This window comes from Cupressus sempervirens, chromosome 1 (assembly GCF_028749045.1).
Source record: "Cupressus sempervirens isolate cs-2001-9-10 chromosome 1, ASM2874904v1, whole genome shotgun sequence".
NCBI lineage: Eukaryota > Viridiplantae > Streptophyta > Pinopsida > Cupressales > Cupressaceae > Cupressus > Cupressus sempervirens.
In genome coordinates, this window is record NC_143118.1 from 512902676 (window position 1) to 513046854 (window position 144179).

The 144179-nt window shown below is 35.0% G+C and overlaps 3 protein-coding genes across 4 annotated transcripts; 1 reads left to right on the plus strand and 2 right to left on the minus strand.

The window, feature by feature from the left end:
* The first annotated feature begins 12805 nt into the window (after positions 1–12805).
* Positions 12806–75709, plus strand: MNS3 (alpha-mannosidase 3). Of its 2 annotated transcripts, none has more exons than XM_089829384.1 (6): positions 12806–12922; positions 13880–14868; positions 72604–72871; positions 73170–73367; positions 73489–73637; positions 75003–75709. In XM_089829384.1, exons 1-6 carry the CDS (start codon positions 12842–12844, stop codon positions 75286–75288), a joined length of 1971 nt encoding a protein of 656 aa, XP_089685510.1. In that variant the 5' UTR covers positions 12806–12841; the 3' UTR covers positions 75289–75709. The 2 variants fall into 2 exon arrangements, with proteins under 2 accessions (XP_089685510.1, XP_089685517.1); XM_089829391.1 differs by lacking the exon at positions 12806–12922 and adding an exon at positions 13549–13684.
* LOC149578483 (uncharacterized) lies at positions 52571–60035 on the minus strand. Its single transcript, XM_089815402.1, has 4 exons — positions 59942–60035; positions 59062–59121; positions 53137–53289; positions 52571–53051 (listed from the first exon to the last, which is right to left on the minus strand). Exons 1-4 carry the CDS (start codon positions 60033–60035, stop codon positions 52624–52626), a joined length of 735 nt encoding a protein of 244 aa, XP_089671528.1. The 3' UTR covers positions 52571–52623.
* Positions 64835–67382, minus strand: LOC149578484 (uncharacterized). The gene is made up of 2 exons (XM_089801432.1): positions 66608–67382; positions 64835–66372 (listed from the first exon to the last, which is right to left on the minus strand). Exon 2 carries the CDS (start codon positions 65774–65776, stop codon positions 65318–65320), a length of 459 nt encoding a protein of 152 aa, XP_089657558.1. The 5' UTR covers positions 65777–66372; positions 66608–67382; the 3' UTR covers positions 64835–65317.
* Positions 75710–144179: the final 68470 nt, after the last annotated feature.

Here is a 144179-nt window from a genome sequence, read left to right on the forward strand (position 1 = left end):
TTTGATGTCAAATCGTGTAAGCTAATCTCCCAGATGGTCACCACCCCCTCTCTAGCTGTCTTAGTGAATGGATCCCCCTCTGATTTCTTCAAACCTACTAGAGGCCTATGTCAGGGGGATCCTCTATCACCTATACTCTTTATTGTCCTAGTAGAATGCATTGGCAGACTCATGGAGAAGAAAAAGAAAGAAGGGAGGATCAAAGGTTTTAAACCTTCTTCCAAATGCACCCCCTTTACGCATTAGCAATTTGTTGATGACACTATTATGGATGGAGAGGCCTCGTCCAAGGAGGCAAAGGCTATGAAAGACACTTTGGACACCTATTCTAGAGGGTCGGGGTAGCTCATCAATTGGGACAAAAGCTCTATTTTCTTTATCAACACTCCAGAGGAAAGACAGAAGAGAATCTCTAGAATCTTGGGATGTCAGGTGGGGAAGCTTCCTTCTACCTACCTTGGTATCCCCTTGGGAACAACCCCATCTGACTCCTTCTGGAATGGCATCATGGAAAGGTTCAGTAAGAAGTTGGTTGGCTGGAAAGGAGCCATTCTTAGCCAAGTTGAAAAATGTCAACTAGTTAAATCCATCCTCCAAAACTTGCCAATATATGCTCTGAGCCTTTTTACCATACCGGTGAAATATGCCGAGAGGATGAAGAAAATCCAAAGGGATTTTTTATGGATGGGAACTTAAAAGAATAAAAGGTATCCCCTTGTTGCATGGGACAAAGTTTGCCTCCCTAAGAAGAAAGGAGGTCTGGGAATCATGAAGCTCACTCACCTCAATAAGGCCCTCCTGGCAAAGCAAATTTGGTGCATCTTTAGTAGCACGGGGGAACGGAGAGACACTATGGTAAATAAGTATATAAAAAGGCCCTCTATTCAGTTCACCCTATTTAGTGAGGACATCCCAAGAGGCTCTGTTGTTTGGAATGGGTTCTTAAAAGCCAGGGACTTGGCTAACTCTAAAGTCTCCTGAAAGTTGGGTAATGGGGAGAACATTCTATTCTGGTATGATTGTTGGCTTTCATAGGGCCCTCTTATGAACAACCCTAGCTATGGATTATGGGCTAATGATTGCATCAACCTTTATGGGCACAAAGTCAGCAATTGTAGGACCGAACAAGGGTGGAGAGACCTTTCCGTTATCTCAGAGGACCTCAAACCAATCATGATCATGCTTAATTCCTTATCCCTTAGCAATAATAAGGATGAACTAGTTTCAAGGGATAATGCCAATGGGCTCTATTCGATTGCCTCGGGGTACTCTGCTTTATGGAGCTTAAAAGAGTCTCCCCTTGGTTGAGGGCTTGGTTCCCTGGCCTCACGCCAAAAGTCAACATGTTTTTTTGGTTGGCTCTTCAGGACAAAACTCTCACCCAGGAAAATATCATCAAAAGAGGTCACATCATGCCCAGCAAATGTGTTTTGTGTAAAGATGAGTCGTTGACAGGTAACCATATGTTCATTCACTGTTCTTACTCCAAGATAGTTTGGGGCTTCTTCACCCAGGACTTAGGCCACAGCTGGTGCTTTCCTTCTAACCTTCTAGACTTTTTCTGTCAATGGCATGGCATGTTCAATGGGTCTGCCTTGCAAGAAATTAACTCCTGGATCCTGCCCCATTTTTGTTGGAGCATATGGAAGGAGAGAAACAATCAGATTTTCAGAGATAGGGAGGAGCCGACTTTAGTTATTGGGAGGAAGATTTTCAGTAACATAAAGGAAAACTTCTATGTGAGGAAGGGGGGAGATTTTGAGATAGGAGGCAGGAAAAAGGAGAAGGTAAAAGACAGAGCGAGGAAAAGGCAGGAAGCCAAGTGGCTCCTCCCTCTTGAAGGTTGGCACAAAGCCAACTTCGACGGAGCCTCCAAAGGCAACCCTGGATCCTCGGGTAGTGGAGGTGTGATAAGGAATGAAAATGGAGATAGTATTGCGACTTTTTCTCTCCCGCTAGGATTCCAAACAAATCATTTTGTGGAAGCCAACGCCGCATGCAATGTAGTAAATCTGGCTTTTGAAATTGGGGTTACCAATTTATGGCTCGAAGGGGACTCAAATAACATTATAAAGTGCATTAATGGCAACTCACATCCATCATGGACGATCACAAATCTTATTGATGAGACTCGAGTGACCCTCGTCAAATTTAATAGAATCCATGTCACTCATATTTTCTAGGAAGCAACCCCGGTTGCCGATAGGTTTGCAAATATAGGGGTTGACACAGACCAAAAAATGACTTGGCTTCCCGAAACTTGTTTGCCAACAGACATTAAAAGTCTGATCGACTTGGATAAAATCTAAGGAAGTATGGAGAAAATCAAGCTTTAATTATGAATATGAAGGTTTTAAGAAATAAGGGTACTTTTCATAATAGAAGCATGGGAAATCATAAATGCAATAATCCATTATTGATTAATCAACACGCTTTGTGGGTTGTTTTTCACAATCGCTTCTGGGGCAATAGCAGGGTTATTTTTCTCTATTCATTGCTAACTCTTGGAGGTCCATTTTAGTCACAGAGTGAAGAGCACATGAGTAAAGTGGGTGTGTAGTGTGCAGAAATGGTAGGCAAGAGATGTAGAAAGGAGCCGATGGGAGATTTTGAGAAATGGAGTAGGCCGAAAGTGTGGGAAAAGCTTGAAGAGGGTGGGATTACCAATTATATCACGAAGCTGTATGGATTCGATTAGGAGGTGACCAAAAGTATGGTGGGGTCCTGGAAGGATGGCAGGGTGAAGGTGAATGGTATCTACTTTCAGATAACAGAGGAGGTGATAGCGACTATTACCAAAATCCCTATCGAGGGTTTTAAATTCTTCAGGGATAAGAAGCTCTCAGCCAATGCAGTTAGGGGCTTTGTGGAGAGTGAGAAGGAATTGAAGGCGCTGAAAAAAGATTGACACCTACTATGTCCCCGATTCCATGAAGAAGCGGTGGAGGTATGTTCTGAAAGATGTTATCGAGTACATTACTTTGGACCCTAGGTTTGATAGAGCTTGTAACCACCACTTTGTTATTTTGAATCATTTTTGGCATAATGCCAAAATTTCATTTCCATATTATCTGTTAACCTCAATGAGCAAGGCGGTGGATAGCTTCAAAAAGAAGCCCATCGCAAACTTGGCTTTGCACGAGGGGCTACTGTTGCTTATCCATGAGCACTTCAAGGCTCAAAGTATAAGCATCGCACCCCCTCAAGCAGAGAATGTGGAGTCTGGTAGTTCTAGTTACTCCTCTGGCTCAGATGAAATATAGAGCCTCAGCTCTAAGAAAGGAGGGATCTCTTCTTCAGGGAAAGCAGTGACTTACCAAGCTAAAAAATTGCCCTCCCCCATAACCCCTAGCAGAAAAAGCCCTAGGGATCTTGGGCAGAAGCCTCCTAAGAAGGCTGAGGAGGGAGACAATGATGATGAGGAGGAGTCGAAGTTTGAGGAGGTGGTTAAGGAGACGCAGGAGGAAATTAAGGAGGAAAGTGAAAGGGAGAAATGCAAGAGGGAGAGTTTGGAGGAAGTGCGCTCTCAATTTGAGAAGGCGTCTATGCTGCCCCTTTCTCCTGTCCATCTCCAACCTGAGGAGCAGAAAGAGGAGAAAGTTGGGTATGTGAAAGGGGAAGTGCAGACCAATGATAGGAGGAAAGCGTGGATAAACTTCAATGTCAAGATTTTGAAGATGGGTATCTTCAAGGAGGCCATGAATCCCCAAATCCTCATGGAAAATCAAGAAGAACACTGGCTGGAAGAACTCATTGACCCAACGATTGTGGCTATTTTGGACAGAGCCAGGGAGACAGGGAGACAGGGATGAACCTCTTGAATAATGCTTGTAATAGTATGATTGACAATTTTAGATCAATTAAATGGCTTTTCCACGAGATGGAGGAGGTCAAAGATCAAGTGAAACATTTTGAGGCAACAAGGAAAGGGATGGATGCTAACAGGAGGACGGATTCAGCTGACAGGCTCAGTCTGGCAGAAAAAAGGATACATAACCTGGAGAACTAAAATCACAACCTTGTGAATCAGATGTTCTCTTTGTTAAGCTCCATTAACAACAACACCATCTCTTTTATGGGCTGGATCAAAGACAGAGAAATGCAGGATGATGAGCAAGGTAAAGACAGGGATGAAGCCAGAACAGAGGATGACTCTGCAAAGGACAACTCCATTCCTGATCAGGACCAGGGGAACCAAAGAGTGCAACAGCTGGAAGTGGAGGAGAATCAACTGGCCTTCAAGGTTGCTCAGGTTATGCAAGAGCTAGAGCGAAAGAACGAGGAATAACTCTCGCTTGTTCTTTTGTTTCTCGTTGTCTTTTGTCTTTTTGTTCTGGCTTTAGGCCATGGCTTTGCTTGTCTTTTTTCCTGGTCTTTTCTCAGAACTCTACTTTTTGGCTGGGCTTTATGCTTATTATTAGCCTATGAACCTAAACTTTTTTGGCTGGGCTTTCACGCTTATTATCAGCCTTTTATGTATTAACTATTGGGTTTCAGGTTCCTTGTAAAACCTGTTTATCTAATCAAAAATATTAACTAATATAATATTCATTATACTTCATAATACCAAACTTGCCTAACATAATATCTATTAATTGAAATATAATATGGATAGTTGTAGGATCCTTCCTTTTTCTACTTAACTTCTTGATATAGAGTTCCTTGATAGTTTTATTATAAATGGGGACATCCTTTATAGCTTGGAATAAGGGATTTCAAATACCAATGTTTTTCAATTATTCCAAAAAATAAAAGTTAGGTAGAATGTCAATATTTTTCTCAAAAAACCTAATAGGGAATTAAGGAACTTGTTTTTTAATAGGAAAGGGTTCATATTGTCTCATCTATCTTGTAGACCCTATTTACAATATAGAGGTTGTATTGTTGTTTAAAACACCCCCTCTTAAATATTTGCAATAAGAGGAGATGTTGGGGAAATCAATGTCATTCTTGACTGTCAATGCACATTATTAACATAAAGAACATAAACAATAAACTATTATATTTCCTAGAAATAAGCATATTGAGCAGGTCAATAATTGAGGTTGGGTAGAGGTTGAGAAATAACTTCAATAGGATTTACAGTTGAAAGGCAATGATTAATTGGATTTGGAATAATATTGTGTTGAACTTGGGGTCCTTGCAGTTGTGTTTGTCATTGGTATCCTTGGTTTTAATGTCCTTAATGTTGATTACTTAGCCATTTCAAGGTTATTTCTAATTCTCAAATGGTTGTTGTCAATTAGTTTGTGGCAGTTCTAATTTAGGTGGTTAATCTAGTAATGGGGGTCACACCCTTGTTGGGTGTTCGATGGTGCATTACCATAGTTCATTAATTCTTTAGATGATTGATTCTTTCGCAAAGGATAATTTTCATAAGTCAAAGGTTCTCAAGGCATACTTTATAATTGCTTCCATGGTTTCCCAATCCTTATTCTTGTAGTGGAAAGTGAGGTAGTATGCTATTATAGAATCTTTTTCTTGTTATTTTCTTCTTGCTTGCAGAGTATCTAGTTGAGTAGACATATAATTGACAATATATTTTGCTTCTTGTTCTCTTCTTGTTTGCAGAGTATCTAGTTAGCCATATGAATGATTATATATTTATTCATATCAATAAGAAGACTACTTATATTCACTTTAGAAACACCAATGGTAGCTTTAGAAGGAATATGTCATAGGCTTTGAGTTTTCTTCATGGTTTCCCTTGAATAGTTCAATGAAAGAGTACAAGTATCATCCCAAGAAGCTTGAAGCTTGTGAAATGTCTCCTTTTCCCACAAATTCCAATTCATCCATGGAGTCCTCATGAATCCCTTAGAGAAAACTAAGTTTAATAGACTCCTCCCCCAATTTATTGTGTATGTGTTGAGGTTGAACAAGAATCACTCAAATTAATATTCTAACGGTTCATGCTCTTTTTTATTCATTATGGAGATATTATTCTTAAGGAATTTCTCCTTCGTGGAAACCCATGTTGTAATTGTATTTCTCCCTAGTGTCATGAACCATCTAGAATGAGATGCCTTAACAATTATAGGGGACAACTTTAGTTGATGTGCATTTGTAGTATAGTCATAACTTCAACACAAAATATCAAATTCAAAGAGAATGACTAAACCATGTATTCTTCATGGTTATTCCCTTTTCTGATGGACTATAGGAAAGTGAAGGATTAGTGTGGAACCATCATTATTTTGGCCCTTACCACCTTATGTACCAATTCTTGAGTAATTATAATTGGTGGAAGAGTATGGAGAATGTGGAGGTGAAGCCATGCACATTTCAAATATTATACCCTTTGATATTGATTTTTCAAGGACTACTTTGGGTACTATTGCTTCACATATTTCTTCTTTAGGCATTGATTTTCAATGTGAGAAAATGAATCTTCTACAAGAAACCCTCATTCAATGCATACAAGGAGAAATTTATAATTCCCTCTTTCCTCCATAGTGTTAGTAGAATGGGCACTCTAGAATTTTATTCTAATTATAACATATTGAGAAACAATAACTACTCCTAACAAAAGCTTAAAAAAACTAATTTATGATTCAACACCATCCCCAACAACAACACCAAAAATGTCAAGATCCTTTATCCAATTATGATTGGATAGTTAGTTAGCATGTTATCTCTAAGTAAATTTATACTTGGGAAACCTCTCATTAAGTGGATTACATGTAACTTTGAAATTTAAGGTAAAAAAACATGAAATGGGCTAGCATAATCTATGCATCATTAACATTGATTAGATTGTTATTAAGATATTAAATGAACACTGTGATAAATAATCTACTTACTACTCTTCAAAGTTGTAATGAGCTTGTTTAATGAATTCTAATTCTATGCCATGAAATAACATCTTCTACATTCTCTTAAAGATGAATACGATTGTAAATGTATATAATGCATCGACTAAGAATTAATGAAACACTTATAATAATCAATGCGCTAATATTGTCCAAATCTATAGGAACATAGTCAATAGATTCAAGCACATATATAGTAGATTAACCTTTCCTTAAAAACATAAAATAAATATGGAAGAGACGTGTACCTCAAGTGACCCCTCTCAAGTATACTTTGGTTGAACTTAATAAAATATTGACTAACACTTAGTTCATCCATGAAATCACAACAAAAAAATATTGTATGCTAAAATGTTGACACACTTCTATGAATCAATATATCCAAGATTTCTCAAGAATGAGATCTCAAATGGTGACTTATAGCTCTCTATTCATGGAGTGCAAGGGTTTGTAATGGAGGCCTTTAGTTTGACCTAGTTTGTGCCCATACAAGTACATCATAAAACAAGATATTCAAAGAGGAAAATTAAGAATGCTAGTCTCCATGATCATCAAATATGCATGCAAATGAAGATGCAAGCTAATCTAAATGAGAACAATGCAAAGCAATACAAGAAAGGAAATCTAATGTATGAAAGGAAATAACAATGCAAGATTAATCTATGAAAACAAATATGTCTCTAAGCTAATATGAAAATGCAAGGATGAAACATGATGATGGAAGCCATGGATACATGAGAGAAGAAGACAAGAAGAGAGAAGTTTCAATGAAGCTCCAATGTTGAAACCCTAAGGCTCAAACCCTAATTCTCAAACTCCTTCTCCAAAATCGCTCTCAAACTTGCAACATAACAATACTATATCCACTAACCTTATTCTTCTTCTTATGAAATGAGAAGGGGAGGGCTCCTTATACAGTCAAGTGTGGAGGTGGGAGGATTCTCACAACCAATATGCGATAATAGGGTTTGATCCATGTGCGACAAAATTCCACCAATGAGAAAAGAGGAGTATTTGACAAGAAAGTGGAAAGAGGAAAAAAAAATCCCACTTAGAAATATGTGCATTTAACTGTAGAGAAAAAGATTTTTATTTATTTTTATTTGTTTTATTTCCTTTCTTCATCACAAACAGATATTTAAGTGAGGATTCTATTTATTTAATTAAAAAAGGGATTTTCTATAATTAAAAGTGGATTTATTTAATTTAATTAAAAGAGAAGTTTTCTTTTAATTAAATAAGACTCGGGATCAAATGATTAAACCTAAGGAAATATTTAAATAATTAAATTGATTATGATTTGATCAAGAAAATGCTTTGATAAAATAGTGCAAGGCATTTATTCAGGCAATTGATAAATTGATAAATGGGGGCCCATAGTCTAGGAGACCATTTTAGGGTGCATACATTTTCCCCTCTTTGACTAATGTGTGGTCAATTTGGGAACACATGTAGTCAAAGAATGTCGTTGAAGTGTGAGGTCGACATGGGATCACAAAACAATCCAGATGTGTGGTTGATTTGGGAACACATCAGGACAAAGAATACAATTTTGATTTGAAAAAGACAAGGTCAACACCTTTGTAAATAGGTAATTGACATGCCCAAGATAAGAATCTCAAGCGAGGTTTCCCTGAGCGAAGAAAAGATTGATAAAGTTGAATCAAGGATTGAAGTTTGATAGGTACTGCCCCCTTGTGATTGAAATCGAAATGAGATAGAGGAGAAACAACAAATTGAACTAAAGATAAGATTCTTGATGTAAGATGAAAGATATAAGGATCACAAAACCAAGGTAGATCATGAAGCATGAAAGATTATGCCCCAAAGTTGAAGAAAATAAGTTGGGTGAAAGTGAATGGAAGATAAAAGTTTGGAAGAGGTGGAAATAAGTGGAGAGAAGAAATAGAATTTGCCTTAAGAAAGAGAATGCCTTGAAATCAATCAACTATTTAAGATATAAAATTTCGATTGAGATCACGAAAGAAGATAAGGAAATGAAGTTCAAACATGACCACAGTTGATTAAAAGTCCACAAGAAAGATGAAGGAAAACCCTCTCAAACTCATAATGCAACCTAAAAATGCAAATTAACATTAAGTCTAACAATGCAAGCTACATGAAAATGCAAAGGTGTACTTGCAATAGAGCAACTATAACATATAATTTTTTGTTCATCATTCATTAGAGAATGTTAAGTAACTTATTTTCATCATTAGGCCATTATTAACGGACATAGAAAAATCACACAATCATCACTAGTCATAAGTGCAACTATGAAGATATGAATGTGATTTATAGCGGATTGGAATGTGGAAAGATTCTAACATAAGCATCAAGGACATAAAGGTCAAGATGAATTCGATGTTATCTTACCCAATTTAATGTAGCAAAACTATGCTTGCATCAAGGCATAGATGTCGAGATGACCATAAGAATGGCTATGCAAAAATAGTCAAGGATGATGCCTCAAATCTCCTAAGTGTTTCAAGGGGACAACAACAGACACTCTAGAGTTTCAAGACCACACCCACAAGTAGAAAGAAAATAAAAACATGCCCCAGGCCCCAAGTCCTCTAGCTATGCATACTAGAGAGACTTGTTAGACAAGGACACTCAACAAAAATCAATAAGAGTCAACACACGATGAAAAGATCATGACATAACTCAAGCATTAAGTTTTGTGTTTAAATATTTAAGTGTGTTAACTAATATTGAGTCCTGAGAATAAGGACCGAATCCTTGCAAGTAGGTAAGATCACATGACAAAACTAGGTAAGGCCAAACCAATAAGTGTTGAAAAACACTCGATGTCAAGAGTTGTATTGAAAAATCCAATTGGGGTGGTGTTGAAAAAAACATCGTTCGTAAGGTGTCTTGAAGATTAGCACATCCAAGAGACCAAAGCTAACATAGTTATGTCCCCTAGACAAAAACAAAGACCAATTCCAAACCAAGGCGCCAAGGACAAGACATGATGGAGAAAGGATAAGTGTCTAGGACACACTCTAAGTAATAGGGGTGCAAAGGCCTTAGGTAGCACCTGTTTCCAGGCTTTCACCACTTGGATTTTATTACAATTTTTTTTTTTTGTTTTATTTCCTAGGCACCAAAAATGTGTGCTAAAATGTTGACACACTTCTATGAATCATTATATCGAAGATTTCTTGAGAATGAGATCTCAAATGGTGACTCATAGCTCTCTATTCATGCAGTGTAAGAGTTTGTAATGGGGGCCCTCAGTTTGACCTAGTTTGTGCCCATGCAAGTACACCATAAAATGAGAGATTCAAAGAGGAAAAGAAAGAGTGCTAGTCTAAATGATCATCAAATATGCATGCAAATGAAGATCCAAGCTAATCTAGATGATACCAATGCAAGAAAAGAAATCTAATTTATGAAAGGAAATAACAATACAAGATTAATCTATGAAAACAAATATGTCTCTAAGCTAATATGAAAATGCAAGGATGAAAGATGATGATAGAAGCCATGGATGCATGAGAGAAGAAGATAATAAGAGAGAAGTTGCAATGAAGCTCCAATGTCCAAACCCTAATGCTCAAACTCCTCCTCCAAAATCGCTCTCCAACCTGCAACATAACAACACTATATCCACTAACCTTATTATTCTTCTTATGAAATGAGAAGGAGAGGGCTCCTTATATAGTCAAGTGTGGAGGTGGGAGGCTTCTCACAACCAATATGGGATAATAGGGTTTGATCATTGTGAGACAAAATTCCACCAATGTGAAAAGATGAGTGTTTGATGAGAAAGTGGAAAGAGGGAAAAAATAACCCCACTTAGAAATATGTGCATTTAAGTGTAGAGAAAAATGATTTTTATTTATTTTATTTCTTTTTTTTCATCACAAAGAGATATTTAAGTGAGGATTTTATTTATTTAATTAAAAGATGGATTTTCTTTTAATTAAAAGGGGATTTATTTAATTCAATTAGAAGAGAAGTTTTCTTTTAATTAAATAAGACTCAAGATAAAATGATCAAACCTTAAAAAATATTGAAATAATTCAATTTGATCAAGAAAATGATTTGAATTGATTTGATAAAATATTGAAAGGCATTGATTCAGGCAATTGATAAATTGATAAATGGGGGCCCATAGTCTAGGTGACCATTTTAGGGTGCATACAAATATAGTTTCTTAGATTTGACTAGAATGACAACATATTTAAATTCATGCATAGTTGTCATATATAAAACTTGCAAAAGTCAAAACATTCAACCACACATGTGTGAACTACTCATGAATCTAGGAAAGAGCTTTACAATTCATAAAGACAACATTCTTGTGAGAAATAATCCTATTAGGATTACAAGTCTTGAACAATTAAAAACATATTAACTAACTTCTTGTCATCAAATGTAATGAGTTTGAACTTTGTTATCTTCCAACAACCAAAACTAGAATAAGTGTTCTAGGCTTTCACATATTGACAAATCATCTAAGATGTTCAAGATCAAAAGACTGGTTTAATGTTGATTAGTCAATGGTTGCAAAAAGTTTCATGGCCCAAGGTTAAAGGAATCGTGACAATCCATTTTGACTAAGTGTTGTGAAAACTACTAAGTAGTCAAGCAACCATATATGTATATGCGTATGTATCTATGTATGTGTGTGTATATATTGCATCCAATCTCGTTTCTATTACATTCTGCTCCATATGTTGCCATACAACCATATTTCAAACTTAATATATAAGTATGATAATGTAGCATGAAAGTCTTCCAAAACATTTCAAGGTCTTTGGTATGAAGGACAAAGCTAAGATAACTAGAAGTCTAAAAAAAAACCACATTCATCTTTGGTATGAAGGATATAACTAAAATAAACCAAAAAATCCACTCATTAACTGCTATATCTTCTTCCTCCTTTTTGGTGGTGGCTTTGTCTTCTTCTAACTTGAATGAGATGATTTCATGTCTATGTATGTGAGTGAAATGTATTATCTGTTGGCATGACTTCTTTAATATCTATACTCTTTTGAAATTTGAAATTTGAATGCCCATTAGATTTGTAGAGTCAAATTGGTTTTACCATTTATTTATGATATTATTTCCTTTCAATGAAAAATGACAACCTTACATGTTTTTTGTAGTGTATGTAAGTGGGTATAGTGGTGATATGACTAGTAGGTGCATGATGAAACAACTACATGTGTACATGAGATGGAAAGATGGGACAAAGGGTGCAATAACATGTTAACATGGTCACATGTTAGTAGGCACACATAGCCTTAGAAGTTGTATTACATTACCTTTTATATTCTTGTTTTGAGTCTATGGGTTTCATGGTAGTAAACTCTTATTATGGTGGTTTATTAGTAGGGTGACAAACTTCATATGACTCTCTATGTTTTGGTTGATTTTGGTATATCTATGTAGATTTGCATATTTTGAACATATGACCTAGAAATGGACATGATTCCGACGAGTGCCTATTAATTTAGGTCTATTTGACTGCTAGAATTTATACCCAATGTTTTATATTAATATATTATATTTAATTTTTAATTGTTAATTGAACTTAAAATGTTTGACTTTTCAAAAGAAACAAAGAGTATATCCTTCATACATAGAGAAACTACAAAGTGTACAAATTTTCTCATAACACCCCAACTTAGTATTAGTTGTTGAATTTAAAATGTTTCTTTTCAAAACAAAGAAGGGTACTCTTCTCTAATACAAAGTATGGAAATTTTCTCCTAGCACCCCAACTTCCCTTAAATATAGTTTTTTTTAACACTATTGAAATCTGTTAAAATGAAGTGAGCACTAACAATCAACCTCTTTGGCGTGTTGTTTGACTTGGCTTCTGCCAAATGAGTCGTGGGTAATTGAGTGGGAAACCGTGTCTTTACCACTTGATTGACGCAGAGTCACAGAAAAATGTTTCCACTCCATTGACGGAGATTCACAGAAAAATGTGGCTTGTGGAGGGATAAAGAGAGAGAGTACATGTTGGTAACGTTGGAGGGAGGGAAGGGAAGGAGATACCGAGGAGAGTGATGGCGGTGCTGCCCATAACAAGCCATGATTTACAGAGTGATTACGATAATGCTAAATTTCGCCGCCGATCGTTGTTCAAGGTTTTTGCTTTCTGTTTCTTTCTTTTGCATCTCAAAAATCATCACTTTTTAGTGGTCCGATCCATTGGACTGCCTTTCACACATGTATTGCGCCACCGCAAACTTTTCTAGGGTCTCAGGATTTTAGAATAACAAAATTGAGTCAGGGTTCTAAAATTCTTATCTTAATTTCGACTTCTGGACAATTTGTTTTTATTGGAGAAATTTCCCAGAACGATGATGTTAGATCTGCAGATTTAAGACCAAGCACACGCCAGTGGAATTTAGTTAGAAAGCAAGGAAATATAAGGAGATATGGTATTGCCGTTTGCAAAAGCTTCTTTAAATTTGAAAATTTGACGTCAGATTTGGAACAAGTAAAGGAGGATTCCGCGTTAAGCTAAAAAATGAATGAAACAGAAATGTGATCTGAGAGTTCGAAATGCCTTTCAATTCAGTGTGTGAAAGCTGTCTCAGCCACGTCCAGCTGAGCTCCGGGATATTAGTGGGAGTACACATAAATGTCTGTCCCCCTTTTTGGAAGTAGATAACCACACTTCGAAATGGAAAGGAGCCAGGAAACATAAAGGGTCTTTTTCTCAGTAATAGACCACCCAACTTGTACAGGGGAAGTCCTAGGTTGGACTGTTAGATGGTCGACACACTCGCGAAATTGATATGTCTTCTAGTCACTTATAAAAGAAATTTAAAACCACATGCCGGGTGCCTAAAAATTGCGGTTCAAAGTAAAAGTCTGGAATTTATAGAATTGTTGAAACGAAGGTCTGGAGAACATGACTATACGTCCAAATTTAGTTGCTGTTTATGTTTTTGGCCGGTTTTTCATCCGATATTCAAATTTGATTATAAAATGTGTACTTAGTGGACGCTGCGATGTAAATTGATATGTAGAGTTAGATTTTACTGGTGTTTGTTCAGACATTGATTATATGTTTGTGAATCTGTATATGAATGCAGGTGATCACCCAAGCAGTACTCACGAGTAATGTAAGGCGAAATTGTGGATCCTGCGGCGTTGGAAAATTGTTAGCTCTATTAATGATTGCTGGTCTTGCGTTCTTGACAGTAGCTCACACCAATTCTGGTATTTCAGCCGCCAGTGAGATTGTGCAACACATCAATGTGAGGGGCGAAGAAAAGGTGATCACAGAGGGTCATGGAAATGCGGAATTGTTGAAAAGATTCTGGAGAAAGCCTCCCAGGCTTCCACCAAGGTTGCCTCCTCGTGGAAAGGCAGGGAATAACAGTTTGGCTGCGGAAGCTCACAATCAACAACATATTTTAGGGTCGGCCGTGAGACAGAACAAGGTAGCTGAAGCATTCCGTCATGCTTGGACTGGTTACAAAAACTATGCCATGGGTTCTGACGAGTTGATGCCATTGAGTAAGAGAGGAGTTGATGGATTAGGGGGTCTTGGTGCTACTATTGTAGATTCCTTAGATACAGCCATGATCATGGGCCTCAATGATATTGTTCAAGAGGCAGGCTATTGGATAGAGAAAAAACTCCCTGAAAGACTGAATGAAAAAGGTCAGGTAAATCTGTTTGAAACTACAATACGAGTCCTAGGTGGTCTTCTTAGTGCCTATTGTCTCAGTGGTGGAGAAAATGAAACAACTGGAGACTGGGGTTCCAGAACTAAGCTTGATGGACCCAATCCTGCAATTTACTTGGAAAGAGCTCAGGATCTTGCAGATCGCTTAATGGTTGCTTTTACATCTAGTCCAACACCAATTCCATACTCAGATGTTATTCTTCGGGAGCGATCTGCACATCCAGCACCAGATGGGCTAAGCAGCACCTCAGAAGTCAGTTCTCTACAACTTGAGTTTTGGTACCTTAGTAAACTTTCTGGCAATCCAAAATATGGTGATGCAGCGATGCATGTACTTGAGCACCTTAAGACTCTTCCTAAGTTTGAAGGATTAGTTCCCATTTATATCAGGTAAGGATTTTTATAATCTCTTAACGTTTTTCCATTGCTCCACCAAGAAATTTCAGATATCTCTTTGTCATATATTAATTCAGATTTGGCATGCTTTTTATGAGATTACCATTTCTGGTCGTTTATTTGAGGTTCTTAAGTTAATGTTTCTGCATCTATATTAAATAGAAGTATTGCAATGCTTTACTAAGAATTAGTAAACTTTTAAGTGGTGAGGCCTTCCATTGGTTAAGTTGCTCAAGCAATTATCTGTGCTTTCAATCTAAAAATGATCTCTTATATGCCACCATTATGGTGCCTTTCTTTCGTATGAAATTGTTTATGACAAAATCATTTTTTCCCTAAACCGTGTCTACTCTCTTAACATACAATACAAAGTACTGTTGCAACTAGCTTGACTATTTATTGATGTCTATTCTCAACTATTAGAAATACTTATTAGATAAGGTCACCATAGATGGGAAACATGGTAGTCGAGCTGATTCACGGTGCAAAGTCAAGCTGATTCAAATAACCAACAAATGGGGAATTGGATAAATATGATAGAGTATAAATAAGATGTTGGCTTTCTGAGAAAGATGTTTAGGTCAACGAATAAATAATAGTTCGCGAAAATTGTGGGCTTTGTTTTGACAATAATAAAAGTTAAAACCTTTGTTACATGGAGAATAGCCTGTCTTCTAATGATTTGGTTGTCTTCTGTACTTTGTAGGTGAATAATTATGTTGTAGACCTTGGGAGTGATCTTCTTTTAGATTTAGCGTTAGCATATGAGTTCATGTTCTTCCATTCTATTTCATATTCAGAGGCAGTATTTTAGTCCGATATTTTTTGTCTTTTCCCATGAGAGATTTTGCACTATATTTTATGTTTTGTTTATGCATGTAGTACAAACCTATTCTTTTTATTTCATTTTTTAAAGTATGGTGATATGGTTTGCCCTTGAAACAAATGCTTGAAAGAAGAAGGGAATTTAATTCAAAATACTTGTCCAATAGATTTTAATTTGGTTCTATTTCTGGAGATAATTATATATTGAATATTCAAGGCCTGTAAAACTTTCAACTTCAAACGCTTTATATTACCCACTTCCTTGTTAATATATTTCTGTTCTGACCTAATCTTTTTGTTAACCTCCTTGCAAATGTATTGAATTTATTGAATTAGTTTAGAGCTAAATAACTGTAGCTAAAACACAGTAACTCTAGTTGATGCCCTCCCCATTTCCTCTTTGCCAAGAGAATTGTCCTCCACTTTATAATATATCAGGGAGTTTCTCTTTAGAAGGGGATTTGGCTGCCACCAACAGAGTGCCTTCATAGTCAACAAGGCATTTAGTGGTTTGCATCTGCCAATTGGTCTAGTTTAAAGTTTTAATTATCTAGCAAACTGTTCCCAATCAATAATTAATGATGGTATGGAACAATAGCCTCAGGATGAGTGATAAATAACTCTTCCTCATAGAGTGATGGCTGATGCAAAGTAAAATTGATCACAGTAACAATTTTTAGAAGCCAACTGAGTTGAACTGTTGTAAGCTATCAGCAAAGGGCAATTGACCTAACTGTGAGGATGATACTATATTATAGAATTCAGCTTGTGCTGTTGCACATGGATCATCCGCTTATACATGTTAGTCCAAACACAGCTAACAATTTGAAAAGAATAAAGCAATGCATGCTGATTATTCTTTCAATCTAAAAACAAGGTCTTTCATGCCACTACTATGATGTCTTTTACAGGTTATAAGTTATTGTACAACGAGATGATTCTTTTCCCTAAACTGTGTTTACTCTCAACTTATGACAGAACATAAGAAAATTAAATTAAAGCCCTGTCATAACTAGCTTGATTATATATCAGTGTCAATTTTCAACTATTTAAAATGCTTATTACATATATTCAAATACACCATATATGGAAAACATTCTAGTCAAGTTAATCCCTGTGAAATAAATTATTAAAACTACTGAGAGTACAAACAAGGAATTGGATAAATAAGCTAGGCTCTAGAGTATCAATAAGAGTGTTCACATCCCAACAAAGATTGATTAATTTCAACTAAAAATGGATGATTTTTGAAATTCTTGAGCTTCACAGCCTTTGTCACGTGGAGAATAGCTTGTGATGTGATGAGCTGATTGTCATTTGTACCTTTTAGGTGAATATATAATGTTCTTGACCTTGACAGCCACCTTTTCTTTTAGATATACAGTGCATGAAATGATGTTCTTTCTGTTTTATTTCATATTCAGAGTCAACATTTTAATTTGATTTCTTTTGCCTTTTCCAATAAGAGATTGTGCTATTGTATTTTGTGTTATTTTATGCATGTACCACAAACATGTCCTTTGTATTTTCATTCTTAACTATGGTCATATGGTTTTCCCTTGAAACAGATACTAGAAACGAAAATAATTCAAATTCAAATTAATTGTTTAATAGAGTTTAGTTTGATTGTATCTGTGAATATAATTATGTGTTCAATTCCTATGTATCTACAGGTTAAAAGACTACAAGAAAGCACCTTTTAATTTTTAACTTTCAACTACCAGCACTTTCTATTTTCCACTTCCTTGTTAATTCATTTCTGTTTTGACTTAATATATTTGCCAATCCACTTGCAAATGGATTGAGCACCAAACATGCTAATGATGCTCTTTTTATTCCCACATGCTAAGAAAAAAAGTTGTCCACTATAATATATCTGTGAAGTTCCCTGTAAAAGCAGATTTAAAGAATTGCCTGACCACCACCAACAGAGTGCCCTCTTAGTCAACATGGTATTTGTAACGCCCCGCCAAGGGATCCAAAAGAATTAATCTAAAGTTTTACTAAGTTTGCCAAACAATTATTTTTTTTTTTTAAAAACAAGAAAGATAATCATACACATCAAACACATAGTAGCGAAAGTAATAACTATTACAATAATAGATAAGACGTCTATTATTAGTTAATGGTTATCTTGTAAATATCTTTAGCTTTAGTTTGCTTTCGTTTTTTGCTTTCTCTGGAATAGAATGTTTCTATTCTTTACGATCGTTTCCTAAGGAAACATTGTCTCATTCTTTTGTATAAATTGACCTTTCGGTCTCTGTTATTAACAAGCAAGTATTTACCAATTACCTCGTAATATGGTATCAGAGCTATTACTTAAATTTTTTCGGAAAAATTTATAATTTCTTCGTGAAATTATTTGTTTAAATTTTTTCAAAATTATTTTTGTTGAATTTCTCTAAAACCCGCACACGGTTTTCGGCCTAGAGAAATTCCCAAACTCGGGTCTGCAACTCGTGTGGGTTTGGTGTCCATTTTTTTCAGAGTTTGGCGTCCAGTCTGCTCGGTTCAAGAAGACTGAACGATTTTTTCTGCAAATCACGATTTTGGCCGCCAGATTTGTGACTGGTCTTGGCAAGCGTTTTTAACCCACGTTTTTGGCGCTGATTGAAGCTTGACCAGAGTTCGATTTATCATACCTCCTCATTCTCTCCATTGTCAAAGCCCTAACGCCTGAATCCTGATCAAAATCGGCCATTTTTTGCCCTGCAAAACACCATTTTTGCTGTTTTTGACCTTTTTGGCCGCCGACTGCTATTTTGCTCGAAACCCTAATTTTTGGGGTCGAAAAAATATTTTGTTTGCAGATTCTTGGTGGGTTTTTCGAGAGCTCAACTGGGTTGTCTGTTTTTTCTAGGTGCCTCGATTTTTGTGCCTCAATTTTCGAGCCAGCAGATTCCTTCTGGGTTTTTTGAGCTCTCTTCTAGGTCATTCTCTGATTCTTTTGGGACTTTCGTATTTTGCCTCAAAGAACGTGCCTTCATAGATTTTCACAGTTTTTCATTGGAAAACGTGCCATGGAATCTCTGACAAATATTCTGCTCGAACATAATTCCAAATTCAATGGTCGCAATTATGGAACCTGGAAGTAGCGCATCATCGCAATCTTCGAATATCGAAACACCGATCAACTTGTTCTGGGTGTTAAGCAGCGTGCGACTTCTCCAGGTCCTGATCAAGATACATGGGATCTGAACAATCGAGAGGTAGTAATGCTTCTCAAACTATCCGTAGCTGATGACCAGCTTTCTCAGATTCCATCCGGCAAGACAGCGGCTGAAATCTGGACACATCTAAAAGGTCTTCATGAGACTTCCGACAAGAGCAGAGCCTTCTTTCTGAAAAACACTCTGTTTTCTATTGTCATGGATGAGCGCACCTCGCCCCAGGCACACCTGAATCGGATTCAGGAAATCCGTGATCAGTTACTTGCCATCAGTCGCAAGATGGAGGAAGAGGATATTGTGGTAATCACTCTTCGGAGTTTACCAAAATCCTATGAGCATTTTATCGAGACTCTCAACATCACATCTACTGGTGTTGATCTAAAGTTCACTGATCTCTGCACCCTGCTGCTTCAACAAGATTGGTGGAAACAACAGTTTGGTAGCAGCTCCAGTTCCACCTCCACTGAGCAAGCCTTTGCTGCGAAATCCTTTCAGAAGGATAAGGGCAAATTTCAGCAACCATCTCAGCAGAAGTCTTCTGCTCCAGCATCCGATGGTACTAGAAAGAAGAACATTCAATGCAACTACTGCCACAAGTATGGTCACATGAAGGTTGAATGTCGGAAACGCTTAGCTTCCCAGTCTAAGCAATCAGGTTCGCAACCCAAAGCGAACAGTGCAGAGCACACTGAGCAGGCGAAATCTGCCATTTACGCCTTCATGGCTAAAAGACCTGCAGATCATGTGCAGTCATCTGCCTGGTACATTGATTCAGGTGCCTCTCGACATTTCACTCACTGCAGAGACTGGTTTACTGACTACCAGCCTTATTCAGATTCTGTTATCTTTGGTGGTGGAGAAGAGTACACGGTTGTTGGTAAAGGCAACATTCAAATTCAGTCTGTTGGGAGGAAGCTCATATTCCTTGATGTGTACTATGTTCCAGGGATGGAACTAAATCTACTCTCGGTCAGTTAGTTGCTGCGACATTCTCCACACTTGGCAGTCACCTTCAGTTCACATCAGTGCACCATCACTGATTGGGCGACTAAGTCTACTGTTGCAGTTGGTCTTGAGGATCATGGTCTTTTTAGACTTACTGATTCTGGTGATTCTCAGGACTTAGCTATGGCTGCTCGGTGATCTTCCATCATCACACTTTGGCATCAGCGATATGGGCACTTAAATGTGCATTATCTCTCACAACTTGCTCGGGATGAGCTTGTTCTTGGTTTGCCAGAGATTCAAACCCAACACCTTGGAGTTTGTGACGCATGTCAGGCTGGGAAGCAACATCGCACACCGTTCCCCAGTGGCGATTCTTGGCGAGCTTCTCAAGTACTTCAGCTTGTTCATGCTGATATCTGCGGCCCTATGGCCACTCCTTCTGTTCTTGGGTACAGGTATTTTCTGTTGTTTGTAGATGATTTCAGTAGAAAAATGTGGGTGTATTTCCTTAAAAAGAAATCCGATGCATTTACTATATTTCAGAAGTTTAAACCCTTAGTTGAAAAAGAGTCTGAAAAATCTATTATTACTCTTAGATCAGACAATGGGGGGGAATTTTGTTCTAATGTTTTCTCCAGCTTCTTGGATACACATGGCATCCAACGCCAGTTCACCACACCCCACACGCCACAACAGAACAGTGTAGTTGAACGTCGGAACAGGACAATCACCGAGATGACTCGTTCCATGCTCGAACACAGACATGTTCCGAAGCGTTTTTGGGCACAAGCAGTTAACACTGCAGTTTATCTGTTGAACCGGTCACCCACAGTGGCGGTCAAAGGTAAAACTCCGAAAGAGGCCTGGTCAGGTCGCAAGCCCAAAATCAGTCACCTGAAGGTTTTTGGCTCTCTTGCTTTTGTTCGGATCCCTGATGCTTCACGCACCAAGTTGGATGCCAAGAGTGAGAAACTGATGCTTGTTGGATATAGCAGTCTTCACAAAGCCTATCGCCTTATTGATGTTGAGACATCTCGTCTCATATACAGCCACGATGTAGTCTTTGATGAGCAGTGAGGATCATTCATGCTTGTTTCTCCTGTTCCTGATCCATCAGACTAGCCTATGCAGGTTGATGATTTGGAAGTTCGGCTTCCATTAGGTCCACCTGATGGGAGGGCTCCAGTAGCTCCTACAGCTCCAGTCCTACCAGTGATACCTGTACAGACACCTCCGGCTTCTCCTGCAGGATCACCTCGTTTTGAAGATGCTTCACCTGAGTTTGATCCAGATTCCTCTGATGAGGATCCTGCTGATCAAGTATCTCCTAGTACTACTGTTGGTCATTCTCCTCTCCGGCCTAAGTGGTGGGCTAAGACACTTGCTGATCTTCATGATGATGAGCTCATTGATGGGAGAACTGCTCGGAAAAAGAGAAAAACTACAGATTCTGTTAACTTTGCTCTTATGGCCAACATTCACAGTGTGTTTGAACCTCAAACATATTCCGAGGCTAAAGGAATTCCAGAGTGGGAACAGGCCTTGCAATCTGAACACCAGAGCCTGTTGAAGAACAACACTTGGGTCCTTTCTGATCTTCTCCCAGGGAAGAAACCCATTAGTTGCAAATGGGTCTACAAAATCAAATACAAATCAGATGGTACTTTGGATAAGTACAAAGCTCGTTTAGTGGCAAAGGGCTTTTCTCAGCGTCAGGGCATTGATTATGAGGAGACCTTTGCTCCTACTGCAAAGATGAGCACCATCAGATTAGTCCTAGCCATGGCAGCATAGTTTGGCTGGAAGGTCCATCAGATGGACGTAAAGAGTGCTTTCCTGAATGGTGATCTCTATGAAGAGGTCTACATGACGCAGCCTCCTGGTAAAGACCATCAGGTTCTCAGATTGGTAAAAGCTCTCTATGGTTTGAAGCAGGCCCCTCGGGCATGGTACATCAAGATTGATACGTACCTCAGTAATCAAGGCTTCAAGAGGAGTTCTTCAGACTCAAATCTGTACATCAAGACTACTGACAGTGACATCATCCTTCTGGTTATCTATGTGGATGATCTGATCATCACTGGCAGTTCGGCATCTTTGATTCAGGGAATCAAACAACACTTATGCCAGTCTTTTGATATGACTGACCTTGGGCTCATGCATTATTGCTTAGGTGTTGAAGTTTGGCAACAGTCTTCTGGCTTCAAGAGGAGTTCTTCAGACTCTCTATGTGGATGATTTGATCATCACTGGCAGTTCAGCATCTTTGATTCAGGGAATCAAACAACACTTATGCCAGTCTTTTGATATGACTGACCTTGGGCTCATGCATTATTGCTTAGGTGTTGAAGTTTGGCAACAGTCTTCTGGTATATTCATCTCTCAGTCCAAATATGCCAGGGCCTTGTTAGACAAATTCCGAATGCAGGATTGCAAACCTGCATCTACACCTATGGAGAAAGGTCTCAAGTTATCAGCCAAGTCCGATTCTCCTTCCGTTGATGATACTACGTATAGGCAACTAGTAGGCAGCCTCATCTACCTATCTGCTACTAGGCCTGATATTAGCTTCGCAGTCAACTATATTTCACGCTTTATGAAAGCTCCTAAGGCTGATCATTGGATGGCAGCAAAGCGTGTGCTTCGTTATGTGAAGGGCACTTCTGATTATGGACTTCTGTATTCTCGGAGTTCTAATCCTAAACTCAGTGGGTTCACAGATTCAGATTGGGCAGGCTCTGTTGATGATAAAAAGTCAACATCTGGATATGTGTTTAGTTTGAGATCCGGTGCAGTCACATGGACCAGCAAGAAGCAGCAGGCAGTTTCTCTCTCTTCTACAGAGGCTGAATACAGAGGGACTGTTAAGGCAGGATGTGAAGTTGTCTGGCTTCGTCGGATGCTTGGGGATATGCAGATGTCACCAGCAGGACTGACTACTCTGTTTGTTGATAACGAAGGCGTTATCAAGTTAGCACAGAATCCAATCTTCCATGAACGAACCAAGCATGTGGATGTTCATTGTCATTACATACGACAGCTAGTTGAAGACGGGACTATAGATCTGCAGTATGTTCCTACCACAGATCAGACTGCAGACATTCTCACTAAGCCTCTTGGTCCTGATAAGTTTGTCAAATTCAGAGGACAGCTTGGTGTGTTAGATAGATTAACCATTAAGGGAGGGTATTACAATAATAGATAAGACGTCTATTATTAGTTAATGGTTATCTTGTAAATATCTTTAGCTTTAGTTTGCTTTCGTTTTTTGCTTTCTCTGGAATAGAATGTTTCTATTCTTTACGATCGTTTCCTAAGGAAACATCGTCTCATTCTTTTGTATAAATTGACCTTTCGGTCTCTGTTATTAACAAGCAAGTATTTACCAATTACCTCGTAATAATAACATACAATGATCTGTAAGCATACATAATAGGTTACATTCCTTAAGGATCCCATGACATTGTGTCACATTTAATCTAATTAATACTAAGTCTAACAACTACCACATCCACATGAAAGAATAATTAAAAAGTCCAATGTCCATAATATACATTTGTTCCAAATGTCTCTTGGCAATTAAATTCAGAATGCTCAATCATCCACTATACATGTCACAGAGTATGAAAAGCTTAAAAGATTAAACATATGTAAAAATAAAGATACATCATCCACATCAAATCCATGATACTAGTGCAATAAAGTAAACGAAACCAATAACATACATGATACATCCATCCATCAATAAAGATATAACAACCATCGTAAAAGATAACCATCCATCATAAAATACAACTAACTAAGTGTGCAGTTCCTCCCAACCGTCAATAGCATCATTAGACCATCGTGGGCCCTAGCCATCCCTCTGCGCGTAACATCCCAAGTCATCGAAGAGATCATCGGCATTATCATAGCAGGGATGTCACTCCTAGAACATACTACAACATATGCAGAAGGAAATCTAACATGCTACAACATATACATAAGAAATCTAGTCATGCAAAATAAAGCATAAGATGATTCTCTAAGTAAATAACATCATTTATCACATAATAATCATCAATATAGAGAAACGTAACAGTAAATAACATCCATCATAAGATCCAAGAACAGAATGAAGATAAATGCCAACAAAGAATGCTTCAGCCACGGTGTCTACGGACGAATCTCAAATGGTAAGAGTAAAAAAAGCACTACCACCCGACTGCGTGGAACCTAAATGGCCCACTCCCACCGTGCTGAGGAGATAGTCTCAAGTCTCAAACAGGGTAACAAATCACATAACACATATACTCTCTAAGTCCAGGAAATCCTAAAAGTATACTAACTCAAAGGTTCCAACACACAAATCGACATCTAGACCCAGAGGCACACAAAGACACGTAGGAAACCTACTATGTAAGCAGGAAAGTGTCATCGCACGAATCACGCTAGAGTTACCCTGGTAGTCTCTCAATAGACCCCGGCCCCCTAGTGATCCCTATGCGGCCACTAGTATCCTCTCGTACTGACGAGGCATACTACGGAATGCACAGTTGCAACCAAGCGTTCTCTCTACTCCCATCCTAGTCTATACTAGCACTCGAGGCATGGGTGAGAACATACAATTATCTTATTAGGTTTATTTTAATCCCCATTTAGTGTAAATGTTTTCACTTATTAAATAACTTACAATGAGTTACCCTGGCAACCACTTAGGGCCCCAGCCCCCATTGCAAGCCACTTCCTGACACTACAAGTAGATAACCTACCCTAGGCTCATGAAAACACAAATCACAAAATCATAGTAAAATCACCTCAGTCCTATACAAGCGACTGAAAAACATCAAATAATAACCACATCAGTTCTCCACGAGCAACTGAAAAGCATCCAATGATAATCATAATAATCACAACAGTTCTCTATATGCAACTGAAGGCATCAATGATAAATCACAAATATCCATTGGTTCTTGACGAGCAACCGGAAAGTATCTCAAAGTAATACTGATCGAAGACTTCAAAATGGTCAAGTCAAAACATGTCACAACATGACATCATCAAGATCAGATAAACACTTCAGTCCCATCAAGGCGACTGGAAAGTAATCAAATTATAACTAATCGATGACTCAAAAATGGTTAAGTCAAGTATCTCATACACATACACCTCAGCTTCACATAAGAAGACTGAAAAGAATCAACGAACAGTAAATACAAACATCTCATAGAGCATACCATCACATTACCATGGTTGAGTTTTAAAAAGATCGAGATCAAATAACATCAAAATGCCATCACATCTCATAACCCTTGAGCCTCTGGTAGGCGTCCTATGACTGGTCAACAATCTAGTCAACCCCAAAACCCCAGAACACAAACACACACACATGTAGTATGGGGTAAGTATCCATAAGTAAACACATATGATATTAAACCATCGAACTAATCATCATCAATAACTGAAATCACTGAATAATCATCATGCATACATGAAATATAGAGTACCACATGATCTCATCATATAATAAACTGAAATTTGAAACAATCCTATCAATTTAAACTCCATTGCATAACTTAATGATCAATTAAATTTAATTAATTCTCTAATTAATTAACATAACTATATTAATAACTCAATGATTATCAGATTCACTAAAGTTCTTGTTTTCAACAGAGACCAGCATGTGTCTATATTGAGTATAATGATTATTAGGGTTCGTTACCAAGTGTGAAAACTCTCTTTAACCCTATAGATATCCTGTACATATAACTTCATAAACTAAGGTTCAACCCCCGAAATATTTGAAGTCCACCTTCCTAAAATCAACTAAGGTTATATGTTGAGTAACTTAAATCATTAAGACTAATAATCTCTCAATGATTTAATTCCAATTTTATTACAAATCATCATCATCACGATAAATTGAATTAACTTCCATTAAATACTACTCTGATTTTATTATAGTTATTACCATCATTTTTAAGGTAAATCCAAATTCCACTAAATATACTCGTACATTAACAAATCTTAATTAAGCTTTTCTAGAGGTTTGTAATTCTAACTAGGAAATAAATTTTCTAGTTACCTATTAATCATTTATAACTCCCATTTCCAATTTAAAGTGTATTTCAGGCAAATGAATACTTGATTCACCCTTCAAGTAAATCCTATTCTTATTTTAAACGGTTGGTACAATTACCCATAATTGATTTGAATAGAAATCAAAGGTAATTGCTTATTCAAATTAATAGAGTAATACCTTTCAATAAATAATTTACAATTTCATTCAAATTAAACCCCATTCATATATTCGGATAAAACGTACAATTACCCTACTTTTGATTTTAAGTCAATTAATCAATATAACTTAAATGGTAATTATTGATTATTAAAAATAATACCTAATAATTCTCAAATAAGATAATTTGAAGTCTAATTAAAATTGGTATTATCAATAATTTAATAAATTAAATCCCCACCGAATAACTCAATTATCAATTAAAATTAATTAATTCCATATTAATTTCTCAGGAATTATCATTCATCATAATTAATAAAATTTACAATAATTTTATTAATTAAAAATTAACTATTAAATATTTATATACAATAACATCGCTAACTTTTTCACTTACAATATTAATTTAAAAACTCATTAAATACTAATATCACTAATATCATTTTATACTAAAATTTATTAACAAAATTATTAATAAAACATTATTTATAAACTCATTAATAAGTTTTTCTATTAAATAACAATAAAATCAGTACTAATAAAAAATATTACAAACTAAAAAAAAAACACCTTGCGCTCATAAATATAAAGCCGCGCATATATATGAATAAGGCCGTGCCCATTCAATCATATTTTCCGCCAAATGAGGGAGAAGATTCCTCCTTGCCCACGCACTTTAACTACTATTAGGAAAGCAAGCAGAAGGCTGCAATTACAGAGACCATTCGAGTCTTATGTGTTTCTTACCAATTGATAGTGGATATTTATATCTGGAGATTTAAGCTTAACGGTTTAAGTATTGAATAATCGTGCATAAAACTCCCGCAAATACAGTATCTTACAGCCCACATCCTATCAATCTAGCTGCATTGTTTTGATTCAAGCCAGAGCAAACGCGGCAAAGAGGAAGAAATTCCAACTGTAGATCAAACGTTTTCTCGCGCTCATCTAGCCATTGAAGGCTGCTAAAGATAAGAGGAATGTTCAATTGAGCTACTGGAAGGAGCATTTCATAGTGTTCAATGTGGAAGCAATGATGCTCGACAGCTAGGCTTCCAAGCTAGACGATTGTCGTGAGAGAGCGGCAGCTTTAATAACAGGCTGCCCACCCCAAATTGGGCCATATCACCTTGGCTTTAAGATAGTCGTGGGCCATATCTCCTTGCCCAATATGACTTTTAATAACTTATAAATGTGAACTGATACCGGCCGAAACAAGTCTCAATCAGTGCCTGAAAAGCTCAAGGAGCGTTTTATCACATTATTAGTCACTGTTGTTTGTGGGTGTGGGTAAGAAATTAATTAGATGCTAGTCATGTGCATTACCACCGTAATAATCGCATTGTAATAATGTGCATACTACTATATTTTCAACAGGTAGAATCAAAATAAAGAAAGGTAAATGGGTTAAATGACATGCGATTGATGGCTTCTTGAATTCAGCGTGTAGTTTTCAGAGAGTGAATTTTTTGCCGGTTGTTGTGTTGAGAAGAAAACAAATTCAGGTGCTCTAACTGCGCTGCTTAATACAAGATTTGAAGTCTCAATGCCACGAGATCTTTCAATAATGGTTCCTACGCAAGATATCACCAAGGGCAGGAGAACTCCAAGTAGAGACAGGGGTAGTAATAAGGTTTTGGGGAACATAAAGCAATTTCTCCCCTGCATGAAGTCCCACCTTCATTTCTTACAAATGCACACAATTTTCCGGCTACACATCCAACTACAGTATGCCTTGATTGCAGGGCAAACGCTGCCGGTATGGAAACCTCTAACATGTTACTGTTAACATCCATCCATATCAAACTCTTATAGTTACCAAGCTCCGGAGGAATAGTACCAGAAAGAGAGTTGTTGCCTAACTAAAGTATTGCCGGCTTATCCAATTGCCCTAGTGAAGATGGTATGGAACCATTCAATCTGTTGCTTGAGAGGGAAGTCCGTACGAGATTGGAACAATTTGCAAGGCCGTGGGGAATTTTTCCCATGATGGAGTTGTGATTAAGGATTAGAGTCTCTAAGCTTCTGTTGTTACATATTTTCTCGGGGATTTCTCCGGTAAGCTGATTGAACCAAATGATCAGGTCTTGCAAATATGGAAGCAAACCCAATAGGGCAGGAATCGATCCATTCAAGTTATTGAAACTGAAATCTATGGACCTTAGATTACGATAGTTGGCGAGCTCTGGAGGCAGCTGACCCGTCAGGAGGTTGTTAGGAAGATAGAGCTTTTGGAGCGATGAGGAAGGGGTACAATTACCCAGTGGTATGGGGAACACGCAATAGTCTCCAATTATTATATTCCAGGAGAAAACGTCTCGTTCACTCAATTGATCAAACAATTGCCGAGCATCAACTAAATATACATATATATATTCTCATTATTCAGATTTACAAGTTCCATTGATGGACACTCCTATTTCATGATTTCAATCAATACATTTTCCTTCCTAGGAGATTTTTTTTCCCATTATACTCAAATACTACCCCGATAATTCCCTTTAAAACCACTGAAGAGAGTGATGTGCATAATACGGTATTCTCTATACAAAATTTAAACATCCACAATGGAATTGCATATAATTGACACATTCACCGCATGAAATCCTCAAAAGACATTTAGAAGACATGAAGAAGACAGGAAGATAGAGAGTGAAATAGAATATGTGAAATAAACTCGAGAGCCTACCTAGCCTCTGATGCTAATTTACTTCGCCTCAAGAATTCGTAGACAACCCTTCCTTCCCAGTAGTCGCCATTCCTCGTGCTTGTAGAAGCATATGAGGATGTCCATACACACTACAAGAGCCTCTATATAAAGGCCTCTAAGATGTATCTAGAATGTGTCTAGAAGGAACTAGGAGATAAGCATGACAACTAAGCACATAACTTCCACGATAAGAAGATAAACATGATGAGGTGTCTAGAATGTTGTAGACACCATGTGCTCAAATAATATGCTAACTTCTAAGTGTAGACAACACGTGCATAATTAGAGTGCAAACTCCTGTGTTGTCAACATGACAACTTACAAGAGTTCGCATACTCCTCTGTGAATAAATATTAAAATAATGCACATTAATTTATTCAATATTCACTTTACTCATTTCAATTTAATTTATTAATTTTAAATCTCATGCACTTATGATGAAATTATTAATAAATTAATTTCTTTTCCATTCTAAATTTATTTTCAAAACTTAATTGATAAAATATATAATAATATTATTTCGTATTTACTTAAAAATGAACTCTAAATATATTATTATTAAATTAAATAAATATTGTCACATTCCAAATTTAAACTTATAACTTTTATCTTCAAATTTAATTCTTTTATTTAATTAATTTCCCAATTAATTAAATAAAATAAATATTAAAATATCATATTAATTTTCCATTAAATTAAACCATTAATTAAATCTTTTAATTAGGCTTAATTAATAGAAAATTCACCGAGAAAGAGTTCAACAACAATAGCAAAATGCAAACTAGGGCAGGCACTACATATTTAGTGGGTTTGCCTCTTGCAATTGGTTCTAGTTTTAACATTAAGAAAACTATTTTCTGTCAATGGTTATTGTAGTATGGAATCTTAGCCTCAGGATGAGTAATAGAAAGCTCTTCCTCATAGAGTGATGGCTGATGCAAAGTGAAATGGATGTTAACCACATTATAGATGACAAGGTGAGTTGGAAGCTATTAGCAAATTGTATTGATCCAACTGTGTTGATAATAGTAAATTATGGGATTCAGCTTGTGATGTTGCTTGTCATGGAGCATCTGCTTATCCATTAAATCTGAACACAGTTACCAATGTAATGTCTCCAAATTGTAAGTATCCAAATTTTGCCCTGAACCACACTTTTTGTCAAACAGTTAGGCTTTAAGAGATACCGTTCAGTTCAATTGAAATCCTGCAACACAATTAGGGTTTATTATATATAATCATATTCTTATCCAAACTTCTTCAACAACAAATATGATTTTGCTAAAAGTAAAATTAAGGTGGCCCAACTGTAAGGATTGAGGAACACTAAGGGGGCAGGGGGTAAATTAATGTTCAAATTTTTCAAACTCATTAAATTGATTACATAATCATGAAAAAATAGTAATAAGAAATAAATTGCCAAACCACAAAGTAAAACTCCACAAACTCATGACACCATGATTTTGTGTGGAAATATGATTAAGGGAAAAACCACAGCAGGGATGGAACTTGGTATACCCTACCAAAATCTTTGCTCGAAAACAATGATCTTGATACATTTTTGCCATTTTGGAGAAAGAAAATAAAGGAACCTGCAAAATAGCGAAATTCGGGACTTCAGAGAAAACAAAATTTAGGGCCAGTGAAATAGTGATGACTTCGCTATTACAGATGGTAACTTTTCAGAGTACCACGAGATAGCGATTTATCGCTATTTCGTTAACAACTAGAAAGGTGAGCTCCGAAATCACGATTTTGGAAGACTTTTTAAAGAAGCCTTGTGAGATCTTGAAAAATCTTAACTTCGGAGATGATTGCAAGCCGGATGTGCGAAAAGGCAAAAGGATTTCATGGAGTTTTAAAAAGGAACAAATCATTAATTTAATAACTTAATGTACAAGTCGAGTACTCAGAAGATGTGACAAATTAGACAATTTGTTAGTTGGATATATGTGCGAAAAGTTATAAATCATAAGTGAGGAATAAAATTGATTAATTGCTTTGGCAAAAACAAGTATTTTCATATTAAGCATTCAAGTGGAGCTGAGATAGAAGCTGGCGTAGAAAGTTTGAAGGAGTTCTCAGTGAATTGCAAAAATTAGTAAGTTCAAGCTTCTCTTACCCTGATTATAGTTTACAAAACAAAATGCCTGTAAAAAAGGACACTGGTGCTAAAGAATTAAAGGAAGAACACACTGAGAAATCAATTCAGAAGATGTTTTTATAAATAATTTCCCGGTTCCTCTTTTGGTGGTCAAATGGTTATTTTTTCGAGATGAATTTAAGGACTGTAGAGATGCTAATCTTCCATTGCATGGTGGGTCTTTGTTTTGGTATTTATGCAAACAAAGATAGAAAAGAACCTAGGAACAACTCATGGAGACTAAACCTAGGTAAAATTGTGGTCCCAAATGTATTTGTAGATGCAGAGCTTATAGACATTGTAGCCAATCATTATGAACCAGCCGCCAAGATTGTGAGGAAAATGGATGGTATGCCGCTACTAGTCCTCACAAAGTCTTGTATAAAAGAGTGTTTTGTACTAAGCACCCAAACTCTTACAAACATCGATAGGGAACATTTGAAGAATGAATATCAGAAAACAATGAAGTTCGACAAACACAAGGAAACTGCACATTTTATGTATAGGAGCCATAATAACAAAATGATGTATGTTGATCATATGGGTCCTCATTCTGTTGAATCTTTTATGGATTTTTTCAAGTACACTTTATATGCTTGGTTACAACTGTTTAGAGAAGATGAGAAACAAAAAATTCCACTTGATTACATGTACATGTGTATGAAGATTCAAAATCCTCATACCTATTTAGAGTTTGACTTTGCTAGTGAGATTGAGAAAACCCTTCACAATCAATTGGTCAGATTGAAGACTACCAAGTCTTTCAAGAATTATTCTCTGCTCTGCTATTTAACTCTCCATCAGAACATCAATCAGTTTAGGAATTCTATGAAGTTGGCTACAATTGATGAGGAAGGTAACCAACAACCCATCCAGCTCTGGTGTCCACTTTGGCATACACATGCAAGGGATGGTGATTTCATAGTATTCAGGGATGCATTTGTATAATGGATAGTAAGGATGCTTGGGGAACTTTCACAAGACTACTACAGTCAATCAAGGATATACTGAGACCCAAAGAGCATTTAGCTGATACAGGTTATGAGTTTAACCTGGGTGATTGGATTTTCAAACCAAAGTACTTGTTGATAAGGTTGTATGGGTGCAGGTAGCTGCCTCATAGGCTCCCATTACTTGTCCTTCACAGATTAGGTTTCTTGGAGTTAATATCGCAGTTACTGTGGGTTGAGAAAGAAATTGCTCAGCCAAGAAGAAAAGGCAATATGATGCATCATTTTATAAAATTTGATGGATATATAGCTGGGTATAATATGATTTAGGAGGTTTAGGACCACATCATGAATAGGCTTTGGCTGGTTAGTGATAAGGGTAGAGATTATAATCCAGAGGGGCACATCAAGACCATAAAGGCCAGGTATGTACATCAGCTGAACATTGAAGATGACATTATTAGAAACTTTGATGATTTTCAAGAGGCATACCGGAGGTGAAAAAAGTGGAATGTCCTAACCAGAATAGAGGGTCAGAGATCAAGTAAGGGTTTGCCTCGTATTCATTATGAAGAAGACATTGAAACTCTTAGGATTGAAAAATGTATCAAAGATTTTGAAAACTTGTATCAAGAAGATGTTAAGCAAGAAAAGGGCAAGGAGGTTGAACTGACACCTCCTCAAGCCAAAAAGAGAGAGTTAAACTTAGCAGGCTCAAGCTCTTGCCCCTGTGATCCCATAGTCAGTAGGAAGAAGAGACTAGTAACCCATTAGTGTCTTATGAAGTCTCAAATGATGAAGGGTCAACAGAGATTGTTCGCATTCTCAAAAGCATGAAGGAAAATAAGAATGCTGAAACATTAGAGCCACCCCTCAGCTTTTCTAAAGAAAAGCATGGCTACTATGCTCAGACTATGGTGAATGATGACCCAGTTGATACTGAGGATGAGAGGGAGGCCATTTCTCTTAGGTTCATTGAACAAGAGAATTTTATTCAAATGTAAGAGTTCAAGGACTTTTGGATAAAATATAAGATGAGGGACTTTGAGGAGAGGAAAAGCAAAATAGTTGAAGGTGTTGATGAGTCTCAACATGCCTCAATTGTTCATCAAATGATGGATGAATTGCATTTGGATGATATTTCAGGTGCTGAGGAAGAGGCAAGGGAAATGGTAAAAAAGTGTGACATCTTAATACTTCTTAATTTAACATTGAAAGAAATATTTTTATTAGATCAAGATGACTCAACCTTTGTGGCAGAGTTTGAATCACTTGACAAAGTTGAAGGGATAGGGTATGATCCCAAGATAGAAACCCTTGCTACCTTAGTTACATTCAAAGGAAATAAGCCTAGGATGATTAATATTTCTAAGGGAGAAGAGGGGATGGCCCTAGTGCAAACTGTAGATAACACAAACCCTATGCTGGTTGCAACACGGTTAACCTGTGAATCCATGTTTAATCAAGCACAGATTAAGCATATGCAGGCACTGATTAGAGAATTGTAATGAAGAGAAATTGAAATGAATTCAATAATAAATTAAATGCATGTAAAAACCAGAAGATTGGAGGAGTTTAATGAGTTAAAACTTGCCGAAAATGTTCAAGCCATTTTGGTTCATAAAACTGTAGTTGTTGATAGTAAAGATAGCCAAAACAAAGAGATGACCCCAGATTTTGAGCATAAAGGCTGTGTTTTTAAGACATTGGAGGAGATTCTTATCTACAAGGTAGATCTTATTTTTGGCCAAATGTGATGAGGTGTTTGAGGGGTTTAATAATATCTGCAATATGTTAGATTTCTTTGCTAAAGGGAAAGACATACTTTTCGAGATAGAGAGGAAATGGGCCCCTCTAGGTATGAATTGAACAGACTCTTTGAAGTTACAAAAAGGGATCTTGATGCTCCTGCACAGATAAAGGCCACCATTGACTTCATTGATACTGTTACAAGGAATCTAAATTATATAAATCAAGAGCATCAAAAATTGGAAGAAAAATTGAAAGTGATTGCTTCTGCTGATCATCCATGTTTTCCTGCCATTAGAAATGAATAGGGTAACCCGGTAAAGTCAAACAATTGGAGGGCTGGAGACATGAATTTGTAGTATTACCCCAGGCCTTGATAACCAAGTTGAAGGAGGAACATAATTTCCAGATTGATTTATTCCACTGGTTATTAAACAAAATGATTACTATGGAAGCAAAACTTACAAAGCTTATAACAGATGTTAAGGTTGCTCGAGGGAAGAAGTGGGTTGATTTGCAAGCCTTTGCTCTAACAATTTCAAAGTTTGTATGGCCTACACATGCTCAAATTGCCAAGTAGATCAAGGTCTATTTGAAGGTCCTTGAGGATGCTCCTGAAGAGGCCATGGCCGTTGAAGAAGTTGAAGAAATCTGAAATAACTTTTATGTTTTTAACATAGTTACACTAGCCTGGGGGATGGGGGAACAAAGGGGCCTCAATTTGGGGATGGCGGGGGACGACAATGGGGGACAGAGTTTATATTGTATATACTATACATATGATACTTAAAATTCTAATTGTGGAAAGATGTGTAACAATTTAAGACATAAATATGATGTATAAGTTCATCATGACCGCTATTTCTAGTTTAGTTTTACATTGCATTGAACATTGAACATTGAACAATGAACAATGAAAGAGATCTAAGTTCTAAGTTCCAAGTTCTATCAAATAACTTAAATTGAAATAATCAAAGATTGAAGATTCAAATGGCATCAAAGTATGAGTATCATTATCTCATCAATCATTCAGTGGCATCATAAACTTAATTACATCAAATAGCAACAACCATGATATGATCACAATGTTCAATGTTCAATGTTTCAAACTTCAAATGACAAATATGATAATATCCAAGTCGTAAGTACAAACTATGGAATCAAAAGACAAAATGTCAAGTACTAAAGGCCCAAGGGCCGCCAAAATGCAGTAGAGGCTGCCTAGAGGCCTCTAATCAGCCATGTCAACTTGAGGCTGAGGCTCAACAAACTCATCCTCCGAACTCTTGGCCTCTTCAAGGGGAAGAGCTGCGAGAGGAATACCAGCCAACCCTGCATCAGAAGTATATGCATCCTCATCAACCTATGAGGGCTTCTCTGGCTCTACATCCCATTGTGTTGCAGGGCTTTTCTTGTATACATGTGTCTTGTGATCTTTGATACACAACAATGTACAACCACTAGATTCTCTGCTTTCTTAGAGGTAAGTCTGTTCCTTTTAAGAGAGTGGATGAAGCTATAAGTAGACCAATTCCTCTTAGAAGCTAAAGAATTAGATACTAGAATGAGAATTAGAAAATTGAAATTGAAATTCATGACTAAAAGACTAAAGTAAAAGTGAAATTGAAATTTGAAAGTGAAAAGTAAAGTTTCTAAAGTTGGAGAACATGAAACCTGAGATAAGAGATAGATGGCTAGTGTGGTAGTTGTTGATTTGGGTCCATGACAATTCCACCACAAAATAGGATCCTCTTGTGCCATTGTTTTTATGTTAGCCTTTGCTCTAGCTGGATAACCCTAAGAGTAGCAAATTTGGTCCACTTAGTGCGAACCTTCTTTGCTGTCTCAATGTCATACATCCTATTAATGCACTTGAATAATCCTTCCTTCACCTAAAATTCAAATTTTAAAATCAGTAAATTAACAATTAAATATTCGTAAGTGCAAGTGTACTAACTTCTAACTTTCAAGTGCAAGTGTACTAAATTTGAAGTTGATAATAGATTACCTCATCATCATTCACTGGTGTAACTCTCCCAGGCCTAAGCATGTACTACTTCGGATTCAATGCATAAACAACCATATGTAAGGGAGTGTTGAGGCTTATTTGGCCAAGCATAACATCAATGCACTTGTACACCTCTCCAAGAGTAGCTGCATCGACATCCCCATATTTGATGACCTGGAAAACTCGAGTGATGAAAGAGACAATGCATTTTGCATCACTGCAAAATACATCACTTTTCACTATCTCCTTTACCCTCAACCCCTGCTCTGTCCTGGATCTATCCCCATTCCCCTCATTCATCATGACCATGAGTTGCAATGGCTCCTGCAACTCAATCATTCTTTCCAAAAGAATGAAGTATCAAGTCTCAACTAGTTTTAGGAATTCCTTCCTTGTGAAGCTCCTAAAAGGGGCATGTGATGTGTGGTGATTGCAGATAAACGTTTGCACATCTCTAGCATTGCTCACTACTTCCTTAATCTGGGGAATCTTCCCCATGTCCTTTAGTGCATTATTCATGGCATGCACACAACATTGAGTCCACCAAATATGTCTATAAGCTGTCTCAACAAGTCTCCCTGCAACTCTACACACAGGTGCTAAATCTGTCACTACTTGGACCACATTTTGTGGTCCAACCTCCTCAATAGCATCCTGAAGTATATGAAACTGAAAATCAGCATCCTTTCGATACCTTGAACAGTCAATAGTCTTGAGAAAAAATGGCCCCTCTATGCATATAATGATGATATTGATGAGTGGATGATTCCTAATGTCCGTCCACCCATCCATGATGATGCTGCAACCATACTCCCAAACAGACCTTAAGTTTTCCTTCTTTAAAGCAATCTTGGCATACTCTTTATCCAAGATTGTAATCCGCAATTTGTGCTCACCTGGTGGCACAAATGATGATCCTCCTCCCCTTGCCACCAATTGTATCATCTCCTTATAATAAGGAACCATGTCACATGAAGAGGTATGCCATTGGAAAAAAAGAAATCTACCAATGCCCTCCTCTATCTCATCTCGTAGGTGGGCATTGAATAAATTAGTAATGGGGTTACTTTCAGATGACACCTTTCTTTTCCCCTTGCTGGACTATCCTTCAGGCATAGCACTACATGTAGAAGGACCAGAGGCTGCCTTTGTGAATGATGTAGCTGTAGGTCTTTGCTATGGTCTACCCCTAGGACTAGGAGTAGAATAACATGGCTGCGCTTGCTCATAAGCTTGCTGAAGACTCTGAACCTATTGCCTACCAGTCTTGTAGGTACCTCAATGCCCAAGTCTTCTAGAACACCCCAAAGATTGGTGAACTCAATTCTGTATTGCAAATTTTTCGATTTCGTCAAAAACTTGCATGCACCCACACCTTTTCCTGTCCAAAAGAGGAAATGTGCATTCACTCTAGTGATGCTCCCAAACCATTCTATCTTACGAATGTTACATTTCCACTTCTTTGTACCATCACCTGTAGCTGTCTGTGCAGTTATCCTTATTGCAAATTGTCTGAGAGGAGATTTAGAGTCTTAACTACCCCTAGCCCACTTTGTCAAAAGAATGGAGGGATAATCTATAGTTGGTGGACCGGATGGCCAATTATCTGTTTCTTCATTCTCTTCATCATTTTCGTTATTCTCTTCATCATATTCAGCCTCAGGGTTATAATCTTCTTGGCTGCTATCACTATGAGAATGCGCCTCTAAATCCATCTCATCATCATTGTGATTTGATCCACTTGAGCCATGACCTTGGGAGCTCATTTTTACACTGCATTTCACAAAATGAAAAAAATAAAAAATAAATACATGCTTTCAGCCAATGCCCTTCTTCAAAATCACAATTTTTAAAAGTAAAATTCAATCAACAAAAAATCGGAAATGAAACAAGAAACATCTAGTAAAATCTAGAAATGAAATTCAATTAAGCACTAAAAGCTACAAACTAGAAACAAAAAACAATGATCTTGACTTGAAAAATTAGAAAATAAAATTAAAAAACCATGAAAAACCCTACCATTTGCTTCACAAATCTCTTAAACAAGCCGAAAAATTTTGCTTCTCCTCTTCTTCTTGCTCCTCACTCCTCTTTGCCTTCCACACGCTCTCTTCACTCAAATAAGCAACCTTCTATAAGCTCTTATTAAAAAACAATTTACCAAAACCTTTGATTTAATTTAATTTTTTTTTTGTTGCACTTTTTCATGGGGGACAGCCGACCATCCCCTGCTGGGTCGAGGGACTTGTTCCCATCCCCCCTTCCCCAATGGGGACGCGAAGATGTCTCCCAATCGACGACGTTTGGGTAGCACCACTGGGGACGTAGGAACATCGTTCCCCCCGACTTGGGTGTGTCCCCGTCTTGGGTGCAGCCCCATAAAACAGTGGGGTGTTACTATGGCTTTTAATTTTTGTTTGGTTATGCATTTAGTTATTAGTTAATTATATTTATGAAAGGGTCTGAAGCTATGTTGCACCTTTTCATTTTTATGAGAAAAGGTACCCAAGACCCCTATTTAAGGAACAAAAGGTTCAAGACATAAGTAGGACGATAGATATTTTTTCTGAATACGATACAAGATATTGCCTTATAGAGAAGACATTATGAAGTAGTTTCCATGTTTGTGCAATTACTTGTTTGGATATGCAACTAACTACTCTGCTGTATTTCCTTATAAATGAAGTTAATACAATGATGTTTTCTTTACATCTATTAAGGCATATGGTTTTCTAATTACTCATTTTCTTTATTGCCCCTTTGGATTATGCTATTTTTTTGATGGATTAGAGTAATGCATGGACCTGATTATCAGATATTGTCATACTAAGTTATGGTATCTGTTTAATTGGTCTCCTTTGATTGGGGTTAAATGCATTTAGACTAGGGATTGCATTTAATTCTTGTCTGTCCAATGGTTGATGGGGTGCACACTATCTCTTGGGGTTTAATGATAAGATTATGTGGGGGTTGACTGTATATTGCCCAATTGGATTAAGGACTGATCTTTGCATACTCCTTGTAAGTTGATATAGACAGTTGTAGATCGGTGAAGTTCTATCCACAAGTATTGTATAAGTTCATTTTCAATATTTCATTTACATTCAAAGCATTCATACATTTGATTTCTCCTTGAAAAGATAATTGCCAACTCAAGAGTATCAATTACAAAGTCTGCATTATTAATCATTAAGCTTGCCTTAAGAAATATGGATATAGGTACCGTACAACCACCTAGGTTTTGCAGGGCCTAAAGTGTGGAGATTGAACAGTTGTGATTCAGTCTTCTTCGTTGGCCAAGATTGTGTTGAGATTCCTAGCATGGAGCAGGCAAGGCTTGTAGGAATTCAACCAACAATTTTGAGAGCCAATAGAACCCACAAATATTACTCAGCAGAAGTTATTAACTCTGTTAAAGGTTCAAGTCAAGTACACAAGGGGTGAAGGCATATGCATCCAAGCATACAGCCTAGAGAACACTGCTCAAAAAAAAATTAGTGAGCTACAACCTAACTGATTACAAAAATAGGGTAACAACCCTGGATGGACAACAATCCCAAAACTGAACTGGATAATAGCATCACCTCATGCTTGAACAGCTGCCTGTTAGTGCAATCTGATTAACCCGACCATAGAAATCCGACTTTTCAGACATTCAGCATGTCAACAACATATCATTAAGTTCACATGCTTCTCATTGCTCGCCAACTAACTCGAAAACTCGATCTTATATACTTGATCATAAGCCCAAACTATTACCTTAGTCAGCTCCAACAGGCAGCAAGGTGTGGATCACATAATGGTTAATTCTTCATGCACTACCTATCGTGTACTGTTGGCACTACCAAATATGTCCATCAAACTGATCATATCGTCAATCTGATAGGATTGTTGATCGACCCAATACTCCTTTATCTCTGGATAAGATAGTTCTCTGTCTGGCTGATACACAATATCAAAACTCCATCATACTGCATCACAAAAACCTGCAATTATCGGGTACTGATCTCCATACCATGTAGAATCATATCTTAACTGCGCAATACATAACTCTTAAGCATCTGCTTATATCAATCCAAAGTATCTGCATGTAAACTCCCCGTTCATCCATACTTAAATATTTGAAGTATACAATTGTTAAAATCTTGTTAGGTAACCAAGAGAATAACATGTAGTTGCCATCAATGACAACATAAAAGTGTCTCAACAGTGTCTCTTGCTAACAATCGCTCCCTTTGCCATTGATGACAATAATAAGTAAAAAATGACCAAGTGTTAAACAAAATACCAAACTCCAAATACTATATCAAAAAGATAACTCCCCTTGAGTTCAGTAACTCATATTTCACCAAAAAGTCTCCCCCCTTTGACATTGATGGCAAAGGTAGGGATCACATCCAACATTTGTCCACTGAAATCCTATAACTCTGCATATATATGACATTTTATTCTTACAAAATTTGAGAACATCTGAAAAGTTATTCCTCAAACTTGCCTATTCAACATCCAAAGTCTTCCTCAGACTTTCAGTGATCTAAATATGACAACAAATATCATATGCTGATTTCTCAGCCTCCATTAGGTTCGGTGGATTCAGAATATCATATGCTTTTGTCCTCTTCTAATCCTCTTTGCAATTATCTGTCTTAGGTACAATCAGGTTCCTCAAGTCACTAAACCTCCCTTCCATTCTTGTCTTCTCTGCTCCAAGGATTCTGATTTTACCATTTAGCTTCACAACTTCAGCTTCATGACTAGAAGCAAGCATCTTCAAAGAATCAAACTGCTTTGCAGTAACAGACAAATGGTTCTCTCTTTACTTTATGATCTTGTCAATGTCTGCCACATGAATAGAGTAGTCCATGCATGATATGTAGACTTTTCTGCCCAAAGCAATAGCTTCTCTCAACTGATTTACTGCAACATCCAAAGGCATATCATCTTTCTCAATTAAAGAACATAACTGATTGAAACAGTTAGTAACAAATACATTTTGCAAATTTGTCATGGCTTCTCCAAAGTGTCAAAGTGATTACCAAAAACATTCAAAGTTCTTCAAGTTGACTTGATATGTAGGTTATGGTTTATGTACTGCTACAATCTTACTAAGTACACTTGTAGCTCTAGTCAAAAGTCTGATGCCCTTCTCATTTGACCTCATCAAATGTTCTTTAGCCTTTGCATAAGCCATAGTAGATAGTTTCATCAATTGATATTCGTCAAGCATATCTAGGTCAATCGGACCTAAAACCTTCATCTCAGTGATCTCCTCAATATCAAGATTTGCAGTGTTTCTTGTTGCATCAATAGTGGCATCTATCACTGACGCATCAAATTGCATGTGTGCTTGTTCTTCCTTGGCTCTAATCTCTGTAACTTCCAGTTCAACATCAGGTACATCAACTTCTGCATCTTTTGCAGCATCAACCTCGATCGGTTTATCATCTATGTTTCTTTTCTCATTCAAAACATTTAAACCTCTTTCTCTGTTATAGAAAATTTGTATTTTTGTACACCAGGGATAACTCCCATCATCTTCTCTAGTACTCAATGTAATAGGAACTCCTGATACAAAGAAATCAAGTCCACTCACTGTTGAATGAAATTCTATATCAATTTCCTCAGTGGTAGCCTTCTTGGTGGTGGTGGTTTTCCACACCAATTCTCTAGTAAGATTTCACTAATTGCTCCTTCGGTTTCCTCAATTACTTCATTATTTTCACCACTTATAAGCATATTAATTTTTTTCTTCATCTATAACTCCTTGGCTTACTCAAGAACTAGCTTCAGCTCCTCATTGGATATAATTGTGCACATTATTTAGTAGACCCTCTCTTATCTTCCTATCCTCCTCTAATGCAATCATTCTTCTTTCTTCAATCTTAGAAAATAAATCGTCATGAATTTCACCTTCAATCTCAACCAATGCTCTATTATACTTGTTCAAGTGTTATAATATTTCTTTAATGGACTTAATATACCATACTTAATCAGTTTATGCAAAATACCGTCAGCCGGTGACTGTAACTTACCAGTTGTATCTTCTCCTTTTCTTTTCACAACCTTTGCTTGCTTGCTCCTTCTGTTGTGAGCGTCATCTTGGAATCATCTGACTGCATGGACTCATCATCTTTAACATCATGACTCTCTTCTGTGGCCTCTACTTTTCTCTTGACTCTCCTCTTCTGAGGCTCTGGTATGACTTTTGGTTTAACTGATTTAGGTTTAGTGACCTTTGGTGAAGGTGTCTTTGCCTCTGTTTTTACTGCCCTCTTTTTCTCATATTGCTCAGTTGTAGATTTTACAGAACTTCTAGTTGTCCATTGACTCAGCACTGCGTATACTGGTGGCGAGTCATCATCTTCAATAGAAATTGGTTTCTCTCCGTCAATCTAACTCTGTATCTTATCTGCCTTCTTATTTCTTGCCTTCACAATTTGTTCTTTGATACTGCTAATTTTCTCACTAATAACTTGCACAACATTCTTTGGCTTCCTCCTCACACTAGGTCAACTCAAGATTAAAGTTTTGACTCTTTTCATGAAATATGCCAAACCTTTCTTTGTTAGGGTCAATAGGTTATATCAATTATATACCTTTCAAGTAGATCTACCTCTACCTCATATCCCATAGGCATTATCCAAGATGTTCTTGGATTGACTGCTTTTACACAACATGCATTTATCTCTACCATAAAGAAAACAAAATCTGCATATTTCTCTACAAGATCTTTAGGTATCCTCTACCTGCTTTGCATTTGTCTCTGCAATACCTTAAATAATCCCCATAATTCCTTTGATACATCCTCTTTTTCTGCATCCTGTAATATTGACTTATTTGAAGTGCAACGAGTACATTCTTATCTCATTTGAAATTTCCCTTACCTAGAAAGAAACTCAGATAATTGAAGAATATATAGATTATCAGTGATCCATATTTGAAGATTTGCTATTTCTTCTTCTTAATCTTCTTCAAATTTTCCTTCAAATGCACTCTCAATATTTCACAAGCTTCTATTTGTGCATTTTCCTTCAATATCCTATAGGCATTGCAGATAATGGTAGCAGAAGTAGAGTTTATCCTGCTGCTGTTGTAAACTTTGTAACGAGGGACATAGATGCAAATTTTACATCTTGCTGCTTAATATCCTCTACTGTCATAGCTCTCCGATTCCATTTTGATTTTGTTAACTATATAATCAAATCTTGCTTAGTAGTTCTTAGAGTAGGTACATCACCTATTGCTTTGAATCTTGTAGCTTCCAAAATCACCTCAATAATCTTGCATGGTTTATCTCTAAGCCAGAAAAATTGATCGTGAATTCTGCTTAGTACAGTATGTATCCATTCTGGCTCATTGAAAATGTGAAATCAATATACTGTGCCACTTTTATTCCTCCAACCTTATTGTACTCTTCTTTCAAGGTTCATTCCACACTCAGTGATTCATATTGCCTCTATATATCCACATCTCTTAATTCCGCCAATTTAGAGTGAATAGATGCTCTAATATCTTGAACATGTAAATTTCCGTGCATAATATGTGAAAATGCTCTATTAGGATCATTTTCAGTGGATTTATGTGGATGTTTCTTAAATTCATAGTGATTCCTTCCTTAATATCAAATTACAATTAGTGTAGCCATCTCTACCGATTATTTCATGCAAATATGAAGTGATAAATACCTTTTCGACAATAATTAGGGTTTGCCAGAAAATCTCCTTTTCACTCTTTGATCTCTGCTCAAATCTTTCTCACAAAGTTTGCAAATTCAGTCTCCAGATAACAAGGTGCCAAATGATAGCCAAATTCGCCCTTTCATCCTTCCCAAGGTTGAAAAACTTGGACTCCACAAAATCTCAACCGACCAATATTTTTTGAAAATCTTGGAATCACTAAAAACTTGGTGAAAAAATTGGCAATAAATTGGCACTTTTATCGAACATTTGAAAATATACAAATGCTTAAAATATTCTTAAAAACACACATATACACCAAATTTCTAGAACTTATATTGATTTGAGATATCCACCATATGTTAATCAAAGTTTTGAGTTAAATACACAACAATTAAAACTTAGTAGATCAATATAGAATCATATACCAAAAAGCAAGTATGACATCTAAATAAATATAAGCTCAATATTTATAAAAGTCAAACTCTAAGGAACAACAACTTCTGAATACATATTAAGTTCAAGTTTCCATATCAATGAAAACTAGAAGCAGAAATAATAAATTACGTCTACGACTAAAGCTCAAAAGAGATCGCTACTGTTGCATGGGTGGTGCTGAAGTGGTTGCAGCATCTCAATTGGTGCCTAAATATATGCCTTAACAGGAGCCTTTGATGGATGACTAGGCTCATGTTCCTCCTCACGTGTTGCCACTTATGCATCCTAGTCATCCGCCTCCATCTCAAAATCAGCTAGCTGCCCATCTGTCAATAAAGGATCCACATGCTAATCTACATCATCACCATCAAGAGGAGCAGTCCAATCCGCTGAATATGGATCAATCTCATCCAAGTCAAGTGCTTCATATGAAGCTTTCCCTTGCACCTTCTTTTTGTGTCCGAAGGTTATACCGCACATAAAGCAAGTCATGTAAGTGCTTTTGCATTATACTCTTGCGCTTCTTTGTGTGTACATTCTCAAAAGTACTCGAGTTTTGCTCATATCCAGAAGCACTACAAGGCTGCGATAATATTAAGATGTCAAGCTTTTGAAGGTTAGGTGTTGTAGCACCATAATCTTCCCACCACAAATCTGCAAGGATAAAAATTCCATTAATAATGTAGTGAAGATTCCAATAAACTTAATTAGCTAAATAAATGGTATAATAAAACTAATCACATGTTCTTTTTACCTAGCTGCAGGGTGTATCTCCTATTTTTGCAGTCAGGTGAAGAAAACAATGGCCTCTCTTCCCTCTTGTATCTCTGTAATTCATCAAGTATGAGGAAAGTCCAAATCAACAACCAATCTTTGACTACATGTGTCCATGCCAACTTGAACCTTTGTACTTGCTTTGAAAGTGTTGGAGAAGTAATACTTGGGGTTCAAGTAGTAGGCAACAACATGAATATGTTATGGACATATGGGTCTAGATTTGGTCTCGTTTGATCTATACAAGTGTTGAACAGTATCTCTGGCCTTATCCGTGGCCTTCTATAGATACCCCATGAGGTTTTTACCCCCATCAACAATTCGTAGAACCTTTACCAATGGTTTTGACACCTAGACATTTTTTTATAACACAAAACAATGAATTGCAATATCTAAAAATTGAATAATAAATCATCAATCAAGGTTTGAAAACTTACAATGATGATCTCTATTAGCTTGCCAATTCTAACATCAAAGGCAACCTTTACAACCTTCTTTGCTTTAGGTTTCTTGGCATAAAGACTCTCCAACCATTTCTCACTCGCAAACATCTGCTTCAGATTGGGTAATGTGGCTAATATGCTCTGCAAGGTGAGAAAATTAGTGGCAAACCACATGATCCCCAATCGCACGAGATCCTTACCATCAATATGCTCTCTCATAAGACTTAAGGCCCATGGGTGGTTATAGATGTACTTTGTGATACTCCTTCCATCTTCAACCACCTTCTCCACCCAACTTGGTTTTCCTAGGTCCTCAAGGAGCAAGTGAAGACAATAGGCCACACAAGGGCTCAAAAATAATGTAGGATGCCTCTCCATCAAAAGTCTACCAGTGGTCACACATGCAACTGCATTATTAGTCACAATTTGGACAGCATTACGCACTCCTACTTCTACTACCACCTCATCTAACATGTTGCACAAACTCTTTGCACTTTTCACTTATCAGAGGCATCAACTGATTTAAGAAATACTAACTGACCCCTCAGGCAACTAGAAAGTTGATGAGCATCCTATTCTTGCCATCTGCCCACCATCAGATATTATAGTGTAGCCTTTTGTTCCCAAACTCTACTTTTCTCTTCCACAAGTTGATGAATGCTTTGGACCTCATTCTATAATAACGGTCCACTCATCTCATAACGAGTTTGGGGTTTGAACCTTTGCCAGACACGGTCATTTCAGCAACCAATTGATCCCAATATGGACTACGTAAAGCATTGAAGGGAATATCGTTGTAGTACCAAAATCTTGCAATTGTCACCCTTGTCTTCTCATGCATCTCTTTGTTCCATGCAATGCCTTGCGATTCATGTTGTGCACCAGGAATGTTTTGTGCAGCCCAAAATTCTGCTATATGCCTACCCACATTTGCTGATCCTCGTATCCGTGGCCCAATGGATGAAGAAGCCTCTGCACCTTTTTGTGACCCTATAGAGCTAAAATCCCCCATTGGGGCTGCAATGGCATCTGATATCCTTTTCTTTGGTGCCTTATTTTGTACATATGCTTTAAGGCTTGCCAAAGCCTTCCTTGCAGCCTCTTTCAGTCAGTCTATACATGGTGTAACATCATTAGATTTAATCTTTGCAAGTTTATATTTCGGTTGGCTTATGCCCCCACTCATGTCCTTAAGGAAATAGATACATTTGACATCTCCTCGATTTGGTCCTGGTGCCCCATGTTTTCATAAAGGGTCTTGGGTCCCTTGCTTTGCCACTAGCCATCTTCTACACTAGAAGTCTGCAAGTCCAAGGATCAACAAACAGAAATGCGAGACACAAATTAACAAATAAAGAGGACTACTATGAACTAACTGAGATCAAAATTTATTAAATAATGATCTGTGATAATCTAGATTCCAAAATATACATCATGAAGCTTGAAAGATGAACAATTTTTTATATCATAATTTTTTATTTATAATGCTGTAGAATTATCAATAATTAATATATATATTTCATAAACAGTTAAACTATTAAAATCAGACTTTTTAAATATAAACTTTAAAGTTCTAAACACTTAAATGAAACTCAAAACTTTATAATACAACCACTAGGGAATCATAATATCAATATTAATATTATTGTTATTAATATTAATATTAATATTAAAATTCAAAATTGACATTAATATCGTTTTAATATTTCTTAATGTTAATAATAAATATTAGTATCAGTGCTAATGTTAATATTAGTTTAATATTCATAATTGAGAAGTGAACAAATTGAATGTCTTGGTTGAATGAATTAATTTTATTTATTATAATTTTAATACAATCTTATAGATAATACTAAATAGTATTTTAGTTCTAATATTATGGCTAAAAGATTTATTAAAAAAATTGAAAAATTGAATACCTGTGTGAGTGGATGTTCAATTGCACAGATGCCTCTGAAATGCCTCTGAACGTTGATGAATGAATGCAGAATGGAACACAGGTGACTGGATGAATGCCTCTCAATGCTGATGAATGCTTCAATGAAACATTCGTCACTGAGCTGATGCCTCAGCGTCAATGAACGAATGACCTCAGCTCACTGAATGTCAATGAATGACATCCGCCAATGCTTCAGTGAACGAAAGACCTTTGACTGCTGAATGAAAGATCTCTTATCGTTGAATGAATGCTTCAATTTAGAAATGCGCCGCAGACCTCTAATGAACGAAAAGAATGTTGTCGTCCATGTCAAAGGAATGTGATCACCCTAAACTTTTTAAACTTTTTGTCTTGACCGGTCACCAATATTATTGCAGAAAACCACAAGTTTTTTTGGCAATAAACGCATGAGTTTTTTGCATGAAATACAAGAAAAATAAAATACCGGTGCTGAGATTTAAGTGATTATATTGGGAAGCTTAACCTTTGCAATATATCCTGATATACTTGCGATATCTGCAACCATGATCCTTCTGCAACCATGATCCTTTCAGTCAACTCAAAAGCAAGTCTGCAACAAATGCGGTTCAGAGCCTAGCTTGTAAAGTTGTGTTCACCAGTAATATGAAATTTGTTTGCGATCCGCAAGACTGGCATCCTATCCAATGAAATTGATAACATAGATTATCGATTCAATTCTTCTCGTACTGTAACAATCACTCATATCGATTATGCAAATTGAAGGATCCATTGAATTTTTTGGTGAAAACTTCCTCTTAGGCCCTTGACCTAATTAATCAGATGAAGAGGAGTTGGTGCGATCTGACCTGTAGCATCAGTTTGTTCTTTCCTTACCCATGTCTTATTCATTTCCTTCCTAACTCCATCAACATTAATTGCGTTTCCTTTACTGGCATTTCTTGCATTGATCTTCTCAACCGATCCATTCCTTCTTATGCCAGTATTGTTATATCTACAAGTTTCAGCTATATGACCAAAATTATTGCATTTGTAACATATTTGAATTCCCATACCTCTGAATAACTGGATTAGTCTTCAATCTGCATTCCTTTGCTATGTGACCAAAATTGTTGCATTTGAATCATATGGTCTTCTCCTTGTTATAGGTTTGTTCTTCTTCATTTTACATTGATTTGATTTATGCCCATGTTGCCAACATGTAATGCAATAACCGGAAAAAGGTGGTGTTGTGGTATTGTTTCTGCATTGATTTGACCTATGACCGGCTTTGTTGCAAGTTAAGTATCTTCCTTTGAATCTCTATCCAGTAGACTGCATTCTAGGCATCTCCTTAGGTTGCTCATTCTGATTTCCATTTTCCTCAATAGATTTGGATTATTCTCCCTTTTCATAACCTAATCCATGTGTCTCTCCAACTGGTCTCTGTCTTTCCAATTGCTCATCAAGTTTCATTGAACTGATTTCAAATTTTGCTTTGAGTTCATTGGTTTTGGTAAGCTGTCTCCTTAATATCTCTTTTACTCTTTCAAATTCTTGCTCATTATGCTTGGTCTCATCTAAACTAAGTTGCATTTGATTGATCTGAAAATTCAACTTGTTGCATTCACCAGATTTCTCCTTCAAGGGTCATTCAAGATTTTCTTCATTCTTTTTCCTATCTTCAATCTCCTTGGACATCCTTAGGATCGTGATCTCCATCTCATGCTTCAAACAGTCTCTTTCCTTTACAAGTTGCTCATACTAATCAGAGTTCTTAGTAGTTGAACATCAGTGCTTCCTTTTACTTGAATTTGATCAATCAGTTCCTTTCTCTTGGGTCTGGATTTGTTCAGCTGGTCTTTGAGAGTCTGAAGAAAGCCATCAACTTCCTTAAGCTTTTCTTTCAAGTCCATGTTCTTTACATTTGACTTGTTAATAACTTCAAGAACAATCAAGAGTTGTTCCTAAAGACTACTGCCTAGTTCACCCATGAGGACCTTCCTCTAGCGGGTATACTTTCTTCGAGGCACAAAGCTCTGATGCCAATTGTTAGGATTAAGGAACATTGAGGAGGGGCAGGGGTGGGAACCAGTGTTCTGTTACAAACGTAAATGACAGAATACTTGACTTGTTAATCAGAGATCAAAAGATCTATATATACAAAGGGGAGAGTCGAATAGAATAGAAACATTCTATTCTAGACTACACCTAAATATTAGAAACATTCTAATATATATAGAGATACAATAGGATACAATAGTGAGCATTAAAAAGAAACATTAAGATTATTCTAATACCCCCCCTTAATGCTCAATGTATTTACTACACCAATAGATCCCTTGAATTTAACAAACTTGTCAGGACCAACGGGTTTTGTGAAAATATCTGCTGGTTACTCTGAGGTAGGGACATAGAGTAACTGAATAGATCCATCTTCTACTAACTGTCGGATGTAATGGCAATGAAGCTCTATGTGCTTGGTTCGTTCATGAAACATTGGGTTCTTGGCAAGTTTGAGGACTCCCTGATTGTCTGAAAACAAAGAAGTTGGACCTGCTTGAGGAATATGCATATCTGCAAGCATTTGACAGAGCCAAACTGCTTCACAAGCTGCCTTGACAGCTCCTCGATATTCTGCTTCTGTAGAGGAGGGTGCCCGTGCCTGTTGCTTCTTACTAGTCCAGGTAACTGTTGCAGATTCGATACCTGAACACATAGCCAGAACTAGATTTCCTGTCATCAACTGAGCCAACCCAATCGGAATTTGTGAATCCACTGAGCTGAGGAGTAGCACTCCTTGTGTAAAGAAGACCATAATCTGAAGTATCATGTACATAGTGCAACACACATTTCGCTGCAATTCAATGATCAGTCTTGGGGTTCGTCATGAACCAGACAATTAAACTGATTGCATAACCATGAGACAATAGCTTTAAAAAATAAATTGCCAAACCATAAAGTAAACATCCAAGAACTCATGACACCATGATTTTGGCTTGGGAACTCGGATAAGGGAAAAACCACTGTAGGGATGGAACCCAAAAATATTACCCTGCAGAAGTAATTAACCCTGCTAAAAGTTTTAGTACAAAAGTGGTGAATGTTCAAGTATTCAGGTTTACAGCCTAGAGCACACTGCTCAATTACAAAATGAGTGGGCTAGAACCCAACTAATAACAAAAATAGTGCTACAACCCAAGACGGACAACAATCCATAAACTGAATTGGATAATAACATCACCTCATTCTTGAACAATTCTATGTTAGTGCACTCTGATCAACCTAAGCATATAAATTTGTCTTTTTGCACATTTAGCATGTCAACAACATATCAGTAAGTTAGCACATCACGTTGCTTCTCATCGCTCACCAAATAATTCAAAAACCTGATCTTATAGAATTGATCATAAGCTCAAAAGATTACCTCAATCAGACCCAATAGGTAGCGTGTAAAGTGTGGATCATATAACGGTTAATTCTTCATGCTAACCTCTCCTAGAGATATATATGATAGTGTACTGTCGGCTCTACCAAACAACCATCAAACCAATTGGATCATCGATCTGGTAGGATTGTTGATCGATCCAAATATCCTTTATCTCTCTGCATAAGATAGTTCTCTGTCTGCCTGATACACAAAGTTCCAAACTCCATCATATGTCATCACAAAAACCAGCGATCATCATATAATAATCTCCGTACCATATCCTAACAGCGCAACACATAACTCTTAAGCATCTGTTCATACCGATCCAAAATATTTGCTTGTTAACTGCCCTGTTCATCCATACTTAGCAGTTTTCTGTAAGTATACAATCGGTAACTCAAAATCTTGTTAGGTAACCAAGAGAATAATGTGTAGTTGCCATCAATGACAACATATTGTAATGTCCTTTGCTAGGTCCCTTGATAATTTAATTAATATTTCTTTATCAAGCTTTTGCAGACCAAATTCCATATATCTCATTTTATTTCTTTTATTTCTTTATATATCTTGATATGAGAAAAGGCGTGTCATTTTCATTTAACTATTTATTTTATTTATTAACATTAATATTGTTGTTATGTTATTATTTATTAATAATAGTATTATTAATATTAATATATTATATATAATGTATATACCAAAGTAACAAGAACCGGAATCGGATCGGAATCGGCAAGGCCGAATCGAATCGTGAATCGGCGATGAATCGGCAAATTTGAAAAAACCCTTTAAATTTAAAGATTTTAACAATTTAAAACTTATTTCATGCACCCTTTATTGAATATAACTTAAACACACTATAACATCATCAAATAGAAGTTAAAACTTAACATACATAAACATGGAACATAAAATCCATCACATATGTAACTATGTTATCTAAAATGTAAATTGTAGGCTAGCTGAAGTAAATAGAAATCAAATGATCATAATGATTTAAATCATAGAATGTATGTAAGATGATCTATAAGACATCAAATCATAAATGTATGTAAGAATCTAAGATGAAGATCCATGAAAGTTTGAAACATATGTCTATCAATGATTTAGTATCAATATCTATAAACAAAATATAAAAACAAGGCTCCAGCTCAAGCCTCAGACTCATAGTCATCATCATCATCCTCAAAATCATCCTGAAGCTCGCCTGCAGCCTCAGCCTCAGCCTCAGCCTCAGCCTCTGAGTATCCAGTCTGCCTAGTAGCAAGGCGTCTAATTTAGGTCCTAGAGGACTGCCGAGCCATATCTCCCGCATGTAAGATGGGCTCATGAACGTCGCTAGGGCCTGTGCTTGTGCGTGCACGTGTGCGTCTACCAATGCCTGAAGAACGTGCTCTAGCTGCCTCATCCTCTATATCCACCTGGTCAACCCACACACGGTCTTCCTCAGTGAAGACTGGATCCACGACCTCTGTGAGCCACTTTGATTCTGAATCAATCTCCTCCAGAATGATCGGAGAGGAGTCAGTGCCCAAAATCTGTCTGATCCTAAGACGGAGGTTGTAATGAACAAAGACAATATCATTCAACTTCTGCACTGTCAACCTGTTTCTCCTCTTTGAATGGATGTGCTCGAACATGGACCAACTGCACTCACATCCAGAAGCACTGCTTGGCTGACTCAGAATATGAATGGCAATTTTTTGAAGTTTTGGGGTTGTGGCCCCAAACATTTGCTACCATCTATCTGCAATAAGGGAAAAATTGAAAATAGAAACAATTAGTCTCATTTACAAATTACAAGTTAACTCTAAAATTACATAATCAACTTTAAGTTTAGAATCTAGATTCATGAACATTGAATATATTATTTAATTTTTACCTGGCTGTAGTGTTGTCTGAGCATTTATGGCCATCCTGCCAGAGAAAAGTGGCCCCTCTTTATTGTTGAACTGGTCTAGCTCAACAATCGCAGCAGCACTATCTTCATCGCTATTCAACCTCTGAATCACTGTGTATAAGCCAGTGAGAACCTCCGCATCCGCCTTGAACTCAGGATGGAAACGATATGCCGGATTCAGAAAGTAAGCTGCTGCATGGATGGGTCAATGGAGCTGATTCTGGCATCTCCTATCGATGATGTCCCAAATAGGGCCATACCTCTCCTGCACTCTTGCATATTGGGCTCTGATGGCCTCCTTGGCCCTATCCATGCCCTCATAAATGTAGCCCATAGAGGGCTTCTCCCCATTAGCAGTTCGTAGCAAAGCCACAAGGGGCTCAGTGACCTACATATAAAGTAAAACAAAAAACTTGAGTCAAAACTTAAATATAAAATAATATAACTTAAAGTAAAAGTAAAATACTAAATGTTAAATTGCAATAAATTTACCTGCAAGATTTCTCTAGCAGGTTTCCAAAAACCATCCTCATCAAATATGCAATCCGCCACATCTATCCCTGCAGTGGTTGTAGCATAGGAAGAGGAAATCCACTCCCGTCCAACAAACATGCTCCTCAATTCATCCCTTGATGTCAACAAGGACTGCAAGGTGATGAAATTCGAGGCAAACCTCGTGATACCTGGGCGAGCTAACTCCTTGCCTTCTGTGTACTTCCTCATTGTGCTAAGGACAAATGAATGATTATAAATGAATTTGCATATGTTTTTTGCCCTTTCCACACATGACTTGACAAACTCAAGTTTGCCAATTTCCTCCAACATGAGGTCAATGTAATGTGCCGCACAAGGGGACCAAAATATGGTGGGGTGCCTCTCCATCAAAAGTTTACCTACAACAATTTTAAGTCAATTAGAAATTCAAATTTCAAAATTCAAATAAATTTATTTTCAAAACTTGAAAAGTTAAAAGTTTACCTGCAGCAACATAACTTGCTGCATTATCCGTCACCACCTGGATCACATTTTGTTCTCCCACCTCTGCTATGACTTCCTCAATAGCCTCACATAAGTATGTGACATTTTTTACATGTGCGGAAGCATCGATGGATTTGATGAACATGGTATATCCTACAAGTAACAAAACAACGAATTAGAATATTAAAATTAAATGGATCATCAACAAATTAGCATTCAACAAATCAAAATTTACAATTATGTATGTAGGAAAGTAGAATGATCAATTACCTCCACAGGATACAAGAAAATTGAGGAGTGTTCTATTCCTCCTATCTGTCCAACCATCAATCATGATGGTGCAACCCTTTGCAATCCACTCCTTTCGGTTCTCCTCGAGCTCAACCCTCATGTCCTCTACCATCTCATCCAAGAGGTATCCGCTCAACTCAGCCTTAGTTGGGGCTTTAAACCCCGGACCACAAATAGCAATTGCATCTATCATATTCTGCCAATAAGGAGCCCTGTCACAAATAAAAATTTAGATGTCAAAGACTCAAATTATAAAACAGGTAGATATAATTAAAGTTTTACTTTTACTTTTAATTTTAACTTTAAAGAAAACAACGAAAAAAGAATCAATTACTTGGCTGCAATAAATGGAATGTTGCAAAAGTACCAAAATTTGCATATCTCCTTTCTGGCAGCATCATGAATCTCCTTGCTCAAACCCATGCCCTCAAGCGTGGGTTGGGAACCAGGAGTAGTGCGGGGCACAAAGTAACTATCCATTCTGTTTTTCCGCACTCTAGGCTGCGATAGGTTGGTGTGGGACTCTGTCTCAGTATGTGACCGACTGGCACTAGCACGAGCAGAAGAACTAGGATAAAAAGGAGGCCTAGAAGAACCCTCTCCAACACAACCTACAGATGAAGAAGCTGATGCAGATGCAGATGTGGATGCGGCTGCGGATGTGGATGCGGGAACATGGGAGCCAATACCCCTTAACCCTTCAAGTTGCATTTTCCTATTGGCTTTGTCTTTTTCAATTCTTTCTAATGCCATTAAGCAAGTGCGTTTTGCCTCAGGAGTTTGGTGAGTGCAAATTGTAACATCGTGTCCAGGTATAGCAACAATGTGGTATTTCAATCTATAAATACCCCCAGAAGTTATTTTTTCTTTACAAAAAATACATTTTGTTTGATATTTGGTTCTTCCAAGAAACTCTTCGTTATATTTCCAACATTCATCTTTTCTACCCATTGTGAATTTGCGAAAAATGAAAGCAAAGGCTGCTGCAATAAAAATTTATATGTAAAATATCAAAGTTTGAAGCTAATAAAAGCTACAAAACAACAAACTCTAGTTTGCAACTTAGTAAAAATAAAGAACATTCAAGATCTAAACTAAAAATCTTGAAAACTATAAAAATTTAACAAAAAATGCATAATACACTAACATGCAAAAAAAAAAAGAGCACTTACCTCTTGCAAATGAATTGAGGAGTGTTGAAATTGGCTCGTTAATGCTCCCAATGCAATTGATGGCCTCCCCAAATGGATTGCTGATCTCTTTTGTGCTCTTTCTTCTTGCCGGTTAGAAACCTATGGCTTTTCTTTTCTCTTCTTCTCTCTCACTTTTCCTCTCTTCTACTCATGTTAAACAAATAGAAGGCCCTTTAGGGTTATAACAAAGAGAATAGGTCAAAAACAAAGTTAAAAAAACAAGCAATTTTTTTAAATTTTACATTTCTATACTTTATTGGCCGCGGGCGATTCATGCCGATTTTTTCAGGCGATTCAGGCGATTCACCTGATGAAAACGGCGATGGCGATTTTCGACTCCAAAAAAATCGCCATCGTTGAATCTAATCTCTGAATCGCCAATTCAGGCGATTTTTGGGCGATTCTCGTTACTCTGGTATATACTATACTTTATATTATGATTATTATAGGCATGGAACTAATGTTTTCACTGATGCAGTGAATTAAATTTACATGAGAATTAGATTTTGAAATTCTAAGGTTTAGTTAGAGATTAATCTATTTTTATTAAATAATTTCTTAATTCTTATTGGCTGGAGCCAATTTTACTGGTTTTTCTTTTCAAGGAAAAAAATAATCCAAAAAAGAAGAGTAGATAACCATGCATTTATTACATCATCAGCAGGCAGATTTTATTGATTTTAACACGTTTTGGCTCCTGGCATATATTGAAAATGAGGGTCCATGAAATAATTATCAACTATTAATTAAAGTTAGGGCTTTCCTTGTCAATATTTTTATTCACTTTAAAGTGTCTCCCTTGGCAATTAGGGACATAACCAAAGCTACATTTATTGTTAGTAAATAAATTTTCTCGATGCTGTTATATGAATGATACGTAATATATTGTCACAAGATTGATTGATTAATTTGATGATTATTAACGAAATAATAATATGAAAATATAAATAAGAAAAATATATAAATTAAGTTGTTTATATAAAGATTCATTCATGAGATATCTCTACATATATAAACAAATTAGTTTAAAATCTAATTATTAATGAATGAATTTCTCTATTGAATATTTATCTCTTATATAACTTTTGAAAATATAAAAAAATTAAAATTTTATTTTGTAATGTATCTTATAATTTAAAAATCAATGAAGTAAAATTTAAAATTCATAAAGTGAAAAATAATAACTTGGTTTCTTTTCTTCTATGAGTTTGGAGAATAATTATAGCATTTTTAAAATGAAATTGCTCATTGTAATGGTTCAATCTTATTTTCAATTTGTTTTCATTTATATAGTTGGAACATATATTGAGACTTTCATAATTTAACAAAATATATTTATTTCTTAACTTATTGGCGAAATTTGGTACACTCATGATTGAGGTTTTCTACTTTTATGTTCAAGAAGATCAATAATTTAATTTTTCAAATGAAAACTTTATCCATTTAATTTACTTTCTAACCCTCACACAAGGTAAGGACTCCAGCTCAACTAGAGCGCTTGTTAATCTAAATATTTACATTTTATCATGTTATATATTAATATTTAATTCTCATACTTTAATATTAATATATTAGGAATATAATAAATGATTATAATAAATTTTAACTATACCATTATTAATATCATATTATTATGATTATTTTTATTTATTTATTATTTATGTATTCATTTATATTTTAATTATATAGATCTTATTTTGACAAGGATATTACAGTGCTCCCCTCTCAAATTTTGCTTGTCCTCGAGCAAAAATGATATATACATAACTTTTCTTGTAGAATCCACAAACAAATCATATAATTGGATGCAAGAAAGCATAAAGGATTCATGAAGTATAAATCTTTATGCATGAAAACATGAAGTAGACACGTGAATGCATGAAAACACAAAGTAGACACGATGTTGACACATAATACATGCATTCTTGTTTAATGCTTTATAATTTACATTTAGTAATGAGCTAGAGTCAAGAAAATGATTTACAAAATTTGCATTCTTGTTTAATGCCTTACAATTTACATTTAGTAATGAGCTATAGTCAAGAAAATGATTTACAAAATTTACTTCTTCTATAGAACCCTGCACCCGCAAGTGATCATTAGTACATATGTGTATGTATAAGTTTCAAAGAAAATGCGAGTCTTGATAAATTACTCCAAGCCAATCCCCTACTAAGTCCAAGAACGAAACTTTGTCCCCCTTGGCCTTGGTGACAGGTGTTAAGCATCCACACAAGGTGGCCTACTTAGTAGGATGCTCATCCTATTTTGCCTTTTTATTATTCTTAGTCGAGAAGAACACTTAAGATGCAAGCATATTGCTTAGGCACCAAACTCAACGGTTTCCCTTAAGGTTTATAGCTCCAAGCCTTTAAGCCTTTCTTGGGAGTTGGGACTTAGCCCCATGGTGCTTGAGGTTGTTGATCCCTACCCTATCTTGGGAATAACTGATTGGTTGGGTTTACACTAGCCTCTCCCTGAATACACCTTTGTTTTCTCTCCTGAGACTACCCTTGTAGGTAAATTAGTAATAAAATTAACTTAAATTATACCACAAATGTCTTTTTCAGTTGAAGATGACCATAATGGTCATAACAAACATATTTCCATTTCATAAGACCAGAGATAAAGATCTCTATCAAAGCTACTATTTCGACACTCCCTCTTAGCAAGAGATATCTTTAATGAGATAGGCACACATGGCTGCACATGTTATCTCAGCATAACATAATTTACCATAGTTACTTCACAAGCATGTAAAATTAGAGTCATTGAGTCGCACGAATTTCACCATGCCTACTTGCAAAGGGTGCTCCACCATACCTACTTGTAGAGAGTGATACAAGGGCTTTCACCTTGAATTTCTCCCAGAGAAGAATGCATTTCCACCATGCCTACTTGCAAAGGGTGGTCCACCATACTTACTTGTAGAGGGTGGAACGAGGGCTTTTACCTCAAACGTCCCCTAGAGAAGAATGCCTTAGCACTAAGATCTCTTAACAGAGACTCCCTCTCAGCAAGGACAGCTTTAATCACCATAAAAGGAAGTTGATTCCAAGTGTTTTACTATCACACAAGCTTTGCAAAGGGTTGCATCTCCCTCTGTCATGTAACCTTCCTCTGAAGCTGAATAGTCTCTCTCTAAACATGATATTCTTTTAATGAAGATAATGTGCCACTTGTTGGCTATCAAAATCGTTGATTAGAAACCTACGAGACTTGCTTGCTTGATGCTGGGATATCTAATTGATTTTGGCCAACTTGACAAGATCAGTCAAATTGACTTAAATCCTCCGCGCTTTTGGTTCCGCTACACCAAGGCCTGTACACCTGAATCCTGGACAGCAAAACTTGGATCCAAGATGATTTACAACGGATAAACTATAACACCAAGATAATTTCCTCAAATGGCAAGAATTCAAGGAAAACTTCTGGATTGTAGCTAATGAGTATTATTCTTTGAATAATACTTTAGTAGAATTGTGAGTTGCTGAAAAGAAAATTTTAAAGCGAATTACTAAAACAAATAAGATCAAACTCTTAAGAAAAAGAGGCTAAATTATTGGGTAGCATATGAATTGAAATTTATGAGCAAATTAGTGATCAGTGCCAAAGTTTAATTGGGTAATAGAGTCAAATATATACTTCTCACGTACAACTTTATGATATTGGTTATATTATATTTGTAAATGGTTCAGTTATTACGATGCCTCAAATTGTTACACTTTTCACGTATTTAGATCAGTTTATGATGTTTTTAACCCTTATATGGAAAAATTAGATACAAATAAAGAAAATAATTATATCTTACAATATTTGTATTTATCAGATCTAAATAGTAATGAACAATTCAATCCACCTATTGTAATAATAAATTATTAACAAATAAAGAGTAAAATGATCACAAAGGACAAATCACATATATTCCAACTCTAAAACAAACAAAGATCTTACAGATTAATTGTAGGAAAACTGGTATTGAAGACACTCTGATAATCAATGCTCCATTCAACACCACTTTGATCCCATACAATGTTGAAAGTTATGCTCAAAAATCTGAATTTCACTTGCTTGGTTCAAACTTCAGATTCTCACCCTTGAAGAAAATTTATCAATATCTATATCCTAAAAAAATGCAGAACTTCTTTTTTTTAAAGCCAATGCCCATGGTCCCCTATTTGATTTGCCTTTACACATATTTATAAACAATGAAAAGGTGCGTGAGTGAACAGACATGCCCCCTCAGCACCTAATCACATAATCTTAGAAGATTAACAAACTTTACTCCTCTAATAAACTAAGGAGAAATCCTCAACCGCTTCAGAATTAATTAATAGGCAAATCGAGTTTTATAGAGAAAGACAGCAGATCTTTCGATATTAAGAAAGGTATAATGATAACGTGTCTCCTTCTTTTGAAATCATATTGATTCTAAAATTGCCTTGAATCTCCATGCTCCAGGCTTGCATAATTCCTTTATCTCCTCGCACAGCACACCAACCTGCAATCGGAACAGAATAATATTAGACACATATGCCAAAAATTCCTCAATCATCGATGCAGATTTACCACGTTCCATGGCTTCATCCTTTTAATCGCTGACAGCATCTCCGCAATTATAACATTGGAGGAGACCAATATTTTATCCATCGTGAATCCAAGATCCATTTTCTCTGCTGGCAAATAGAAGACATCATGCTACATAAAACTTTAATTGCTTCTTAGCGTGTAAACCATCAGCATGACTTTCTGAGGCACTTCTTAATTTGTTTCAACCGAGCGTACTGGGATATAAGCGATGGGACCCATATACTGCATCTGCGGATAAAAAAATGTTGTTTTACTGCCATTAAGTTATTTGTGCATGCACAGTTGATGATCTGAGCACCTCCTTCTTTGTTCTATTTGAAGGCCGTGTTTTACTTTAATGATCTCAATGTTTGTTGCTGTAATATTCACAAATATTGCTTCAGACGTCGTCCCAGCATTTATGCGTAAGGAGAAATGAGTTATTTTTTACAGAATTAATGAAGTGTGTTTATATTGCCATTCTATTTCGATGTATGCTCCTTCATTCTTATGACTGCGATCCTTTTAATAGCTGATGCTACTCCCATGCTCAATACATATGTCTGCTGTAGACGTAAGGCTTCCTTCATACATTTTGGTGTTTGCAGATATTCCTAGCATGTTGACTCTACATGATATAAGAAATAACAATCCTGAAAATGCGAATCATATATCCCTCTTTCATGATCATGTGTTAAACAAGTTGCTTGCTCTTCCAGAATGCTGAACAAAGCATGTAAGCATCTGCTAACCTTCTGAAACCCAATTAATGAGTAACTTGTATATTCCTGTTCTGTCCAAAAATAATATTAACTGTGGGATTATAACGATCCTGATATGAGCCATTTGACTAAGCAATAAAAGGAACAGATGCTATACTTAACAATGACAAAATTATGAAATCAATATTATAAGATACAGAGATTAGCAAATGCATTCTAGATGGATGCCCAAAATTTTGGGCTCCACCACCACCAATTTAGTATCAAGACTGCAAACGATGTTGCATAATCTCACTATCCCATTGCACCCTGCAACTAAGAGAGAATTATAAACAACTCATAAGATCCACTTATCACAAAGAACAATGCAAAGCTATATTCTCTTTCCAGTTAGATACAAAAATCATAAAATACTTATCTCTTTGAAGTCTGATCTCAACACACAAAAACAAATGTAGCACAGCATTCATATGATAATCATAGAACTTGATGAACAAAATGTGTTAGTCAAGAAGGATGTTACCATAAAAGAAAGTGAGAACAGGGAACTTCCAGAATAACCTACCCGACTAATCACAAGCTTTTGCACAAAGTCCAGTTAGCATACACATGATACAATCATAATCGATGACACCGAACCTAAAACTTCTAATGTATGGTTGTTTATTCAACCGATCATCAGCATCTTGCAATCAATATCACAGAATACTTATCTCTTTCCTATTGACTTCCATGTAGGCTCAATAGAGGTGATGTCAAAATAAATTGCTGGAAGAAAATGACTTAGACACCATGCATTGATTACAGAAAATTCACAGCTAAAATACTTTTCAAGTATCATTCTGCATATGCATGATACACTTTTGTCCACTAAAAGCATTTAACAAAATAAAAATTTATCCACTCCATTCACAGCCAGACAATTGTCCAAAACGAAGAACCTATTGCTTGGCAAGGTCATCTGCATCAGTCATCTTATTCAACCTGATAAAGAAAGGATAAACTGACAGCAACTGAAACCAAACTATTGTTCTGGATACACTTTCTGAACTCACAAATCAAGACTGGTAAATGTGGGTCACAAAGATCTTCACAGCAAATACAATCTAAAGAAAATAGTTTCAACTGCTAATCACAAAAATAATCTCAAAGATACTCTTAAAGTACAGAGAACACACTTTAATAAACAACATAATACATCTGTTACTGTTGAAAGTACTTACTTCATGCAATCAGACCTACAAAAGCAGCATATACGAATTCCAAATATGCAGGTAGAAGAAAGATCTTTGACTTCAATAATTGTGATCCCTAAAAGAAAATAACGTGACCATCTTAAACTCCTCCTTAACCATGCACAAAGCTAATAAGGAAGAACCTGAAAGAGAAGAGTCACCACAGGGAACACAGAGAGTCTGATGAAGAATGTCCAATTCACATCTGCTCTGCCGTTAGCTCAAAATATGATTCACAGAAAACCTAAAGATAATATAACACCTTTATTAATAAGCCATGACACAACAGATATAGTAAAAAAACTAATTCATCACAAGGAACTGATGATTATTAAGGCACCAAGAAAGAGTGAAGACACAACAGTTATAGCTGGAGCCACCGTGACTATCAAGAAGACCAAAAACCCAATTTGAGGAATATTAAACAACTCTTTTAGCAGCAAGGAGAAGAATAACCAAAGACGTATAGATGAGAATATACGAAAGGATAAATCAACTGGACAACAATAAAATTATTCTTATCGGTATGAAGAGAAAACAAATGATCTAGACAGTCCTATGATGATAAAGATTTCACATACTGACAACATATACTTGACTGAATTATTTTAGATTATTACCCGAAATCCTTGACGAGTGATAAGACTGTAGTAAATTAATCTGTAAAACAAAATTGCATCAACCGCAGTCTTTTCGCAAACCAAAAATCATCTTCCCAGCCCACATCTTAACTCAGTGAGTACTAAGAGAGCGAAGCATACATAAAATGGAAATTTTCGCAATAGAGTTTATTCTCAAACATACAGACCATTTTGAGAATTGTACTGAAAAAGAATGAATAAATTTAAAACTCACGTAATGATCACTGAGAAGCTTGAACTCATCCTCTGTCAGATGAAACTCCACCTTTTACCTTCACGATCCAAAAATCAAACTCCATAACTAAGGATTTCCAGATCTATCCACCCTAGAGGATCACAAAAGAAAAAGATTAGTAAATACAACTTTTACACCAGCCAGGATTCAAATCCTAGCTTTCCGATTTACTTGCGAACAGTTAGTGGAGTGTTGATACTGCACTTCCAGAGTGAATAAGCAAAAGCGATGAGAAAATGGGCTAGGGCTGATTTTCTTGCCTCTTACAAAATGTGGCAGCCAATTGGTTCTGATTGTAAAAACTCTATGTATGCTCTAATAAAAATTTCAGTGCCAATTGAACAGTGTTGCTAGGTTTCTTGTTTTTATTAGAATTAATTTTCAGAATACATTAAAAGTGCAGGAGAAATGCTAACAACACAACTTCAGCATTTTACATATTTTTATGTAGAAAGGGAATACAGAGAACATATATCGAATTCCATCAATTAATTGAGTAAGGAACCTGATTTCCTTATAGCTTAATTCGATGTGCTTGCCAGCTGAAAGGGAAGAACAGAGTAGGAGTCCCATGGCAGCTCCTCAACACACGTCTCCAAGGATATCCACAAATGCAGGCCAAAGACATTGTCAAACCCTCCATGGCTATTGTGGAATGCCCCCATAGCACATTGCGGCTGGAAGAGGAAAGACGTCCAGCTACTCACAAATCGCAGGCTATTAATTCCGAGTGCCGCCTGGTACAATTCTGCCTGGCACAAATAAACTTCAGCAATTCACAGCCTTGGCGTCAAGCTGATGGGAATCTCAATCGCCAACCTCAGCAGTCACCAAATTCCTCGAAACTTCATCAAATTGATTGCCAGTATGCAGCATCATAAAATCGGTTTCCTTCAAAAGATCAATCTTCGTAGCCACAGTGATCACAATAAGGAGACTTGGCAAATTGTTTATAATAGCACAATTTGCAATGAAATTGCCAGAGCAATCTCCCAAACACAGGAAACACAGATAGGAGATTTAGATAGTGAAATCACCATACGTTAGTAGTGACTTCAAACATCAGAAACTTCAAAGACCCTTATACATCAGTAAGGGCATACAGTTAAGAACCCAAGAAAAAGCCACAAAGGCACAAAATCAAATATATAATCAATCGGATGCTTTACTCATCAAATAATCTCATATTTATAATCTCCAAATGGCACAAAGTTTCCCAAATGAACTTCACTTAGGAAGCTTCCCACATATAAAATTAAACTATAATAAAGTTCCATCATAAACTAATTTATTAATTGCTTTTGGCTCTGAAAATGACATTTTCCATCAGAACTTAAAATTTTGACACGTAGGGCCATTGTTTCTTGTTCCCATGATTTAAAACTTTTCATCCTGGATCCGACAAGCTATGATACTGAGGTGACCATCCAACAACACTATCAAAAATAGCAACCTCGGCGTATTTATATGAATAATAATAATAATTCACCCATGTTGCGAAAACAACTGAAGAGGCATCAAGATCAAAATCTGACAACACCAAAGTGATGAAAGATGATGAAAGATGACGAATGAACTTGACAGGGTGACTTACTATAAATGGACGCTCCCTCCAAGATTCTTGGAGCTCAAACGAAATAAAAACTGAGAGCATCCTCCAACTCCTCTAACTCAACTGAGCTCATCGGAACCAACATATCGACTTACTATAAATAGTAAGTCTCTTGAACAGAGCCAAAACACACCATAGGCTGTTGAAAAGCCTATAACCACACAATTGAGACCCTCAAATCCCAATGTCAGCTCACGAGGGTTGCGATGGTGAACTGACCTGGCCAATTGTAGGAACCTACTAAAAATGGGGACATTATAGTCCTCCCTTCCTAAGATTGCTTGTCCCCAAGCAATCCCGGAGCAAAATGAACATCACAATCCCCCTGGATCCCAAAGGTAGAACTGCATACTATCCCTACCGTGTACAAGAAACTCCTATAGCATCAACACCTACATAACTGATATGAATGATAGAATCATCTGGAAACTGATTATAGACGTTGATGGGGATGACAACCCATCGGAACTCAATCCAACTGAAATACCAACTCTGTCCACACCTTTGTCCCCATCAAACTGATGCTCACACCCAACTGCATTGTGGAGATGGTAACAACCATTGGTAATTGAAACACTACCACCAACTCCAACCTCTGCCAAACTGTCCCGAGTGTGTAGATACTGCAAGGGGTCTAACTTGCAGCTGTTAATCCCATCTGCAAAAGATGGTGCTAACCCATCCCATAATGGATGGTATGAAACTGGAGCCAACCCACACCGACATGAAACCAAGTCCTCTACCTATGGGTCAAAAGAAAAGTGATGAGCACTCCTCACAGTGTAATACCGATAAAAACTCCTGATCTCTGTCAAGGGCTCATCATCAAACTGGGAATCAGAAGATGGCTCCAAACTATTGGTCGAGAAGGATCGTGGGCAACCCTCTTAGCAAACCCAACCTCGAAATCCTTGTGGGGAAGCATAGTAGATGGAGTCTCTATAGTCTTTCCCACCAAGCTCTGAATAGCACGAGAGCCTCGGATGAGAGTACCCTTAGACACTCTGCATGAATCCTCCCTCACATCTGAACTCTCCAATAGATACTCCATGAAGGACTCTGTGTAATAGAAATTATATGTGGAAGCATCAACCAGCTCTCTTGCGACCCACAACTGATCCCTTTGAAAATGTGGCACTGCCAACTGTCTAGTGCTATCAGCTATATGAGATGAAGAAATAGATTCGCTTCTAGTAGAAGGAAGCAAATCAGCATGAGAGCCCAACTCCTCTCATACTCTCATCTCATCTGTATCTACTGCACCCATATCCTGGACGGTCGACCACATCATCACATCCATCATCCCCAACCATAGAAGCAAACTCACCACCAACCACTATGCAACTGAACTAGATCTGAGGTTGGTTTGGTCCGAACATGCTCTAACTCCATGGTCACCTCATCCAATTGTGACTATGACTCTTGAAGAGCCCACTGATTACACTGAAGAGAGTCCACAGTCACCTCAAGCTCTTGGGTGAGCTCCAACACCTCTTTCTCTAACAATGTCTCATGACAGGTGCTACCCCACTCTAGAAGGTAATCCTGGTCAGCAACTAGCTGCAAGTAATTATGCTTTAAGATCCTAACAACCTCTCGAAGTGCATGAACCTTTACTAGAGAAAAAGTACTATCACCGCACTCATCAGACATAGGAGCACCCCAAATAGATGTAACTAGCATCTAAAGGACAACATCATGATGCCCAAGAGTTGAAGAAATGTCACTATCACTCACCTTCAATTCATTGGTCACATGATATCTTTGTAACCCTTGACTCCTATGCAATCTCTCTGTCTCACTAATTGCACTGTGATAGGAAATTGAATCAAAACTGCCCATCACAAGATCACTCATACGTGTGCCATTACCCTCGCACAACTCCTCATCCGAAGAAATGGAAGCCCTCGTAATATCAATCTCCTCACATGTCTCAGCTTCCACCTCAAACGTAAGATCATGTAAACATCGATCCTGGGACTCATCAAAAACCTCCTCGAAGTCATCAACCAATATTTGATAAGAGATATCATACCCAGTGCAGCTCATAGTATCATCAGATGTGTCCATACCATCTGCATCCACATCTCCCAACTTCGTTGTAACACCTATATCATCAGCATCATAGTTGGGTGACTCCATATGTGCCTTGGTCCCACCTAAGGAAGCAACTGCCTGCTGTATAGGAGCAACACTACATTAGCTGACATATAAGTCACCAATAACAACTCTCTCGTCCGGTGAGTCTGAAAAGTCAATGGCAACTACATCATCAACTGCCTCTGAACTAACCATAGCGACTATCTTGGGAGCCTCAACTTGTTGAAGCTTAGTGCTGCTATCCATCAAGGGTACTAACACATCTACTGATCTTTGTGAAATGAGTCCATCATCAACACTATGGATGGGGCTAGCAGGTGCCATACTAAATATAGGTACATCTACATCATAGACACCCATTGGAGAAAATTCAAGCTTCCTTCCCTGCAATCTTGATGTTAGCCTTCTAAAGGCAGAAACCATATAGCTCGCTGCCCTCTCAACTGTCTTTGGATCCAACAAGCTCTCCACCAACCTCTATTGACGAAGCTTAAGTTTCTCTATACTCTCTCTCAAAGAATTTAATTTCCTCCTATCTTCGTCACTATGCTGCTAGCTCTCAGAATTGCTAGGCCTCATGTATCTGTCCATAGATGGAAAAAGCTAGAGTGCTGGTCACTCCACAAACAACAACAAATCTGAAAGAAATTTTTTTTTCCTACCCCACAGGATGGCAAGAAACCGCTTTGATACCACTGTAAAAACTCTATGTATGCTTTGATAAAAATTTCAGTGTTAATTGAACAATGTTGCTAGGTTTCTTGTTTTTATAGAAACGTTAAACATTGTTCCTTAATTAATTGGTGGAATTCGATATATGTTCTTTGTATTCCCTTTCAACATTTTACATAATTTTATGTAGAAAGAGAATACAAAGAACATATATCAAATTCCACCAATTAATTAAGGAACCTGATTTCCTTATAGCTTAATTCGATGCGCTTGCCGGCTGAAATGGAAGACTGGGATACGAGTCCCACGACAACTCAACACACGTCTCCAAGGATATCCACAAATGCAAGCTGAAGACACTTTCAAACCCTTTGTAGTTATTGTAGAATGCCCCTATAGCACATTGCAGCTGGAAGAGGAAAGACGTCCAGCTACTCACAAATCGTAGGCTATTAATTCCGAGTGCTGCTTGGTACAATTCTGCCTGGCACAATAAACTTCAACAATTCACAGCCTTGGTGTCAAGTTGATGGGAATGTCAAATGCCAACTTCAACAGTCACCAAATTCCTCAAAACTTCATCAAATCAATTGCCAGTATGCAGCATAATAAAATCGATTTCCTTCAAAAGATCAATCTCCGTAGTCACAGTGATTACAATAAGGAGACTTGGCAAATTGTTTATAACACAATTTGCAATGAAATTACCAGAACAATCTCCCAGACATAGGAAACACAGAAAGGAGATTTAGATAGTGAAATCACCATATATCAGCAATAACTTCAAACATCAGAAACTTCAGAGACCCTTATACATCAGCAAGGGCATACATTTAAGAACCCAGGAAAAAGCCACAAAGACACATCAAATATATAATCAATCAGATACTTTACTCATCAAATAAGCTCATATTTATAATCTCCAAATGGCACAAAATTTCCCAAATGAACTTCACTTAGGAAGCTTCTCACATATAAAATTAAAATATAATAAAGTGCCCTTATAAACTAATCTATTAATTGCTTTTGGCTTCGAAAATGACCTTTTGCACCATAACATAAAATTCTGACACGTAAGGCCATTGTTTCTTGTTCCCATGATTTAAAACTTTTCGTCTCAGTTTCAACGAGCTATGATACTGAGGTGACCAACCAACAACACTATCAAAAATAGCAACCCCAACGTATTTATATGAATAATAATGATAATTCAACCATCTTGCAAGAACAACTGAAGAGGCATCAGAATCATAATCTGACAACACCAAAGTGATCCTGATGATGAAAGATGATGAATGAACTTGACGGGGTGATTTACTAAAGCTCAAATTGGAAGCTCGAAATAAAATCTGAGAGCATCCTCCAACTCCTCTAACTCAACTGAGCTCATTGGAACCAACAGATTGACTTACTATAAATAGTAAGTCCCTCAAACAAAGTCAAAACACACCACAGGCTACTCAAAAGCTTATAACCACGCAACTGAGACCCTCAAATCCCATTATCAACTCATGAGGGTTGCGATGGTGAACTGACCTGCCAACTGCAGGAACTTGCTAAAAATGGGGACATTGCACTAATACCATGTTAATGTTTTTAGCCTAGAAAATAGATAAACAACAATAAAGCAGAGCAAAAATAATACACAAAAGACTCAATACATTTATCTTGGAAAATCCCTTCCACTTGAAGGGAAAAACCCAGCCAAAACATCTCTTTTATTGATAATATAATATTCAAGTACAAAGCTTTCACTTGATTGTCTTACAATACAAAATAGATTGAATTCAGACTTTTTCTTACACATGAAGCTCTATTCAAATTCCAGATACAAGTCCTTTCATATTTCGAAATATTCAACACTTTATATTTCCATACGCATGCCTCTTTGCATGACGTATGACACATGTCTTTTTATATAAAATTATAACTTAAATTATACATCAAATGTCTCTTTCAGCTGAAGATGACCATAATGGTCATAACAGACATTTTATTTTATAAGACTAGAGATAAAGATCTCTATCACAGCTCCCATCTTCAACACCTTTTGATATGTTTTCATATGCTTTTCATCAGAGGATGGCAAGAAAGTTGCTCTGGTACCATTTATAATGCCCCCTGCTAGGACCCTTAATAATTTATTTTTATATTTCTCTTTTAGGCTTTTGCAAATCAAATTCTATATATCTCATTTTCTTCTATATTTTTTTGGGTGATTTAATATTTCTTTATATACCTTGAGATGAGAAAAGGTATCTTTTCATTTAAGTAATTATTTTATTTATTAACATTAATATTGTTGTTATGCTATTATTTATTATTATTAATATTATTATATATATATATATATATGTATACTTCACTTTATATATTATGATTATTAATCTAAATATTATATTTTATCGTTTTATATAATAATATTTATTTTTTCATACTTTAATATTAAAATATTAGCAACATTATAATATGATTATAATAAATTATAACTGTACCTTTAATTTGAAGACATTTCCACAATCCATAATTTAAATTGATACAATTTTTGGGATTTGATTGTGTTTTGGTGTTTTTGCATCAACGTTTCGAATCACACTCTATGATCCATCGCCAGAATGAGTAAGTGCAAGAGAAGAGAAAACACCAAACACAATCAATTCCAGAAACTGCATCGATTTAAACTATACCGTTATTAATGTTATATTATTACTATATTATTTATTTATTATTTATCTGTTCATTTATATTTTTAATTATATAGACCTTATTTTAAAGGGGATATTACACATACAAAGTCTCTCAATGGTGTCTTTTGCTAGCACCAACCACATAAGTGTTTAGGGTGATTTGATATGACCTCTTCTCTTGCACTTGTTCATCAAGGTTGCTTAGAACACCTTGAGATTCAACTATGATTTCTCTCATGACTAGTTTTGTCCTCTCCCTTTGTAGCTTTTTCTCTTTCTAGGCTACAAGTAAGGCATTAATTTCTCTTTTTATTTCCTCCGTGGTCCCAAGACAGCCCCTTGCATCATGTTTGGTAATGCTTGCAAGGTGGTATTTGGTGTGGTTGATGCCTCCATGAAATAGTCCTTCACAATTAGTGAAAATTACAGTCCTAAGTTCCAGTCCTTCAAATGCATACTTTCAAGCCTTATCTCTAGAACCTTTAGGATGAGTGCCAACATTTCCAGATGGGCATGCATCTACTGTGGGAGACCTTGAAGCTGAACCAATTTTAGAGCCTTCTCTTTTTGTCATTATAAATCAACCTACAAATACAAATTGAAATCACAAATTAGTATCTTCACCTATAGACTTTGTGAATGATGGTAGTGCTCTACTAGTAGTAGAAGCGGTGGCAGAGGTGGCAATGGATTTGTGGATATGTGGGCTACAAAGAGAGCTTACTACGCCCTTAAGTGTTGTTGCTTCTTTGTCAAGATTGATTAGAGCCCCTTGAGATTCAGCCACGGTTTCTCTCATGAGTAGTTTTTCCCTCTCCATTTGCAGCATTTTCTCTTCTTGGGTTGCAAGTAAGGCATTAATTTCTCTTTTTTTCTTCTTTGTGCCCCCTAGACAATCCCTCACATCATGCTTAGTGATAATTGTAATGTGGTAGTTTAGGTGGTTTATGTTTCCATGAAATAGTCTTCCACACTTATTGCAAATTACGGTCCTAGGTTTTGGTTCTTAAGAGACATACTTCCAAGCCTTATCTCTAGCACCTTTAGGATAAGTGCCTACATATCCAGATGGGCATGTGTCTATTGAGGCAAATCCTAAAAAGCTGATTTAGTTGCATGTCCTATATTTGTCATTATAAATCGACGTACAAATACAAATTGAAATCACAAGTTAATATCTAAGTTGCTTGTTCGGTTTCGAAGAGCTGGTTTGTCGGTACGCCCAAATTTTGAAATGGGGTTTGAGTTCGTTAGTACAAAAACATGTAAAATTAAGATAAATGATTTATCTAAATTTATGCAGCCTATAAGCATGAATTAAGATTAGAATGTCACATAATATCATATAATCAACAAAAACGCCATAAACTCGTAATCATGACACCATTGTGAGTTTCTATACACCTAGATGCAACAAAAAGGAAAAGAAAATAAAAAACCTTCTTGGGAGTTTATTTTTGGTTCAAAATCTACTTCAAATTCGTCTAAGATTCTTGCAAATGACCTTGGAGAAGCTTGGGAGGCTGTTTTGTCTGTTGAGCAGCAAAAGAACAAAAAAAATGATTTTTTTTTTTGCTTTTGAACACTGCTGGGCATTATATGCACATCTGTGTTCAAGTTTTCACCCAGACCTGAGTTTTTCTAAAAACTTGACAGAAATTTGGTAGGTTTTACTTTTTTTAGAAAAATTTGGCAAGTTTTTCGGTGAGTCAGTGGTGGAGCATTAAAATTCACGAGTTTGTCACTACTCAATGAGTATTTTATTTATGTCTAAGTTGCCGATTCGGGTTTGGATACGAGATTTGGGTACATGGGTACGACAATTTTTCCTTCCTTGCGGATTCGGGTTCGTCCGTATATGTATGCATGTATGTAATACTGATACAGTTTCAGATTACATGCTTTGACATCAATATAAACATGATCGACAAACATAACTATTGGCTGGCTTTTCAAATCTATCAACAGTCATGTCCTTAGATCTACAAATGAAAAAAAAGTCAATCCCTGACCTTCAAATGAATTGAAGTAGATTGCTGTTCACAACTGTCATAAATTATGGGCATTACATAGAACAAATTTGGCTTGAATAATATTACCAAGCTGTTGCAAGGCAGTATCTAAAGCTGAAAGAAAGAACATCCTGATGAACAAATCAGAAATAGATACATAAACTGACCTACCGCCCTGGGGTACTTCCTAGGTGCCTAGGTCCACTGTAAGTCCTTCACAGAAGGACCCACAGAGAACCTATGAAGTACCCCAGAAGAACCAGTACCAAAACTGTACCAGTACCAGGACCCAGGCCTAAATAGAAGAACCCAGTAACTGAGATTTATATATGTAACAATGACCCGCTATGCCTCCTTTTATAGCTTTTGGAGTGAAAATAACAAATTACCTATTTAAAATTATTCATTTATTGCTCAAAAGACTTTTTGAATTCTAAATAACTTTTAATGAGTAATGGTCCCCTCTTCTAGATGTCCAACATATTAAAACACTTTATTACCATTCAATTTTTCAAAGAGCTTTTACACTGTTCTTTTAATTATCTCTGAACATTACACAACAGAAGTTAAGTATAAATAATAATTCAATGCCTCACCCAAGTTGTGGAAAGCACCAAAATTGCATCCGAAACAAACTCTGGTTAACTGGGAGACTTACTAAAAATAGACTTTCTTTCCAAGAAGTTTGGAGAACACCCTAGGAGTATGAAAACACTTTAGAAAACCTCAGAACACTGCATGCTGGCAACTGAGTTCATCCCCAAATTATTCTCAACTCACTAATAAGCTTGCAGAAAAACTCACTGAACTGAGCTAAAAGCTCACAGTTCAAGTCTGCTCCACTTGTGGACATTACACAAAGGCAGCGATGCATGAGACATTGAAAACATTAGCAGAGCTGCAGAAGACCTTCGATTTTCTGGAGGAAGACGAGAGCCTGCTGCGAGGAGCTCTCACAAGATTGGGTGTCTCTGCAGACTTAAAGATTTTGAATCAGACAGGATTGTGCTTGATATACAGTGATTTTATCAAAAGCTGGGTGATCTGAAATTTGGGATCAGACAAATTTCAGATGTGAAATAGATCTGACATTCAATCTTTAATGCCAAAACACAAAATATACGACGGAGAGAATAATTCAATTCAATTTGAGATGGTAATCAAACATTTGAGACTTTTATTTACGGGCTAAAAGTCTTACTAAAAGACATAATTTTTTGGGTGGGTTAATTGTTTTGGGCTGGTGGGTGGGTATCTCTGGTGGTGTCATCTCTTCTGCAGGTCATTTCTACATTGATGGTTAATATGGTTCTAATCTGCGTTCTTGAGAATTTAAACTCTTCTAGTAACATTTTCATTGATTGGCATAGATCTAAAAGATTTGCTTACTTATCAGCTATGTATTTACTTACTCATTTGTTTATTGCTGTCCTTTGGCTTTTGGCTTTGTATTAATCTAACCAGTTTCTTCCCAATCCTGCAATATTTGGTATTGCAGTCCACATTCTGGTCATTTTAGTGGACAGAACATCAGATTAGGATCTCGTGGAGATAGCTACTATGAATATCTTGTTAAAGTTTGGCTGCAGCAACGAGGAGCAGGTCATGGGGGATCAGATGTCTCCTATTTGAGAGAGATGTATGATGAAGCAATTAAGGGTGTTAAAAATCGATTGATTCAGAAGTCTATTCCCAAAGGATTGGTTTTTGTAGGGGAGTTGCCATCTGGGGAAGATGGAAGTTTCTATCCCAAAATGGATCATCTAGTAAGAGCTACTTCTCTTATAGTCTTCTTATTTTTATGAAATGCTAGAAATACAAATACAATTAATTAATGGAATGCTTATATCAATATGCTAGAATCTTAGATTATTAGTTTCAAACATCTTCTCATCGCTACATGATAAATAATTAGGGTTAAAATGCTACTAATGCATTAACGCCATGCTTTCATCATCATTGTTAAGAACTTAAGAGTTAGGTAAATGAGTTGCTCATGTTTCATGTTACATTGATCAGCTATTTCTACTAGAACCCAACAATTTTTCCTGTAATTGTATGAAGGTATGTTTCCTACCTGGCACCCTTGCACTCGGGGCAACTAGAGGCCTGACAAAACAAAGGGCAATGGAAGAAGGTTTAATGACTATCGAGGACATAGAAAACTTGAAGCTTGCAGAGGATATTATGAAGACTTGTTATGAGATGTATTCTGTAACAACTACTGGCTTGGCACCAGAAATTGCACATTTTCATACACAGGTGAGTTACTTTGGAGGAATTAATAGCCTGCATCAAATATATTTTGTTATTTTTCTTTCTGCTCATGTTATCTGTAGCTTGTTTTGAGGGTATAATTATGAATCTGTAACTTTTGAAACAGAAATTTTATGAAGATGGATTACAGGGAGGGAATAAAAGTTCTGAGTTCCTGGATGACATTATAATTAGATATGCAGACCACCATAACCTTCTACGACCTGAGACCGTGGAGTCATTGTTTGTGTTGCACCGCATAACTCAAGATCCCAAGTAAGATGTTTATCAATATTAATTGTATCCTACTGCATGTTACAACATCTAATTTTTGCAGCTTTTTTGAATCATTATTTTTCAAAGATTTGACCTTTCTCTGCTTCTTGATTATTTTATAATGGCAAGAATTTTCTGAAAAATGATATCCTATATTACTATGCTAAATAATGGGTATACTCATTTTATATGACTATATAGGAAATTGGAGCCAACATGTCTATCTTAGCACCAAACTCCATCATGTCACTATAAATCCATTGTTAGTTTTAGCTTTAGAAGTAGTCAAATCTCTGAGGTAAAGGTTGGAGGTGCCAATACAAGTTAACTTACATCTTTATTGCCAAAGAAAGGGAATTCGTTATAGCCAAATGATCTTTCAGAACCCATTACCATGCCAGTTGGTCATCCATTCCTAAATTGATAACTTCCAAATGAGTGGTTTTTACAAAGAAGAGCACTCATTATAATGATTTCTTCCCCCAAACAACCACAATATGTTTTGTTCCAGAGAAAATGCCATACTGTTTCATATTTTGACATACAATACACATCTATTAGTCATGTTAGAAATAGTCTTTGAATTGATATTCCTTTTCTAAGTTTTCTTTTAAAGTAGTGCATCTTATGTTAATAATTTAAAACTACAGGGTAATATAGAAAATTAACAAGAAGGATATTGACCACCTCTACTTTTGCATGCATAGACAAAGAATCATCGTTCCTTGTTGCAATTCTAGATTTAACACACTAAGCTAAACCTTTCCATAAAATTGCAACATGGGTCCTCTGTGTTCAACCTTGGACTAACCTAATTTATCCTTGCAATGTTGTGTTTCCTTTCCTGAGAAAAATGCCAGATTCCAAGCCAGTGTAATACCCTGTAAGTTAGATAGAATCGTCTCTATACAATTCTAGAACAAAATTGTAAAATGACCCAAACTGCTAAACCTTAAAATGGAATGATGGAAATTACTTAAGTAGAAACCTGAGTTCATATCCACAGAAAGAAAACAGATGCAATTAGGCCAGAGAAACAAACAACCAAATGACTAAGGAAATGGAAAATTATTCTACGAAGTAGATTGGTGTGACCAGTAATGCATGTTCAGAGTACAGCCCATATAGATTTGTTTTAATTATAAGGATTCAGTTTGGCAGAAAATACATCATCTTTCAATATTACCTCACTTTTAATGTACTGGTACATATTCTCCTTTCTACAGCTCTTTCTCATGACACAGATTTCTTTTTCTTTTGTTTCTTGAATCTCCGTCTTTTGGTGATTGTAGTATCCTAGTTATATTTTACTTGATGGGAATCAAGATTGATTTTGTTATCTTACTCTCTTTCTGTTTGGCACAGGTATCTGGAATGGGGTTGGCAAATTTTTCAAGCTTTTGAGTCTCACACTAAAGTTGATTCTGGTGGATATAGTTCTCTGAATGATGTGACTGTTTTGCCACCTCCAAGAAGAGATAAAATGGAGACTTTCTTCTTGGGCGAGACTCTGAAGTATCTTTACTTGCTATTTGGAGACAGTAATGTTCTTCCTTTAGATAAGTTTGTCTTTAATACAGAGGCACATCCCTTGCCAATCAGTAGGAAGGGAGCTGAAAATGATCTTACATCCCAAACTCAAGCTTCTTGACATGCTAAAGCATATTCTCATTACCGCAAAATTGGTATGGAGTGTATATTAATGTTTTGAGGCCATTTCAATTTCAGCCTTGCCCACTTCACAGGATCAGTTTTACAAACCATTAGAGTATTTTATCTGTCATGCTTGTAAATCTTTGGAAGGAAAGTTGTTCGGTTTGAAGTTGGGCAAACTGAAAATTACATGCAACCATATGTTTCCCAGTGAGATGCAATGAACTATTCAACATTTATAGCTGGTTATTCTTGTTTCAGCTTCTCTTGATTACAACACCTTCAAATGCTATTTCAGAGTTTAATTAGCCCAGGGATATATTTCCCCTTGAATTTTGTTGTAATAACAGTTCAACTTGAAAGTTTCATTTGTAACCTTTTTGAATTATTCGACGAAGATGGAGTATTGATGGGGAAAATTTTCAACTGTATATTAACAAAAATTTGGCAGAAAATTTTCAACTGTATATTAACAAAAATTTGACATTCTTTGTTGTTAGGTAATATATAATTTGAAGACTGATTTGTATTTATGTAAGAAATTTCTTCAGCCCCTAGAACTTTTATCTTTGTCTTTATTGTGACATTTTTACTACATTCAGATACTTACCTTTTGAATGGAGTGTAAACTATGTGTTAGAATGGGGTTGCCATTGCACCAAAAGACCAATTTGTCAATGCTCGATACAACCACTCAACTTATAGTACACAAGAGGCGATTAAATCATTGTCACGAATCCCGATGGGAGGGTTGAACAAATTTATAACAATCTCTTTCAGCGTTACCTAAGGGTGTGCAGGATTTGAACCTGTGACCAAGCTTAGATACCACTTGTTAGAATGGGGTTGCCGTTGCACCAAAAGATCGATTTGTCAATGTCTAATACAAAAACTCAACTTATAGTACACAAGAGGCGGCTAAACCCTTGTCACAAATCTCGAGGGGAGCGCTGAACAAATTTCGTGGAGTGCTCAACCTTTTTTAGATAGAAAAATTATGTGGATTAATTGTTTTTAATCTTCTGGAGCACAATTGCATAGAACGAGGCCAAATGGTTTTTTAATATGTTCTACATTGTTAATAATGTTTATAACAATGTCTTCAGAGAGTTTGAATGTGTAGTCAAAGTAATGGCTTGTTGCAGTCAGCAAACACTTGGGTGAGGCTTGTATATGCTACTAAATTAATGCATATCATGGTATGGAGACACACCAATGACTTGTCTAGCTTCACAAGTTCAAGCCTTATGCAATTATGTGGATTAGACACAGACATTGACTCAAGTTTGGATGAATATACAAGTCTCAAGCTTGGATTTAGAGTATGCAAACACATCATCCTCGACCCTAAAAAGGAACTAAAATTTTACAACACACACCCATTTTAAGCATGTTTTTGCTCTCCCATCTGTTAGTATTAAAACTATTATCCCTAAGAGTAGCATATAAATAAATGTATGATTGGATATAATTATTTTAAGAAATCTTAAAATTAATATGACTAGATTATGGAATTATAAACTTCTACATATATTTAATTATTTATACAATGAGGGTATAGGAGATCACCTTGTTGGGGGTTGCTGCCCCTAGATTCCCATGTGAATTCAAAAAACAAAAACAAGAAAAGATTGTGTTTTATTGACTTCCTTGGAAAATCATTTTTTTTTAAAGTAATTGAATTCCATTTACACTTTTGGTTTGCTCAATTGGGTGAATTAAGGATTTTAATTACGTCCATGAGGCTAATCAGTCTAAGGGACCACATATTCACAACCTTAAACTATCTCCATATTTTCTGCCATGTCTGATCTCTTGCTATGAATCTTGAATATCAAAATCCCAGTTTGGTTAATAATTATAAATTGTTTATGTTGTCAGACTTCAAGATGATTACATACTGACGACAAATGTTTTCATCCATTGTGCATTCTTTGAGAAAGTTCCATTTTGTCTCAATTGCACTTGTCCTGATGAACGTGCAAGTCCTCTCTTCCCACATCTTTTTGGGCCTTTGTCTTCTACATTGGGCCTTTGTCTTCTACATCTTTCACATTTAAGATAATTAGATGATGTGAAATCGCCCTTAATTGTGCCACTGATAACCCAACTTCCCCTTTGATAGGTGCTCGTAGATATGCTTTCTCTCCATGCTCTCAAGTTGGGTTGTACTCTTTGATGTAGTGAGCTTGTTTTTGACCAATATGATTAGTCCACACCATAGAAACTTTTCTATGACTAACTTTATTATTCATTGGCAGGACACTCTTGTGACTTGATGTTCCACATTCTCAACCACTTCATGTTTCATTTCATCCAAGTTTTCTTCCCATTGCAATTTAAAATTTTTTCCCCTTCAATTTGTTACTTTTTCAACAAATTTTAAACTTTCTTGAGTTGGGATATGGGTAAACTTGTTGAGTTTTTACTAGTTCTAATAATGGTGCTTGAAAATACAATGAATATAGTTCCTTTGTGGGTTGGAAATGGTATGCATGAACTTTTTTTTTATTAGAGTAGGTTTATAAATAGATTAAAAAATTGTGGTTGGCTCTATTGAATTAATGAATAAGGTACACACTGAGTGCACTTTTGATGGAGGGTGCAAATGGCGTAGTTTGGGGAACAAAGGTGTTTTATGTATCTATATGAAACTTTTAGATCTGATAGAGAGCAACTATGCTGTTGTTGGTACAAAAAAGTTATGGTTTGACAATTATTGGGGTGATTTTTTACTCAATGTTTGACCTGACAATTGTCAAGAATTGGCGTCTGATCCAAAAATCACCTAGTTTGGTTTCACGTTCTTGCAACCCCCCTACATGTATGCTTAAGAAGTCTTGGATGATTCAACAAACGTGATATTTGTCTGTCTTAGGGTCAACCTCAATGACATCCACATCATCCATGGGGCCTGCAAAGGATCTTGATATGCTCTAGCGGCCTCCTCCTTTGACATCGCTACTGCCTTGCCTCTCAATCTATTCCAAGCCTTTATCATTGAAGACAAGATTATCAACCTCAATGTTTCACTTTGCTTGTGGATCAACCTCCTCTAAAGTGATATGTGATGTGTCAATGCCTAAGATTTTCTTTTGTCAGAGGTGAAGGTTTTAATAAACAAACACAAGATCATTCAATCTTTGCACTGCCAACTTGTTCTTTTTTGAGCATTTATGTTTAAACGTGCTTGGTTGCATTTGCATTCTAAAACACTATATGGATGACTCAAATGCAATCTTATATAAATTGGGCACCTTAGCATATAACATCTCTCACCATGCATCTGAGATGAGGAAAAATAATAATTAATATTATTCTATAACTTTAAGTTTATCAAACGAAAAATGGCAATAGTATCATAGATAGAAAAGTTTAAGATTTAAATTTCAAATTTTTCCTTGAATATATTTTTACAAGGCATTATTAGTGTCTAGTTTTGCTTGCTTATGTCTTGTGAAAAGAAGTCTTCTTGTGAATTCCTAAACATCTCTATCACATGGGTTGCATGTGCTCCAACTGATGAATCAAAAGACATTTGCTCTACAACTTTGTAGAGCCCACTCAATACCTCTTCAACCACCTTGAAATATGCATGACATTAGAACATCAAATTAAGGTAGTGGGTAATTGCATGTATAGTCTTGTGAGTTAGATTGTTCCATCATTGATCAATGACCTCCCATAGAGGACCGTATCTAGTCCGATTCACTGAATAAATAAATTTAATTAGCTTCCTTCACCCTATCCATGCCCTCCCAAATGTAGCTCATTGTGGACTTCTCTTCATCGACAATTGATAGGAGAACAACAAAAGGCTATGAATTGCAATAATTGTGAAAGTTGAAACATTAAGCTTTAAGCTTTACGTTTTACCTCTGACAATGAGAAATGAACAAAAATAAGGAAATGAGAACAAAAATATAATGGAAAATTATCTATACAATCTCCTTGGCTGATTTCCAAAAGCCATGCTGATCAAAACTAAATCACATCTCATTTCATTGGTCTCCACATATGATGATGTGGTACACTCCTCAAAATCTTGGTTTTCAAATTGACCATGGATTGAAGCAAGGATTGCAACTTGATAAAATTGGTAGCAAATTAGGCAAATCTTGGGCAAGATAACTCTTTCTTATTTGTGAAACTCTTCATAAGGTTGAGGACCCAAGTATGATTATGTATGAGTTTACAAACGTTCCTTGCATGCTCTCCACACGTTTCTATCCAAATAATTTTGTCAAGATCTTCCAATATGAGGTCGAGACAATGATTAACACAAGGGTTCCAAAACAAGGTGCAGTGCCTTTTCATAAGAAGTCTACCTGAAAAAGATGTTTTTCTACATTATTAATGACTAACTTTACCACATCCTGCAAGATTTCACAAAGATACTCAACATTTTACATTTTTACCAAAGCATTGATTGACTTCAAAAATATCGTTCCACTTAAGAAAGGAAAAATGATTTGACAACATGAAAATAGTAAGTACTATTTGTACAATTACCCTAATGAGGAGACACAAATATTCAACAATGATCTACTTTTGTCAGTCAAACCAACAATCATGATGGTGCAATCCTTTCTCCTCCATACATCACATTGTTTGGAAATTATGTCTTCGACACCCAACCTTTGACTCAAAGTAAGACCTTTTAGATCCTTATCATTAACGACTTTGAACCCCACACTATATATAGTAACAACATCTCTACATTTTGAAGTAAGAAAACCTACAAAAAATTAGATAAATAGAATAATTGTTAAGTTTTACTTTCAACTTTAAAATTTAAAATAATTAATGTGGCATACTTTCCAAAGCAAAAAATAATCAAGATGTAGAAATCAAAATAATAATGAATACTTTGTTGTATAAAATGGAAGGTTGTTGTAGAATAAAACAATGTCAACTACTAGCTGCCACTTGTAGGTGAGTTGCTATGTGCCTTGAGGTTTATTTCCTTGAGGTCACAGGTTCGACTCCCCTTCGTAGTGGAAAGGGTTGTAGGCGAGTTTATCTTACGAGAATTTCGTGCCAAGTACCTGCTCTACTGGCATGGGGTATAGGATTGAACTTTTCCCCCAAAGTTTGAATTTTGGAAAAATGGTGCACACACCCACTCCCACTCCGGCTTCTACTGTGGCTTTTGCTCCCGCGTCTATGTCTGCCTTGGATTCTACTCCCACTTAGTCCAATCCCTTTCGTGGTGATGTTGCATGCTACATTCGTTGGGCTTCTCCTACCCTTTCTCAGGCGGTCTTTCAGGGAGGGTTTTGCCCTTTGCACAAGGCGGGGGATGACCCCTCTACTACTTTTTGGGCTAGGGTTTCTCCTATTCCTAATGGGGAGATTCGTTACCTAGGCACTATGGGTGGTTCTGCCATTTCCTATGCAGATGTGGCCGCCTATGAGGCTAGTATTGCTAGTATGACTGTGTGTCCGGGGCCCCATGCTGCTGAGCCTGTTGTTGTAAGTAACCCCATTGTGATCAATCTAGAGGTTGATCTTGTCGATGAGATTTCTACTTCTGGAGAGGACTTCTCTGCTACTGACATTTTTTCGTTTTAGGGGTTTCTGGTCCTATCTATCGGATCTGTATGCTTGAATTTCCAAATTTTAGGAGCCTATAGTTTCAGATATAGTCCATCTTTTCCTTGTGGCAAGGGGCTTTTTCATTGTGAAATTTTTTTCTACTGATGATCGAAATGCCATCCTTCGGCATGGTTTCTCTTGGGAGGACAAGTTTCCCTTGATGGCCAAATCTCGATTTGTGGATTTTGATTCATCGATTGAATCCTTTAACAAGATTCCTCTGTGGGTAAGGTTGCCTAATCTTCCCCTTCACTTATGGCTGGATTCAGTCCTAGAGGCTATGGAGGAGGCCCGAAGGGATTTTTTTGCTAGTTGATACTGCGTCTTCCAATGTGTTTCGAACAACGTTTGCTCGCATTCTTGTGGAGATAGACATCTCTAAGGGGCTCCTAGAAATGATTAAGCTAACCTCTCCCAATGGTTCTTGGATTCATCTTCTTGATTATGAGGGCATTCATTTGAGATGTTGGAAATGCCATAAGACCAGCCACCTTGCAATGCAATGCTCCTCTGGAAAGGTTAGATCGAAGAAGTCACCTTCTTGGTGGAAGAGGGTTTCAGATGACCACTACACTATTCAGAAACCTCCCTCTATTGGGGGTGGGTTGGTTGATTCCTCTAAGGATTCTTTGGAGGTGGACTCTGTTGTTGCTCCTCATGATTTAAATGTTTCCCTACGGTGGTGGTCAATACAGTTGCCCCTCATTTGGATGCGGCTATTGCTGATTCGATTGTTGCTCCTCATGTGGCTCTAGCTCTAGGGGGAGTTGTTGCCCCTCTTTCATTGGTGGTGGTACTTCTTCCCCAACTGAGAGAGCTTTGGGGACTGTTTGTGGTGTGGATGACTTTGCTTGGCAGAAGGTAGCTGAGATGGTGGAGGATGGATGGACAACAGTAAAAGGAAAATAGATCAAGCCATCTATTCCATCATTTGATATGTCTTTACGTTCTCAAAAGACAAGATCTAAATGTAAATCTTGAGGCTCGAATTACTTTTCTTGTTGCTCGCCTGGTCTTTTTGAGGCTGCCCCTTTTGGTTTTGGATCTCCTGGTCTTTTTGGCTTGTTGTCTTGTAGTTTGACGTGGTTCTGGATTAAATGTCTTCTTTTGTAACCATGGGGTTTCAAGATCCGGTTTAAAACTTGTTTAGGTGGCAGTAGAGCACTGTGTTATCTGTGAGGCCACCCTGGTCTCCTTGTTTTGTCGGGCAACCTGTTTTAACTAAGGTTTGTTGTTATTATGTTTTGGCTTCATTGAAAATTATAAGGTTTGTAAAGGGTTTCAGGCACCCTTCAAAACCTGTTTTATTTAATCTAAAACAATGTCAACTACAATTTTTTCAACCTCATGTTGCTTCTTATTCCAACCCATACTTTGAAGTGATGGTTAAGCATGTAATCTTGTATGTGGAACAAAAAGGGAATCTAATGTGGATCACCTTTTTCTGAATTTGTGGCCCGATGCTCACACTCACACTATACTACTTGTAGATGTAGAAAATGGAGGTCAAAAAATTGAAGTAGCCTCTCCACCAATATTTTCCTTTTTGGCCATATGTTTTATTTATTTATTTATCTTTGAATTCCTCTATTTGAGCTTGCCAATCATGCATAACATCAATGGGTGTCAATTTGCATGGTTTGACATCATGCCCAAATATATATGTAAGGTGATACCTGTTAATACCTCCGCTACAATATTTCATTTTGCAATGAAACATGTTCCACTTTTTTAATCATGTGACAACATGTTTCCAAACCCTACCTTCTTAACTTTCTTGCATTTGGGATACACTTTTGTAGACTCATACATTATACTACACTACACCATAAATGGGAAAAAGTCAGCATATGCAAATTTTAATTACTTTAGAATAAATAAATGAAAAAAACAACTAGTATTTCTTACTTTTTCTATCAAGATAAAATCAAACAAAATTTTGACACATACAATAAAATGAAAATATGAAAAAATATTAATTTTTAAAAAAAAATTTGTTCTAAAAATATTAAATGCATATTTCAATTTTGTAGAGGCCTCCTCAAACTATTTCTTTTAACTCATCTTAATGTGATCTATTAATGCCTTGATATTTTGTTCAAATGCATCTATTCCTTTCATCACCTTAGGTCCCAAATGGGTAGATGAAAGAGGTCCAAAGAGGCTTTGGAGGAGAGGATTTGCATGTTTTATAGGATGGGAGCTATTGAAATAGAATGACATTTTATCTTGGAATGCACAGCTTACGACAACATCCAAACTTATTATGATGTCATGCTCAAGGCAGACAACATGCATATCTTATTTTAAGTTGACAAGATCAAGCAAACTTTAGATTTCTTGGTTAAGATCCATGTGAGAAGATTATAAATAGAAAGGAATATGGAAATTGTTTAGTGCTGCGATATTTTGGTCCCTTAGATTGTTGTGGTCTTGTGGACATCATTAAAATCATTTATTCATTCGTTGCCCTTGTAAGTATAATTATGTAGGTTCAAAACCACCCTCCTTGAAAAGTTTGAATGTTGGCATTCACAGGTTTGTTGGGAGCCCAGAAAGGACGGTTTATGGTGGGTGTTTTCGAGTGGTGTTTGGTTTAGTGGAAGGTTGTGTTTGGACACAACCCAAAACCAGCAAGGTAGGTTGTGTGGAGTTTGACTATAGTTCCCAAGGCAAGTATGTATATTTGCTTGATTATGTGCCATTTTGTGTCATGATCGAGAAAGAAGATTTTTAGTTTTCCTTGAATTTGCAAGGGTTAGAATGCACCAATTTTTAACTGGGACAATTATGCACAAAGCTGCCATTTTTCTGTGAACCGCTGCTAGAAGTGGTGAAAAACACTGTTGTCCAAACATTGATAAATGCAGGTTGAAAAAACGACGTTCTTTTGTGGATTTAAGAAAGCAGGGACATTTTATCACAAAATTGAGAACTTGTTGAGTTTGGAAGGGCTTCAATTTCTCAATTTTCATCCTCTGCAAATGTTTTAGTAAGTTGTTTATTTGTTGAAGGGTTGCCACAATAGGTCAAAAACTTCATTGTTCCAACATAGATAGTTGCATGTTTAAAAACATGGTAATTTTTCACTGTTATTTCTAGGCTGTGAACAAGATTTTATATTAATATTTATTTCCCCTATCATTTTTCTGGTTAGACTTTACACTCTCATGGCCCCCTATGTATTTTTGAAGTGAATATACACTACATATGGATTTACACATTATGTATTATCTTTATTATAATAGGTTGGGAGCCTCTTTTAAATTTTGCTCCATAACATATGTTCATAAATATGTTAACGATCAATTCGATTTAATAACACGTTATTAGTCCTACCTAGCCATAGACAAAAACTTATGTTTTTAGATTACTTCTTATTATTATCAAAGGATAATAGTAATTTGTGTAGAAATTTTTTAACCTATAGTCTATGATAATTACACTGTATTAATTAATTTTCTTTTTTTCTTTTTCCTAAATTATAATTGGACATTGCTATTTTAGCCAGTGGTTTATTTAATTTTGTAGTTCACAATTTCGGAAATCTATTCTACCATCCAACTATTTTACTTGTGCTTCCACATCTTGCATATGCATCCTTCTTGAAGTATTTTCCCTTTTTTAGGTGGTGCTTCTAAAAGAATTCATGCAACTTCTTTATCTTTCCACAGTTTGATGGCATGCTTTAACCCTCCAAGAACAGATGGCTTTATGCCTCGCATTCACTCAAGTTTCTCTTTTTTTCTTGAAGCAACGCCACCTCTCATTGTAGCAGGGATTGTGTCTCAGTTTCAAGACATTTTTATGTCTTTGAGTGAATTCTACAACTGTTCTTATGTGCATAAACATAATGGGCATACAAAAGCTCAAAAAAAGAATACCATTTGTAGCATTGTAATTGATTTTGTGAAATTGCATGTTTAATATTATGTTTACCCTTCTTTCAAAAGATAATAGGTTCCTCTTCTTCACCGACTCGACCATAGGCGTCTTTCTTCTGATCTTTAGAAGCTCTGTTGTATGACAATCTCATTTCTTCTATCCAAATATGCCCTTTATGAAGCTTAGGATTTCATCGACATTGTTGAATGAGAACGTCGAACCCCTAATGAATTTATAGCCTAACTGAATACCATCATTGTTATCCAATCAATAATTTGCATTCCCTATTCGAGAACTTGGGACCCAAGTGGTGACAGGATTCGTATGTTGCCAAATTGCTTTGCACCTGAGGCGAAATAATCCTCCACTTAATTTGCTTTTCAGTAAGGAGAGGTGGAATATTTGTTCACTTTTGCAAGAAGACAGATTATATTTGTTGGTTATGAAACAGTGAGCCTTGATTTTTATTTTTAATATAAATTAGTAATAACTACAAAAGTCTTATATATTTTTAAAATAATATAAAATTCTAGAAAAATAATCATAAGTTTAAAGTAATATATGTCAATTTTAAGAAAGTTTCTAATTTTATATTTTGCATGTTCATAACTTAATTATTATCATATTAAGAATTTTCTGCTCACTCACATTATCTATCATAAATCTATACATACATACATCTATACACATACACTTACATAGATTTAAGTAAATTTCTATTGTTGCTTATAATTCAGATCAAACATAGACATCTTGTTCTTCTTAGAATTTGCCCCCCATTGACTTTCTGTAAATTGACAGAAATAGTTTGTTTGGTCTTGGTCTATGCTAGTTCTAAATCTCTATTTTTAGTAGTAGTCTGCGTTATAAGCAACTTCTTAATGTAGTACATCATGCAATTAATTTAAACAAATAATCCAACAGACAATACTTATGTTGACATAATTCATAATTCATTGTTCTTAGTTTAAGATTCAATTTTTTCACACTTTATCTATTATAATTTCTCATGTAGTGTATCAAACATTTAACAACCCATTTATATGTGATAACTTTTTCAACCAGAAAATTGCCAGTCCCATTATTTATGATTATTTAGAGCTTGAATTGTTTCCTATTTTTCCATTTATTTCTATTGATTTCTTTCTATTATTATAGCATAAATTATAGAAATGAATTAATTCTATTTTTGCTCTTTCTATTTCAGTTAGATTGGCTCAGTCTTTTTATTTTTAGATTGCAATGTTTTTAATTTGTCTTGTATTCAATCTAGGCTTATTATACGTCTGTGTCAAAACCATATCAGATCCTGTAAGATTTTAATGTCAGATTTTTTTTCAATTGTGGTTTAGTCTGTAAATGAAACGATTTTCATGATATATAAGTTATAATATGAAGGGAGATTTTGAATTTTTTATACAATATTATCGGACAATGTTTCGCACTAATCGTTTCTGCATTTGTTTATAATTATAATGTGTTATGAAGCTTCCGGCTTGAACAGGACACGGCTACGACTGCTCGGCTCAGACAGTGGTTCTTTAAGGGATCTCCTATCTTCCTGGAATATTTCTATAATCTGTTGTATGAATATGTGGTAATAAGTTACTATTAATATTTGAAGTGGCTAAACAAATACTTGAAAGGAAATGCTACATAAGTTAAATTTGACACCCACTTATAATTAAGGTTTGATTTCTACTTATACTATAAAATATCTGATAAGCATCATTTACTATTTTGGTGGATAAACTAAGAAATGTCAAATTAAATAAAAATAAAATTATTTCTCATCATTTACTATTTTGGTGGATAAACTAAGAAATGTCAAATTAAATAAAAATAAAATTATTTGAAAATCATTGTTCATCTTTTTTAGTTGTCTATTATGTAGCTATTTGATGCTAATTGCTGATTGGGTTTTTATTAATATAGCTTCTTATATATATATATATATATATATATATATATATATATATATATATATATATATATATATATATATATATATATATATATATATATATATATAAAGAAATGTCAAATTAAATAAAAATTAAATCATTGCTCATCTTTGATAAGAAAGGTCAAATTAAATAAAAATAAAATCATTGTTCATCTTTGATATGTGATATGAAAAAAGTAAGAACAAATTTGAATGGAAAAAATTGAAAATGTCTATTTTATTATGTCTTCATTTTATCTCTCCAAATTTCCGCAACTAGATGTGAATATTAACAATTTCAATAGATAATAAAGATTTATTATATAAATTACAAAGAGCTTTTCTATTCTAAATATTAGTGTATAATATTTAATACATATTTTTTGTATTAATTATTATTTTAGTAAATAGTTATACATATTTAAGTAAATTTCTATTATTATTATTATTTAAAATTATATCCTTCAATTTAGTCATCATTATCTTCATAAAAAAAATAGTGAAATATTATTGTAATATAATGAACTACAATTTTCTAGTAGATTTCTTATTCATTATGAACAATAATAATTAGAATCTCTTTGACATTTTAGCTACTTATATCTTAATTAAACTATCTAATCAACTTTATTATTATTTGATTTGTGTTGATAGGTTTGTTTTCTTACAATTTCAGTCATGTGACTTTTTCATTTAGGTGTGGTTGAAACTTTACATAATATGTCATGTGACTTTTTCATTTAGGTGTAGTTGAAACTTTACATAATATCTAAGTCATAGTTTTCCACTCTTTTTATTAAATATTTTTCCATGGAGGGGTTTTCTCTAACTATCAATTATAAACCATTCAAGTTTGGTATAGAGAATTCTCTAAGAGTATTAGGTTTTAGTAAAAGGTAATTTGGAAAATTTACAAGGCTAACATTGTTACAAAAGATGTTGCCCTCCTCATATACAAGCCTTCTCCTTTGATAAACTAATCAAATGTAATCCTGAAAAAAAAAAGGTGTCGTCAGGGGCCATCTTCCACACATATTACCTAACACAACACAAAAAAAAAATGAATACACTCCTATCGTAACACAACACATAAAAATAAAAGAATATACTCCTATTGGCACTTCGTTGCACGTACATAAATGTACAACTACTAGTTTATTTTGTTTGTATTGGTATTGCACACCAGTTAAAAGTTCTAGTTCAAATTTTGCCCACAATTAGTTTTGTAGCATGCTTTGCATTTTATTGACATGTTCCTTAAATGACAAAGAGGTATGCTATATAAATAGAGTTAACATTACAAAACCTTTTCATTTGAGTTTCACATTTATCTAAGACAATTTATTATTTGAGTGACAAAAAATGATCAAACAATTTTCACCAATTCATATAATGAAACATTTTATTAGAAGGTTCTCATCAAGTCTTTTTCATTTTTAAAGTTTGTTTTCATTATTTTTATCTTTTTGTTTCCTTTAATAACTTGCTTTCAGTCATCATTGAAGTTCTAAGTCAAAAGATATTAAGTGCCTAAAAAGTGGGTTTTACAACTTCAATTGTATATTTAAAATATTGACCTTATATTTCAATGTTTTGATTAGGTAAAAATAGGTTTTGAAAGGGCCCGAAACTTTGTACATCAAATTGAAAGATATAACAATATAAGGCCCAAATACAAAAATGTGAGTCACCAAACAAAGATAGGGAGCAACCAACAAATGCCCACCACAACGGAAAACCAAAACAAGGGAGCTTAAGATTTAGGTTTAGATTTAGAACCTCCATTGTATGACTGCAAATTCTTATCTAGAGGAGGGATGGGGAACTTAGATTTCTTTCCTTTTACTGCTGTCCATCCATCCTCTAGCTTAGCCACATCATTCTGAAAATTCCTAGAAGAAACGAAGGAAACCACATGGTAGACTAGAGAAGAAGTATCATCCAACAAAACACTCTTCCTAGGAGAGGCCAAAATGGGTGAACCCAGATCCAAAATATTTTGTACTATAGGTTTAGAGACAACAATAGGTCCAGGGATAATAGACAAAAAAGGGTCAGCAATTAGGACATCAGGCCCAACAGTTTGGGAAGCAAGAGCTTCCACCATAATAGGTTGATCCAAAGCATCAGGAGTAGTGTCCCCTAAACCATCAGAAGCAAGAGACCCCACATTAGCTTGCTCCCAATTAGAAGAAGATTTTGTAACTGTGTAATGCTTATCAGAAACACCCACCCACCAGGAAGGCGTTCGCTTTGATCTTGCCTTGTCAGAAGAACAACGAGCCGCCACATGGCTAGTCATGTGACATTTTTTGCATCGGAATGGAAGACCTTCATAATCTAGAATTTGAGTCCATGTATCTTGTAGAGAACCTAGACAAATCTACTTTGGGAGACCCTTAGAGACATCCATCTTAACAAGGATACACACAAACATCAAATGAAGAACATCAAAATCACCGTATCCACAATTTAAGTCCCCAAGAGTCGCCCTAATAGATTCCAAAACAAAGTCCAACTAGAGATGCATGGGGAGATTCAGAAGCCTAACCCAAATAGGGATCTTAAGGAAAGATTTTGTAAGTGGGTCAAAATCCTTATGCCAAGGTTTGGCCATCAGGGGGAAATGATCCTCCCAAGAGAAGCTATAATCACACAATATAGCCCTCCTATCTTCAACATTATCAAACTTGACAATAAAAAATCTCTTAGCAACAAGGAAAATCTGAATATCTATAGATAAGATTGACCTCCAAAACTCTGCAATCCAATCATGAAGGGTAGGAAGAGAGGGCCAAAAATCGTTAAATCTGAAAATAGCAGCATGAGAGGAGAAAACCTCAACAGTTTTGAAAATCTCCTCAACTATATTAGAATGTAACAAAACCCATAAGGGTTTAACCACATTCACAAGAGTGGCCTCACGATGGTTTGAGGAACCTTATATTTTAATGTTAAGTTGCAGTTTTTGAAAAATATAACTTACAATGACTTTATATTATGTTTTAAAGTTACTTTATGACTTTTAATTTATCAATTAAGTGTTTAAGTACTTTATAGTCTAATTTGATGTTAAGATTTACTTTAATGTTTCAATTTAAAACATTTAAGTGAAATATCACTTTTTGAACATATTTACACATAATATATAAAATACATAGTGTAAAAAATGTATTTGACCCCTTTAAGTGAGACTTTCTTAAGAAAATCAAATTGACATGTGCTAAATAGAAAACTTAAGTGATGCAAGTCCATTATATGTCATTTTTGTTTTAAATACATGCAATTGCTCCTCCAAACCATGATTTTGGCTTGCAAACCACTAGTTTCTCAACAAAACAACTTGTTGGGTGGTTTCACTAGCATTTTAAAACTTGTAAATGGATCCTCAAACCTAGATTTTCCTCTTTCCATGTAAATGCATTACATGTATGGCATCTTGTAACTACAATTTTCCAAAGGATTTCATTTACATGTAAATGCAAGTTACAAAAATATACAATGACTCCTGCTAAACTAAATTTTGGCTTGGGCATCCAAATGCATGCAATATTTGCATTGCATATTTTAAACATGCAATCACTTCCCATAACCCCAATTTTCCAAAGGGATGAAGTTTTGGTCAAACACATGCATATGCATTACATATAAAGGTCCCTTTTAACCATGTTTTGAGTCTTACATGCAAAAACACTGCATGTAATCTCCTCTAGGAAACCCGATTTTAGTCCCCAAGTGATTTCAAAGCATTTGTAAAACATGTGTTTGAGACTAGATACCTTGATTTTGGTCTTTTAGTGAAAAATGTGGCATGGAAAGTGCCTTTCTAAACCCCAATTTTCCTTATGCATTAAAAGAGAAAGTCTTATGAATGCATTTACGTTAAAAATGCTGCATGTAATGCATTCTTCTAAGCCTGATTTTGGCTTGAAAATGAGTTAAATGCATCTTTATTGAATATTTAAAATAAACATTTGAGTTTGGGGAACCTAATTTCACTCTTTAAAGGAAAAAATAATCCTATGTAATAAGGCATCTAAACCATGTTTTATCTAGTAGCTTACAAGGGAAGATATTTGCAATAAATTTCTTGTCCATTACATGCACATGTAATACACCTTGTAGACCATGATTTGCATTAAGAAGGAACATTTCAAACATATAAATCACTCCAAGAAGTGTGATCTTGCACATTTGCAATATCTTGCACATGCATTTGCATCAACATACCTTGACTTGAAGCTAAGGTTTGAATATTTCAAAGGCATTTGGTCATTACATGCAAACACACTTGCTAAATCAGATTTTGGAGAGAACAAGTTCATTCAAACTTCTTCTTCTTCCAATTTTCTCTCTTTTCTCTCCAAGCAAGTGTGAAAATCAATTTTTGCTTGCATTTCTTACTTATTTTTCTATTCTTTTGCATTCTTTGGCTCTTTATCATCAATTTGTTCAAATGGAACCCTAGTTTTTTGCTTCAAGTTTTTAAATAAGTTTAAAACTTTCATTTATTGAAAATGCAAAAAGTATTCCATCTCAAAAATGAAATTGCATGCAAAGTGAAAGTTTGAAGTTTTTCAAAGTTTGAGTCAAAGCAAGAGGTATACTTTTCTTTTCAATGTTAGTTTTTGTACATACTTTATTGCTTGTTCTTGGTTTGTTTATTAAGAAAAGTTGGAGATCTTCTCCCAAGAATGCAAGTGCATTTCCATTATTTTATCTTCCATGTTCAAACCATCATCCAAGTACATTCAAACTCTATATTCCTAGATATGTAATCTCATTTTACGAATGTAATTACATATTTACACCAAGTCAAAATGATGAGTTTTTACCATATGTTATTGCATCTCCTAAACTTGATTTTTGTAAATACCAAAACTCTCATTTGCACACATCCATATGCTTCCAGTTTTCATTCTTGGCCATCCAAATCAAAGCCCCATTTTTCCTAGATATAATCCATCATCCTAAACTTTATTTTTTGTATTTTTTCCCTAAAATACAAGTTGTTCCATTCATTTCCAACTTCGAAAAGTGTTCAATAAGTATCTAAACCATACTATGAACACTCATCTTTCATAGATTCATCATTGAGACTCAAAACCCACACTTTTCATGGATCCATCACATCCTATGATGTATCCACTCTATGGAACTTTCGTGTTGCATCTTGAGACATGTCTGAGAAATCCACAACTCCTAAAAGCAAAGAAAAAATGATATACCAGTACAATAAGGATCTAGCACACACAACTCCATCCCATGTTTCATCCTCTTTTGATGAGACAACGGATACACAGATTGGTCACATGAACATATCAATTTTTTTTGCATAGGATTGAGACGTCTTCCAAACAAGACACGTTGAAGATCAAAAGGAGTCACATGCACTTGGTCTCTACCTTATCTATGATAGCTCTAGAACTCGAGTTTTGGTTTGAATGTGCGAACCATTTTGATGTCAAATCTATAACATTAAATGATGCCAATGGGAAGGTCATTTTCAGCTTGCATTTGGATATAATTGAGAAAGTATTCAAGGTTCCTAAAATTCCCGAATACATGGATTTCACATATTAAAAAATTCCTTTTAGTGTTGGAATGAAAATAAGATAAATTATCTTAGGAATGCTTATGCCAAGTGGTTAATCAATAAGACATCAAACTTATCTAGATGGTCAAAGACAATACACATATATGATTTCTCCTGAGAGGTCAATGATATTACCATTCTTCTAAGAAGAATGTGCAGTCTCAAAGAATCCTATCACTTTGAGACCTAGATGTACAGATTCATTTATTAGATTCTTGAACACAAAGAACCCATCTACTGGGGTCAAATCATTAGCACAACATAATGGGAACAATTGGCTTAGGTGAAGATATCCCTCTCATTTTACATGAACTCATATTTCGTTTACATCATTGTGACTATGAGAATATTCTCAAGACTCTCTACCTAGACCAAGCCCTAGTTCCTATTAGGAGCTATTATGAGAAGTTGAGAAAACACCACTATAGAAGGGTGCAAGATAGATTCTATGAGAATTTCAAGTTCCTTTTCAACAAGGAGTTGGCAACAAAAAGAGTATCAAATGAGGCATGGGGAAAGCTAAATCTGTACGGATGCATTTTCTTGTAATTTCTAACTTTCACTTACATCAGAGTTGGTTACATTGAAAGAGAACCATACACTTTACTGAGGTATCCTATTGATAGGATAATCCTCATGGAGTTAGCAAGATAGCTTATGGTGGTACAATCATATCAAATCAACCACTCCAAATTGACAAATATGCACTCACCTTAGTGTATAAGGTTAAGACCATGGAATCTAAGATCCAACTGATCACATTGAAAAAGTTTAAAGCCAGAGGAGACTTCAATTTTAAAGGCATGTTTTCCAAAATGAAGAGGGCATTCACCCATGTTCATCACATGGAGGATGTATAGATAGATCTATGCAATGAGGTAGACATCATCAAAACAAACTATTGCAGGCTCACTTTATGATAAATCATTGATCTTGACTTGGCCTATTTCAAAAGGGGTTAAGGATGACCACATGATTCTAGACAATGATGTTAGTCCCAACTGATAATGTTGTTAATGTATGTGAAAGAGTCATATCAATTGTTATCCTTTCATTGATGTCAAGCTTTAATTGGTTAGACATTATGCTAATTCAGTAGAGTTCCATATCATTTGATTGATGAAGAGGATTTGAAGAAAGGATGATGATGTAAGTGTATGGTATTCAATGGGAACTTGAATAAGTTAGAATATGATAGTATAATGTTGGTTTGATTGTTTTACATGATCTCAACATATGAGAAAATTTATGAAATTGTGTATATGCAAGACAATTTAGTTGGTGAATGAAGGAATATAATATTACCCAAGCTACTATAGTTGTCATTGAGCACATATTGAAGAAGTGAAGGAACATAGTGTTAAGTAAGAAAGTTCAATGTTAACCATGTCTAGTATTGTCTGAGCGATTTGTAATGTTCACCGAGAAAGGAACAAAAGAAAAGATGTAATCTAAGGCTTGTAGGACAACTAGTTATATCTGATTCACCCCCTAGTTTTATACAATTGGTATAAGAGTTGAGTGCTTGAAGGAAGAGTTTAAAGGGACTTAAGCTACAGATTCGAAGATGTATAAGAGAGGTACCAAAGTTGGATAAGGAGAACTTCTCCTCATGGAAAACCAAGATGAGGCTTTATTTACCAAGAATTGGAGACAATGCACTATTCCATTTGGACAACCAATACACCCTTCCCAATGGTCCTATGAACCGGAAGAGAGAACATAACAATGTGATGATTGAGAAATCTTTTGCATTAAATGATGTTGAATTTGATGATGTCAAGGATTGTGCTACTGCTAAGGAAATGTGGGACAAGATGATACTTGTGCATGATAGCGATGAGAATGTGTTGAGAGCCAACTAGAAACTCTAAGAGGAAAATATGATGAGATGAAGATGAATGATTGAAAAAATATTGTGCAATATGTCAACTGAATCAAGGAAGTTGTGAGTGCTATCAAAGATGCTTGAGGTGCCATCAGTAATGAAGAATTTGTAAGAAAAATTCTAAGAACCCTATTACCTATTTATGCTATAAGTGTGTAGTGCCTACTCCTAGTTTACTTTTCATGTTATATTGTCAGATTCTTTTAGGCAAACTTTTATGGTTATGTGTTATGATTTAGTGGTACTTGGTTACTTGATTTGATTGATGTCATTTCATACTTAGATTATATATTTGGTGAACTACTTTATACTCAGTTATTTCATGTGTTCATGGTTATTCTTTCGATGGTGATACTTTGTAGGTTTTATATAGTATTTTTAGTTGTTTCATGATGATAGTTAGACAGATGATTTATATATGTTTTTATGGTTACTTACCCCATACTTTGTCATTTAGATGAGTTTTCTTTATTAGTTTATGGGTTTGCGGTGATTTTTAGTTATAATTAAATCAAAAAAAGATATATTAAATGATTTAATTAAACATATTTTTTATAAAGAAAAATCAATTTTTAATTATATTTAATTAATTGAGAAATTAATTAAATAGAAGAAATAAATTTAAAGATTTAATTAAAAGACCAAATTTGGCATAATTATATTTATTTAATTTAATAACAATTAATTTAGAAGTTTCATTCTAATGATGAACTTTAAATATTATTATTAATTAAATTAATAAATATAATTTATAAATACGTCTTATTATTTAATAAACATAAAGTGAGAATAATTTAAATAAACTTTATTCTAATTAAAAGCAAAAAGTGTGCACAAAGAAATAAATAAATTAAAATAATAAAAGAAAAGGCTTTTGCGTGTTCGTAAAATCGAAACCCTAGCTTAAGAGATTCTTTATTAAGAGATTAGAGCTCATTTCTCCATACACAAGTTTGGAGGAGCAATTTTCGGAAAGGGTTTTGGGAGACAAGAATTTTTGCATTCTTCGAGCATTCGTCAGGTTTTAGCATCAGATCGAGGTAGGAATTCTGTGGAGTTTATCACTGTAAATCCTTTTGAATTACCTTTGTCTTCTTTGTGCTTGTCTATGGATCTTGTTATGAAAATCATAATTTTAAAATTGAAACCCTTATTTTTAAATATTATTGTTTTTTGCTGAAACATCTATGAAAGCCAATCTAAAAACTCTAATTGAAATTGTGATTTTATTGGTATCAAATAACCATTTGGGGAATTTTGAAAATTGTAGAAAATCTGCTAGGGTTTGGATATAGTGTATAATTGGATTTTTTAGACCATTTTTTTCTTTGTTTTATTTATTTATAAAAAATAAAAAATAAAAACATGCTGGAAATTTTTTGGCCTACTAGACTGTACCTATACCTTTTTAAATTATATATTATAAAAAATTGTGTTTTTATATTATTAAATATATTTTAAAAATAAAATAAAAAAGGAGGTGAGCACCATGACCCCCCCCCCCCCCCCCCCCACCTCCCTTGGCCGCTTGCGATTTCTACTAAGGCAGCCGAAGCTGCTAAGGTAGCTGAGGCTTCTCGAGCAGTCGACCACATTGCGGCTTCCCCACGATGTGGTGTTTGGCATTATTAAAAAAGGCAAAAAATAAAAAAGGGTAAAGTTTTATTTTATTTTATATTATTATATTTATTATTAAATTTTAATTGTATTTAATTAAAAAAATTATTATATAGTATTATATTATTATTTAAAAGAAAAGAAAAGAATAAAAAATGTGTTTTAAATTATGTTTAATTTATATTGAATTTGAATTACTATTTAATAATATTAAATTGTGATTCTTTTAAGGATTGAATTTAATAGTTATTAATAGTAATTATTATTTGTTTTTTATTTCTATATTGGATCGTATGTATTATAAACTATGTTATTTTCCTTGCAAATCAACACGAGATCTTATCAAGCACTTTTAGAAAAAGTAGTTGATTAAGTTATATAAATGAAACCTATATTTTTTATTAGTTCAAATTGGAAGCCTCATTCAAGAAGGATACTTTCAAAAATGAAAACTTGAACCCATATTGTGAATCAATTTTTATGATATTATATTGACAAACCAAATGAACTACATAACTACACTTGTTTTAACTACTTAATGAGATGTTATGTTTCATGTTGGGGTTTGAAATAAACCTAGTTTTGACCAGTTAGGTATGTTTACCAGAGGCTTGGGAAGTGATTGATTTATAATGTTGTCATGTAATGTTATTTGGTCACGATCTTTTTAATTCCCAACCATTGTGATGCATTCATGTATTTTTGTGATGAGGTTTTTGATCAATTATTTATTAGTGCTTTCTAGTTGCTTTTATAGAACTGAGGTAAATATTGTGATTTTCTCAATGTAACCTATGAGGTTTTAATCAATTATCTATTGGTGCTTTCTAGTTGCTATTGGAAATATAAGACGAGTAACTGAGAGGGGAAGGGTGAATTAATTAGCACAAAAATAAATCTCATATCGCTTAGATGTCAATATAAAACATAAACTATTTTGAAAATGATGTTACTCGGTTAACCCACAGGTACTCGATTAACACTAACATTATGATGTAACTCGACAAGCACTATAATATCAACTATTACTTGACAAATATTGAACATGAAAATATTAAGATATTAAATGTGATTAACCTTAATTAACTTACTTGCATACACATAAAAGAAATAGAATGAACACAAGTGACACCAAGATTTAATGTGCAAACCCAATTTGGGAAAAGCCACCAATTGCAACTCATTACCATTTTTCACTCTTCTAAAGTGAGCCTTGTTAGGAGCCAACCCTATTAAAGGTTCCAAAACACACTGTTAGATGTGACTCTATTAAAAGATTTAGTCAACCTGTCAGGAGTGACCTTATTAGAGGTCTTTAGATACTTCAATCTAGAAATGCCACCTTGTTAGAGGATTTGGAAAATAGTTGTTAGGCTAACTCTGTTAAGAGATTTGATACACTGCTACAATGGTTAGAGTGTAACAATGATATGACTTGATTGCTGATGCAACTATATTATTGATTTCAGATCTCAATTCTGGATCAAATACTTGATCCTTCCTAATCAGATTAATCTTTCCCGCCCAACAAGGATATTTTGCTTGTCCTTTCAATTTGCTTCCTCTAAGCATCTTCTTCTCTTCCGCACATTCTCATATTCAATCCTCAACTTGACCTTATACTTATATCTTATAGATTGTCAAGTTGGATTGAATACAACATAGAATAATTAATATTCATCTCTTTAGTTGGCTAGAACCAAAAAACAAATCCATTTAAACTCAATATGCCAAAACAAGAAAATCCTTTGTTAGCCAACCCTACTAGGTAGATACCAATACTAAAATGATTTTCCCATGTTAACCAAATGAACTTGATTAATGTTGCATCTTCGCAAACTTCCTTTGGTAATCAAGAGAGCTTAGTTAACACTAGTTCCGTCCAACTTTCCTTTGTTACCCAAGTGAGCTTAGTTAACACTCAACTTCTATGAACTTCTCTTCAACACCCAAGTGAAGTCGGTAGACACTGTCTTTTGAACTTTGGAAAACACTGGAATGCTCAGCAGACATAGAAAACTATCTTCATTACTCGAGTGAGTTCGGCATACACTAACTGATAAATATATGATATTTTGTGTAACATCAAAGACAATATACAATTGATCAATTATTTTCAACAATCTTCATATTTGGCATTTAAGGCACACAACATGTCATAATACAATGAAATTTCAGAGAAAAATAAAGTAAGGAAAATATTTTTAGTTTCAATATGATTCTCATCCATGAGAACTCCCTCTATTAGCATGAACTCCCTCTAACTTTAGTTTCTCCCTTTATCAATAAACTCTATCTTCAACATCTTCTTCTGATAGAAAAATCTTCCTCTTTGATATCAAACCAAATTCTTCCTCTTTGACATCTTCAAACAAAATTTATGTGATATGACAACCAAACTCTCCCTCTTTGGCATCTTATGCCAAAGACAATATTCATTGAATATTAATGTACCTGATGTATTGATTCATATCCAATTTACCCTTTCATCACTACATCAACTTGACTGATCTTTGACATGCTCTAGTTGATGCATCAATAAACTTCATTTAGTGAGCTTCAGACAGGGGAATAACCCCTAACTTGCCTCTTAGATACAAAAATACATCCTTAGGTAATGACTTTGTGAATATGTCTATAATTTGTTCTTTAGTATTCACATATTCCAATATTATATCTTTGTCTTGCACTAATCCTCTTAGAAAATGATATTTTATTGCAATATGCTTGGTCTTGGTATGCATCATAGGATCCTTTAATATAGTAATTGCACTTGTGTTATCAAAGAAGATAACCATTGGATCCTTGATTTGTACCTCATATCTACCAACAGTTGTTTGAACCAAACAATATTGGAACAATTAACTATTGCTACAACATACTTTGCCTCTATTGTAGACTAAGAAATACAAATTTTCTTCTTATTTTCCCAAGACACTAGTCTCTTACCAAGAAACCATTGGTGCTCTTCTTGTCATTAACATCTTCCTACCCAATCTGTATTAGTGAAGGCTTTCAAATCCAAATTGCCTCCTTTCTTGTACCATAATCCATAGTTTTCGGTACCCTCCAGATACCTCATGATTCTCTTTATTGCCATCATATGATTTTCTTTGGGATTATTTAAAAACCTTGCCACCTTACCAATTGCAAGAGCAATATTAGGCCTAGTATGTACAACATACAAAATTTTTCCAATCATTGATCTGTATGCGGTCTGATCTACCTTTTTGGAATCATCATTTTTGGAAATCTGATGTCTAGTAGACATAGTTGTTCCAACTAGTCTTGAATCCTCCATTTCAAATTGCTTTAGTATCTCCCTGATATACCTAGATTGACTAATGTAGATACCATCTTTCTTCTATCAAATTTGCAAGCCAACAAAGAATTTGATTTCTTCAAACATTGACATCTCAAATTCCTTACTCATTCCTTTGAAAAAGCTTTGCATAAATCATCATTTCCAGTAAACAATGTGTCATCCACAAATATTTCTACGAACATAATCTTCTTTTCTGGTCCTTCTTTGATGCAAATGTTGCTGTTATCATTTGTTCTTTGAAAACCAATCTTCATCAAGTAATTATGAAGTCTTTCATACCAAGCTCTAGGAGCTTTCTTAAGACCATACAATGCTTTGTGTAGTTTACAAACCATATCCTTTTTGCTAGGATCTACAAAACCTTTAGGTTGTTCTATGTAAAATTCTACTTCTAGAATTCCATTCAAGAATGCAGATTTCACATCTATTTGATACACTTTAAATCCTTTAAATGCAACATAAGCAAGGTCCTAACACCTTCTAATCTTGCAACAATAGCAAAAGTTTCAACATAATCAATATCTTCCTCTTGAGAATAACCTTTGCATACTAGCCTTGCTTTGTTTCTTGAAACTACTAAATCTTCATTTAGCTTATTTCTAAAACCCACTTAATGCCAATTACATTCTTATCCTTGGGTCTAGGAAAAAAAGTCTAGGTCTTATTCCTTTCAATTTGTTCTATCTCTTCATTCATTTCTTCAATCCAACTTTCATTATCTAAAGCATATTTAACTATTCTAGGGTTAAATTCAATAAGAAAACATGTACCTTTCAATTTGATACTTGTTATTATACCATCTGAATTGTCTCCAATTATCTTCTCAAGTGCATGTTGCCTTCTAACATATCTTGCTAATACAGGTACTTTGGATTTAGAACTTGTTCCACTTGCCTCATCATGATCTTTGGCATCATGGTCGGGTCCCACTATTTGTGACTTAGGTTCTTCAAATTTTAGACTTGGGTTATACTGGTTGTGACTCAGTAGCCTCTGACTATGACTTGGGTCCCTCAAACTATGACTTGGGTTGTACTGGCCGCAACTCAGGTGCTTCTGGAGATTTTGGGGACTTGGGAGGTGAAGTCTTATGACTTCCAATTAGATTAGGCAATGTATTAGGTTCAGAGTAAATGAACTTTCTGTAATCTTCAGGTTCTTTGCTGCCCTCTTCTTCACTCTTTTCTATAAATTCATCAATCTTCACATCTGTACTTTAAACATTTGTATGCTTTACTTCTGCTAGAGTATCCTAGGAATATGCCCCTTCATCACTTTTGACATCAAATTTACTTTTCCTTGTCTCCTTCAAGATATAACATTTGCTACAAAATACTTTCAAGTAACTTACATTAGGTTTGTAGCCATATCATAGTTCATAAGGAGTCTGATTTAAGTCTTTCTTCAGCTATACTCTATTCAAGGTATGAACTGTTGTACTAATTGTTTCCTTCTAGTATTTGATTGCAATATTATTTTCTATCATCAAGGTTCTTGCACAATCCATGATTGATCTATTCCTTCTTTATGCTATACCATTCTGCTGAGGTGTACCAGGGGATGATACTTGTCTTTTGATTCCTCTTTCAATGCAAAATTTATTGAATTCATTACAAATGAATCCACCTCATCTATCTGATCTCAAACATTTCAGCTTCTTTCATATTTCCTTCTCTACTCTTTCCAAATACCACTTGAACTTCTGAAAAGCTTCATACTTATCTTTCAAATACATTACTATCATCATTCTAGAGTAATCATCAAAAAATGAAATAAAGTACTTATCTCCATTGTATCTCTCAACACCAATAGGTCCACAAAGGTCTGTATGAACCAACTCCAAGACTTCTTCAGAATGATAGTTCTTTCTCTTGAAACTTGTCTTGCATATCTTACCAAATTGATAATTCTTGCATAGACCCATATCAAGTTTCCTCAGACTAGAAATACCTCTTACTCTTTTATTTTTTCTTATCTTGATTAGGTTATCAAAGTTTACATGACATAACTTTTATTCCATAACCAACTTTCTTCTACTTGAGGAATGGAATATGAACTTTCACTAAGATCTAGGTAGAATAAGCTACTTTTTTTTTGGTTACCGGACCCAATTAGATTTCCTTTTCCATCTAGTAGGTTGGCCTTTCCATTCATGAATTCTACCTTGAATACAATGTTATTCAAATGCGCCACACTCAGTAGATTATGTTTCAATCCTTCAACCCAATAATAATTATCACATTTGAGTACATTGGTTAGAAAAACACAACCTTTTCCTATTATGAAACATGGTTCCTTGTTTCCAAATCTTACACTTCCACCATCATAGTGTTCCATATGTTCAAACTTTGTTTTATCACCAGTCATATGATGAGAACAACCACTATCAATAATTCATGTATATTTTTTGCTAACATGAGAGATAAGGGCCATTTTATTTTCTTCATCATTGGATTCATCTTTTACAACAATATATACCATTTCATCATCATCACTACTATCTTAATCTTTAGCCATGAAACAAGACTTCTTACCTTTTTCCTTGTCGCTTTTGAAATTCTTCTTACCTTTGTACTTTTTCTTCTTTCCTTCTTTGCCTTCTCTGTTTGGATACCTTGCAACAATGTGACCAATTTCTTCACAAGTAAAAAAAATTAGAGGAATTTTACCTTTTTACTTTCCTTTGCCTTTGGGATACCTCCTTGAAAGTAGTGCTTCAATGGATTCAAGATCACTGTCAAAACTGTCTTCCTCTTAAATTTCAGATTGTTTGCCTTTAGAATTTGCAACTTTCTTCTTGAGTGACAACTTGGCTTCAAATGTAGACTCACGATTGCTAGAACTAGGAACATAATTATCATAGTTATCTAGCTCAAATATTGTCAATCTTCCCACTAGAGCATCCAAGTTTAACTTATTATTCGGATCACATCTCATCTCTTGAATAGATGAAACTCTAATTGCATAAATAGGAAGAAGTGTTCTGAGTACCTTGCTTACCACTGTCACATCATCAATTCTCCCTCTAGAGGCTTTGACTGCACTAACACTAGCTCTGATTCTCTCAACAAATTTTGTAATGTTTTCATCCTCTCTCATCTTCATATGATCAAATTGACCTCTCAAGCATTTTTCCTTGGCTCTTCTCACATTATCATCACCTCTATAGATATCCTTTATCTTTGTCCACATCTCATGAGTAGTAGCACATCCTTTGACCTCATCAAACTAAACATAATTAAGAGTTGATGCAATGTCAATCATCATAATATTATGATTCTTCTTTTCAACAATCTCTTCCAAAGTCATTATTCCAATAGGAGCCTTATACTAAGCATTCAAATATTTCAGAACTGAATCAATGATGGTTGCCAGATGTAGCTTCATAAGTTCCTACCATGCCTCGAAATTATCTTTGTTTATCTTGGGAATCTCTCTCCTGTAAGACATCCTGATCTTTAACTTGGGTCCTTGAAACCTTCTCTGCAAGCACAAAAAGCTTTGATACCAATTGTTAGAAATATAAGAGGAGTAACTGAGAGGAGAGGGGTGAATCAGTTGCCACAAAAATAAATCTCATATCACTTAGATGTCAATACAAAACATAAACTCTGTTTAAACTGTTATTACTTGGTTGTTGAAAACATATTGATATGAGTATGAGAATGTGTTTCAATTATTATTTTGTCACTGATGTCAAACCTGCTACTTTTTGGTATGACAACTGCTTAGTTGATTTGAGTAATATCATTTTTTTGATTGATGAAGAGGATTTGATCAAATGAGGTTACAATAGCACCTAGAGGAAGGGTTGAGTTATGATATGGAAAAAGAGTACAAAGATTAGTTAAGACAATGAAATTATAGTGCATTGGTTATCTACTTAAGGTTACAAAGGATGGACACACTGATTAAGTTTAGAAGAATAAGTAAAATGAATTGAGTTTGCCAAATTTAAGAATCTACACAGTAGGTGCTGAGAGATGTTAGTGTAAGCTGAGCATAAAATTAGTAGGAGCCAAGAAAAGTCAAATTTTAGTGTATGCCAAGTTATACAGTGTAAACCAAGTAAAGTTTAGTTGATGCCAAGCATCAGTAAACTTTAATTCATGCCAAGTGATTTGATAGTGGATGCTGAGCAATACAATTTGTGTCGAGCATCAGAAGCAAGTTAATGTCGAGTGACAATATTATAAACAAGATCATGAATTCGATGAATTTAAGCCAAAAAGTTTAATTTTTTGGATTGTGTGAACCATGTAGAAGATAAGCTTGATGAGCTAGTGGCACAAAATTCCAAATGAACCATTTTGACGCAAATTCAAAGAGGATTGAAGGAGAAGTTTCTAGAAGGGAATAAAATGAAAATATGGGTAGATTCATTGAAGCCTACCTAATCCAACCTAACCCTAGAATGGACAATAGAGGATGAATGACAAAATATCTAAGTTATATATATATAGAGAGATGGTTGGTTCATTCAAAACCTAAGGAAGACAAGGAGTCCAAGGTATTGCTTCATTCAGTAACCAAAGAGAAGAGACTACTATTGGAATGCAAAGCAAAAAGGCTTAAGGGTATGGATCCTTGAAGGGTGGATAAGCTATCAAAGCTAAAGTGTGTGAAAGACAAACAACAAGGAGGACTAAAATAGAGATCTATAATCTACAAAGTGAGTTGTAAGTTGTTATCAGATCAAGCCTTACTGTTACTTCCTAATCATTGTATCAGTCTAGGGTAAATCCTTTGGATTAAGTTTGACCTAACAGTTATTTGTAAATCCTTTAATCGGATGACATTCCAAGTGAATGATCTAAATTCCTCTAACAAGGCTCACTCCTAACAGGGTGATTGAAATCCTCTAACCAGGTTACATTTAACAATGTGTATTGTAACCTTTAATAGGGTTGGCCTTTCATAGGACATCACTTTATAAGAGTGAGAATGAGTAGCATGATACTGGTCCCAAAGTGAGTTTCCATGTAAAATCATTGTGTCAAATGTGTTATTGGATCTATTATGTTTCATGCTTATATTTCTACAAAGTTGATTTGACAATAACCTACTAAGTTTAATTGATTGTATGATCTAATGGATGCATGCATGATGAATATATTTTATGTATATGGGTTCACTAAGCTATGAAAAGTTTTATTTTTACATTTGGACCTTGGATAATTGATTCACCCCCCCCCCCCCCCCCCCCCCCCCCCCCCCTCCAGTATTCTAAAGAATTCTAACAATACAAACTTAGTGTATGTCAAGCAACCTAGTGTTGGTCGAGCATCATAAGGAAGTGTTTGTCAAGTGAACAAAGTGTTATTGTCAAGTGCCAATAAAATGTGTTAGATCAAAAATTTAATGAATCTGAGTTGACAAAGTTGATTTTTTGAATTGTGTGAAGCGTGTCGAGGATAACTATGATGAGCTAGTGGCACAAAATTCAAGATAAACCATTTTGAGGTGAACTCAAAGAGGATTGTAAAGGAAGTTTCTAGAAGGGAATAAAGTTGAAATATGGGTAGATTCATTGAATCTTACCTAACCCTAGAATGGACAATTATGGTTAAGTAGAAAAAGATCTAAATTCTCTATTTATAAAGATAATGGGCTAGAAGCAATGTTGTCATGTACAAGAACCTAAGGAAGACAAGAAGTCTAGGGTGTTGCTTCATATGGTGGTCAAATAAAAGAGTCTACAATTAGCATACAAAGAAAAAAGGCTTAAGGTGATGAAGGCTTGAAGGGTGAAAATTTTTTTAGAGATGAAGAGGATGAATGTCAAGTAGAAAGGAGGACTAAATGTGAGATTTTTAATTTGCAAGTGAGTTGTTATTGTTATCAGATCAAGTCCTAATGTTACTCTCTAACAATTGTATCAATCTGGATAAATTCTTTGGATTAAGGTTGACCTAATAGTCATTAGTAAATCCTTTGATAGGGTGACATTCTAATGGAATGTTCTAAAGTCCTCTAACAAGGCTCACTCCTAATAGGGTGATGGAAATCCTTTAACCAGGTCACATTTTAAATGTGCATTGTAACCTTTAATAGGGTTGGCTCCTAATAGAGCTCACTTCAAAAGAGTGAAAATTGGTAGCTTGTTACTAGTGGTTTTTCCCAAATTAGATTTTTATGTAAAATCATTGTGTCAAAATGTGTGATTGATTTTGTGGTATTGCATGTTTACATTTCTACAAATTTATTTTGATAGAGGACAACAATATGCATATGTTTAAGATATTGAATGGTCAATGCATGCATAAGAATAAGTTGCAAATTTGAAAAGTTTTATTTGTACATTTGGACCTTGGATAACATATTCAACCCCCCCTCCCTCAATTATTCTAAAGTATTCCAACAAACCTTAGTAGGATGGCTCAGTCGTAGTGATGACTAACCAATGCTACCAAATAAATGACTAAGTGTTTGACAATAATAGACAACAAGCTATAGGGATCAACAAGTTGGACTTAAGAATTTTGATGAAGATTGTAAGGATGATTATTGGATGAAAGATATGAAAGAAGAAATAGAACAAATTGAAAAGAACAATACTTGGGAATTGGTTCCTAAACCTAAAGATAAGAATGTTGTTGGAACTAAATGGGTATTTAGAATAAGAAGACTAAACAAGGTAAAGTTGTAAGAAACAAAGCAAGTTTGGTATGTAAAGGTTATTCACAGCAAGAAGAAATTGACTTTAAAGAAAATTTTTCACTTTTTGCTAGATTAGAAGTAGTAATAATGTTTTTGGCATATGCAACTAACAAGAATTTTATAGTTTATCAAATGGAAGTCAAATCAACTTTTATAAATGGAGAACTTGAAGAAGATGTATACATTGAGCATCCTGATGGTTTTCCTTTGGCATATAAAGAGGATGCAATTTGTAGATTGAAAAAGGCATTGCATGGAATGTAACAAGCACCTAGAGCTTGATATGCAAGATTGGATAAGTATTTGACAAGTTTGGGATTTGTGAAATGTAATGTTGATAGTAATTAATATTTGAGAAAGAATGAAAATGGCCTACTAATAGTTGAAGTATTTGTGGATGATATATTTTTTGGAGGAAATGATGAAGCAAGTAAGATATTTTCAAAATAAATGAAGAAGGAATTTGAAATGAGTATGATTGGTGAGACGAAATACTTCTTGGGATTGAGATTGTATATAAGGAAGATGTTATTTCATATCATATGCTAAGTATCTTAAAAATTTATTAAAGAGATTTGTATTGGAAAGTTGTAAACTTATTGGAACACATATGGTAACTAGATGTAAGTTATCTAGAAAAGATGAATCCCCTACTATTGAAAATAAAAAGTAGAGATCAATGATTGGTGGATTGCAATAGTTGACACATATTAGACTTGGTATAGCTAATGTAGTTAGGACTATAACAAGATTTTAGGTTGATCCTAAAGAGACACATTATGCAATAGTAAAAATAATTTTTAAATATTTGAAAGACACACATGCTTATGGATTATGGTATGAAATATCACATGATTTTACTCTATGTGCGTACACTGGTGTTGATTGTGTAGGAAGTGTAGATGACAGAAAGAGCAACTATGGTGGAGCATTCTTCTTGCGAGGAAGATTGGTTTCTTGGGTGAGGAAGAAATAGGATTTCATTTAATAGAGTATGATAGAAGTAGAGCATGTAGCAGTAGAAAATAATTGTAATCATATTATAATTTGGATAAAGTAGATGTTAAAAGACATTGGAATTGATTTTACAGATCTAATTATCATACACTATGATAACACAATTATAGTGAGTATGTCAAAGAATCTAGTTCTACATTCAAAGACAAAGCATATATCTATTAAGTATTACATTTTGAGAGAAGAGTTAGAGAGAAGGAAATTAGATTGGAGTATGTTAGGACAAAGAAATAGATAGAAAACATATTTACAATGCCTTTGGCTAAGGAAATATTTGAGTACTTGAGAGCTACGCTTGGGGTCATACCCCAACCTACCTTTGAGTAGTTGATGCAAAGATTGCATTAGTCCAGCCGGTAGCAGAGCACTATTTCTTTATTTGGACTAGATGCTTGATGCTTCAATTATGGGGGAGTAGTTGTGTTTGAGCTGAGTCATGAAGGACTCTTTGTACTAGTATTTAACAGTTTCTTTGGACACTTGAGCTTATTGCATATTGTTTTCAAGATGATTAAACTTAGAGAATATGCATAATGATGCCTTTTTCATTGATGTCAATGGGGGGAGAGAAGTATCATGAAAAAAATCTTTTGAGGGAGAATAGCACATGAAAAAGATTCTATGAGAAGGATTACCCTTTAGTAGAGAAATGCATACTTTTTTGAGAGATGTATATTGATTGATGAAGAGGATTTAAGAAAGATATTGATAAATGGGGGAGATTGACACCTTCCTTGTGCATATTGGTTACTATATGGTTGCATTTATGGGAATTAAGAGCAAAGGAGGATGAGAATGAGATATATTTAGTATTCATGGAACTTAGATTTTTTTTCATGAATGTTGCCATCAATGCAAAGGGGGAGATTATTAGCACAAATTTTGATGATATTCCTATGGGGGGAGTATACTAGCAATTCTAGAGAGATGATTCAGTGGTTATGTGTTGCATTCATGACATCGTTTGTCATCGATGTCAACATACTTGTTATTATGTAAAAATTGGTAGAACAACAAAGAGAGACTGGCTTCACACGATTCAAGGATTGAAGATCAACTTATGTGCACTTGAGGATTATTAGAAAGTGAAGTCCACCAAGATAACTAAGAGGGAGGTGGTCAATTTGTAATGAAATTAAAATAAATCTAAATATTCTTATTAATTCCAAAACATGTAAACAGTAGGTGCAACGACCACATAAGAATAACCATACACAATAACATGAGATCTTTTTGTTGGTTCTCAAAAAGTTTGGTTGAATTCCTACACGCCTTTCCTACTCAATGCTGGGAATCTCAACACAATCTTGGCCAACAGAGAAGACTAAAATATAACTATTTAATCTCCACACTTTAGGCTCTACAAAACCTAGGTGGTTATACATATATCTATATTTCTTGAGGCAAGCTTAAAGATAATGATGCAAACTTAATAACTAATACTCTTGAGTTGGCAAGTATCTTCTCAAGGATAAATAAAATGTATGAATGTCAATATAATATTGAAATTGAACTTATGCAAAACTTGTGGATAGAACTTCACTGATCTACAACTATATATATCAACTTAAAAGATACATTCAAATATTAGTCCTTTATCCAATTGGGCAATATAGAGTCAACGCCCACATAATCTTATCATCAAACCTCAAGAGACAACGTGCATCCCATCAACCATTACATAGATAAGATATAAATGCAATTCCTATTCTAAATGTATTTAACCCCAACCAAAGTAGACCAATTAGATAGATACCATAACTCAATATGAAAGTATATGATAATCAAGTCCATGCATTACTCTAATCACAACAACATAATCCAAATGGACAATGAAGAACATGATCAATTAGAAAACCATACGCCATAGTGTAACGAAACTTAATTAAATTATAAAACACCAATGAAATGTAAAATTTACTATTAAATGTATTATATTGACAATGTTATATGTGTAAAAATTATAGCTTTAGTCAGATTGATTTAATCTTAAGATGCAATGTTGATACATACACATACACACACGCATACACACACACACACATATTATAAATAATTAATCAAAAAGACATGTATTTTCATGAGACATGTCTCTACTCTTATATTTATAAGAGTTTTTGGATTTTCATTTGAAAAAATATCAATTATATCAACAATGTTATTACATTTACAAATATCCAAACAATTAACATGGTATCAGAGCCAATTGCAAATGTAATAAATTGTTCAAATATATTTCATAAAGAGCACAAGTTTCAATTGACAAAAGATCAAGTGTAATATGAATGGAACAAGCATCTCTTGCATATAATAGAAATAGAAAATAATAATATGATATCCTTGGACTCTTCCACAAAAGGTGGTGAGCGAATCTTATCCTTTCTACTTTGCATCAAAAAGAATACTCCCATGTAGATTGGGTGGTAGGACAAAGTGGGGGAGATAGAGAGGGAAATGCTTTTTTTCGGATGTAGAAGTAGATGGAGAAGAACAAGTAGAGAAGATGAGGTGATGACAGAACCAAATCACTTTGCATGGTGAGTGGTCTATTGGGCAGAGTGTTTTGTGGGATAACACACAAGTTGAATCTGATGGTGGGAATCATTCCTTTGCTAAATGTGCTGGCTAGCCTCCTCACTTCTTCCTTGTAAATATATGGTTTTAACTACTGTCTAAGACTGAAGATATGGACTACCTTTTTCACCAAGTAGCAGAATACCATCATTCAAACCTATGTCATTGCCTACAATAGCAACACTTTTAGTGAGAAAATTTTAAAATAATCATTTATGGAAGAGAATAAATAGTGCAAGTAAGAAGAATATAAAATGAGAGTATATAGATGGAAAACTCAAAACTTCCAAGGTACCTGTTGCTATGTGAGTAATATCATTTTACACAAGCATTAAATTGAAGTCCAACAATGACAAAGTCAGAACAAATATATGTGATTGTGTGCATTGAAACAAGGGACAATAGACCATTTACGTGGACACTTGTTAGCATTAAAGGATTTCACATAAAGTAGACCCGCTCACATGAAAAGGGCATGAGGCATATGAAGCACTTTGACATGAGGTCAAAAAAAAAATATTGGCAGAGTACCATGTGTGGGGAGAGAAAAGATAAATAAAAAGGCACTCTATAAGAATAATAACATCTTGAATGTGGAAAAACTCATAGCCAATGGTCAATACTCATTATGTCCTTCAATAACCTACATGTAAGGAGTGGTGAAAACTAAAGACCCATCACTGAATGCTCCTCTTAATACACATATTGTGGGCATACCTAGGTGGAAATCCTACAAAATTGAACACCCACTTGAGTGGAGATTAGACTAGGGTAAAGGATAAAACATTTCAAACTAACCCTCCCTACTACAAGTACTGTGAAAACCCATAATGAAGGTAAGGGGGTAAGTTACTAATTATATATATATATATATATATATATATATATATATATATATATATATATATATATATATATATATGTATGTATGTATGTATGTATGTATGTATGTATGTATGTATGTATGTATGTATGTCAAACTAACCTTCCCTACTACAAGTACCGTGCAAACCCATAATGAAGGTAGGGGGTAAGTTACTAATTTTCTTATATTATGTGTGTGTGTGTGTGTGTGTGTGTGTGTGTGTGTGGTGATTATGCATTAATTCTAATATATTTTATAAATAATTTGTAAATAAATAAAGTGAAATTGGTCATTGGAGATTATTATATGTGGCATTCATAAGAAAATAATATGTTGAAAATATAGATTTAAGTTAGATCTATATAATAATGATCTTATTATGTAGAATTATTATCCTTGGGTATTAAAGTAGTCACTTTCTTATTTCTATATGAGCTATATACCTTGATCTTTTCCTCTGAGAATGTTCATGCAAGAAAAAGAGGGAGATTGAGATTTAGAGGGAGGTCAACATTTTAAGCAACCTTGACAAAGATATGTCTCAGTGATAATAAAGAAGAAATAGGTGTTATTGGTGTTGTCCATATCTGGAAGATAAGTGTATGTTGGATTGAGGGGGCTTTTAAAGGAAGAGTTACAAGTCCAAGAACAATGGCATTACTAAAGGGCCACTAGTGACTGTCATGATATGACTAGTGAAAGAGTGAAGAAACATAACTTTTCCCATAACATGGTTGAGGAATTTTATATGGTAAATTATGAAATTAATTGCATAAAGGAAAGGTCAAGAAAATGTCTCAAAATGTAGTAACCAAGGCCTAGAGTATATGGATGGACTATTACAAAAACAATAGTTTCTCTCAGGTCGAGTCAGTAAAGTCTCTCAGTTTATAAAGAATCTAAAATTGATGATACATAGATTAATGATTGTAGAGTGAGAAGCTTGACTTAGATGAAGGACTTGCACATTCTTTATGAAAATTGAATGGTCCCTTGGTATCTTGAAGTTCTTGATTCATCTTTGAGAAGATATAAGTGGTGTCACCAAGGAGGAACCTTGGATTTAGAATTAGAGGGGAGGTTGGCACCATAGTTGTAGGATTTGATACGTAAAAATCTATAAGTGTTATTACAAGTTACAGAAAAGATAAAACAATCCTATTTTAAGGAAAATCAAGAAACCTCCTTATTAGGGACATTAGAGTGGAATTTTAAGAGTGAGAATTCTACAATGTTGGGGGAATAATTATCAATGTTTCATTCCCATTGTTTGACAAATGCTTATATGGAGATGATTTTCTAATTTGTTGCATATGGACCCTCACTAGAGAAACTTGTACCAATAATGTTCATGTGCAGATAAATATTTCATATATTTGAGTATTACATTTATCTATTTGTGTTTCTATACATACTAGTTATTTGCCTTGATTTTTTGCTTTATGTTTGAGAATGTTCTTATAGGAAAAGAAAGTTGGTATTTTACACATGCTACCAGATTTTGCGTTGAATGATAGTTGCTCCAAAGACCTTGATGATCAAGATGGATAAAATGAGGCTTTTTGAAGAAATAATATTTAATGATTAAGATTATGAGATTCTTCTAGATTACAAGTATGACACTTTTTTGAAGGCAACCTAGGAACTTAGAAGATCAATACTCAAAGGGAGTCCATAAATACATGTGTGTGACTGCATAATTTTGATGAGCCTACTCTTGAGTACATCATGAGGAAGTATTGACTTATCACTAGAAAATCAAAATATTGATATCAAATTCAGAGTGAGTTTGACAAGCATCCTTGGGTGAAGAAAGCTTCTGAGGAAGTAACTAGAGGACTTGACTTCCCAAGATCAATGTTCAGAGGAAAAACTTTGAGGTGCAATGCTTTGTAAATGATATCTTCTCTACGAGGAGAAGTTCTAAGTAAAATTGTAATGTATTATTCTCAATAAGAAGTCTGAAGTGAAAACCCTTGTTCCACCCTCTAGTAGTAGCTATGGTAGGTCCACCCTCTGACTTGGTTCATGGAAGATATCATGTGAGTTACTACATGATGTTGTTGTGATTATATCATGAAAGGCCATGATTTTTCATTGATGTATATATTTCAAGGAGAGCTATTGAAAGGTGGTGATCTTATTAATAGCTAGACTTGTTATCATAACAAACTACATTAATTTGTTGTCCTGAAGTGAGTGTCAGAAGTTATGATAACGAACATAAGATAACTATTATAAGGTGACAATCTTATCAACCATTTGACCTATCTCCTAGATATGCTACATTAACCTATAACACCAAAATGTGTTGGATGTCTAGGAGAGAGTGTTATCATGGTTATTCGAGCCAAATTTTGTTGGACATCTTGATAACCAACATATCATGGTTCTTCAAACTGAATTTTGTCGGACACCATGAAAGTTGTTATGGTTCTTCGGGCTGATATTGTCAGACACCATAACTTAAATCTATCATAGACCAAACTTAAGGTAGTGTTCAAATCTTGTAATCAAATTTCTTTAATTCTCTCATTGTTAAAGAGGGAGTGTTGAGAAATTTAGGCTTATAGTGAATTGAAGCAAATTCTATATGTAATATATGTTAATATTGTTAGAAATATAAGAGGAGTAACTGAGAGGGGAGGGGTGAATCAATTACCATTGAAATAAATAGTAGATCCCTTAGATGTTAGCTCAAAACATAAACACTACTGAAAATATTGATGCTTGGTAAACACATAGGCACTCAGTTAACACTAATAATATGTTGTAACTGGGTAACCACTGAAATAACAATTGTAACTCGATAAATACTTAACATGCAAATCTTATGATTTTTTCTATGACTAACCTTAATTAACTTAGTTGTATATAGATGAAAGAAATAATATGAACACAAGTGAAACCAAGATTGAACATGGGAACCCAATTTGGGAAAAACCACCAATTGCAACTAGTTATTGATTTTCACTCTTCTAAAGTGAGCCATCTTAGGAGAAAACCATGTTAAAGGTTACAAAACACATTGTTAGGCATGACCTTGTTAGAGGATTTAATCAACTTGTTTGGAGTGGCCTTATTAGAGGTCTTTAGACACTTCAATCTAGAAATTCCACCTAGTTAGAGGATTTACAAATAGCTGTTAAGCCAACTCTATTAAGAGATTTAGATCACTGCGACAATGGTTAGAGAGTAACAATAAGATGACCTGATTTCTAATGTAAGTGAATTGTTGATTATAGATCCTAATTCTCGCTTGAATACTTGATCCTTCTGATCAAATGTATCTTTGCAGCTCCTCAAGGATATTCTACTTATCCTTCTAATTCTCTTTCTCTAAGCATCTTCTATATTTCTATACAGTTTCATACATTCAATCCTCAACTTGACCTTATACTTATACCTTATGCATTATCAAGTTGGCTTGAATATTACCTAGAATAATTAGTATTCATCTCCTCAGTCAGATAGAACTAACAAACAAATCCATTGAGCTTAATATGCCAAAACAAGAAAATCCCTCGTTAGCCAACCCTACTCGGTAGACACTAACTCAAAAAATTTTCCTATGTTAATCAAGTGAACTCCATTAACATTGCATCTTCACAAAGTTCCTTTGGTAACCGAGTGAGCTTAGTTAACACTCAACTTTTGCAAACTACTCTTTGATCCTCAAGTGAAATTAGTAGGCATTGCCTTCTAAACTTGGAAAATACAAAAATTCTTGGAAGACACAAGTCAATGCCTGAGTGAGCTTGGCATACATTGTCTAGTAAAGATATGAGATTTTGTGTGACATCAAAGACAATACACAATCAATCAATTGGTTTCAACAAATATATGTGTGACTTGATGGATTTTTGTTGTTATACATAAATATCACAGTGAGATGATATATCTCTATATTCTTGAGAGCATATTGTGTTCCATAACAAACCATCCCTAGCTAAAAGGGAGTGTTAATATTATAGCTCCAATCAAATTGATTTAATCTTAAGATGCAATGTTGATACATATATCTATATATTATAAATATGTACATATATATTATTATAAATATATATTATATTACACACACACACATATATAAATCATATATTATATTGTGATTTATATTGTTAATATATATTAACTAATAATGATTAATCATAAAGATGTGTCTCTTTATGAGACATGTCTCTACTCTTATATTTATAAGAGTTTTTGGATTTGCATTTGAAAAATATCAATTATATCGGCAATATTATTACATTTGCAGAGATCCAAACAATTAACAATATGTTATCATTATATAATACCTTCTTTCTTTAAGTTGACCTTAATAATGATTTGAGAATTTAGATATTCAATAAATATATTTCCATAATAAACATTATTGCTTATAATGCCAACCCATACTTATTAGATAAAACACATAAAAAAATCTAATGTCACCCATGCCAAATGACGTGGTTGTGAGTCACATCGATAGGGAAGATATATTAAAAGTTATCAAATGATTTGCGAAGGCATCAAATATTTTGTCTTTATACTTAGAACATTGGGATTTGAGTGTTGGATACTATAATCATGACTTGGAAGCAATTTTAATCATACCATCGGAGGTTCAACATCCATATCACTAGGAGAACAAAATTGAAAATAAATTACACCATATTCAAAGGAAACACAAGAAATGATGAGATTGTGACATGGGAAGAGGGAAGAAACCCTAAAACATAATGTGGAGAACCCCAAAACATCTCAGTTACCCACCCTCACCAAGTCACTCATTGTGTGGACTTTAGCAGTCAAATTAATTATAATAGAAAGAGTACAATGCCCACTTAGGATTTAAGAGTATCAATTTCCAAGGAATATTTAAGGATGTTATTAATATTTTCTATCCTTTGGCATTCCATATTAAAAAAAAATAAGAATGTAATTAAGAAAATGATGCTTATTGAATTAAGAAGGGATAAATAGATTCATTATTAAGGGAAGGTTATTAAGAAAATTATGTTAATTGAACAAAGAATCATTAATAAATTCATTATAAAGGGAAGGCTACGACTTATTGTATTAGTATTATATATAGGTGTACTCCTATTTGGATGATACAATGAAGTAAAGTACAACTCTTAATGTTGGTATGAGAGATGGTTTTAAGTACTCATTTGGCTGACTTATACCTTGGCCAAACACAAACTAAGGATACAACCTCTATAATGTTGATATGCGAGATCTTTCTTAATCATACCAACATGCTTGAGGAAGTATAATGGTAAGAATATTTTGATTGTGTCAACATATGCATATGTGAGTCATAAATGGTGCACTCTATAAAAGATGATTTAATTACTAAGGGTTAGGAAACCCAATCTAGAGACATCTTTAAGGTATTGGGTATAGAATAGAGGGTAAGAAAATGTAACAAGATTTGTTATAAGAAAAGGATTCTAACTATTATTTTTGTAGGTTTGGAAAACTCCAGTAGCAAGAACATTATACATAATAGATGTAAAGGAAACATCATTATATTAACTTCATTTAGAAGGAAATACAACAAAGTAATTTAGTTGCATATCCAAACAAGTAATTGCACAAAATGGAAACTACTCCATAATTTCTTTTCTATAGGGTCATCTATTGTATTGTATTCAGAAAAATATATATTATCATATCTATGTCTTGAAACCTTTTCTTCTTAAATAGGGTTGTTGGTACATTTTCCATAAAAATGAAAAAGTGCAACATAGCTTTAGACCCCTTCATAAATAAAACTAACTAATAAATAAAAACATAAGTAAACAATAATAGAAAACATGAGAATTATATCAAATTTCTTCAACTTCTTGAATGGTCACGACCTCTTTGGGAGCATCTTCAAAGACCTTCAGATAAAAATCAATCCATTTGGAAATTTCAGCATGTGTAGGCCATACAAATTTTGAAATTGTGTGAGCAAAGGCTTGCAAATCAACCCACTTCTTCCCTCAAGCAATCTTAACATCTATTATAAAATTTGTTAATTTTGAATCCATAGTTTAAAAAAAAATTAATAACCCATGGAATGAATCCATCTAGATATTCAAGTCCTCCTTGAACTTGGTTATCAAGCCCTAGGATAACATTACAATTCATGCCTCTAGTTATATAATGGTTTGATTTTACCTTCTTCATTTCTACTGGCACGAAAACATGCACGATTAGTTGAAGCAATCATTTTCAATTTTTCTTCAACCTTTTGATACTCTTGATTTATATAACTTAGATTCCTTGTAACAGTATCAATGAATTCAATAATGTCTTTTGTCTATGTAAGGGCATCTGGATTCCTTTTTGTGACTTCAAAGAGTTTGTTCAATTCATACCTTGAAGGGCCCCATTTCCTTTCTATCTCAAAAATCTAAAATATTGTAGATATTGCCAAAAACCTCTTCACATTTGGCCAAAATAAGATTTACCATGTAGACAAGAATATCCACTAATGTCTTGAAGACATGGTCTATATGATCAACATCTAGGGTAATTCTTCAATAACAACAGGAGTTTTGCGAACCACAATGGCTTGAATATTTTTCAATAGGTTTCAACTCATTCAATTCCTTCTCCAATATTTTGGTCTTTACATTCATTTTATTTATTATTGAATTCATCTCAACTTCTCTTCTTTTCAATTCTCTAATTAGTTCCTACATATGTCTAATCTAAGCCTGGTCCAATATGTGGATGGGGAATTTTTAAGGAATGCAATAACTGTATCTTTAGGGATGCTAGCCTTCCTGCTAGAATTGTCTAGTAAAATTCAAAATGCCCTCATGGAAAACTATTTATTAAAGGATCTAACCCTTTCATAGGTGAAATTGGAAGTAGTTATGATACTTGGATAAGAAGAAAGGAGTGTCACTAGTCTTTACCCCTGGAAGGTTGGCACAAAACCAACTTTGATGGAGCATCCAAAGGAAACCCTAGAGTGGCAGGATGTAGAGGGGTGATCAGATATAGTCATGGTATGGAATTGCAGTAGTGACTTCCCCCCTAGGACACCAAATAGATCATTATGAGGAGGCTTGTGCAACCCTTCAAACAATTAAATTGGCTAAAGAGGTAGGGTTCAAATGCCTATGGTTGGAGGGAGATTCAAATAATATTATTAAATGCCTAAGGGGAGAACACCACCCATCATGAAGTATTAAGAATATGAAGGAGGAAATGAAAAATATTTTACTTTTCTTTGAAAGGATATTTGTGTCACATGTTTACCACAAGGGAAATGTGGTTGCTAATTGGATGGCTAATGAGGCAGTAAGGAGAGACATGTCACACAGATGGCTAGTGGAGAGGGATTTTCGATGGCCGCTAAAATTTTAATTGAGATGCAGAGAATCTAGGGGAGGACGGGCAACATAAAGTGTAATTATGGAAGTTAATATTGTTAATCAAACTTGTAAAGTGATGAAAGCTTGGCATGGGCCAATTCAAAGGCATCATAATTGGGGGGCTTTGTGGCATGTTTTATGGGTAATTGCTATTTCTTTATCGAGATTGGAGGCAAGTGCAGGTTTTGTGAGAAAAACCATTGTTTGGCTCACGGTTCTTGGAGAACACAGAGTTTTTGTTCTTTATTTTGCAACATAATGGTTGGGGAGAGGAATCATAGAGAGCCAGAGGGAGAAGTAGAGAAGTGGAAGAGGTGATCGAAGGTGTGGGAGAAGTTGAGAGAAGATGACATCTCATCCTTCGTTGAAAAAATTTATAGCTGGGATTCGAAGATAACTGACCTTATGTTTAAATCATGGAGAGATGGGAAGGTGAAGATTGATGGGATTGACTTCTAGGTCAATGAAGGGGTTGAGGTCATTAACTCTCCCAATCAAGGCATAAAATTCTACAGGGATAAGAAAATATCCCTAAATGCAGCGAAAGACTTTGTAAAGGATGTGAAGGAGATGAAGGATCTAGTGAAGACTAGTGCCTACTATGAGCCTACATCTATTAAAAAACTATGGAGGTTTTTCTTAAGGGAAATAATATCCTACATTATGCTTGACACTAGGTTTGATAGGATTTGAACACACCATTTCATTATCCTAAACCATTTTCAGGGATGGAACAAAAATTTCCATCCCGTTGTACCTATTTTCTCTACAAATAAGAGTATTATGGATTTTAAGAAGAAAGTGTATGTTAATCTTGTCTTCCATGAGGGTTTATTATTACTCATATATGAGCATTTTAAAGCTAAAACTCATGGAAGTGTTGTTTCCCAGAAGGAAGATTCTTCTAAGGAGACAGAGAGCTCTTACCTCCCTTTAGATACGAAGTATAGTGCTTGTCTACACTTGGATGATGAAGAGGAGGTGGAAAAAATCATGAAGGATATGGGGAGGAAGAAGAAAAAGAAGCCAGGGAAAGGAATAGAGAGAAGGATAAAGTAGGAGGAAAACTTAGAGGAGGATTACAATGATGAGGAAGAGGAGATGGACATGGATAAGGAGGGTAATGTGAGAGAGGAGGGCACCAGTAAGGCTTAGGTAAGCAAGAAAGATGACAACTTGGTCAAAAGTAAAAGAGGTGGTGAGAAGGATGCTAAGAAGGCACCTGGTAAGGGTAAGGAGAGCACTATCGAAGCTTTGGAAGAGAGAAAAGAGGAAGAGGGCTTGGCTAAAACCACTGTTACTCTTGATGCAAAGGGAAGGAAAAATGCATGGAGGAAATTTCATGTTAGCACTAAAAAAATGGGTCTAGTTAGAGAACATATCCACCCAAAGGTTTTAGAGTGAAGGGATGGCAAAATTCAGTTGGAAGAGCTCATTAACTTGGCTTTGGTGATTCTTAGTGACAATGCATGGAAAATGAGGATGAACCTCCTAAACAATGCCCACAATAGTTTGGTGGACAATTTCTAGTCCATTAAATGGATCTTCCATGAAATTAAAGAGATTAAGTTTAGGATGTAGGGTTAGGAAAGGTCAGAAGGGCAGATGGGAATGTCAGAATTAAAAAGTTGGATACAAGGGTTTCTGAGATTGAAAAAAGAGTGGAAAGGATGGAGAACTCTCTCCATAGCTTAGCTAACTAGAGCTTGAACATAAAAAAAGTTCTTAATGATAACATCATTCAACTACACTTAGTGATGGAGGAAAGAAAAAAGGGGAAGGAGGGAAAGGAAAAAGAGGAAACCAAGGTGGCTGATGAGGATGATTCTTTGCATGGTGAGATCCCAAGAAAAAGGAGAGTGAAAAAGAGGAAGAGGGAAGAGGAGGTCTCTTTGCATGATATCCAATAAAAGACCAATAAGGATGAGGCCATGTGAGAGATGGAGCTCAAGAAAGCAAAGCTAGCTAAATAATTGGTGCCTTGATCATTGCTCCTAGTTTTTTGTCTGTACCCTAGCTTTTGGCCATATGTTTTTTGTTTAATGTCTGATAGTTGGGTATGACCTATTACTCTTTCTATTGCTTGGTTGCTAGACCTGAATTTTTAGTTATTTTTTGTAACTAACTAGTGGGTTTTAGGAACCCCTATACAAAACTTGTTTTACTTAATAAAAAACATGGATTCATGTGTCAATCACATTGTAACAAGCCTAGAGCCTATGATGTCTATGGTTTGTACTAGGGCCATACCTTCTTCTCCTTTAGATATATCAATCATCCTAGGTTTATTTCCTTTGAGTGTAACCCAAGTGGCATGGGTTTTTGTCTTGGGATCATACCCTGACTATGACCTTGTCAAGTGTTTCAAACTCATATACAAAGGTTGAGTCTTCTTGTTTCCTAACTTGATGTAATAGAAATAATAATTTTAGTGCTAAACTAGGAAGCATCAAAATATCACTCTTTCTTACCATTTCCTTTGCCTCTTCTTTAGTACATGAAATATCACCCAAATGTATTTCATTGATCATTTGTTGAACAATTGAGGCATGTTGAGACTTGTCAACTCCTTCAAGTTTTTTGTTTTTTCTCTCCTCAAAGTCCCTCATCTTATATCTTATCCAAAAGTCCTTGAACTCTTTTTTTTGAGTAAATTTCTCTTGTTCAATGAACCTAAGATAAACACCCTCCCTCTCATCCTATGTATCAATTGGATCATCATTTACCACAGTTTGAGTATGATAGCCATGATTTTCCTCAAAAAACTTGGGAGGTGGCTCTAAAGTTTCAACATTTTTATTTTCCTTCATGTTTTTTAGCATACTAATGAGTTTTGTTGCACCTTCATCATCTGAAACTTCATAGGACACTAAAGGGGTACTTGTCTCTTCTTCCTGCTAAGGTATGGGAGTAGAGGGATCAGAACTTGAGCCTGCCAAGACTAAATTTCTCTTTTTTTCTTGAGGGGGAGGAGGAGGTGGTCATCAACCTTCTTTCCCTTTTATTGCTCAACATATTCTTGATAGAAATTCTCAAAATCTTTGATAGATTTTTCAATCCTAAGAGTTTTAATGTCTTCCTTGGGATGAAAATGAGGAAAATTCATACTTAATCTTTGACCCTCTATTTTGATTAGGACATTCCACTTTTTTAACCTTTGGTATGCCTCTTGTAAATCATCACAATATTTGATAATGCCACCTTTAATGTTTAGTTGATGTACATACCTGGCCTTTATGGTCTTGATGTGACCTTCTAGATCATAATCTCTACCTTATCACTAACCAACTAAAACTTATTCATTTTTTAGTCCTAAACATATTGAATCATACTATACCTAGCTTTATATCCATTAAATTTTATAAAATGAGGCATCATGTTGCCTTTTCTTCTTGGTTGAGAAATTTATTTCTCAAACCACAGTAATTTCCAAATAAACTCCAAGAAACATAATCCCTTAGGGACAAAAAATGAGAGCCTATGAGGTGGTTGCCTACACCCATACAACCTTATCAATGAGTATTTTGATTTGAAGATCTAATCATCTAATTTGAACTCATAACCTTTATAAGATAAACGCTCTTTGGGTCTTAAGATATCCTTGATTGATTATGGTAATATTGTGATGGTCCCTCCAAGCATCCTTATTATCCATTGTAAAATTACATCTTTGAATACAATGAAATCATCATCCCTTTCATGTGTTTCCCAAAGTGGACACTAGAATTGGATGGGCTGCTTGTTACCCTCCTTATCAATTATGGCCAACTTCATGGAATTTCTAAATTGGTTGATGTTCTGATGGAGAATTAGGTAATAGAGAAAAGAATAATTCTTCAAATACTTGGTAGTCTTCCATCTTACCAATTGATTCTAAAGTTTTTTCTCAATTTCACTATCAAATTCAAGCTCTACATAGGTATGAGGTTTTTGAATCTTCGTACACATGTACATGTAATCAAGTGGAATTTTATGTTTCTCATCTTCTGCAAATAGTTGCAACCAAGCATAAAATGTATACTTCAAAGAATCCATAAAATATTCAATGGAATGAGGGCCCATATGATCAACATACACCATTTTGTTATTATGGCCTCTATATATAAAATGTGCAATTTTGTTGCATTTGTATAACTTCATTATTTTTTGATATTCATTCTTGAAATGTTCGCTATCAATTTTGGAAGGTCTTGGGTGCTCAGTCCAAAATACTCTTCAATACAAGACTTTGTGATAACCAATAGTGACATACCATCCATATTCCTTCCAATCCTAGTGGTTAGTTCATAATGATTCGCTATAATGTCTATAAGCTATGTGTCTACAAACACATTTAGGATTACAATTTTTCCCATTTCTAGTCTCCATAGGTTGTTTCTAGGTTCCTTGCTATCTTTTTTTGCATAAAAATACCAAAACAATGATCTACCATGCAATGGAAGATTAACATCTTTATAGTCCTTAAATTCATTAGAAAAAAATAGCCATTTGACCACCAAAAGATGAAAATTTTATCAGTGTTCTTCCTTTAATTCTTTAGCACTAGTGTCCTTTTTTATAGACATTTTGTTTTGTAGACTATAGCCAGGGTAAGAGAAGCTTGAACTTGTTGTTTTCTACAATTTACTGAGGACTCCTTCAAACTTTCACCATCAACTTCTATCTCAACTCCACTTGAATGATAAACATTAAAAGACTCATTTTCACTAAAACAATTAATTCATTTTATTCCTCATTTATGATTTATAACTTTTTGCACATATATCCACCTCACAAATTGCTCAATTTGTCACATCTCTTGAGTACTCAACTTTTACTTTAAGCTATCAATTTAATGATTTGTCCTTTAAAACTCTAAGAAGTCCATTTTTCCTTTTTGCACATTTGTCTTGCAATCATTTCTAAAATTGTGACTTTTCAAAATCTCATGAGGCTTCTTCAAATGGTTTTCCAAATTGTGATTTCAAAGCACACCTTTCTATTTGTTAGCAAGATAACAATAAATTGTTATCTCGCAATCCTCCAAAAAGTTACCATCTATAATAGAGAAGTGATCAATATTTTATTGGCCCTACATTCTATCTTCTCCAAAGTGTTGATATTTCCCAATTTTCTTAGTTTCCTTTCTCCAAAATTGAGAAAATATATCAAAATCACTACTTTTTTAGCAAAGATTTTTGTGGGGTCTATCACTGTTAATTAGGGAAACCCTTAATAAAAGGGAAACCCCTGATGGGGATGGTAGCCACAAAATGATGTACTAATATAAAGGAACCTTGTGAAAGGATGGACCTTGTTAGGATTCAATGAAAGACATTCAATACATATCAATACCTATTAGGAGATTTCAACCATATTAGGAGTTGTAACAACCCTGTTAGGAGTTGATTAGGAAGATAGATTGACCATTTTCCAAAAAAATTCAATACTATCCTCACTAAATAATACAAGGGCACATCAACACTATCCAATAGTGACTTCTTTTCCAGATATAGTTCCTTGTCCACTCACCATGCCTCAATTGCACCAAACACTTCTATGATCAAAAGATATTTGTTATTAGGTTATCTGGATCTCACATACAAGTTTGCATACTCACATTACTCAAATATCTACATAAGATGATTTAAACCAAGTAAATCATCTTTCCTTTTAACCAAGTCCTAAAAAAATTATTGAGTCAGCCTTGAGGCTTTCCCAAATAATATTAATAATATAGGACCAACTTAAGATATTACATTTACATGTTACATTACAATATTACAACATTTTCTCAATTACAAACAACTGCCAATTCACAGTCTTCATACATTATTCATTAGGATGTAGATGATTAACCACAACATCGTTATCATGTATTCTACCTCTATCCAAGCCCACATAACTAGATTCTATCTCTGTTAAGAGATACAATCCAAACAATAGTAATTGCTTTCTAAAAAATCTATTTGAATATTGTCTTCATTAATTCCATCATATCTTTCTCCAATCTTCATATTATTGTACACACTCTTAACTATAGCATCTAGAAACTCTATAGAACATTATCCCAAGTCTACATGAGCTCATCTTCATGGTCAAAGCACACAAAGCCAAAATCTATTTGTTATTTTTCATTCTTCATAGAATAACTAGTATGTTGACATCAATGACTGTAATCACTTAGAAATGGTCATCTAGACTATTAGCTCCCTTCTCAGCATCTTGACTAAATTAATTAAAAATCTTCCTAGGTCAAATTGCTAAAAATTAATTACTTTGGTTATAACCTATAGCTTTGACTATATTATCCTAAGTTCATATTTGATTAAAAGAACATGTCCCCTTTTAATTTGATAAAAGACTAGATTCTTCTAACCCACTTAGTGTACACACATAAAGTCCTTTTTCTATTTTTAAATTAAAAGAAAAGGCTTTTGTCTCACTTGAAAAGTCAACTTCTCTCCATTGGTTGACTTTCTCTTGCACATGGATCATGCCAAAGTCAACTCTCAGCCTTGATCATCCAACCCTTGATTTTTATCTCCACCATCAGTACGCCTTTAAAAGGAAAGAGCTCTCCCCTTCTCAAAGGATCCACACTCTTGAGTATTGTTATGTTGCAAGTTTATCAATTGATCTTCTCGAGAGCTTGTGGAGAACTTCCATTTCCTTGCCTAATTCTCTCATACCATGGAATTTTAGCTTAGATTCATATAGTAAAGCTTCTATTTTGCAATAATCTAGCTCAAATAGTTTAACTAGCTAGGATCTTGTAATACTCTCATTCAATTAATATAGTTGCATTATGCATTTCATACTAGTTTAGTCCATATTTGCATTACATATCTTGAGAGTTGTTGTGGACACTTGCATTCTTGCATCTTGTCTTAGGAACCTCTCGTTGCATGGTTTACTAGCAAGGGTTGTGTCTCAAATGCTCAGCTAAGAGCTATCTTTTGCACTCCATGGATAGGGAGCTCTAAAGTGGCATTAAAGAATTATAATCCATGGGATCACTTGAATAGAAGGGTTTAGAGTGTGACACTTTTTGAGTGTACATTTTTGGCATGCATCTTGGGGTAGAACACTTTCTATTCACTATTTGATCTTCTTATTTTTTACAATCACAAATATTGAGTGATACTTTCTCAATATCATATGACATTTTATAGTACTATGAGGCAATACTTTTCTAGTAAAGTGTCACCTGATTATACTGAACTATATCACCCTAGAATAGTAAGTTGTATCACATGACTTTGGCAATAATATTGCAGGGACAAAAAGTATCATATGGGTATACTGAAAAGTATCATATGATACTGTTCTTGAATAAAGCATCGCCCAACCTAAAATTGCTTGTTGTTTGGGTGTTTTGATCAACTTTTTAGTTGTTGTTGTCTATTTTTCAAGTTTTCAAGTCCATTACAGCTTGACAAAGGTCTACTTGCATATTTTTATGTTGTTTTGAGACTAACTCATGTTGGACTAATGGTTGTGCTTGTAGGTTTTTCCCAAAATTATTGCATACTTACCTTAAAAGAATGCATGTCAAAGCTTCAAATGCAGAAAAGCTACTAATGGTTGTTTTTAAGGCTGCCTAAAAGCATAAAAACCAAAGATTTTCTTGTATTTCTTTTATTTCACGTGTGGAATTTTACTGGTTGTTTCTATTTCTTAGGCACATAAACTTGTAATTGGGATCCCTTGGTGATGTGAAAGTATGCTCTTCACCCTTGTGGTGAATCAAAAATCTTGACCCATCTTTGAATTTCAAAAATAAGAGGATTAATTGAGTTTCTTGGCATATTTAGGGGAAACAATTAGGTTAGGAGAGTATGCTCTTCACTCTCATGGTGAATTAGAAATATTAACTCTCAAGAGTGGATCCAATCTATTTTAGTTAGAATCCTTTAGAGGGCCTTCTCTTGAGCAATCAAGAGGAACGACCCAAGTGGGGACAAAAAAACCTAGCTATTTCAACCCACTATAATCTCAAGGCTACCAAGGACACAAAACCTTGGTAGAAGTAGTGTTTTTCTTCCCTTAGTGTGAGTACTTATGGGATTGGGACCATGAGGAAATGCTAGGCAATAATGCTTAAGGTGCTCTTATGGCTGCCAGGTCTGTTACCCATTGCAAGGTGGGATGTCCTATAATTGGGTGCAAGAGGAACATTATGAATGAAAGCCCTCTCTAAACACTCTAGGTAAGTAACCTTCTTGGTGCAAGGATCAATCCTAGTGGATTACCCAGATCACCCCAAGATTTAACATTCACCATCTATGTTCCTTTGGTTATGCTTATGGTATTTCTATGACAAAGCCTATATCTCTTGTGGGAAACCACTTAGTGTAAGGTGAAGGAGCACTTGGTGTGGGCCAATTTGTTGAGTAATGAACCTTGAATTTTAGGTAGATATTATTGGCAAGTGTTTTTGAATGTGTTGACCTATGTGAATGTTCTCACAAATCAAACATCTCGTTAGCATTGGTAGAAATCTGTTCTGATATCACAAATGCATATTGGCAAGGTTGCTTTATCCCTTGTTCAATTATTTGAGACATGAAAAATGCCTCTACTATTTGTAAATGGTACTACTCTTTGACATAAACTAGATTCCTATAATATCTACACAACATTCTGATCTAAAAAAAATTTGACTGTCAAACTGAACACAAGTTTTTCTAGTCAAATTTATTCTTTTTCACAATTCACTAGCATACTATTGTACAACTTCTAGAGAAATATTGTCCAAAATTATTTGTCTAAAATTGTATCACCTAGCTACTTTAAGTTCTATTGTCTGGCCATATTGAACTATGTCGTCCTCCTTAAGAGAAAGTATCACCTGAAACAAAAGTGTCACCTGATTATTGTAAATTTTGTCATACAATACTATTTGTTGTCCTAATATCATTTGGATCTTTGAAAAGTATCACCTGGGTTATATTGCCTTCAAAATAGAGTCTGAAATGTGTCTTATCTAATTTAGGGGTATTATCGATTCATTATTCTTGAATTTGGTTATGAATCTCTATGTTAAGTATTGTTTCAAGTTGAAAAGATAGGTTTAGTTTGCCAGATGTAAGTCTCAAAACATCACTGATGATCACTTGTAAAAATTTGGTTACCATTCTATGCTAGCTATTTACTATTGAGCTTCTTGCTCACTCTCTCGGCTCAAGTGACTAATGTTGTAAATTCTTGAGCACTCTTGACAAGCCATATATTTTACTTTGACAAGTGATTATTCTTGATTATACAAGCTTCAAATCTGAAACACTTTTCTCATCCTACTAAACTAAGACATATCCTTACATTTCATCACAAATAGGTTCCAAGTTGGTTAAGGTAGTCATCCCGCTTTCACCTTTGCATGGTTAGAAACTCCACCTAGGCACCCTTGTGGACAACCTTGTTTGGAAGATCCTAACTCTAATCAAACATGAGAAGCCAACATCTAGCATAATCTACTCTATAGCTTTGAAAACCCATTTGGTACACCCTTTGATACACCTATAAGTGAAGACAACATCTTGATTACCATGCATCCTGAGGAGATCAAACTCTACCTAGAAGGACAAGCGTAGAAAAAAGAAATACTCAAAGAGGCCATATGTGCTAGAGAAAATACCTATCTACAAGCTGAGTCATATACTCATGCACATAATGACGAAAATAGGAGAGGCTACCACAACAACCCATTTGATAACATCCCCTTTGGTGGCAATGATGGAAACAACACACCTCCTAGGACTCCTAGAGTCAACAAAGGAGCATGCCCATCACCACCCAGACATTCATAAACACATTACAAAAGTGATGATGAAATCACTAGTGAACATGTGATGAGATTCCAACAAGATGAAATCACTTAAAAGTTAATACTCAAAATCTTGGAATAGAATGGGGAGCAATACTTTCAATATATGACAACAAAGGGATGGAAACTCCCTCAAGACTTTGACGTGCAAAGGATAATGAAAAAATGAGAACCCACTAAGGCTGAAATTTTGAGAGAGGAAATGCAAGAGCTTAGAAAACAACTTGCACAACTAAAAGTCTCCAAAGAAAAACCTAAAACCCCCTTTGTCAAATCAATAAGTGCTCTTCCTTTTGATAGGAGTCTTTATATGCTTCCATTTCTGAGGGATATAGAGGTTCCCAAATATGACAAATATGATGGAAATGGTGACCCTCACAATCATGTGAGGCTGTAGTGCCTGCCCTAGTTGGCATTTTTGTTATCATTGTCGAACTCTTTCTTGGTGAATTTTTATTAATTAAGTCTAATTAAAGATTTAATTAATGATTTAATTAAATGGAAAATTTAATATGATATTTTAATATTTATTTTTATTTAATTAATTGGGAAATTAATTAAATAAAAAGAATTAAAGATGAAAGTTATAAGTTTAAATTTGGAACGTGATAATCTTTATTTAATTTAATAATAATATATTTAGGGTTCATTTTTAACTAAATGCTAAATAATAATATTATTTAAGTTAATAAATATTTTATCAATTAAGTTTCAAAAATAAATGTAAAAGTGGAAAAGATATTAAAATTATTAAAAGATTCTAGATCGCATGATGTGTGCATGTGATTAAAATATATTAAGATAAAACAAGTGGATTTAATAAAGTGAGTGCATGAGATTTAAAATCAATAAATTAATTTAAAAAGGAGTCAAGTGAATGTTAAATGAAGAAATTTAATTAATATTAAATAAATTAAGGTGCATTATTTTAATATTTATTCACATAGGAGTTTGTGAATTCTCGAGAGTTGTTTTGTAGACAACATAAGAGTTTGCACTCTAAGTATGCACGTGTTGTTTACACTTAAGAGTTAGCATATTATTTGAGCACATGGTGTCTACGACATTCTAGACACCTCATCATATTCATCTTCTTATCATGGAAGTTATGTGATTAGTTGTCATGCTTATCTCCTAGTTCTTTCTAGACACATTCTAGATGCATCTTAGAGGCCTTTATATGCAGGCTCTCCTAGTGTGTATGGACATGCTCATGGGCTTTTACAAGCTCATATGCTTCGACATGCTTATATGCTTCTGGATGCTTCTATATGCTTCTACATGCTTCTAGTCATTTGGGGGTTCGATACTTGGAGGAATTACAAATGTTGGAAAAGAAAGGGGCTTTACTCTATAGATTTTGAGGAGAAGTGAATTAGCATCAGTGTCCAGGTAGACACTCATGATTTTCACATACATTATTTCGCTTATTTTACTTCCTATCTTCATTGTGTCTGCTAGTGACTGCTTGGATAATTCTTGTGATGAATGTCTCATATTGTGGAAAGTTAGCTATGCGTGTTGAATCTTTCTTTGTGCAAAGAACCAAGGAAGAAACCCAATTAGGAAAAATTCTTGTTCTATTGATAAAAGGAATTAGTTTTAACTCGAGTTTGGGTTTTAATTAAAACAGAAGTGAGAATTTAATTTGATAATTTGAAAAGGTAATGAAATTCAAATGGAGATTTTAAGTTAAAACTTTTATGGTTGGTTGTGATCTCTCTATTGGATTATATTGGCAAACGATATTAAAAATATATATGTATGTTAAAATTTCAATATCATTATTTAGGGAAGTTAGTTTTGAGATTGTTTTTAATTATGAAAAAGAAGAAGCAAAAAAAAATCATCATAAAAAAACATATACATGGTTGGGTGCAGATTTGTAAAGTTTTAAATATTATAAAAAAAGAAAATAATATTATATTATATGTTTGGGAGGTGGGGTTTTACCCATCCCATTCCCTTTTAATTACGTTGCTGACGACCACGTGCTTGTTGTCGTAGGTACTGTGACTGTCGTCGTAGGCTCTGTGACAGGGGCCAGGGTCTCACAACCAATATATGTGGTGTCAGCGATTATAATCGCTTAAAACCCTTATTAAATGCCTCCCAAATATGTGTAATTTGATTTTAATGCATTCAAATTTTATGAAGTTTGTCTATGTGTAGAAATTAAGTTATATAAGATTTAATTTATTAATATATTTGCTAATATATATATTAATGTTGTTAAGTGAGGATTAGTATTAATCAATGTCAATATAAATATATTAAGTTAATGTATTATAAATGTTATTATTGTAATAACATTGTTAAATATGAATTACTAATTTTATAATAATTTGTTGATTGTTATTAAATTAGAAAAGAGATATTAATATTCATAAGAAAATGATGAAGGATCTAGTATTGTAGATTTGTTAATGAGATTTTTAATATAACTTGTTATTATTTATTAACAAGTTATTATTAAATTATTAATTTGAATAATAATGGATTAGAATATAGTTGATTTTTTAAAATTATTGTTAGTCATTTATCGATGAATATTCATTGAGCTATTATTAAATGATTTAGAAGTATAGACTATGGAATTATTTATTAATTAATTTAATTAAATGCAATTTACTTAAGATTAATTAAATGCAATTTACTTAAGATTAATTAAATGCTATTTAATTAAGATTAATTAATGAGGGAAGATGTTTAATTCAAGTTTTGAAATTATTATAATATTGGTTTAATAGAGTCAAGATGAATTCCTTGAAAATTCAAAGAGCATTATTTTAATAATATAAATAAATGGAATTTATTTGAGGGAAAATTTAAAAGGGAAGTATTTAATGAGGATTAATTCATTCTTGAGTTGGAATTAAATTCATTAAGAGATCATTAGATTATAATCGTAATGATTTAAGTGATTCAAAATATTTATCCAAGAGTAATTTAGGAAATCGTAAATTATTTATTTGGGAGTTGATAGGTCTTAATTCAATAACTTGAACATTGGAAGTCGTTATTCAATAACTTGAATATTGGAAGTCGTTTCTTAGAATTAAGGGGAGTTTTATTTAACATTGATTTTAGTAAGTAATGCAAATGATTTTATCCAAAAGTAAATGGGAACTAGTTCAATGATTTGAATAAGTAAATAATTATCTTCTGATTATTTTAGAAAATTGTTTTTAAATAATAGAGGGATAATTCTATGTTGACTTGGAGGTTAAATGAAGAATCTTATACATTTGAATATACTTGAAACAAAAACTAAAACCTCATACTGGGCATAACCATGCGACTTCAATAGAAAACTAAAAATATGAATTTGCATCTTTATTATTTTGGGAATTTGATTGGGGTAATTTTGTATTCTATTTGTTGAAATGAAAGGGTTAAACTATATCGAATAAGATGTGCCTCTTTAAATTTGAAAACTCTCACTGAAATAGAATTTGGAACTTTGTGGTGAATTAACATTGTGTGTTCAAAGCCAAACCCAAACATGGAACTTGAAATGTTGTATGTATATTGTTTGTGTTTTGGTATTTTGGGGTTGACTAGGTTGTTGGCCAGTCATAGGTTGTTACCAGAGGCTCGAGGGTTATGAGATGTGATGTCATGATGATATTATTTGATCTCGATCTTTTAAGACCCAACCATGGTAATGTGATCGTATGCTCTATGAGATGTTGTATTTACTATTCATTGATGCTCATCATTCTTCTTGTGTGAATCTGAGGTGTATGTGTATGAGACACTTGATTTAACCATTTTTGAGTCATCGATCAGTTATGCTTGGGTTACTTTCTAGTCACCTTGATGGGACTGAAGTGTTTGTTTTTTATCTTGATGAGGTCATATTGTGACATGCTTGACTTGACCATTTTGAAGTCTTTGATCAGTATTATTTACTTTGAGATGCCTTTTCGGTTACTTTTTTAGAATCGATGGATGTTGTGATTTAGCATTGATATGGATATTGAGATTTATTTTGGAATACTATACGGTTGCTTGATGAGGACCGATGGGTATTGTGATTATCATTGATACCTTTAGTTGCCAATAAAGAACTTTTGTGGTCATGATTATCAATGGACGCTTTTTAGTTGCTCATGGAGATTTGATGTTCTTATTGTGGATTATCTTTTGGTATTTTTCTAGTCGCTTGTTCAGGACTAAGGTGATTTTGTGATTTGTGATTTCTTGAGCCTAGGGTAGGTTATGGTAGGTTATCTACTTGTAGTGTCAGGAAGTGGCTTGAAATGGGGGTTGGGGCCCTAAGTGGCTGCCAGGGTAACTCATTGTAAGTTGTTTTAATAAGTGAAAAAATTACACTAAATGAGGATTAAAATGAACCTAATAAGATAATTGTATGTTCTCGCTCATGCCTCGAGTGCTAGTATAGACTAGGATGGGAGTAGAGAGAACGCTTGGTTGTGACCTTGCATTTTGTAGTATGCCTCATTAGTATGAGAGGATACTAGTGGCCACCTAGGGATCACTAGGGGGTTGGGGTCTATTGAGAGACTACCAGGGTAACTCTAGCGTGATTCGTGCAATGACACTTTCTCGCTTACATAGTAGATTTCCTAAGTGTCATTGTGTGCCTTTGGGAATTAGATGCCATCCTATGTTGGAACCTTTGAGTTAGTGTACTTTTAGGATTCTTGGAATTAAAGAGTATTTATGTTATGTGATTAGATATCATGTTTGAGACTTGAGACTATCTCCTCTAGTGCATTCTTTTTTGGCATGTACCTTCATTCTGTTCTTGGATCATTATGATAGATGTTATATCTTACAATGGATGTTATTTACTAACATGTTTCTTTATATTGATGATTAGCATATGATAAATGATTTTATTTACTTATAGAATCATCTTATGCTTTATTTTGCATGATTAGATTTCTTATGTATATGTTGTAGCATGTTAGATTCCTTTCTGCATATGATGTAGTATGTTTTAGGAGTGACATCCCTACTATGATAATACCGATGATTTCTTCGGTGGCTTGGGATGTTACATGTGGGGGATGGCTAGGGCCCATGATGGTCTCATGATGCCATTGATGGTTGGGAAGAACTGCACACTTAGTTGTGTTTTATGATGGATGAATATCTTTTACGATGGTTGTTATATCTTTATTGATGGATGGATGTATCATGTATGTTAATGGTTTCGTTTACTTTATTGCACTTGTATCATGGATTTGATAAGGATGATGTATCTTTATTTTTACATATGTTTAATCTTTTAAGCTTTTCATACCCTATGACATGTACAGTGGATGATTGAGCATTTCAAATTTAATTGCCAAGAAACATTCGAAACAAACATGTATAATATGGACTTTGGACTTTTAATTATTCTTTCATGTGGATGTGGCAATTGTTAGACTTAGTATTAATTAGATTAAATGTGACTCAACATCTTGGGATCCTTAAGGAATCTAACCTATTATGTATGCGTGTGTATGCTTTTAGATGAATGTATGTTATTGCTTATGTTACTACATGTTTGATGTGTATGATTTATATTTCATGTTCAAAAAAAATTTTGTTTGGAAAACTTAGTAAAATTTTAGGTTAATTCTTTTGGATCCCTTGGTGAGGCGTTATAGAGACACTTATAGTTTATTAGCATGGACCTTATGCATGAAGACACTTATCTCATGAGGTTAATTCCTAGGAGTTTAAGAAGACAAGCCATGCAATGGTCAACAAAATAGACACCTCCTCTCAAAACATTTGATAAAATTGCACAATGTTTCATGCAAAAATATTCCTATAACATTCAACATCATGTTACTATGTTGGATTTGTGCAGCATCAAAAAAAAACAAGGGGAACCCTTTGCAACATATCTCCACCGATGGAGATCTCTACATTCTAGATACCCTTAGCAAGTTCTTGAGATCGAGAAGATTGACATCTTTGTCAATACACTTGTACCAAAACTTTTCTTTGACCTTAGAAAACAATTTTTTACATCCTTCAATGCCATGGTTGAAAGTCCATATCATATTGAGGATGATGCTATTCAAAAAGGTGACACTATCTTGAATAAAGACAAAAATGGCAATGGAAATGGAAAAGAAAAGAACAAGCCTTGGAATAAAAATAAATAAGTTGTCAATGATAGAGTAGTGGATGCTCCTAAGACCAAGAAATCTACTTTTAACCTTTCCAATACTATTTACATTGTGAAACAACAAGAGGCTTAGAAGTTTCAAACATTTGAAAAAAAAATCTAAGAAAAGACATGTTTACACACCTATGGTCAAATCTTATGAAGTTGTCTTGAAGATCTTACTTGCAAACAAACTAGTCATGCTTCTGGACAATTCTTGGCCTGATGACCCACCTGTTAGACCCCCTTGGTGGAGAGAGGACCATGTCTACAGTTATCAAAGAAGAAAAGGCCACAATACTAAAAACTGCTTTAAGCTCAAAGATGTCATTCAAGATCTCATAGATGCTAGAAAAGTTGTCATGGGTGGCCTAGTCAAAAACTTTGATTACAAATCTTTCAAACAATCATTACCAAAGTATTAAAAAGGTGAATTCTCCAAGATTCACAAGAAAAATCATGATGCAAAGATCAACTATACATACACTAACATGGACAATGTTATAAACATGATCGAACCCATTGAATATCTTTGGATGATGGGTCCTAAATCTGACAAGGAATCCAATTATGATACGAATAAGGAAAGGCCCAAGGTTGTCTTTAAAATGTGAAATTCTCAACAACAACATAGGGACACTTGACCTAAGATAGTTCTTAGAGTGGTTGAATCTTCCTCCTCACATGGTAAGTTGCTTAATGCTATCACTAGGGGTCAATCAAAGGTCATCCTTAAAGTTGCTAATGATACTAAAAATGTTTCATCATCCAAACAAGCAACTACCTCACCAATCTCTAGTTATGACCTTTTCAGTTAGCTACAACAAACCCCTGCCCAAATATCCATCTTTGAATTGTTAGAGCTATCTCCTTTGCACAAGGATGTTTTTTGAAAAAGCCTTATGCTCCACCAATGTCCCCACAAATATTGATGTCAAGGGGTTTGAAACTATGATGAATCACATTTCTTCACCCCATTATCTTACATTTTGTGAAAAAGATGAAAAATCTCTCAATCATCTCCACAATCTTGCCCTCCACATAAAAGTCCAAATATTTTGTACTCATGTTCGTCGAGTACTAATAGAAAATGGTGCAAGATTAAACATTATCTCTTTCAACATTATCCAACAACTAGGCATGTTTGAATTTTCCATCAATCCTAGGTGAAAGATCCCCATCAAATTCTATGATGAGTTGAAAGACCTTTTAAAGGTATCATTGTGCTACCAATCCTCATTGGTCTAGTTGAAAAAGATGTGGTCTTTCAAGTTCTAGACATCCCACTTGCATATAATTTATTGTTATGAAGACTTTGGATTCATGATGTGCAAGCAGTATCATCTACATACCACTAGTGTATAAAGTTTCCTTTTAATGGTACTGAGATAATTATCCTCAGAGACAACTCAATGTCCATCAACACACTATCTATTGTTGAAACACTGATTCCTCACAATCACTCTTCTCATGAGCTTAAACAGTCCCTAATAGAGTGTGTACAAAAATTGAAAATGATGAGCCTAGGTATGGGCAAGTACACTCTAGATTCTATTGCTGATCTATCAGTTTCTCCTTGGTCTTATAGAAAACCTTCTACCAAATTGAAGCCCTCAACTTCCACTATGATCATCTTTGGCACTTTTTTTCAATCCTCAATTCCCCTAAAAGCATAAAAAGAAGACCAAGCTATCAAAGATTGGATATATAGGGAAGAGGAAGATGTGGAGGAAGTCACCGTCACTACTCATATCTCACCTAAGCATTATGGAAAAGGATACAAATTTCTAACAAACATGGGCTATTATGGCCATGGGTCCTTAACTAGTAACAAAAAAACTCTCATAGAACCTTTAAGTCATACTAAGGGTCACAAAAATTGTGATATTGTTGGCCTAGGTTTTTGGCTAGAAGATGAATTACCAACATTTGATAGAAGAGCTACCATTTTTAGCGAATTAGAGGATGATGAACCATCTTTTGCTAAAACTATTGCACAAGAAGAGGATTCTATGTCTCCCACTTTTCTCCTTTAGGGAGAAGAATCAATGATTACCTCCAATGATGTTGAGGCTTCTACTTCTATACAACATGAACATGATGAATCTAACCATGAAGGCTAAAACAAAGGAAGGATAAGAGAGAATATTGCTCACTTGATTGCTAGGAACTAGAGTACAAATTCTGGTGAGTATGAGTGGGAAAGTCTCTCAGATTCATCTTGTGAATTAGGAGTGGATATTATTCATTCCTATGTTACCTAAGAAAATATAGTTGAAGAGTCTAGTTTAGGGTCTGATGAGTTTGGTTTGAAAACTACTTTAGTAGATCATGATGATCCCTTTAGGTCTATTCCTAATCTAGATGCCTTTGGAACTTTCACTATAGGCTCAACCTCCCATGTCACTAGAGATGACTCCTTTTGCATAAACAATCTTGAAGTCTCTATATCCCTCTCATTAATCCATTTTGATCTCATAGATTGGTCTATTGAAAGACCTGAATTACCATCTTTCCAAAATGACAATGAGATCGCTTGCTACCTCAAAAATATTGAATCTATGATATCATCCACTAGTGAACCCATGGTTAACATGACAAAAATAGATATCAAGTATCTCAGTCATAAAATCAAAATAAAAAATAAGTTGTCAGATGGTGAAAACCACTTTGTGGCAATATTTGAACCCAAAAAGAGTAAAAATAAAGATGTATCTAACAACAAAAACCTCCTTGAGATGCTTGCAGATGAGGTACTTGTTAATCTACCAAGCTATTTCTAAGATAGATCTTTGGTTCTCATTGAACCCACACACCCTTTCAACTTGGGTATAGAAGAGTCTCCTAAAATCATTCATGTGGCTCAATCTCTATCACTTAAAGAAAATGAGAGCTTCACTAAGTTCTTTCAAGAAAAGAAATTCACTTTTTCCTAGACCTACTCAGATATGCCTGGTCTTGACACTGATCAATTTATGCACCATATATTTATCTCTCTTGGTGTCAAATCTATTAAGTAGGAGTTAAGGAAGATACAAGTAAACCACTTTGCATGCTAGTTTGCATCATAGGTACATTTTTAGATTAGTCTTGCATTTTTGCATATGGGGAGATCTCTCCCTTCATCTTTTCTTGGACATTTTAGCTAACTATTTCATATCTTCTTTATTTTCTTCTTGATCATGGTTTTTCACCTTCTTGATCTTTCTCTTCATCTTTCTGCTATCCTATCATCACCAAGGGTTAATCTAAAAATCACATCTGATCTACCCAAGTATCATATTTTCAAAACATGAGTCTATATCATACATATAAGAGCTAAAACTATACATGAGAGAGATCCATGAGGATATCATCATGAACATAAAACTATGCAATAATGAGCAAGAAAATGGAAATATCACATAGAAACTAAAAAATTGAAACATCCATATATAATATTCACAAAATGAGACACGTACACAAAGATGTCAATCAAATCTAGTATCTCATATATATCAAAGTTATCACAATACAATATGGGATCCAAAATCTAGATGAATTTCTCAAAATACATATGGTACAATAAAATTTTCATCAAAACTTCAGCCTAGACCTAAGACTAGCTTCCCCCTCATGAGTAGGTTGTGTGTAGGTAGGAGCCACTGGTGTCGTCAAGGGTGGCTAATTTGATCTACCAGCCCTCTTCGAGTACATAGGTACCTGTTGATCCACCAAAATTGTAGTAATATTCATGCCTTGGTAGTAGGTTTCCCTAGCCATCTACTGCTCTACCTCCCACTGGGCCTCTACTAAATCATCTCTCAAATATTGCTCTTATCTGTCAACCTTTTCTTGCACATCCACTAGCTACTAGTCTCTAACTACTATGGTCATCCTCAACTCTTGTAGATCTAGCTTCAAGGCCCAGATCCTAGCATCCAAGTCATCCTATCCTCCATCTCCCTTGGCAAGTTGCTCCTATCATGCCTCCATCTGCACCACTCTCTTGCATCTCAATGGATGCTCATTCTTGTCCTACTCATCCTCATCCTCCTCTCTTGCATCTTGAGCCCACGTCTATTGCCTCCCACCATATTAGGAACTACTCATGACCTCCATGTGCCTACAACCTTGGCCCCCACCTCCACCACCGTCTCCTCCATTTCCCCCCTACCCTACTACTATGGGTGGAGCATTCAATTATGTGAATCTAGGAAAAGGATACCTTTGCATCTCATACATATAGGTTGGATCTACTCCCACATCTGCCAGCTCTAGATAGTAGTCCCAAGGCTCATGCATCAATGTTGTTATCTCTCTTAAGGTGATATGATAACCTAAAATGGGTAGCCAACCCTTAGCCTCCTCCTCATGAACCATGACATAAGTAAAGGTCTCCACTAAAATCCCCTACTATTGGCCAAACTAACACCATACTTGACTGATGAAAAAATGCTCCACTATCTCTAAATGTCTCCTGACTAGTGGTTGACTATAGAAAATTTACTCAACTCCCATGTGTCAGACCATTTGTGACATTCATGATATGGTTGCAAGACAAATGAAGTAAGCTGATCAAAGAGTCATCAGTAGTAAGTTACATCTCCATTGTGACTCTGTGGGATGAACCCTATATATCTGAAAATGAAAGGCTTACTACACTCTCGTAGCTTCACCAATAGTCAAATTATTATGATATGCTCCCACACCCATAGCTAGGCTAGCATCATACCACATGCTTGGGTCTGCCCTGATGGGTAGGCTATCTCATGGAGCTCCTTGTACATATCTGCTAGGATTTCAAGTCCCCATGCCATCCTCTGAGGCTACCCCAAAAAATTTACTAAAATTTTACCCCATCCTAGTGGGAAGCCCTTATGGCCCTTTTCAATGACCAAAGCTTGGGGAATCAGTGAACACAGAAGGCTTGGTAGTGGATACTCAACCCCATACTCATCTATGAGCCACTCCTAGATCAAATGGTGATCCAAGATAGAAACATCTTGGAATACCTTTTTTACGGCTACTCTCCCTTTTGTCAGGGTCTAATCATAATATACCTGTGACATACAAAACTCACATCAATATATGCTAGATGGATATCAGATACTTAATAGAAAATGAGCAACGAAACATAAACACTCACTAGCTCTCCATAACAGGGAACACAAAGGATGTGATATACATCCTCCAATGTGATGGTAGCCTCTCTAGTTGGCAAGTGGAAGGTCTTGTGCTCCTTGTGCCACCGCTCAGCTAAAGCACTGAGTAGCCCATAATTCACCTATATATGGGGCATGCATGTTACCCACTTTAGCCCCATACTCAATATGGTGGCCTTCTCATCATCATTTAAATGATGAAGGATGAGTAACCCCACCACTTTGGGGGCCCTGATATGAAGTGTGAGAAAAACAATCTACAAAACTAAGTAAAACAAACATCAAAAAGATCAAAACAATTCTTAACATGTAACAAAAGCTCAAAAATAGATTGTACAAAACTTTTTCCTATATATAGGTGATACTTTTTGTTGATTAAGTATTTTTTGATACTTCTTTTAATACATGGGTGATACTTTTTACCCACATGACATTTTGCACCATGCAGGATGATATTTGGGTATGACTAGGACAATAAACTTTGGTACGTGGTGTAGAACTAGAAAATGGGTTAATATCTAACATACTGTGAGCAATCAAAAAACTCAATAAAGATACATCAATACCCTCTAGTCTACTATGAAATCCAACCAAAGCAAAGAAAGAAACATAAAGCAAAAACTCCTTTAGTTGTAGCTCCCATGTCCTTCTTTCTTCTCCATTTGATGTAGTTCCAATTGCATATATTGCACACAATTGAAAACAAAAAGCCTATTGATGAGATGATGCCATGAGAATACTAGAAGAATAATTTTGAAAGCTAATGAATTAAAAACTCAATGATCAAGGACTTGAAGGTTCAAGACTTAGGAATAGAAAAGGGAGCACGAAGGTTCATTTTATAGCCAACACATAAGAGGAGAGCATTGAACTTGTCACCTTGAATATGCAACTTCGTAAGAGTTTCCTTTTGGAGATCTATGACACATATGGCACAAGATGCCAAATGCAAGATTCTATGACACATGGAAATCAACTTGATTAACAATGAATGGGAATCTATGATGTGCATATAACATCCCAATGCCACTTGTAATCAAGAATCTATGACCATGGAATTTTAGTATAGCCACACATAAGGAATCTAATATATCCAATATAATGTACTTAGTACAAGTGTAAATGGAGAATCTATGATGTGCGATGCCCATTTGTCATGATGATGTCAAGATTATGTCAAAATTATGTGGAATATTTGAATTAAAAATTAATTATTCCACACAAATGAAAATTAGTAATTTGGAAATTAGAAGTGGAACATATGACTTAGGAAATTGAGAATATCCATGGTTTGCAAAGATGAATCAATTAATTAATAATATTAATCAATTGAGGATGATTGGTTAGTGAGAACAATTAGTAATGCATGATGAAAATGATTGGAATGGCATGAGATTAAATTATGGGTCATTTAATCCTATAGAGAAAATTAGTAGATGATTGGCCAATTTGATTAGATAAGTGTAGGATGAAATGTGATGATTATGTAGATTGACTAGGATGATAGTGGATAGATCAAAGCCATGATCAAATTGATTTATTGATTAAAATTGATAAAATTCCAAGGACTGATGACATGGATATGTAACATTTAACTAAGATTGTAAAATGTTATAGAATCAAGATTGGTTGATAGGGTTGATCATAATAACATAGACAAACACTATCAATGTTATTAAATTGATTTGATAATGTTATGATCTGACACTGAGAGACTCGACAATGTCAAAGATCAGATGATGTTAATGATAGTTTGACCCAACACTAAGAGACATGATAGTGCTAAGGTCTGATTTGATAGGTTTGATAGATTGATAGATTTTCAAGGCATTGAGAGACATGAAAATGCCTAGGGTTGGACAAATGATGATATATTTTGGATGTTTTGCATGTTTCGAGTTGATTAGGACTATTTCTGGATTGATTTGGGGTGATTCTCGATTGATTTGATATGATTTTGAAATAATCTACAAATGATACAAAAAGGGGATATGAATGATGAAGGATGAGTTAGTATGAAAATCTAATTAAATCATAGATGCAAACCATTTTTGAGAATCTACAAGTGGTGTGATACTTTTGGTCTAACATAAATACTGCATGATATTTCTTAAAGTAACTATGCAATACTTTTAAAGTATTGTATGATATTTCATTTTCAAACCCCTGAATCATACTAAAAATGCAATAAACACTTCCAAAAGTAAAAAAATGTTGATGACTTGTTGTGGCCTATTATTCAGGTGGTCGATTGTCCAACCGACTATGCTTAAAATGATGTTAGTGGGTCAAAATTCCTGATAAAGCCATTTTCTCTCTCCAAATCACTCAAAAGATCTTGAAACCATAAAAGACAAATGAATTGAAAATGACACTTTGACCCCTTAGCAATTTGACCTCATTTTGACTCATTTTTCAAACTCCTCAAAATTTTGTGAAAACTCCTATATAACTTTGATGTCTTCGATCCATTTTCATGATCAAAATCAAAATCTATGCTCATCTTGATAGTCAAAAATCACATTTCAAAATTCTACCTTCTTTTATGAAATTAGCTAACCTTTTGAGGTCTAATCTTTGAATCTTCATTGGGGCATCTTCATTTCTCCATGTTCTCACCATTTCTACACTTCATACCGACTTCACTTCACATTTTCATGTCTAAATCATCTTTCCACTTGATTTGACCTTTTTGGTCAACTCTAGTCAAACTAGGGCATTCTATCATTTCCTTATGGTCACTCTTTGGTTCTAATTGTATATTTTTTATTGTGGACTTTCCTATATCTTGATTTTCTCATATCTATCTCATTTCTACATTCCCTTTACCTCATTTTGATTTTGATCTCGAGGGGGCATAAATACTCTATCATCACTTGCTACAACTATGTATTTCTTAGGAGCATATGTTTGATCTTTTCATGTGGCCTTGATCTATATACTTTTCTTGGTATTAGTACTCTTCTTCAGTTCTAATTGTCTATGTCCTAGTGTTCAGTACTATCACTATTAGATTGTACATTTAGGACTTTCTATCTCTTTCTATATTTTGTTCTTTAGAATTAGATATCTCTATCTATTATTGCCTACTTGGATTTTGTATTCTTTGATGTCATGTCTTCCCAGATCAATCACACATTAGTCAAAGAGGGGAAAATGCAATCACTTGAAAATAGTTATCTAGATTATTAGCCCCCTTCTCAGCATTTTGGCTAAATTAATTAATCATCTTCCTAGGCCAAATTGCTAAAAATTAATTAATTTGGTTATAACCTATAGTTTTGACTATATTATCCTAATTTCATATTTGATTAAAAGAACATATCCCCTTTTAATTAAATAAAAGACCCTATTTTTCTAACCCACTCAAGTGCACACATAAAGTCCTTTTTCTATTTTCAAATTAAAAGAAAAGGTTTTTTGTCTCACTTTAAAAGTCAACTTCTCTCCATTGGTTGACTTTCTCTTGCACATGGATCATTCCAAAGTAAGCTCTCACCCTTGATCATCCATCCCTTGATTTTGATCTCCAGCATATATACGCCTTTAAAAGGAAAGAGCTCTCCCCTTCTTAAAGGATCCACACTCTTGAGTATTGTTATGTTGCAAATTTATCAATTGATCTTATTGAGAGCTTGCGAAGAACTTCTATTTTCTTGTCTAATTCTCTCATACCATGGTATTTTGTCTTAGATACATATAGTATAGCTTCTATAATGAAATAATCTAGCTCACATAGTTTAACTAGATTGGATCTTGTAATACTCTCATTTGATTAATAGAGTTTCATTATGCATTGCATACTAATTTAGTCCATATTTGCATTACATAGATTGAGAGTTCTTGTGGACACTTTCATTCTTGCATCTTGTCTTAAGAACCTCATGTTGCATGGTTTACTAGCAAGGGTTGTGTCCCAAAGGCTCAGTTGAGAGCTATCTACATTTCTCAAAATACCCCTTTTCACTTCATGGATAGGGAGCTCTAAGATGGCATTCAAGAATTCCAATCCATGGGATCACTTCAACAGAAGGGTTTAGAGTGTGACACTTTCTGACTATACAATAACAAACTCTATCATGAATGAAACACAACCTATGAATCATGTCACAAAAAATGCTACGATACTCTTCTAGAGGAGTACCATCATCATTCACTCTCAACAATCTCCCCCTTTGGCATTGATGGCAACATAAATGAAAAAATTCTAAGTTCCATGAATACCAAATGTCTTTGCTATAGTGCTCCTCCATTCATGTTGTCCATTAATGTCATCTATACTATAACGATCATGCATAAAGAAGGTGTTAATCTCCCCCATACATCAATATCTTTTAAATCCTCTTCATCAATCAAATCTTCAAATCCTCTTCATCAATATTTTCAAATCCTCTTCATCAATCAAATCTCTCCCTCAAGAAAAACTCTCTTCCAAAGGATAGGCTCCTCTAGATCTTCTTCTCATTAACATCAAACAATAATAAACAAGCATGTGTTATTCTACCTTGTTGATGTCAATCAACATACAAGAATGTTTTTCATGTGTTACTCTCTCCCACTAACATCAATGAAAATGTGTAGTTGTAACCTAAATATCTAAATTTGGGTGCTGGTTGTGGAAGTGGTAAAAATGGTGCTAGGGCTTCTGGCAATGGTGTGGTCATAACTGGTTCTGGTGGTGTGATGGCTTCTGAATCTGGTAAGGGTGTTGGCTACAGAAGCAATAAAAATGGTGTTAAGGCTTCTAGTAATGGTGTGGTGGTAACTGGTTTTGGTGGTCTGATGGCTTCTAAATATGGAAAGGGTGCTGGCTATGAAAGTTGAAAAAATGGTGCTAGGGCTTCTAGAAATGGTGTGGTTATAGCTGGTTCTAGTGGTATGATGGATTCTAAATCTAGCAAGGGCATTGATTGTGAAAGCAGTAAAATTGTTGCTAGGGCTTTCGGCAATGGTGTGGTGGTTGATGGATCTAGTGGTGTGATCAAGGCTAGTCTGATGGCTTTTGAATCTCAAAAGGGTGCTAGTTGCAAAAGTAGTAACAATGGTGCTAGGGTTTCTAGAAATGGTGTGGCGGCAATTGGCTTTGGTGACATGCTTAGGACTATTGTGATGAATTTTGAATCTGGCAAACGCATTGGTGATGGTGCTAGGGTTTTTGGAAATTGTGCATTGGGTACTAGTTTTGGTACTGTGGCTTATGTATCCAGCAAGGGAATTGGTTCTGGTGCTAAGGTTTTTGGTAATGGTGAGGTGGCTTTCGATACTAGTTCTAGTGTGGTGGTTGTCAATTCTAGTTCATAATTTGGCAAGGATACTTGTGTTGGTGCTAGGATTTCTCGCATTGGTATGGCAATTGTTGGTTCTGGTAGTGTGATCAAAAATAGTGTGTTGGCTTCTAATTCTAGGAAGGACATTGATGTTGGTGCCAAGGTTTCTAGTAATGGTGTGTTGGATGTTGGTTTTGGTT

Coding starts and splice junctions, on each gene's coding strand:
- MNS3 (XM_089829384.1), top strand. CDS start 12,842: ATGGCGGTGCTGCCCATAACAAGCCATGATTTACAGAGTGATTACGAT. Junction 73,368..73,488: donor TTGCACATTTTCATACACAG/GTGAGTTACTTT, acceptor CTTTTGAAACAG/AAATTTTATGAAGATGGATT. Junction 73,638..75,002: donor CGCATAACTCAAGATCCCAA/GTAAGATGTTTA, acceptor TGTTTGGCACAG/GTATCTGGAATGGGGTTGGC.
- LOC149578483 (XM_089815402.1), bottom strand. CDS start 60,035: ATGGCTCATATCAGGATCGTTATAATCCCACAGTTAATATTATTTTTG. Junction 53,290..59,061: donor CTGGAGCATGGAGATTCAAG/GCAATTTTAGAA, acceptor TGTTACTTGTAG/GATATACCATGTTCATCAAA. Junction 53,052..53,136: donor AGCAAGTTATGTTGCTGCAG/GTAAACTTTTAA, acceptor AAATTGTTGTAG/GTAAACTTTTGATGGAGAGG.
- LOC149578484 (XM_089801432.1), bottom strand. CDS start 65,776: ATGGAGTCACCCAACTATGATGCTGATGATATAGGTGTTACAACGAAG.